We start from the raw sequence: 143,092 nt of genomic DNA on the forward strand, positions 1-143,092 counted from the left end.
AATAAGCACTAAATATTGCAATTGAAAAGCATTGCATTTTTTCGTTAGTGTTGTGTTGAATTATGCTACTGACAACAGCAGGGGTTGGTTGACTGATTTTATTATTAAACTTCACAAATACCATAGTTTTACTGGTTTTTTTATATTTTCATAGATTGATAGAAATTCCAGGTAATATGAAAATCTTCGAAAATTAAGTAAAAATGTGCAATTTTTAAAAAAAGCCCTCCGGTTTTTCTTTAACAACTTTTCGCAAAGAATTAATAAAAATATTGATTGAAGTGTAATCGATAGAGCATGGTCTGGTACATTGATTTTTCATCACCCCTGCCCCTTATGAGACGATTTCAGTAATAAATGTTTTCTCCGACATTGGATTTTAACTGGAGGAATATCTGTGGCAATATTTTCAAGCTTCGTTTTATCAATATGTCCCACAGTTTTGTCTATTGTAACGTTGACATGAAATAGGAAAGGTCTTGCAAAGTTTTAGAACAACCTTTCTATTGTAGCTCGTAATGAAACTTTTCTTAGATTTTAAAAGTAACCACAAAATAAGATGGAGGAGAAAAATGAATGAAACACAGTTAAAAACATTAACATTAAAAATCAATAAAAAGAACTAAAAAAGAAAAGCAATTTTTGTCAGTTTAGATTACCATGTGTCGATAGATGACTATTTTCAACAAATAACACCTACTTCTATTTCCGGCAAAAATGCTATCATCCGATTTTGGAAAATTCATCGATCAGAAGTTTGGTAGTTGTAATTCATCTGACAACAAGAAATTAGAGTTTGCTATTTCGATCTGAATAACTCGAAATCCGAAATCGCTCTCCCAGCTATTCAGGCACGTTCGGTACCGATTATTATAAAAAACAAAAGTTTCTAAGACACCAAGAAAGAAAGAAAATTTCACTGTTAACTAAATGCATTTGTGAATGGATAGAGATGAATTTGTAAATACAATTAAATAAGAGTAGTTCCTCACGAAACCGAGGTAGTTATAAAATCTCTAAATCAACATGTCGCACTTCTGGTGACTTTTTCTGTGAAGAAGAAAAACTTTAAATTATGTTTATATTTAAGCCACATTCTGCTAAAGGATATGGATAGGAGCTTCAATGTGCCCGAAAACGGGCAATAAAGTGGCGACTGCCTAGTAAAATAATACTTAAATAGCAAGGAAAGGTACGTATAAGGGTAGGAGGATATTTTCACTCCTCTATTTGCTCGCAAAGCACCTGACCAGAGCATTCAACCAGATTGTTTCTATATAACTGATCTCAAACTATTTGCAGAATGGTAACATGATGGCATCATAAAAGAATTTCGTAGAATGTGCAAAATTGTAGGGTCGTGACCTTCAATCTGAGTCAATTTGGTAGCCCTGTTTTTTGGACAAAGTTACGTCAAACTTATTGTTAGCTGTTATTGCGATTGCTCAAGTGGGTAATGTGAATCCCAGTATTCAGATTGTGAGATGATTCTTTTACAACATTCAAGTCTAAGTCATGTAACTTTTGAATGAGATTTATTGCTATGTTCGGTTAAGTTTGTCTTGTCTCTGTCGAACCTGCGTTTGTAAATAATATCAATTCATCACGACGAAATAAGAGTCACAAAATCACCTAAATATGTTCAGAATTTGCCGAGGAACATTATGCAAATTTTCCTAACTAAAAACTGCTATTTTAGTTTTAAGAACAGAACTATAACGAAAAAAAATTACTTGTAAGGGAAAGCGATTGAAACCATTTGGCTATAACTTAACAATTTTGAACAGATAATATTGTTTTTTCTCAAGTAGGAATATTTTGTAACAAACTTACAGTTTAAAAAGATAAAAGCATAAAAAATAATTCTCTAAATTGAGTGAACTATCTAAAAAACTAGCAAGAAAACACGGAGATCATTTTCCCACGTCCCTGCAACCTGAGATATTTTGTCTCCAGTCAGTTTTAACCTCCCTCTTTGGCACAACTTCCTTCCCCAACCTTTGCCAGTCTAAGGCAAATTCTGCTGCCCCTGCCATATTTACCTGCAATCACCATAAATCAAATAACTCACCGGGCTTGCTACCCAGGGTTTTATAATAGCAGCTTCAAACAAATACATACTTTAATGTTTCTCTCTATCCTGTCTACTTGAGACCCTAAGACATCTATTATTTGTTCCCCGTGATCCAACAGGAAATTCTCTAGTTGCTCGGTGGTTTTAATTGACTGGACCTCCTGCAAAGAGAAGACAGGTTTTCGTGCTGAATATTTAGGCCCTGTTCACACGATACCGGACTCATTTCGTATCGGATCGCTTTTCATATCGGATAGGCCTTCTGTTCACACGAAGACGCTTGAATCCGATACGCTCCGTATCGTTTTTGCGGAGGGTTTTTGTGCTGAATATTTAATCAAGAAGATTTCAATTTTGAAAAATATTCAGACAAGTGAAAAGCGAAATAAATACAAAGGATAATGGAGTGGTGAGTTGCTGAGGCTATCTGAAAATAAACGGTGGCGGGCACAGGGGGGAGCGAGGGGGTGGTTGGACAATGGTATTTTGTTCTAAAACAATGAGAAAATGTGGGGTCATCTTAGCAAAACAATAGGACTGCCCCCCCCCCTCAATATTTGATCAAGTGTCCGCCCCTGAGAATAAACCAGAATGCGTTTTGAAATATCCGTGAAATTTGAAATTTTATTCATAAATAACAAAACCTAGCCAAAATAAACTAACTATAAATATTGCAAGATAAGTAGTAAGATAACTTGTTTGATATCGAAAGAGATCGCAAAACCTCTTCAGATGCTTTTATTTGAATCTTGCATTTTATAGTGTTCATAGCTTTTATCTTTCGTGGCTGTTGAGTATGCTGCATTGCCACAATCTGTTTTGTTTTAAAGTAGGTTAAGCTTTTTGACCTATTTGACCTTTTGATATCTATTCAGATGCTTAGAGCTTCATAACCATAAAATGATTGGGCATACCGGAAAACAAGGACCCAGGACCTTAAGGCAGGACCCGTGCCTTCTAACATTAAAGAGACGAAGGTGGTTGTAACTGACCATGTAAAATGACGCTATGATTCCAAGCCTTTCGAAAACGAATGTAACACAGTAGGCAAAACTTGAGTAAAAAACCATAGAAGTCCTACCAGTAATAGCTCTTCCATATTCAGACGATTAGTGTGAACTCTCGTAACCTCCCTTCCATCAAAGTTTATCTCTGCCTTGAATCTAACCGTATCAGCACCTATAGAAAAGGCACAAGCGGTTAGTTTTGGTTAGCTTTAGTAGAACCACAGAGACTTGACAAAAGACAACCCGTTAAGATAAAACATCAAAAATGCCTGGTTTAAGAGCAAGAAAACAATTTAATAAGAACCTGTTATTACGATTCCGTATAAAAAAAGGATAAATATAAGGTAAACAGGAATTTCGTTATCTTAATTAAAAATCAAGAAAAATTTACAAACGAATGAATGCTCAATATGAAGGAATAGCAAAGTAACATACCCATTTCGGTAGCTTTAACATCATGAATTGACCTGAGAATAAAATGACCTTTATCACAACGAGCTACAAATATGTCTCTACATTGTGCAAAAATTGTTTAAATAATATGATGATTATGTTTCATAGCTTTGAACTCACCTGACCATGATATCGTTCTCAAGAATCTCGATTATTTGCCTTAGACGATCAGGGTGAATTGATCTAGGCGATAGAATCAAAAGACCAATTAGATAAAAAAGTTTCAGCAATTGCTGTTCCGAGTATTTGAAAATGAGAACTAGTTCCTAAAAAGAAAAACATGACGATGATGATGACAGCAGATAGGAGAGCTTGGTACTCTATTGCTGAAATACAGAGCATTTTTCCTAGGAAACAGGTGAGTAAGGTAATTTAATGCAAATTATGAGCAATGTCCAGCTCAGCTAGTCGCTTGTAATGTTGATCCCTTTATTAATTCTGCTCTTTTTTGGCAACAAACTCACCTTCCAGTTAATGCATCCGTATTCCGTCTGATTAAAAATACAGCGACAGCACCCAGCAATGCTGAAAAAGACATCAATTGCAAATATGTAAAACAAGTTTATGTTGAGTATCTGTAAAGTTACTTAATCTTCCGCGTGTCATGCACAAGTATTCATTATTTCAACTATGAACATGGGAAGCTGCGTGTTTGTCTGTACGGAGTTTATCTTCAGCTTTTTAAACCTTTTCTCACCTGGTATTTGAGAAGACCAGTTTTGGAAGAAATTTTGCAAAAAAGGGCCATGCTGCCGATTTATAACGGAAATTACAGACTCTGTAGAAAGGTCGGGTCTGGAACAAGATAACAAGAGAATTTTCAAAGTATTTAGGGCAGAAACCAACCTACCTCCAATAGTAATTGATCCTATCGCATCAAAGATAATATTCCCAGTGTATGATGTCAGGCCAAGACAGCCAGCAGCCAGGAAAAGACCCGCCACAGCAGCACTATCTTCAAGCAAAACTGCGACAGCATTTGGGTCTCGTCCGCGGACGACTATAAAGAAAAAGGGTAGAAATTTATTTTTGTCTGTTCAAGCCAGGACGAAACCTGTGCTTTTCTATTCAGAAAGTGGTGAAGCAGTGGGTGCTAAAATACGAAGGGAATATCACTCCAAGAAAAACTCGTACGCTATGAGTAAGAACCAATTTGTTTCGAGAAATGTTCCCCGAAAACCTCTGAAATGTCTTCAAAAATCTCCTACAACATTTGGAAAGGGTGATACACCCCTTGCTAAAACCAGCTTAGAAAGGAAAGAAAGAACAGAGAAAAGACATAATTCTCAAAGAGGGTTGAACCTTGAATAAATTGCATCAAAATCGAAATATGATTTTTCAGTAACTCTATATATTAAAAGGAAACATGGATCTAAATTACGCTACACGTGCATTCTGATGCATCTAAATTTTAGCAAGATAAAATAAGGAACTAAGATAGTCTAACTAAAACCCTTTGATTTACCTCCCTTTTCGCATCCCGATTTTCGGTGGAATGTGCTCTGTTCTTCGAAACAAAACCAATATTGACAAGGGCAAGCCTTGACGAGGCGAATGAGCCGTTGCTCTTACATTTCTATCGTGTTTTAGTACGGTTTCCAGCCACTTTTCCTTCGCCTGTTTTGTACAGTTTTGTATGCCTCTTGCCGAGGCAAAGTGACGTTTTTAACAATTTTCGATCTATTGTTCAAGCGCACAAACAATGGGTTCTATCAACACGCATAGCTGAGAACAATAAACTTGAGGCCAAAAATAGATCATGAATAGATCAAAATCGTCACTTTGCCTTCGCAACGGGCATACAAAACACGAAAGTTGGCGAAGGAAAAGTGGCTGGAAACCGTACTAATACATGATAGAAATGTAAGAGCAACGGCTCTTTCGCCTCTTCAAGGCTTCCTCTTGTCAAAGGTGGTCTTGTTTCGGAGAAAAGAGCCCATTCCATCGAAAATCGGGATGCGAAAAGGGAGGTAAATCGAGGGGTTTTAGTTAGACTATCTTAGTTCCTTATTCTACTAAAATTTAGATGCATCAGAAAGCACGTGTAGCGTAGTAGCGCTAGTACATGACTGTAAAGTTTGTCCAATCAGTGCCAATAGAAAATATTGTCAATGAAGTCCAAGGGTAAATACGAACTCATGTCTACAGAACAGCGTTTTTTCCTTTTTACGAGATAGATTCTAAAGCTGCTAGGTGGAACGGCGAACAAGCTCAACTCATAATCTGAAACAGCCCGCCATTATAGTTTTTGGCACAATCTGTCTAGTAGAGATATAAGTATATAAAAACTGTACATACGATACTCTTTAAAACTGAGACCACTTTCACGAGCACTTTTTTGAACTTGTTTGAAAGCCATTATCATAGTCACTATAAGAAGAATAATTCAAATAATTAACAAGCTCGTGCAAGTAAAGAGGCATGTGTTAAAATATGAGACGGTATCTAGTGGAACTTTAACAAATTTCCAGAACAAATATATGTTTGGAATGAAATTTCAAAAATATACCGGGGCTTTCTTTGTGACACTCCGTACCATAAGGAATTAAACAATTGGTCACAAAATATGGGGAAATAGGTTCATTTGTCTGCAAATTGCTTTAAATGACGAGTGGATAAGTTACTCAACATTGGGTAAAAGTAAGACTGTATTGAAATGACCGATCACGACTAAGGTTAATTTTGACTGGCTTTGCAGAGATATATGAACAAGGAGACCAAAGGACTCTGACGCAGAGAATATTATTTCCTTCTCCGATTGTCAAGTCCTTAATTCTGGCCTATTTCCCCCAGTTATTCTTCACAACAGCTTCCATCCTTTCTGGGACTGTCAAATATCCACTCTATTTGGCTCTCACAGACGAGCTGACGAAAAACGATTTGGAAGATCTTATCCGTAATCGTCTGTCTTTGAGTATACAGTGCCGGTTTACAATATCCTGGTTTCCGGTTTACAATATCTTGATTTCCGGTTTACAATATCCTGAATTCCCGGTTTACAATATCCCGACTTCTTACAATTTTGATATCGCTGCTTCATTTAGGGTTACAAAAGGGTTCATTATAGCCACATTTGGGTTAATAAAAAGTTTATGGTTTTGTTACATATTTTGAAAGTGTATTCTAACAGCTACAAAATGAATTGTTGTGTCACACCCTTTGAAGTGATAATGGTCAATAACGGTTTGCTATCAGTGCAACTATTACAAGAAATGAAAGAATGTAAATTTAACGACAGGTATTGGATGTAGGAAACCTACAGCTTTCAACAACCATTGATACTCCAAGAACTGCAAAGGCCTGTAAAGGAGTGAAGAATTGAAAACATGAATTCAATAATTCCTTAGAAAAATCAATCAATGAACGTAAAATTTATAGGCAAGACAAAACACCATCCCAGCCCCCCTCCCTTTTTGGCACTATCACCAAGCTTCTTCGGAGCATATAGTAAGCATTAAAGAAGCATATGCTCGGTTGTATATGCTCATTTTAGCGAATGTAAGATTTTGGCTGAAGCAACAATTCATTGCAAAAATAATGATAATAATTATACAGGATTAAACAAACTTTGCCACAGGAATAATCAAACTGAAGTCGAATTGAAGCAACATTTTTAGACAACTGAAAAAACGTACCACTGGCAAGGATGTTAACTGTGTTGGATGCAGTATTACTGATATTCCATGATAGACTGAAAATCCACATCCCAGAAAGAAGATACCAACACCGCTGATAAGTGAGTACGCGTACCGAGCCCTTGACCAGCCATACCTTTCGTTGAAAAATAACATCATCATAAAGCTTGAATTTGAAATGGATACTAATAGCAACGGATTATTCTTGAACCCCGTTGTGACCTTGTCGAAAGAGTCATGGAACTTGTTTCAATTATCCATATCAACTTCACAGTGCCCATTAACTGATGTTAGAGGCAGAAAGAATGTGAATTGTGACAAACGTTTTAATTTGTGATTTGATTGGACAACTATACCGGTCTTGTGCTTGCGTTTCTCTGATTGGCCTATTTCGATCCACAACTGGGTATATAAATTTCAATATCTGGATAAGGTAACTGTACATGAAGATATTGCAGAACACAGTGACTATAAGAAGGCATAGCATAATATATTTCTTGATGGACTCCGTACTCACGGGTGATCTGGCGATGGTTCCTTTATCGACTTGAGTATTCCTAAGGCCAGTAAACACTAGAGAAAAAAATAGGATCAAGAATAAAAGAACAGATATTTTGCTTCAGAAGCCAAAGAGAGAGCTGAAAACTATACCTGAGATGCGGTTGTGAACATAAAAGGCTAAGAAACAAACACAAACGTTCTATTGAAAGGGTTTTTTGCAGTATGGCTAAATATTTCATTCTATAAAGTTTATTTAACGGCAAGCAATACCTGATTGGCAGCATCTGCAAAAGAGTGAATGCTTTCAGACATCATACTTGCTGATCCAGTATACAAGTAAGCAGAGAATTTGAACAGCATTACGAACAGATTCCTTCAAACAAAAAAGTTTCATAAACTTTCTGTTTGATACGATCACAAAGACAATAAAAACAAAGACAATGAGAAAGACGTTTTTCATAAGTCAAACATTCATCATCGTCGCCGTTATATTTGTCGCAGTGGTTTTTGATGTGGTTTTCATCTTTGTCGTTGTCGTCATTGCCTTTTTCGTCATTGTCTTTGTTGTTGTCGTCGCTGTTGCCATCGTCAATGTCTTGTTCGTCTTCGCCATTGTCCTTTTCATTATCTTTGTTGTCATTGTCATATCATATATCATGCATCATATATCATAGATCATATATCATGCATCATATATCATACATCATATATCCTATATCATGCATCATATATCATAGATCATATATCATGCATCATATATCATGCATCATATATCATAGATCATATATCATGCATCATATATCATACATCATATATCCTATATCATAGATCATATATCATGCATCATATATCATAGATCATATATCATGCATCATATATCATGCATCATATATCATACATCATATATCATATATCATGCATCATATATCATATATCATGCATCATATATCATAGATCATATATCATGCATCATATATCATAGATCATATATCATGCATCATATATCATAGATCATATATCATGCATCATATATCATACATCATATATCATAGATCATATATCATGCATCATACATCATATATCATATATCATGCATCATATATCATAGATCATATATCATGCATCATATATCATAGATCATATATCATGCATCATATATCATAGATCATATATCATACATCAAATATCATGCATCATATATCATACATCATATATCCTATATCATGCATCATATATCATACATCATACATCATATATCATATATCATGCATCATATATCATAGATCATATATCATGCATCATATATCATACATCATATATCCTATATCATGCATCATATATCAAAGATCATATATCATGCATCATATATCATAGATCATATATCATACATCAAATATCATGCATCATATATCATATATCATACATCATATATCATACATCATGCATCATATACAATATCATATCATACCAATATATAAATATATAATAACTAGCACATACAATAAATTATAATACTATCTAATGTAATATCAACTGAACTTAAAAGATCATAAATAAGCAGTACTTACGCAGCAACTGCATACATCACAACTTTTGCCGATCCTTCCAATAACAGTTTCCTCTGGCTTTCTCCTCCAAACATCTGCGGCAAAAGTTTTAGTTTGAAAGATTCAAAATATAGATAGAGATATAGTATAGGCATATTTTAAAAGAAAAACTAACAAAAATAAAGTTTAAATGCATATCATCCTACAGTGAGATGCTTTATTGACTTCAAATGCTGTCTGGAACCATTTAGATCTGGTTTGTGTTTGAACAATCATCAATGATATATCAAGAATTTTCGAACTGTTCAAGAATTTTTAACGTGCATGAGGACTTGCCTCGCTTTGAACATAGACACGTTTTACTAACCTGGTTATCTTCTTGTTGCTTTGTTTGGTCTTTAATAGTTTTCTTTAGATGTCCAAGAAGCGCGCTAAGTCCTGAAAGGTAACGACTACCAATCTCAATGCACAGTGAGAACAGCCATAAACAAAAAATCAAATCCACATCTCATTTCTGATAGACTGTTTGGTAATCCGTGGTAATTCAATTTGACCAATCAATCCCATATGCGAAATTCGGGTAGCTTCCACATCCATAAACGAAAACATATTTAAATCCTTGACGTAGCCACCACCCATAAATAAGTGCCCACTTCAAAATTACTTCTAGCAAATAAGCCCCCCTAGAATAGGTCTCCCCTCGAATAAGTCCCTCTCGTCACATGTGCTTCGACTACAGACAATAACATAAGTGAAGATGTCCAAATGGTTTAAAGAAGGGCAGTCGTGCGCCCAGGCAAAGATCATGCTCAGTTAGCGAATGCGACTAGTGAATGGGCATTAGGAAAATCTAGTTTTCCTGCAGAGAATGCTGATCTTGTTTCACCATCCGAATTTGTAGTTAATGCCGATCTTTCTGGAGATGATGAAATCGGCATTAAGACATGTTCCAGATACCATACAAAAGGTTGGCAAATAAGGGTATGATGGTCTTCAGAATATTTACCATTTTCAATAACGGACTGGAGGAGAATTTCACTCATCATTTGGATCATTTATATTAGGGATGTCGGTGCGCCAATCGAAAAGACGACCATAAAGTAAAACCCCGCCCGTTTTTAGGGCGGATGAGAAGATAAAAGAATGACCTCAAAAAACAAAAGCCCAGGGGCACCAAAAAGGCGTACGTTGTCACAAATAAAACCTTTTATTAAATTTAACTTAATCAAGCTATACATCGATTCCTTGTACAAGTGAAATCTGATCTACTCTAAATACAATATAACAAACCTCCTTCCCCTATCGAAAAAACCCCCCATTCAGAAATTCACATTTAGAAAATACGCCCCTGTTATCCTCTTCGATGTTGTATGGTTGCTATAAGAAGCAGGAAGTAAAAGACAGAACAGGACATATTTTACTTGTAAATGGCTTTCCCCATCAGCTCTACAGCGGCGTTACTACTCGCTTTAACAAATATGTTAAACACCCTTTACTGGAATTTCGCAAAAATGAAATTATGCAGGATTATGGAAATGTCATAAGCAAACAAAAAGCCTGTGAATCAATGGAAAGCTTCTAGCGACTGTTAATTCTCAAATCTTGCCATAAATAAATAAACAAACACGGAACTTTTTATCCAGTTCAAAATTTGTAAACCAGACATCTACATATCTGCTGAGACACTTTACGTGTAAGCTAAGTTTCTGAACCAAGTTTATTTATAAATGTTACCCCAAATTATCAGTGTAGCAAACAAGATTTGAAACAAATCGTGAAACACATTAGAATGATATCTCATTTAGGCAAAGTGTTAAGCTACTTTCTCTGCAAACATCGGCTGTTAAGTTTGGCTGACCAATGGGAAAAGTCTTCATGACTCTACTTCTAGTCTAAAGATTCACTCTCTACTATTTAGAACAAAGAATGTGTAAACTAACGTAGATGTGTCTTTTATCGTCCGAAAAAGGACAGGCAATGGTCGGTACTATTGTAGCAATCAGTGGCCTGTAGCCATTCACTAGCAATTACAGCAATTTCTTTTCCCACACATTTTACAGCATGAAACATGGGATAAAGACCCAAAGCCAAAAGAGGAGTGAAAATTTTGTGTGTGGATAAGACTTACTTGGACAGGTTATATGCAAGAAAAGCCCTATATAAAAGATGGAGTCACAGAATAGGGATTCAGTGATGAAATAGAATTATCTCAGAGGACCTATCCTCCAATTCTAATTGCAAAAGCAAAGAATTGTAATTCTATCAAACTGACAAACCATAACAAAAGATAAGGAGCCGAAAATGTAAGAATCATTTGATAATCAAGATTGTTCTTTTACCTAGGCTATTCAGAATATTTCTCTATGAAACAAGAAATCCAGATACAAGTGGCTGTCCTGATTGGTGAAAACACTGAGCCAATCAAACGCATCATTCCGTTATTTTTCATTATGTACTCTTGGGGGTGGTGTTTGACAAGAACTGTCCAGCATATACCATATTCTTAATTCAATCCTACCTTTTCGATATCTCTCCCCTTCTTCCATTTCACCTTTTCGCTTTTTACGCTCTCTTTCCAATGCTTCCATGCTCCCCCAAACTTCCATTGCCCTAGGAAAAAGTTATTAGATTCAAGAAACTATTATTTCAATCACAGCGAGCAGCGTAAGAGAGACATATTAAAGACATTTTAAACACAATTTCTGTGGGGTTTTGAATAAAAAATGTATCAGTCCAGGGTTCTGTAGACGTAATGGAGATAAAATTCCATGAGACCCAACATACAATTTGCTTATCCACGGATTGCTTCGATAAAAGATGTAAAAAGACACAGTTGATAAATGAGATCAGACTAATTCAATAAAGTATAATCGTTTAGGATTATTGATTGACTTTTGGATGCCAGCAATGCAAGTGTCAATTTTTACTCACAAAGACATTTAAGAATACCAATCTGCAAATGTGGAAAGAGAGAAAGGAAAGTAACACTTTGATAACAAACTTGACTTCTGTTATTATTAGCATGTAAGACTACATAGTGCTAGAAGAGGTTAGTGTTAACAATTACCTACTGCAATGTTAACAAGCAAAGCACCAACTACCTTTTTTCTACATCCAATTTAAGATAGCAGAAATCAGGGGGGATGTCACTGCTGTATGCATTTCTCATTTTTGTTTTTCGCAGGCCATCAAGATCACTAGAAAAATGAGCAAAAATATGAATCCAAAACATGTTTCTTTCACAATACTAAATACTACTATTAGACTGCATACCATTAAGGGAAAAGAGCAATGATATGAATAAAACACAAATCCTTTAAGTATTGCTGAATGCTTCATTTTTGACAAAACATACATATGCAAATGCTTTTTATCATTACTTAATTGGTTCATATTCAATGCGAAATATCAAGATAACATGTATAAGATTTACAATCATAAGACTTACAATCATAAAAATTTAATCCATATTAATTATGTAAATTAAACAGTAAATTTTGAAGAAAAGTGGGAGGGACGAGGTAGAGTTCTTAACATGTAAAACCATTTAGGGGATAAAAAAGAAGTTGTTAAATCTGAGCAAACATTTTCATAAATATATGACTTAGATGTCAGTTTTAGGTGTGTTTCATTTCCTAAAGTTGAGTTTTGCCAGCTCTACAGTTGTATCACCAAATATAGTGTTTCAGAGCACATTATTAGTTTCAGCTTTGAAAGTCTGAAAAAAAATTATTTCATTCTTAAATAGAGTCATCATTCACAGTTTATAACTATATACTTAACTCATAAATATCATGTACTGACCTTGATGAAAGCAGATAATCACTGATAGCTCTTGAGCTGGAGATGAATGTGTTTCTTGTATAATGGACATTATAATCCACATCAAGAGCAGTTGGTTTGTAGTAATACGGCTTCAAAGCTGAAGAAAGTTAAACATTTTCTATTTCATTAGCAATAGCATAAACATATCTTTTGAACAATAACTGGATCATAAAATTTTGATTCACAAATCAAGTTGAAATACAGTATCAAAGGAAATATCAAATACCACTCTGGCAAATTCAAAACAAAATATTTTTATAGGACAAATTAACTTATGAAAATCACAAATTTTAACTGTTAAGAAATATCAGACATAGATGATAAAAGCAAACATCTAAATATATTCATTTGGCAGGGAAAGCACAGAGAAATGTTTTTGGAAAAACCTTAAATTATATGTAATTATTTATAATTATATGTTATTATAAAAAATGTAATTATATGTAAAATGACATACAATGGCTACTTACATTCTTCTGGTCCAATATGGGGTTTAGATACATCAATTTTGTGCTTATTTTCTTTTAAAACATTTTCTATTTTGTTAGCTTGTTCCTGTAAAATTTTTGAATTTCCATCTTCATTTTTACTTATGCCATCACTGAATTTCCTTGTACATTGGAAGACAAAAGGAATGCCAAATGCAGAAGGCAATCTTGTGTTATGACCTTTGTGTGTGATGTGTGCTTTCCTGCAGCCTTAAAACAGAAAACAAAATCAGTGTTGGAAACATATTTTGGAAGCTGACAAAGGTGATTTAAGCAGATGATCTCCTCAGATGGACAATATCAAATTTCATAAAAATATCATTTCTGGACAAAGAACAGCCTAAGAATCTGTCATGGAAAAGTGTCTGAACTGAATTTAAGCCCTCTGTGTAAGTATATATAACAGACACAGAGGATAAAAAACCCTTATTGTGTACAATGAAAAAGAAAACCTATAGATACTGTGTGTTCCCCTTCTGTGACTTCAAAATTTCTATATAGAGTTGCTGTTTTGACAAGATAGTAGTCTGGGGGCTCAAACCACTTAAACATACCAGGCTTACTAAGCATTTTTAAACTCAGAATTTATAACCAAAGTTTTTAATCTTTTCATCACTACACTCCCCTTACAAAAGTATTGGACCACCTCAAAGTGGGGGGGAGGGGGGTTGGCACATGAACTATCAAAAGCTATTGTTATGCAAACTGTCTGTGTTTTTAGGTGGCTAATGGGAGTGGGTTGAAAATAAAACAACCTCTAATCAAAACTTCCATTTATTATGAGCACACATTTAAAAATAATAATGACAAAAATCTTTAAAAGTTTTGAATTTCATTACTTTCAACTTTCTTGAATTGATTGCAAATAATTGGGCAATGTGTTCTTGTAGAATTTTGTGCAAAACATAAATAATTATTTTAATTAATGATTTCTTGGTTCTCAGAGAACCAGTTGCAGATCTAGACTGTGTTCCAAGGGTTCTTGAATCCTGTCAAGTGTTCCTAAGACAGACTTTTCCTTTCTTTCTCAATTCCATACTTAGAGAATGCCAAGGGCTGTGGAACAAGAGCCCATTTGCATTAGGACTCATTGCAAATTATTCTAAAGTAAAATCATTTTACTCTGTGGTAGCTATGGTAATCTTTTGTCACATATTATATTCCACTAAAGAGAGCAACCCTGTCATTGTCATGGCAGCCCTTTGTACTATATTGTATTTTTAAGAGAGGAACCCTGTTGCAGCCATGGCAATCAATTGCCCTGGCTTGTTTTTTACACAAACAAAGGAACCCTTTTGTAACCCAATTTACAAAGTCATCGGAACTTATTCAAAACATTAACCATACAAGTGTCCAGTTTTCATAATGGCAATGTGAAGCTGCAAGTAATGGCAATGACTGCATGACGAAGAGAGCTTGCTTTCAGCACTAGAGACCAGTACCTGAAGTTCAAGGAAATTTAAGGATTGTATGGAAGGGGTGCTATGAACTTTTAACAGAACTTTTCCAACACGCCTACGTCAACTATGTGTTCATTTTTCTTGACTTGCCTAACTATCCCTGAGAAGATAGATCAGAGTTTCCTGGATCATGGATCAAAGAAAAGTCAATTTGAAAAGCTAGATATTTGTAAGGTGATGTTCATGAGATAGTACAGTAAGCAGGAGAGAATTCTTGGCAGGAAACTCTGGGATGTGAAGACATTTTCCATTTGACATGCAAAGTTTATAGAACTTTTTAATTATACATATATATATTATTTAGCTATAGAGTACGAGCTTTTTAAAAAAATGAAAGACTTTTGGAAATGTGATAAGATGATTTCATATGCCAAAATTTGCACTTTAAATGATTAGGCTTCTTCACTATATATGTCAGAAGCTTTGTCTATCATTATCCATTCTTGATAAACTTGCTGAATTACATTTTGCCTTGTTTTTTATTTGGTAATATGTAAAGCATGAATTTACTTCGAAACTTGCAATAGTCAGTAAGCTTATCTCCGCCTGTAAGCAGCTACATGAAGTTTTTCAAAGTCCTCTGTTTGGCAAGAGGACTCTGTTTGAAATCATCTTTTTGGAATCAACGATGACAACTTCTGGCTTGGGTTACAGACTTTTTGTTCTTACATGCCTTGGAATCAGGCTAAAATAATATTTTATCTTGTTAAAATTAAATCTTGCAATAGAGTTCTCAAATTTTGACCAATTAACACAAAAGAACACCATGAAATACTCCCAAATATGCAAAATAAGTTAAATTTGTCAAAAATTGGGTGAGCTATGGCCAATAGAAGATGTGAAGTTTGCTAACAGATTACTGTTATTTTGGCTCAGTTTATAAAGTTATGAATTGAGACCAAATTACAGAGGTTTGATGGGGCCAGAGTTTGTGCACATCGGGTCATATCTCAGCCAATTGGAAACCTTGAATTGTTTTCTAAGGGGTCAAAAGGTTTTCAATAATTTCCTGCCAAAATTTGCATACCCATTCTTCTAAATCATGCATTCAAACATTTGGTATAATTGAAAAAGTGACAAAATGTGGCACCATTTTGAACAAAGCTGTGCACTTTTGTGAGGGGAGTGTACATAACTTGTGCTTATGTGATGGTGGCACATAACTTTTGATTGTTTCAGAAACCAGGCTAGACCAAAAGGTTTTTAATTCAGTTCAACTTCTGACCAGGGAACAAAAAAATGGGTTGCTAAAGTGCAGTCTTCCCGATGGTGTGTAATCAGTATATGTGTGAGTAAACCAGTAGGGCATTCCATCCCCAAAAGTTATTGTTTCAAAACAGTTGCTCCAAAACAAAGTGTAAGGAGGCATATGAGTAGAATTTCCTCTCCTTAGAAGCTCCGAGAAGTAAGTCAGATTTCACCAAATTGTCTTTATTCGTTTATTTATTAGACCTACAAAGACCTCATATTTTACAGAATTTCCAGCATGCAAAATGTATCAAATTTTGAATAACATGTTTATTTTAGTCGGCAAAGCACAACTCGATAGATAACCTTGCTGTTAGTGGTTATTCGATTTATTCAAAAGAAGAAAATTTTAAAATTACACGAACTTAAACTAAAATAAACTTGAACAAAAATGAACTTGGTAGGCTAAATTCAATTACAGCTGTGGCAACTAAATGCAATTGCATTCAAGGAATTCTTCTCAAGAGTCTTATCACCCTTTATACTTAATAAGTTTCTCACCCTGTATATATTTCCTTGACAGAGGCTGGCAGAAATATCCGCTACGCGTTACAAAGAAGTTGTAGTTCAATCCTTTCAAAGCCATGCCGTTGAACTGTGCACATCCCAACATGCTTATAGCCTTTTCAAACCTTGGCTTGAAGATTCAGGACAGATTGTGGCTATCAGGCGCTTTAGATGCTCTCGGCAACTTCTTTTTGGCCACTCTTTTTCTCCATCACTAGTTGTGTTGTAGTAGGCCTAAACCACACGGAAAGCGCGGCCTATGAAAATCTTCCAATGCTGGTGGTAGTGTTTCTAGAATTAGGGCAGAATTATTCCGCAATAATACCTTCGAAAATAAAACACAGCTTAAGCTGATTTCACCGGTTTCCCTGTGGCGCCAAACAGGATAATATAATTTACAACTATTCCATCTTCTACACTGCCGTCATTCCCGCCATCTTTGCACAGGCCTAAGTTATGGCACAGACTGGTGACTAGGCCCAGTTTTCTCCACTCATCTCACTCATCTAGAAAAAATTATTTTTGTCATGTTTTTGTAGAAACCAATCCTTAGCCCTTTTGAAGTGGGTTTCCTTGTGTAATTTCATGTTCAATTTTAATCGCTCAGGCTACCTTACATAAAAATCTTAAACAAAACTTTCATTGCTTCGACTAATTGCTACATTTTGTAAAGGTTTTAAATAAAAAGAAAACAATTTTCTAACGTAAGGCCAAAAAACTATGATCTTAGAGATATAAAAGGAAAAACTTCAGCAGAAAAATTACACTAAATATATTGATGTCGTAATTGACAATCGACGCAACACAAAGCAGTGAAATTCCAGCGACCTGAAGGGTGTGGCACCAAAATCCAGTTATTGTCTTGGGCGCGAAACACGGAATGGCGACAGTTTCTTGAGCCGTCGTCTTTGAAGTTATATCAAAAATCTCCCCCCAACACTTTGTTCGTTAGCACAGTAAGGATTTTTGCCGGGCAAAAGATGATTTTTTGTACTCACTCTGTAACCTCTGTGCAACAATTGTAGCATACTAGCATTTCTATGTAGTTGAACTTTCAAAGTATTGCACTAGAGTGTAAACTTTGAAACAGAAACGCATAAAAGCAGTATGTAAGAGTATTTATCTTTTAATCACACCCTCAAAGAGTGAGACTTGCCCTTTTTGTCGGCAAAAATGATCTCTTCACCCCTACAAACAATTTTCTTAGCTTGGCCTCTGGGCGAGTTAGAATACAAAGTAAGCTATTGCATGAATGTTAAGCTACAAAAACAGTGTACTTTTTCTGATCTCTGTATTTGTAATTTCTTGCTTTACATTTTTGCTCCATTATCTTTTAACTTTGTATTTCACGTTCCTCGCAAATGCACATATTTTATCCACGATTCCATAATTTAAATTTCAAAATTCTAGTTTACCATATAATGGATTTCATTGGATTCTCGTCGTCGTTTTGATTTGTTTGTACTTTTTTACCACATGACTTCATTTGACAGCTTGTTCTGCATATCTTTTTTCTAACATATTTAGATTTTAACTAGTGACTGGTGGTAACAGCAATAGGTGTCTAAATCTTTGTAAGGAGAATAAAATATTTACCCTAGGTTACTTTGAAGATATATTTGATCATATTATATAAATATATAAAAAAATGTACAAATTATATATTTGATTAATCAAGACCATTATTACAAATATCAAAAGTTTTATAGATGGAAAATGAATTTGCACAAAATGTTGCCTAGGACACTGAGGTAAACCTAAAAAGTTAACGAGTCCAGCGAACGGGTGAACGAATGATTACTTTTGATCGTGATATCTTTTAATTTTCCCCACATGGTCACAGATTGCCCACAAACTTAGTGCACTCTTATTTTCTGCAAGCTGAATGGGACTGATTCATACGAATTTCGATCTTTCCCTCTCACCCTTTGTTGCCACTGACTTTAAAGATAATTTTCTGGAAGTGCACTTGCAATCACACTTTTTTGGGATTTTTTCTAAGGGCATTAACCAATGGAAGTTACATTCATTAGTAAGATCCTGCGCAAGGATAGGTACACAAGCACTGTTTAAAGAAAGTCTAAATAACATATACCAGAACATTTTTATTAGTTTAACCAAGGTCTATTGTGACACGAAATGGGAAATTAGAAAGCATGTATTAGTTCAATTTCTATTTAAATAAGAAGATGCATATCAGTGAAATTTGTAGATTATTGAGTAAACTAAGGTTAATAATCGCCGCGATGTTTGCACTTCTTCTAAGAAAGTTTATTCGGAAAACAGCTGTAAATGCGAATGAAAGGATCACTCCATTCCGCAGTAGATTTTTAAAGTAATTTGACTGATTGTTTACAATGGGAAATTAAATCCTCGTTGTTGCGTCACCAGTGCAAAATAAGGTACTGCCCGGTAAATTTCGGAGGTCACTTGAATTCCCATTGGCTACATTAGACAATAGGCTATTGTTAAAATTCCAATGGTAAATGTACCACAAAGCTTTTTGTTGTCGTGAACGGTTGACTAACGGGTCATCGAGATATAAATCTGCCCTATTGCCTTTCTCAATCACAACATTCTGTCCGAAGCAGGAATCTTTTGGCATCCATACCGACAAGCCGACACAGTTTGAACGAAAAAAATTGGAGTGAGGTTGCTGCTTAAATTGGTGAAATGGCGAAATTGGTAGTACTAGTTCAGCTCTTCATGCTCTTTTCAAAGGCTGAAGGAACATCATTTAGCTCGTAAGTAGCTTAACAAACTATTTTGTTTTACACTGATTTTCAGTATAATTTTTTTATTTAACTAAAACAGCTCATAATCGTCAAAGGAAAATTTGTTAAAAAAATTTAAAGGTTTTTTATAAGGTGTAAGGATTGATGGAAACATAAGAAGCATTGACAAGATATTCACACGAATCGAGAAAGAGCATGGTTAATTTTATTCGAACTTTTAACTTGTGAGCGGTTATATTGGTACCTAAAGAAACTGCATGGACTTCTCCTCCAAAAATCAACATGTTTTCTAAGTGTCTTCTGAGTTAGTTTTCTCGTCGAGACATGCTTTACTGATGCAACTACCTTCAACATGCCATTTTTAAAGCAGAACAAAAGAACCACTGAGTTTTGTGAGCATAACTAGGCCAACGATCTTGGGGGTTTGGGGGGGGTGAAAAGGGTTTCCAGGATTTAGAGGGGGCAGCATTTCACTCTTCCAAAAATATCTTCCGCCCCACTCATCACCATATATAATGACTGGCCCCTTCTTTTGAATTTGCTTTTTAATAAAGCTTACATATCACGGCATATTTTTTCAGCCACATTACAGGAAAGGGACCACGAAATTGAACTTTGTGGGCTAAGAATCAAATTTAGCGATGTAGGAGGACCCACCATGGTTGGGTCCAACGCGAAAGAAATGTTTTAGGAATTATACCTATAATAGGAATTATAGAAGGGCTAAAAGCATCTCCCAGAGTAAAATTCAAAAAAATACTAAACCGCTTAGGATAGAAAATTCGGCGGTTCTCAAAAAAACACTGATAATAATTTATTGAGAAGAATTAGAGAGGGGAGGAGTCATGCTTAAACTCTAGTGACAGACGTTGGGGGAAGAAAAAAGGGGGGGAGAAAAAAGGGTGACCTTTCTGGGTGAGCTGTTGTATTGGTTGAGAGTATTTTATTTTCGTTACATCTTCTTGTCTCGAGAAGGCCATGCTTACACATCCAAAATTAATACATTGCAATAATATAGAAAATGATTTACTGAATTAAAACGAGTTATAGATATGAATTTAAACTGAGACTTCGAATGCTTAAATAGAACAGCTTCCGAAATCGTTCACCCCTATAACTCGAAGCAAAGACAAGAAGAAGCAACAAGGCGTAAACAGGGGCGTCAAGAGGGAGCGTCAAGAGGGGGCGTCGAGAGAGGGGGCGTCGAGAGAGGGGTTAGGGGGAAAAGGTCTGGGGCCCGTGCTCCGATGGCCCGTGCCATCATGCCGGTTTTGGGTGTCCCTGGAGATGAATTTTTCATGGAGACTGTTAGGACATAACATATAGACAGTGATCCAGTGACACAACCATCCGTATTTTTATCTGGAACTTTCAATTAGTGTGCGAACCATGTCCTGAAGACGCTGTAAATGGTTGACTTTGGTCTCAGACAGGCAGCACATGATATGGAATCACATGATATGGAATTGGAATCACAAACAAGAATAGCATCAGCAAAAGCATGGATAAAACATAGTAACTACGTATAAAACAATTTTATAACCGAAACAGTTCAAACAAACGAAACGAATGCGACAAGAAGCTAAGATATTTTAACCTAGTAATAAGTTTACGCTAATAATTATATAGTTTTTCTAAGACTTTTCAGAAGGAGGCGATCTATTATCAATACCTCCTACTAGTTAAAGCAAGTTTGTTAGCGAATTGTGATACACAACAATTTCCCCCTACATTAAAAATGAGCTACATAACCATAACCCTAAATCTACTCGTATGTAACACATCAATTTTTCTTATGACCTCGTTTTGAATTATACTTCGAATTTCTTTGTTTAAAATGTTTGATTTCGAATTCACATTAAAGAACAGAGTGTTATTCTATTTGCAAGTTTTAATGATAACATTGATTTTATGACGACATAAACTTAAAAGCCATGCAAAGGATTTAAGCTTGATAAAAAACTAGAGGGGGAGTGGGTTTCACCCAGAAGGATTTGCGGTCAAATCCCTTCTAAGTTTTCAAACTTTATAATGCCATAAAAACTAAAATACAAGCATTATTTTAGTAAAACTGCGTGAAAATGGTTTGTATTATCTTTATCGTTCATCAACATTACGATGTCGAGACATTGTTCCTCAAAAGCTGTTGCTGTTCCTGCTTTAGTTAGCTAAGTCTTTGTTTGCTTGCATTTTTAAACATAATGACATCACTTTGCTTTCTGAGCATAAGAATTTGGAAAGGACAGATAAAATGCAAGACTGAGGTGTTGCTAAAAACCGTTCACCGAGATGCTAACAATAACCTAAAACCGTACAATTTTACAACGCAAACAACATGCAATTGATGTTCGATTGAAATATTATTGAAGAACTAACAAAAGAAAATCAGTAACGAAATTAACACAAATCTGTCAAAGTTATTGATTTTTTGCCTTATCATGCATGGCAAGTCTTTTCATTATTTGTAGATTATTTCTGCGTATTTACATGAAACTCAAATTTATCTGTATTTACATGCAAGTCTCAACAAGTGGCATTTGTTGTATTACCCAAGTAGACTCCACATTAATCCTTAAACATGACTGGACATGATCTTTGATAATTTACAATGCCTACCAATTTGCGTTGCATTTAATATCTTTCATTCCTTTCCCGAAAGAAAAATTTCTATTTTCGCCCCCTACCCTCTAGAACAATTGCAGAGAAATATCTTAAGAGAAACGCAAAAGAAAGTGCTTCCGAAAATCCTAGCCCGTTTCATAGTAAATCAAAATTGTTCCTTGGGGGAGAGAGGATGATTGATTTTGACCTTGCAAACTGACGTTAGTGTTCCAAGACTTATGGCAGACATTGTAGCTTTCATAAAGAAAAGGCTTGGTGTACCTCAAAGAAGCATACTTGCACCGCTGTTGTTTATAAGAACTATGGTTAGACATTATATCTCCCTCACAAATGCCAAGTTAGTATCACATAAGATTTTGACAATTGGCAATGACATAAGATTTAGAAAACATGCAGATGAACAAATCTGAAGGACTCGGATTATCAATAAACTGTGAAATTTATTGAAGACATTTTAATTCAATATAGTTTTTGAAAGACAATACAGATAGTTTTTGAAGATAATTAGAATTATTTGACATTCTTGATGTTCTTAATTCTTAGATACATGACGAAGAATGAAGAGCCCCTCTTTATAAATGGCCCAATGAGTTTATCTGATCGCATTGCAATTGTTGGAGCGGGTGCTTCAGGTATCCACATGGCGACAATGTTGAAAAATAAAGGCTTCACAAACATTGTGATATATGAGAAAAATGACCGAATTGGGGGCAAATCAATGACAATAAGGGACGCAGAAGGGACAGTGCAAGAGCTTGGATCGTGCTGTATTGGCCCTGGCTATGAGAATAATATCATGAAGATAATCGAAGAATACGCGCCTGGAGAGCTTGTTCCAAGGCAGTTTGGCGACGTATGGTTGGATGGTGCTGCAAATGCCACATCGTATGGTCATTACGTAGTGAAAGAAACCATGAAATATTTCAATACTAACAGTGTTAAAGAAGCACTGTTTAAACTTTTCCAAAAGATTGACGAATACGTATCACTTCACAAAAGCCTTTTTCCCATGTATGAATTTGAGTTAATGCCAAGGCCCAAGCCCGAGGTGATGAGGAACCTAAAATGCACCTTCTTGCAGTTTTTAGAAAGACATGACCTAAGAGGGCTTCTGCCTCTGTTGCTTGTATCACATACCCTTCAAGGTTATGGCTACCTCGATGAAATTAGTGCAGTATACGGTCTTATTTGGAACACACCCTTTCTTATGCAAAGCTTCAAAGAAATTATGAGTGGAGACACTACACCACGTGAGTATACTTAGAGAAAGGCTCTTGCGCAACAGGCGTGCTTTGCGACAACTAGACAGATACTGTAAAGCATGAAGGTTGCACAATAGCCATAAAAATAACGTACTGAAATCCATTTGCTTGTCAGAGTAAAAACATAATAATGATGATGAATAATTTCTAGGATGATGAATATGATAATTTTTGTATAGGTACATTCATGTTGCGAACTGGATTCCAGCACTTGTGGGAAAAAGTTGCAAAAGTTAATGCTCTGAACATCAGGCTGAATTCGAACATACAAACTATCAAACGAAGTAGGTATGGGGTGCAGGTGTGTGATGCTGAAGCCTGCTACAGCCACGATTTTCTGATATGGAGCGGAGAAGCAACGCGCAGTTTGCGAGTGCTAGATAAACCTACAAAACTGGAAATAAATTTGTTCTTTAAATTGTCACCCGACTATTTGGTGTCATCTTTGGTTGGTTTAAAAGGAGGTATGGTATTAATTTCGTTTTCCTTTATCTTACATTCCTTTGCTTTACATTTGATGGGGGTTTGCAACGATATGCTACTTTTGCTCATAAGTTTACATCTAATTCAAAATTAGCAAACGACATTATTACTTCACCAAAAAGATACGTGAAACTTAAAAGAAAGCACGATACTCGGTAGCCTGTGTTCCAGACCCCTAACTTGAAAGTAGGGGTCTGGAGCACAGGCTAGATATTCGGTTCGTCTCTTTCAGCTGAGTTATCATGCAGTTTTTTCATTTTAAATGCCATCTTTTATTCAAATGTAGTGTTTTTGTAACACGGGCGTAACATATTTCAAAGTCACTGCTAGAGCTTTTACTCCTATAATTGAATTTCGATGAATTATTTTTGCTGCTGCAATGAATTTGCCTACGCTGATGCTTTGAAACGCATTATTGACACCAGGGTAGCCTTACCTGACACAAATTTTATAGCAAGCTTATGTAGGCTCTGCCTAGAGTGATTAACCTTAGGAAAAAGGCTATCCTACCTCTTTGTAAACAGACAAAATTGTATTGAACGATACATTATGGGTAGTGGCAATTGGTAATGTCTAGTGTCGTAAAGTTTAAGGTACCTAATTGAGAAAATTTTCCTATCCATCCCCAGGAAAAGAAAGCAGCACTGCAACCGGCTATTGGTTCGACAACATCATAAAGAAAAGAAGCGTGTCTGTATTGGCGTCTCGTAACACTAAGAGAGTATTCGAGCTTGGTGGAGTTTATCCGTTGCAGCAAAGCTCTGTATCAGGAAGTCGCTTCGAGCTCGCATATCAGTATAGTCCAACCAGACCCTGCAAACCACATGAAAAAGCATTGCTTCACTTTTACGAAACAGGTGCGACCGAGGCAAAGATTGCGAGGCAGGTCGTCTGGCGGTACTTTCCACATTTCTCAGTTGAAGAGGCAGCCGCTGGGTCTTTGTGGGATATCTTGGAAATGCAAGGAAAATCAAGAACGTGGTTTATTGGTTCCTCTGTCAGCTTTGAGTCACTAAAAAGTGTTGTGGAGTACAACAAGTTATTAATTAGTATAATGAGGCCACTTGAAGAATGATGATGGTGATACAGCATCATTTCACACTTGGTCTGCCATTTCTAAATGGCCTATGATAAACCTATTTACTCTATACAGGTATTGCCTTTTGTTATAAAGGAATATTTTGCTTGGATATTATGTAACGAGCTGATATTGTAAGCGTTGTTAGATTCATATTTATATCTACAACTGTAGCCCCTTGACTTGAAAGCAGAAACTATGAATCAAACTTTTATGTCTGCCGTTGCCAACACAAAACATGACGCAGGATTAAGATGATTCAAAGGGCGATTATGAGAAAAGAGAATCCAGAAAAGCGAATTGACACAAAAACAGAACTAAGACAAACAGAAAAAGACAACTCTTTCTACTCTTCAACTTTCTTTGACTCAACCTGTTCTTTCTTGCACCTTGAAACGCTAAGATAGGTCGAATGTTCGTCAACTCGAACCATTTTCATCTTTTCCTTGGAGATTTGAGATTCAGAATCATTCATTTCAGACTTAGGCACCACCCTTCTTAAGTGGCCATGCACTTGACTATGTTTCATTAATGATGTGAGCATGTCAGAATGGTTTGAAAAAAAATAAAACTGCATCGATCTATTAGATCTGTTATCCAAATATAGGGGTCAAATGTACAGAAGGTGAGGAGGGAATCTCATTAAAGTGCCACTAAAATGAAAAATTGAAATTGTTTTATTGTTGATTCTGACAAACTAATCACCGCTGATTTCGAAAACAATATTAGTTTTTTCGCCTTGGGCATATAAATAGGGATTTCTGGGGGTTTTTTGCGGGTAGGTCGTGCGAAAAGAGGCTGGGACGAGTGACGCATTAAGATTTGCGGAGTCAATTCAGCTTTTGTAAAACGTGAAACAAGCATTAAACTTGATAAAGACAGGCAGTTTGATATGCAGAAAAAGATAGGATGTGAATATACGCAGAAAAATATCACCTTATGCTATTTAAAGACTGGGGTACCAGGCTCCAGACCTCTAAGCAGTGATCATAATTTAACTTTTTGTTCGCGATACAAGCATGAAACTTGGTAGATATAAGTATTTTGATACGCTAAAAAGATAGCATGTAAATAGATGCCGAAAAGTATCCCCTTGTTGTTTTACAGAAGGGACTGGCTATTTACAGAAGGCTATTTGTAGTTTTACATTTTAAGGCATGATTTTGGCGGCAACTGATGCTTTGACAGTGGCAACGTAAGTTGGAAAGTGGGAACAGCGCCGAAAAATGTGCAATTTGTGTGGTTCTATTATAGATAAATTGCTTCCCTTGATCAATTTGCTCCTTAGAATCAAGTCTTGCTACAAACTGCACGCAAAAGTTTGCTTATTTCGTATGAGCTTGTAGTTAGATAGCTAGTGATATTTAGAACACATTTGGGTCGGAATATACGGTTCCGTGACAAATCTTAGTGGACCTTGTTTTTAAAGTTGCACTTGGTTATTTAAAGTACGCTCTACAAAATGAGTCTGGATACATTTTGATTTTCGATAAGAATTTGCCGGAAATGACGTCATAAAATTGGCACCTGGAAAATCTTTTTAAGGCCATAACTTGAGATTTGCGATAATTGTTTTTAGTTATTTTGATTTAGACAATGACTTGAGCACACAACATTTCTTGGATCTCAGTTATACCGGAGCAGTATGATCAATATATTGCTTTTGAGTTCAAGCAATGACGTCACAACATAATTTGCCGACATCATCAAAATGTGATTTAATGTACATCAATCAAAAGATTTTCTCGTGACGAGTCGAATGGTGTATTACTTCGACGAATTAGACATACCTGTCTCAAGTTATGGTCGTCGGATTCAGTAGCACTGACTTGACAGAGAACATCAATAAAAAAATCCAAACTTTTTATTTCAGTGGCGCTTTAATGAATAATAACAATGATAATGAATTATTAATTATTGAAAAAAATACAAGTTTCTGGAATTTATTTACATCATTTTCTATAACCCATGGAAGAAAAAAAATTGGAAGCGTTTACAGTGAGTTCACAATGATTTCGACTGCAAAACGCAAGGGAGGGGGTGAGAAATTCTGATCGATTGTGAGTTAAAATTTTAGGCATCCAAACTGAAACAGCTGGAACGTTAGAAAGAAATGATTGAGAGAAATTATGAAGAGCCAGTAGAAGCATCAGCTCAGCCCATAGACTTTTAAGTTCTTGGATGTAGAGGGCAAAAAAGAAGATATTGAAAATGAGCTGAATATCTTATTTGTTGATGACGAAGGAGATCAAAAAACTTAAAATCGATGTGTTGTGGATGTATAGTAATGCACAAACTGTATCAAGGATTATATTTTTTGTTATTTTGAAAGCCCATCAGTTTAAAACGAGATTTTTCCAGCGTTCAAGTATTCGGTAAGAAAATATTCGGTTGCCCTGCTTTACCGAAAATAGAAACTTTTGGTACTTTATGTATACTACAACACATCTAAGCAACTAGCTCTCGAGGTCATGTGCCTAAGCTCTTCATTTAAATGACTGTCAACTCATTGGTTGACCGGAAAAGAACCGGGCACCACCCAGTACGTGGGACTCGATTGTTACGACAGGGGGTTCTGAGCCATTTTTCATGTTTTTACGCTAGCCTCCATTACATTACGCAGGTGGCTTGACCCTGCCTACCATTGACAATGGAGAGAAAACGATGTATTCATAGCATTTCATTTAGAATTTTTATAATTATTCCTAAATATAACTCTAACAACTATGTAGCAAAGTTTCAAGAGAGAAATAATTCAATTTATTTCCCGAATCGGATCAATTGTGATCCCCTCTTCTGTTGCTCAGCTCCTTCATCTGTATTTTTTCTGTTGTTGGCAAAGTCCATGGCATTATTACCAACAAGATGACGAAAGTTAACCTTACCAAGGTTACTTTCTGCTGCAGCAAACTCTTCGCCAGATGGTGATTTGACCCTGTCTCCATGGTCCTCTACGTTTTTTCGGTCAGCAAAACCAAAACGCCCTTCTACGGGGTATGGAGCTGTTTCCCTCCATCTTTCAGCGCCACCTGCCGACAATGCCTCGGATTCGACATTATCATTCCGAAATGATCTTCTAGTTTTGAACAATCTATAGCGGCGAAGTTGAAGCATTTTGCGATAAATTTCAAGTCCATTGACACTTCCTTCAGTAGTTTCCCTATTGTCGGCTCCATCTGCGTCTGTGCTTCTGATGTCTTTATTTGCTTCTATCAATCCTAACTGGCCTGGTTTTTGAAACTCGTGATTGTGTAAAAATAACTCTTCCCAGACACATGCTTCAAACTGCTTATAGACATCAGAAAATTCGCGCAAACTCACTTCACCATTGATTTTAGACCGAAGGGCACCTGATGTTGACTGGAACTCCTTCCAATGAACTTTTCCACCTCTAGGAAAGTCCCCGATGAAATGCTTGAAGCAAACATTAAGACGCTTCAACAGGGCGTTGGTGGCTCCCAAATTGTTGAACATCGCTTCGATTTTACTTCTGGTTGTCTGCATATCTAGTTCTTCTGCTGCCGGTAACACGTCTTGCCTGCTCCATTGAAATGCGCTTGAAGCCAAGAATACGACTAGATAAATCTGGCATATCTAGAATGCAAATTAAAAATGTTGATCGAAATGGCTTCATGCATAACACGTTTCACAAGGGCACGAGCAAAATTTTGAAATATGTGATGATGAATAAAAATATGGCGTATCTAATGTCTTATGCAGCCCAATTTGCTTTGTAATTTTCAAGGGTGGCAAAATTATTGATCAAAAGTTAAATCCGTCGTAAATTAGTTAAAAAGATATGATGCAACTTCTGCATAATATGGAAATCTATAGTTGTAACGAGCTGTTATCTAATTGTAAACTTGCAATCTACAAAGTTAACATTCAAAGGAATTAGATTTTCAAAAATGGAGACTACTGTGTTACTGGTCTGTCATAAAGTGCTCGATATCGTGTGGGCAGAGCTATACACACTTTTGGTGTATAGAACAGGACGCTTCTAAGATATTGCAACTCCTAGTTTTACGCTTGATGCAATCATCAGACAACTTATATGGAATCCTACCTACATTTGTGCGCTAGCCTTGAGATGAGTTTCAGACTGTTTCGATTGACGAGACTAGCTTTGAATTCAAATTAAGTCTTTTGTATATTAAAAGGCAACCTGGAATTGAAAGTAGCAAAAGTCAGATAGCTGCATTAATACTCAGCGCTTCCAGAAAATTTATCTCACAAACAAAAATTTTAATGCATTTATAAAGCAGCACTTACCATTTTCTTAATAAATAAACTCTTTCTCGTCAATAACCTGGAAGAGAATTAAAGTCAGAAGACATCGAACACTCTATATATACTTTTAGATAAGTGTGATTTTCTAATGTGCAAAATTATGCTCTATTCAGATCACGAATTGATATAAGCCAATAAATCTGTTAAAATCAACAACAACGATAATGACCCGCACTATTTGCTGCTGCTCCGCAGCTGCAACCTATTTACCCAGCGAACGCCCCCAACCATAAAGAGAAACTGGTGTGATTCTTTAATAACTTAACAACGATAACACTGCAAGTCACGCATTTTTCATATTTAGGACGCCACACCTGTTTGCTTAATAGTCAAGTGATAATTTTCGAACGGGATAATTGTTCTGACCTGGATCTGTATCGAAATATCTGAACTGTCACGGGGCTACCGAAATTGAATGACGTAATTCCAATGGCCATAACAAACGGATCTACCGTCTAATAAAAACAATTTTTAGACGTATTGTTTAACGAAATATGCCAGTTTGCGATTTCCATGATTTGTTATGAGGTGGTTGAATGATGTTTTTTCTATTGATTGTAAAATTGAAGAGGTTTGTTTTAGACGTGGTTCGTGTAATGTTTTGAATAAATTAACACATTATGACGTAACGGTACTTAGAGTTAGTTGTAGAGCACGAGGCCATGGAGTAAAAACGTATTATATGTGAGCACATGATTAGGCCCTTTTTCACAACATAACAGTTCCAACTGCTTCCCTACTTAAAAAGGCCTTGTTGTATTTAGAGGCTGGTGAAGAGCAAACAGTGTATTAATACCTCTTTCTGCCCGATCAGAAATGTATTAAAAACGCCTTAATTAATACCCCCTTTACTTCTTACCAACATAGCACTTACGTTTTAAGTATCACAGAAAGAAAGAAATATGTATCTACTAAACCATCAAATTTTTCAAACGTAAAAGTTATTTAAATAACAGTACGGTCCTCTTATTCCACTATCAGAGCCATTTTATGTCTATGTTTGCGAAGGGTGCATCGGCAACCATACACTGGTTTCACCGCTGCCATGGATTGCTAGCAAAGGAAGATACAAAGGACAAATTCGGGATTGGCAGTGAACTGAAAACAAAAGAACTTCAGAAACTACGATCTCACTTAAAAGCCAAAACATTTGACCTTACAAAAATTTCTGATCAAGACCACAGCGGTATGGTAAGCATTCAATTTAGTCAGGGACGTCACTTCACTAATTTTTTGGGGGGGTGTAAACACTATTGCCCTGCAAAATTTTTCCTGTAAAACAAGTATAGATGTACTGTACTTATGAATATATTACATAAGTACATATATTATTTTCAAAAAGCAACACAAACCAACAATCGCAATAAAAAAGTCAATAATTAGTCTATTTTCACACTAATTTACTTAATTGAAATTCTTCTCATTTTTTTTCATGCCATACTTTTAATACTTTATCAAGTGGGATAGTGTCTGTTAGGTCTTTCTCACAAGCAAGTAGAATGAGATCATTCAATCGTTCATCTTTCATCCTTGATCGCAGCAAATTTTTAACAATCTTAAGTTTGCTAAAGGTTCGCTCGTCTTTAGCCACAGACACAGGTGCTGTAAGAGGAAGGCTGTAGCATTTGTAAACCGTTGGGAAAAGTCGTCTGTTTTCATATGAAAATTTGGCAGCCTCTTTGACGGAAGTTGGCTGGATCTGTTGCTGTTCAATCATTGACTTAAAAACATCTAGCTCACATAATATAACCCCTGCTTCAATATGAAAGCCTGGTGGGAAAAGCTTTCAAAGATCGTGGACTGTTTCTGGGTTTATCGTTTTGAATGGTGGCTGCAACGCCATTGCCAATGGCTCAATTTTTTTAAGCATGCCTTGATATTTTCACCATACTCTGCTATCAGAGAATCGAGAACAACACACATTTCTGTTCTGTAGAAGGAATTAAATTTAAATTCCGCTGATGTTTCTGGACCGTTGTCAATCTTTCTTGGCTGCAACCTGAGTCGATATTTCCACTAAACTCAGCCGCTGAATCTATTCCATGCTGTTTAGCGCACTCGTTTAGAGCATCCAACTCTTCATCCATAGCCTTGTTATCAATGCGAATCTTCTTAAGATTTTCTACTGTTGCTTCAATTAACTTCATCGCATCTAGGATGTTAAGCTCTTCTGCTTGGAGTTGCATCGTCAAAATCTTTGTTTTCTTCATAATTAATCTCATGAACATCAGTGCAAAAAGAAAGTCAAATGACAGACACTTTTTCTTTATGTCTTTACCCTTCACTTTTACCCTTCATTTCTGTGCTGTCGTCACTGACAACTTTTTCAATTGCTTTGAGTATGCTTTGTAAACTTCGCCACACTGCTTCTATTGACTCTGAAGAGTAGACCCATCTCGTTTTAGACATGTTGCGGAGTTTCAAGGAGTACTCATCAACTTCTTGAACTTCTTTATTGTAAATTTTGTTTCGTTTGGAGCTGGCACTGAAGAAAACATATATATCTTGAAGATTATCGTATATCGACGTAATAATGGCACTTTGTTTTGCACAATGCTCTTTGAAAGTATTAGATCGATGCCCTTAACATGGAATGTACGGGACTGGTCTTTCAAGAATATCTTGTAGAACCCTCTATGCCCCTGCAATTCTCCGAGACATATTATTTACGAAATCGTATGTTTGGAAGCAGAGATAATTCACATTAATTTCATTTGCTCCCAGACACTTGAGAATACATTCTGCTGTCTTATCTCCATGTTTGTCATTGCAGTCTTTCATTTCCACGACTCTCTCGCGCGCAATTCCTTTCACCAATATATCTTGCAGCCACAACCATTTGATCCGTATTGCTAACATCGGGTGTTGTATCGGCCGAAACCGACAACATTTTAGCACACTCAATCTCATCTTTTATTCTTTCTCTAACATTCTCCCCCAAGATCTCTAAAAGTTCATTTTGTGAACTAGAATCATGTATTTCGTACTGAAAGGCTTCAATCGTTTGCTATCAAGCCATTCTTTCATCTGTAGACAGTGCCTGGACAACTGGACAAGATTCACAAACTGGACAAAATTGCCGTTCTGGTCTCCTGCGGAGCCTCTGAAAGCAATTCCTTGCCTTGCCAATGTTCTAGCAATATCAAACAAAATGTTCATTATCGATTTGCATTTTTCTTCGTCAGCCTTCTCCTGAATGATGATGTCCTTCAGATGCCTATTCATTTGAATGTCAATTTGTCCTTGTTCGACTGAAAACCTAGCAAAATCAGCCAATGCTGCTTGGTGTGCTTCAGAAGAAAAATGCTGAGCAAGCTTGCCACTTTTCATTTTATGCCATGATGCGATACCGTTTATCCAAGCAGTGTCACTTTTTCTTCGCGAGGGGCACGGAAATAAGAAGCTCACTTTACAATACCACAACAAATCGGAAAAACTAACATATGTTTTGGATTTGATAAGAAAGTAAAATGAATTAAGATATTTTGTGAAACTTGATTTCTAATCTCTTTTGCCCTGCGAGAACTACTAATTCCATCTGCTTTGCCCTGCAAAATGCTGTTTTTCAGGATTGGGGGGGTGAAACACCCCCCCAAACCCCCCCAATAGTTACGTCCCTGAATTTAGTATCTGGTCTGTCTGCATTTTTTTATCTTTTTCAATTATGTATTAATAGTTTTCCTTTTATGACATATTTTACCTTTAAACTAGAAAGAGCCAGCCTCCAAATTTGATCACTAAATTACACCACCCTACTTATTGATAAAAGCAGGAAAAAGAAAAGGTTCAAGACAGGTCCCTTGTGGTAGCCTACTATTATGGTGTATGCAAAAATTATTTTAGGCTTGCGTCTTTATTTTTTATTTATTTTAACGACTAAAAATAATTTCATACAACTTCCGTGAAAAAGAAACATTCTTTTAACCTTGCACGTCATTTTGTAGAAAAATCCAACAAATGTTTAAGAGGAAGATAGGTATGGATGAATTCAATGATGGTCTTGAAAAATTGACGTCACTGTTTCAACACTTTTCCCTATGATTATAGGTAATATATAAACAAATTCCTCTTCTGATCTTTGACTTCTATAAAGTCAAACCTCCTTTTCAAGCCTCAAGAAACAAATAGTACCCTGGGAAGAAATATACTGTACTGATTTTGACTAATGTGGTACTCTAGATGCAAAAGGCCAGATATGTTTGTACAGAAGCGTGTAGGCCTATTTTCGATACTTCTTTCTAAGGCTTCTGCATCCGTTCCCTTTTAATTTTGCCCTGAATTGGGAAAAACTTTCTGTTTGGAAAATATTTTCCACAAAGACATACGCTCAATGTAAAATCCTGCTAACTCTAAAAAACCTATGTGGTTCAAATTCCAATTTCAACAAACCGTTTACTTTTGTGCCAAACTTCAATCAGGATATCATTCAGGTTGCTTGCAGCAGTGAAATTTGAGGAAATTTGAGGAAGTTACCCCCGGCAAACAGGATAGGAGAACAGCTTTAGTGTCATCATCGAAACAAATTATCTGCCATTAACAACAACAAGAGGATATCGACAAAAAACGAAATACATAGCGCCTAGTTATCACAGTTAGACAATAAAATTGTAGCTAGCTAATTTTTAGCCACCACGCCACTGCTTTACATTCTACTAGTTCCCAAAGTAATAGCTCCTATAACTGAAAGTTTGGCCCCCGGTTAGCCCCCCTCACCCCAGATTTTTAAGGCTATAATCCCCACTGCCGGTGTCATATGCGTTCCGGTAACCTTATGTATTGTGGTCCGGGTACACAAACGCATGACAATTTTGGTTATGCAAAAACGTACCCAAGCACTTAAACAATAGGGTACCAAAACGAATGGTGGAACTTAACATGCAAAACGGTCCGGGTACACAAACGTATGACAATTTTGGTTATGCAAAAACGTACCCAAGCACTTAAACAATAGGGTACCAAAACGAATGGTGGAACTTAACATGCAAAACGGTCCGGGTACACAAACGTATGACAATTTTGGTTATGCAAAATCGTACCCAAGCAATTAAAAAATAGGGTACCAAAACGAATAGTGGAATTGAGCATGCGAACCGGTCGAATGTTTTGGCTCATATTGTTCAGAATATAAAGAACCATTGAACTATTTTTGTAAAAGGGATGCAAATAAGAAGCGGTGCTGGTACAACATTAATGGTGACTCCAAACTTTGCGTGATTGAAAAGTGTAAATATTAAACTCTTAAAAACGTGTCAAAACATCGCACAATGATGAAATCACACGATCTGAAACACATTGCGCTTCACAATGTTACACTTTTGCATAGGGTACCAAAACGCATATTACACCGGCAAACAGGATAGAAGAACAGCTTTAGTGTCATCATCGAAACAAATTATCTGCCATTAACAACAACAAGAGGATATCGACAAAAAACGAAATACATAGCGCCTAGTTACTACAATTAGACAATAAAACCAAGCGCTCCTTTTCAGTCTATTCATGGATTAAAATCAAAACAAATTTATGCAACATGCGTAAAAGACGCTCACAGTTTCGTAACACACTTCACCTGGCTACTGTATAGTCACAGCATAGCAGTCAAGATTCTTTGATTGGCCGAGAGCCCAGGCAATCATCTATTGTCTTCAAATAGTATTGGAAAATGACCTATGAATTACGACTTTCATGAGACCGACACAACACAACCGTGTCTATTTAATGATACAAAATTTGCTACATGGCTTGAAATCAAATAAAAAAATTCTTCGGCACCAAAATAATAAAATACTGTGTCTAGGGCATAAAAAAATAAACAAATTTCGTACACAGTGCAAAGAAAAATTGACAGACAAAAAACTATTCTTATATCTTAAACTTACATTAATACAATCTTAAGATACTTTTTTAGAAAATGATAAAATTAAGTGATACACAGTACTACTTTGTCCAGTTACAGATACGCTGGTAACAAGTAGAGCTAAAACTCACATCATGTTTAAGGCATATCAAATACTTTCACTGGTCTCTCCTTTTTGCTGGAGAAGTTTAACCATGCTTCGGGATCATCAGGAATTATAGGTGCCACATGCGTGATAATCTCTTTATATTTTACATTGACAAATGGCACAGTTTTCGGAGGCTGTTGATATCTATCAAGAAAAAACGAGGACAAGGGTGAGGGATATTTTTGATACGGTTTTTATAGAATCGAGTATTGCTGAAGTACAAAGTAAAATCTTAGGGATAGGACCGACAGAATCTATCAATACATATTCAATAAATGTCGAATCTTAAAGGCATTTCATCAAATCAATATACAATTTTTGTAAATGCAAAAACAGGCGATTCATATACAATAGTCGCAAGAGAAATGGATCAAATACGGAGATTTCACTGCAAAAATATCTGAAAGCTGCACGTACACTGCAAAATTTCGATCCCTCACAGACAAAAACTGGATGTAGTGATTAACAAATGATAAGGGTCAAAATTTTCTTATTGGAGACAATCAAAGAAAAAAACAGAGGTTTACTTTCAATACATGTTGCTAGCTTACATGTCAAGGATTTGTAGGTGTAAATATGAACTGAGGCTTTTAATATCAGATTAAAGTAACGCTTAAGTTGATTGTATTAAGTGCAAACCTTAGAGTCTCTTTATTTGGAAGATATTACTGTATATCGATAATATGTATACGGGAAAAGAAGCTCCAAGAGGGGCTTGTAAACTGTGCTTGCATCCTCTTGTAAGTGGACGGAATAAAAACTTACACTACAGATTCTTGTGCATCAAACAATGAACCCAAAAAATATAGATGCCTGCTCCGGACTGTCAAACGTGCAGTGATTTTCCACCAAACTGGGTGACCTTTAATGCCTACCAAAGGTCTTGTTAAACTACGCTAAAAATTTGCATAATTGGGAATTTCTGTTAAAAGATGAGAAATTGCAATTTTCCAAACGTTTACAGAGTATTTCACGGGCTTTTGAGAGAGCTGGCCAATTAATCACAAGACAATATACAAAAACACAAGGCTCTGATCCACAAAGTACAGATCTGACAATCACAGCATTGCGTGATTCCATGGGAGTAAAAAGTTTCACACACCTGTCGTTCGGCTTCACAGCCACAGTCGCGATATGCTGGAACAGACAGCAATAAAAGTGAGAAAAGCTTGAAAAATCACGGTTAGTAGCAAACAAAAATGTCTTATAAAAGATTTAAGTTGCGTGTGGTACTTTAATCAAACAACAACAATTAGCGAAAAAATTAAATACCAAGATGTAATAGAGTGTTAAAAACACGACGTTTCGAGCATGTATGTACTCGTTATCAAGTCAAAACCATCTTATCTATGATGGATCAAAACTAAAGATATAGACAGTTTCAGCCCAAAATCTAATACAAAGAACAAAAAATCTTTTGCCACATTCTAAAAACTTGTCATTTGTTAATAGTGGTTCAAAATAGTGGTTCAATCGACTGTCTTCCGCTGGAAACCAACCAAATTATGTCACAAACCTCGTCATCGATAAGAGATTCGTGAAAAGTCCAGTCACTTTTCTGGCCATTAACGTACAATATACTGTCAGCTACAATGTCCTAGGAACACAAAGAACAAAAAGCAAATAGCTAAATAATCTGTGTTCAAATATACAACTACTAGTAATAATATAGAATACTATATTACTCCATAAACACGCCAATACTGTTCAAAATAACTCCATTCTATTTTGCAAACGGAAATGACAAAAATTATCGTGAAGAAATGTAGTCGCATTTCAAAAAAAAGAACAAACCATAACTAAAGCGAGACAAAATGTTAAGCGGGGCAAACAGATTCAGTATAATATAATATAATATAATATAATATAATATAATATAATATAATATAATATAATATAATATAATATAATATAATATAATATAATATAATATAATATAATATAATATAATATAATATAATATAATATAATATAATATAATTTAATTTAATTTAATATAATATAATATAATATAATATAACATAACATAACATAATATAATATAATATAATATAATATAATATAATATAATATAATATAATATAATATAATATAATATAATATAATATAATATAATATAATATAATATAATATAATATAATATAATATAATATAATATAATATAATATAATATAATGTGTTATGTCCATATAAATAGATATTATAAAGTAGGATATGTTGGCAGAAAATATAACATCATAAATTTAATAAATTATGATTCAATAAAGAATTTATCAATCAATATCAAAGAAGTAAACATAAATATCATTAAGTCAAACCAATTGATACTAAGCAAACCTCTTTTGTCAATGACTCAGTATTCAACTCAAATCTCATGTACTCAGCTGTGCTTGTTCCCAGTCCAGTGCCTATAGCTTTCACGTAACTTTCTTTTAAACACTGTAGACAAAGAAGGTATAGTTAAATCATTTTAATCTACAAAAAGCAGAATCTGAAAGGTTATTAATGGGAGAAAGCCTTTTTTCATCAACATGTTCCCACGACAACTGCTTAAATAAATAGCAGCTCCGGTAATGACTAAGTTAAAAGAACTTTTCTGCAAAATATGGTGATAATTACAAACAGAGCTCAGCATTCAACAAAATGCTGTATAAACAATCCCATCAGAATTGCCATAAGCCCAGAAGGAGAGAAATCTTTTACGTAAAAGACTTAAAATCGCTCTATTAAAGAAAATAGTTGATGAGTTTGAATTCAAACATGATACTGGATTCCTTTCTCATCGTCTTCGCCTGAAGGCTATTTTAACAGCATTAATGATAACCAAGCCACGCATGATACTGGTGAAGAAGAATCTCTTTATGATCTCCAGCCAAAGAAAAGCAGCCAAGCTTTTCCCTTCCAAATCTACATTGAACCCAAAACAATCCAACCTTTCATTGGAAGAATGGAATTGCTTTCAAGCAATTTAAAGAGCTGGACGATATTGTCATCAGACCAGCAGAAAAATGAGGACGAATTGCTAGTTGTTTGGCGTAAAGATAACTCTCAAATGCAAACCATGTCCTACCAAGCTCTAGCCAAGAATGCAACCAAATCTTTTATCAAAACCATTATCAATTTTGTCAAAGAAGAAATCGACAACTAAAATCATCCATCAAACGTTTCAAGCGCATTATTTTCAGAATTCCAGAACTCCTGTTCCCTATATGCTGCCTTAGATTCACGAACACGATAATTCTAAACGCCTAATTTTATCAGCTGTCTTCTACCCAATATTTCAAAAAGCAGCCTATCTCAGCTCAATCTTCACATCAATCGTCCAAAAGCTTCCTACGGTTGCCAAAGATTCTTTGCGTCTTAAAATAATTTGAATTCAAAGGACTTAACAATTATATCTGCACTATAGATGTCAAACCATTTTACACATGCATTCCACACAACGACGAGCTACAAGCACTAAAGATTTTCCTTGACGGGTGACGTTTTCAAAGCCCAACAACTACGACTCTTTCTTCGCCTTGCTGAACGAGCCCTAACAACAAATTTCTTCTCTTTCAACGGTCAGTATTATCCTCAGAGGTCTGTTGCCATAGGTAGCAAACGTGGCCCAAGCTGTGCCTGTCTCTTCGTTTGCCACTAGAAAACTTATCTACAAATTCTATGATGGGCCTTTGCTTTGCATCATCAAAAGAAACATTGACGACATCGTTTGAGCGATCTCTCTTTCTTTTGCTGATCTCCAGCAATGCATAAAATATACCAATAATTTACAAGAAATGCATAGACTTCAAACACAACACCCAGCAGCCTAGTGGACCTAAGCGTACATTAATTTACTACAATAGGTTCTTTTCTGTTCTTTACAAATCTTCCTCCAGTTCTTTGTGATTGTTTCAGTTATGTCGCATCTCGAATCCTTTTCTATTTGTCAAACCTTGTCTTCTCTTTGTTCTGCTCGATTCTTTTCGAGTCACTTGACAGCGAGTAAATGCTCGTAACGTCGTACTATAACAGTCTTTATTTGGATAAAGTACCACCTTCAGCATGGCACACATGAGCATATCGGAAGCAATTTTTTAACAGCTTTGGCCAAACGTATTTCTTTTCGTATGGATTACATTATTTTTTTAAAGCTTTGTAGCGGAAAATTTTCTTGATAAAGAGCATACCACCACTAGAATTTGGTATCTGATTGGAACTAAATTTCGTTGCTTCGATTATAAAATTTTTAGGAAAAGAAAGCATACTCGATGCATAGACTACTGAAATTGGAAGAGTAATTAACAGGATATTGTCTACCCAAAATCTGTAGAAAGCTGCCATTTGGTCTCGCTCCGATTCTTTGGATTTGATTACTTGCCACTCTTCTGGCGTAAACTGACGGGTCATTGTTTTGAAAAAATCAGGAACGGTTGTATTTACTGCAAAAAACGTACAAATTAGTTTAATTTACAGTAAACTGATGAATAATTTGAAATTCATGTGAGTAATGAATTGAAAGCAAAACAAAAGAATCATACTAAATATGGAAGGGTTAGATAATATCGTCAACACAAATAATTAAAAAATTATTATATCAATATACAATATTATTTGTACCTCTGATGAGAAACACAAATTACTATTAATAATGACAACCAAATAATCACAAAAAAGTGTGCAGAAAAATCAGGAAATAGTTTGAAGTTTTATTTAAACAGGAAAGAAATGGAAGTAACATTATCACCATTCAAAATAATCAAAGTATTGTTTTCTACTCAAAATACAATACAATTATGCACTTTAGTTAGTATCAAGCTATGGTGCCAAACTAACTAATTCAAAAAAATGAAACTTGATGGATGTGTTAAGCTACACAGGCACCCCTAACACATAATTATAATAAATCAAATCTGTTTTTCTAATCCCGTAGCACTGGATCTTTGATCAAAACTTTTGTTTGCAATTTTTCTGTTAATCACCTTTAGGATAAAATGCTAAACAGTACAAGCAAAACAATCCATATGCAAGAAGCCACAGCAATGACAGGTTATGAAGCCCTAAGTGAGCTGCTGCCTAGCTTACATGTTTAATAAATCTTTATACTTTAGGCTGAATAACATTTACATGTCTGCCTGCGTTTGCATTGGTATAGTTCCAACTCATTGGTATAGTTTCTTCAGAAAATCTAACATTAACAGATAAATCAAATTTAGCTTACCAGGCCGATCAATTTTCATTACATCTACACCAACTGTTAAAATGAAGATCAAAACACTCTTAAAACAGATCTAAATATTTTTAAAAACTTACACCATTGATACAAATACTTTGGTTTTTGAAAAAAACACCCCCCTTCTAATCCCATAATATCATATAGTTCTGAAATATTTTGTAAATTCTTTCCCAAAAACTTTAAATTTAGTATAGATAATAATGGAATACAAAAATATAATTTTCAAAATTAGGAGGTTCAATATTATATGACCAGACTCTAGGACAAAATCAGATTATTTCAATTATATTTTTTTGCTCTACAAGACAGTCTTATAAGATTTTATTTTGCTCGTCCTATTTGCATTATTCCTTTTTATTGTTCATAGCTATTTTCATTGCAAAGATTTGAGAATCTGGTGGACAGCCTACTTCACATGTATTTTTTCTGGTATATCAAAACATATTGAATAAAGTATGGTTTCATTATGAAAATATGGGGGAAACTGTCCTCAGAAATCTGAATAGTTCAAGTTCGAACATCTTGTGTTACAGAAGACTTCTCATATTACATGTGAAATGAAGTAAAGAAACATTTTTAATTAAATTACAAAATAATTTACCATCATTCAGTAAGCTCCCAGCTATGACAGAATAATTTCCCTGGAATCAGAATGAAGAATAATGATTTCCAGCAAAATGAGCATTAAAAAAAAGGCTATACAACAAGATTTAAAATTCAATTTTATTACTGTGCAAGTTTTCCACAAAAATGTGACAAAACATAACTGCCCAGTTGAGATTACAGCAAAAGAGATTGCAGAGAAAAAAGCACAAGACCAATGGATTAAAACCAAGCCTCTGTGAACAAATTTTACAATTTTTGTCAAATGTCTAATAGTTTTATCTGAAAATTGGCTACTCCAAACCATATATAATTTTCATATAAGTGAAAGATTATCATTATCCTTGGCTAGAAATCGCCAAGATCAAGCACATTGACTGTATTTTGAAAAGCTTATATTTACAGACATGTTCAATGATTGAAAAAAAGTTAGGAAGAATCTCTGAGAAAATGATACAGAGCTGAAATAACTTATATATTCAATTGGTTCCAAAAACGAAATACCCACTAGGACTTACTAGCTTTTGTGACAAGAAGCATCTTTACAACACAAAGAAATTTAATTGAAAAAGGTATTAAAATAATCTCATTTTGACAACAACAAAAATGATTATAGAGCTTTGATTAATCAAGCCTTGTGTAGTAACATATCATTTAACTGAAAATGTCAAACATTTGTTTTTGAGAATGCTTCTTTCTAAAATGTAAATATATAACTTGAACTGCTGTTAAAAATAACATGAAGGAAAGGATTTTCTGCATACCTGATGTGACACATTGAAACTTAGTCCAGAATTGTTGTTGACCTAAAAAGGAGAAACTAAATCCAGAACTGTTGTGAAAAAAAGTACTTTTTGTTTCAAACAAGACCTCCTCAGTGTCAGTTACATACTCGATTCATATAGGAAAAGGAGCAGTTTAGTTATTTCCCTTCAAGTATTAGTAATTCCCACCTCAACCAAGTTTTTATGTATTTTCATATTTATATTTTATTCAGAAAGGAAATAAACACAAATTTTAGCTTTAAAACTGTTTATAACAGTATGCAGTTGCTGCTTTGATGTGCAGACCTTATGTGACAGATTAAGCAAAAACCTTATTTTATTACTCATGGAAGCTAGAATGTATTTCAAGAGACCTTTCACGACAGGGTTGCTACTGCTCAGCTTTGCATATCAGTATTGAAAGGCTTACTTACTGTCAGTTTCATTGTTTTGCATTGCTATGATGAGTAAAAGCTTTAGGAATCACTTGGTTTAGAGACGACTGACAACCATTGCCCTATAGAAACTTTCTGCTTTGTTTCTTTACAAAATTCAAAAAAATAATCAGATACTGACTTACCAAGAAGGGCTTAGATTTCTGAGTTCTTTCAAGGACAATGTCCGGTGCAGGGATGCCAGCAAGATAACTAATGCAAGATCTGATAAGAAGCCTTCCTGCCTGTAATAAAATATGTTTCCCTGAAAACTATAAAATTTACTCAATTACAGAATTTTGAAATGCATTTAAGGCAAAAATTGAAAAAACTGATGGCAACTCAAATTCAAAATTCAAATTTTCTGGTAGCCTGGGGTGAATATATGAAACAGAATCATGAACTCAACTTTTATGATAATAGCATACTCACCAAAGCAAGTTTTGCATCATTTTTAAAAACAAACTGATGAACTCTCTTCTTCTCTTCTTTGGAGATACAAGAATTTGCAAATAACCAATCCTTACGACAAAAAGTAATGCAAAGCTTGAAAATAGATTTTTAAAAAAGGAACAAGGAGCAGATATTTGCACTAAACATTATCCTTGGTCGGTGACATTTTATATCCTTTGTCTCACATGTGATTGTGTAAATAAAGTATGCATAAATTTTTGTTAAGTGTATTGTATTGAATTACTCAATGTTCATTACTACTTGAGTCATATGCGTTTTTGTTATTTAAATTAAGAAGTTTCCATTCCCCATTTCTTTTGAAACAAATAAAAGACAAATGACCCACGAAATTTCCTCGAGAAAGATTCCGATGATCTTAATTAAAAAGATATGTCTCTGACTTGCCTGCGCAACAGGTATCCATTCAGCAATATTAAAAGCCCATCTGATGTCATTCATAATTCCTTTAAATAAAATCATGAAAAAAAATTATATCCCGAGTCATCAAATGACTCAACAAGTCAAATGTAATTTTAGTACATATTCCCTTTAGAAGACCAAAAATTTGCCGCGTTTATTATGAAACCTCGTATGGGTGTTGACAATATATATCGCCTCTCTCCCAATTTATAATTCTATATCAACTCTGACGTCAAGAATAGACACCCCTATCCTACTATATTTTGCAGGACTTTCTTTATTTCAAACCTCTGTTTTCCTGATTAAACATTTAAAACGATCTTGCAATCACTCTGAAAAAAATTGGAAGGCAGCGTGCACAATTGACGCCCCCACTTTCCCCCCTCTCTCTCATCAACTCTTGTTAGTTACGTTTTCAGGGACGCAGGAGCAAATTTTAGAGAAGGGGGGGCTCTAGAAAAGTAGGGGGCTCCTTATGTAGCTTGCCATCATTATCTTTGATGCCACAACCTTGAAATCATACTTGGTGAAAAAGTGGGGGGCTACAGCCCCCGGCTCCGGCGTGCCTGGTCTTAGAAAGTTGACATCGATTTTCATTACCTAATGCCAAGAGAAAACAATACAAATAACAATTTTAGCGAATTTCTTTTTAACTTAATGTATTCTAAAGAAATGTTTCTTAGTATTAAAAATGCAACATAAATATAAAAGCATCGTGTGAAACTTTTTGAACGCGACTTGGCCCAAACATAACACTAAACTTTACTCAAAAAATGGCATGATGTTCTTTAACAATTCAATATGGTTATGGGTATACCTTTACTATACCTGTCAGTCAAGTTTTCCGTGCCTTACGTAAGTCTTGTCTAATGTGTCTTCGGTGATTTTAAAGTCTTATGTCGTAAGCTGAAACTCTTACGCTTTTTCTCTAATTACATAGTTACAATGTGCTTTTGATATGTTTGTTTACGCAATACGCAATATTTCGAACGTGTCATACTGAAATTTACGAGTGCGTGCAGGCTAACCTGTGAGAAGTCCGTATATTCTGAAATATGATTAATTAAACAAGTTTAAAAGTTTTGTTAGGTGGTTCCCGGTGGTTCCTTCTGTGAATCATCGTAAAACTCTACTATTATTCATCATGTGGTTTTCTTACTGTGTCATTTAGGCTAGCACCAAGTTCTTATTCTGCATTTGTTTTGAAAAAAAAATTATAAATGATATTAGGTTTTCTTATGGCAAAATTACCCTTTCATACACAAACGTATGGCTTTGTAGGCAAAATATTTCGTTAGGACACCAGAGTAACTTGACAGGTATGCTTTACCAACCTACACTTCGGTTAAAAAAAAGAATGTATTAGTGGCTGAGCCCTATTATACAACGTTTGTATTGTGAAATATCAAAGTTTACCGCTTATTTCTTGACCATCTACTAAAATTCCAGTTACGAGTTGACAGACATTTGACATTGAAGATAGAGTTGGATATGACGTGAACGAAAGTTCGTGTATATTTTGGGTTTATTTAACAGGGCTCGCGCCACTGATCCAAAATTGAAGGGGCCAGCAATCTAAGGAAAAATTTCTCTTCCCCCCTTTTGTCCCAATTGTGGCAATGTGTTTCCTGAGGTTGTTTAACTTATGGGCTTAGGTTCAATGCATGTGTGTGGCGCCGGCCCTGTTTAGATTTGGAGCCATAAGTTTAAGCTGGCACACGGGGAATTCTCACTTTTACGGTCAATTTTTAGGGCTTGTGCTACTTATTATAAACTGGAGAGACAAGCAATGTAAAGGAATTTTCCTGTTTTAAAAACAAAAACTTTCGGCGTGACAAACTTTCGGACAAATCTTTGTCCGAAAAATTTATTTGTTGGAATTCGAGAGTTGTCCGAAAGTTTGTCATACCGAAGATTTTTGTATGAACCACGCTTGTGCAATTTTTACTGACTGAAGCAAAAGATACATTTTTAAACAGGACTGTCTGCCAAACTTTTGAAAACATTCACTCTTTCGAGCTTATAGGAACACCAGTACAAACATATAATATTATCGTTATCATTGTCTATCAAAAACTCACCTTCACTTTCTTCTTCCCTTTCCCTCTCATCTGAATCAACCAGGGGCGTCGCTAAACTCTTTCACTAGGGGGGCTGCCAGTCACCAATGTGCTGCCAAAATAGGGCGCGACCTAAATATATCAATTTTTGGGTGTGGTATTTTGACGCATCTCTTCAGTTAATCATCGCTTCAATTTTCACGCTGTAATTTTCTTTACCTGAGTACTTTAGGGTACCTTCTTTGATTTTACTCTAGAAGTCAAGTTTTGAGCAATGAGTACCCTCATTTATTCAAATAGTTTAGCACGCTTAAACAGAGCCTTAGTTTGTAGGAGCAGTTCTCGCAGGCAGAGCCGCCGAGTGGTTTCGGAGGCAAAACCGAAAGACGAGGCCCCTTGCGAGCGGAGCAAGCAGGGCTGTTTTGCGACCACGCCCTTTATATTATCTTAAAAATGCATTTCAGAGTATTTCTTGCAGTCAATTCTTGCAGTCGTTTTGATCGTTTTACTTTTTTGGCATACTTTTGCTACTTTTTGCTCATTTCATTCTTTAAATGGAATTCATTACTTTATGAGGCCCTCTAGATCTCGAAACCCTGGGGCACTTTGCCCCCTTGCCATGCCCTGCTTCTAGTATCTCCAGGAAGGGCTTTCGCGAGGCAAGCCTTGTTGGGGTGGGGGGTGTGGACTACAAGTTTACCTGATTAGAAAATTATTGCGTGAAATTCTTTTGCTGCTGTCACAAACCTCTGCAATACATTTTGTCAATCTAACTCTGTATATAATTCGCAACTTTCATTATTATATGATAATAACGGACTTTCCTAATAGTTTTGTCAAATCTCTATATCGGGACAGATATAGGATATAGTTACTACCTGAGGCGGCACCGGTTGCCGCCGAAGGAGGAGGACATTTTTTAATTTTGATGCTTCTAGTTCCCTGGAAAATGCACTCTTTTAAGCACATTTCACTAAAGCATTCCTCCTAGTCCTATTGAAATTTACTTTTTGCAAACAAATTGAACAGCAGATAAAAACAAATCATGTTGTCAGTTACTTCTAAAGCTAGGTAACAAGCAGCACTGGTTGTCAATTTAGATCCCTCTTTCCATCTTAGCGTGCCATTTGAATGGGGTGGGGTGGGGGTCTGACACCTTCCACACCTCCCGATCGCGACGCCCCTGCCTCCAGGATCAGCGTTCAGACTTGTTCGAAAAGTTTGACCCTTCCCCAAATTTAGGTGGAGATTAGGTGGCCTTGATATGCTGACAGTTGTCTATGTTCTAGACTCTGGCTACCGACATGGAGTCATTTGAAATTTCAAAAGGGACATTTGCCCCTTCGTGACACCCATAGCGCTATCTGTTCCTATTTTGAATTGCTGAAGGCTTTTGGGTGATATTTTTTCGGTCTTATCCTAATCTTGTCCCCACTATATGTCAAAGCTTTGAAAGCAAAGCCTGAATTTTCTAGGGGAGAGGGAGGGTGGGTGCCGCACCCCAGGTAGCGACGACCCTGGAATCAACAGTATCAATGCCTTCGAGAAATGACTGATGATAACTTCAGCCAGAAGCAGGCTGGAGGCCAGAATAGGGCTGGGGGCCAAGCCCGTAAGATGGACAAAAGTACTATTGTTTGGTATATAAACTGGGTTACAGTTAGTGGCTTTAGCCCACCTTAAGGTTTCTCCTGGCCATGGGCTAGGGAAGGTAACACTACTAGAGAATTAAACTTGACAAAAAATTTGAACATATAAAGAAAATTTAGTTATTTTTCTTGAATTTTCTGTGTATTTTAGAAACTTTGATCTCGGAAGGAGACTTCACTTGAGGGCCCTTGAGATGGTTAGTTGACATACAAATATTTTTCATAAGAAATTAAGAACTTGAGCAAGTTTTATACTGAAAGTTTCTTTTCAATACTCTGAGATTCTCCAAGTTCCTCAATTTGATTCTGAGATTCGATTAAAGTTTACTTCGCATAGACCAACCTCTTATAGCTTCAAGTATTTGTAATTACAAAAATGCATTTTTTCCTCTCTATGTTATGGCTCCGGGGTAACAGAAATGATGCTCGCTGGGGTATAATCTTTGTAGTGTATGTAAAGTAGCGTGTAGTTAAGGTGTTACAGTAACTTTTTTGGAATGTATAAAAAAAGTTTCTCAATGAGTTCAATAACAATCTTATAACTTGATGTAGAAGTTTTTCTTTAAACATCCAAAAGAATCATCAACATCTGTCTGAAATTTCAACAACATGTCGAAAAATATTTTAGCCAAAAATTATTGTCAGAAATGCTATCTGCTCAAAGTTTTTGCACTTAATGTATCCCTCTGCCCCTGTTGTGATACAATTTTTGCTGGCAGTGTTTTACTTGTGGACTTTGGTTCAATATGTTGGCTGTAATATATAGGTTGGTTTATGTGAATAATTTGAGCTGATTTTTATCCTTTATATGGCAAAAAAGTGATGAGACAATGCCCACCTGCATACATTGTTTTGGTGATAGGAACTGGAATCACTATTTCCTTAATTTTACAGAAATATTAAAATCAACTTATGATCGTCCCCCTTTTCTCTCCAAACCCTTGTCAACTTCTATGTTACCTGCAGTTCCACCAGCAACATTTCTGGGCCCTTGAGCAAAAAGAAAGATGGGGCAGGTGATGTTGTCATTAAAACTTTAATTGCTATTGCTACGAAACTTGTTATTGGTTTTTGAGCTCCTATCAGCTTTTGGTCTGGGCCAATCTGTACCCTCTCAGCAAACTTGGTGACCTTCATAAGAGGTTGGCATTCTTTTTTATGACAATCCCCACTTATCATGATTGGGCTTGTTTGTTTGTTTGCCCCTACTTTTATCTATTTCAAATCTTTGTTTATTTCTGGCTGCAAAATTCTAGCGGTGTGGAGCGTAGGTTTGAAAGGCCAGAAAATAAGGGGAGGGATCCAGGTTTATACTGGTCTTTGTGGCCCTACATGTCTTTGCAGCCTGAAGTTATGCTATCAAGCTGTGGCAAATGAAGTTGATGCTTCTGCCCTGTGACAATGTGGAAAAAGCTGACAGATAGCAGTTTTCAGCATCAGACTACATACTTTGAATAGAGTCAAGGCCATAGCTCAGGGTGTTGAGCAGAGTTCAGACAGAATCTTGAAAAAAGAGCAAGTTTATTCAGTCATTCTGTAGGGGGTCCAAGGGGCCTTTGTTGCATGCATCCCAAGGTCAATTGCTTGCAGGCAGAGGTCCTCTATATTTTATTAATTTGGGGAAAGTTTCCCTTGTAGTCCAAGGCCTTGACAAAAGTTGCATACAGGGGGTAAATGACTACTTGTTAACTTTTTTGCTTGTAAACTGCAAATTACAAGGCATTCTTAAGCAAAGTTTAAAGTGAAGTGTCCTTAAAGTAAATTGTCTGATGAAGGGGAGTACAGGTGCAAGGCTTTCTAACACTGTTTCCATAAATAGATTTTTGCAAGAAAAGGTATGATCCAGACTGGAAACTTTGTTTCTTGCATGGGCAAATTCATGTGCCTGACTGCTTGATTGCACACCTGAAATCACGCACTTTTAAGAAATTTGTATTGTTAATAATGTAAAATGTATTCAAATAGGGAATTTGCGTGGCCAATAAACAAAAGTGTTGGATGGAAAATATTACTGCACGGGCAATATATCGCTGGGCAATATATCGCTGGAGTGCGACAAAGTTTCCAGTCTGGAGTATGATTGATGGGAAAAGTATAAAAAGGGCTGTTTTGAAGAGGAGGAAAACATGAAATTCTCCAGAAAAAAGATATTGCAAAATAAAGGTCAATATTTGTTTATATTACTTCATCAAAAATTTTGATGATAATGCTTGGAAGGATGTCCAGTAAAAACTGCTTAACGTATGTCTTAATAATCATCATCAGAATCATCATCCCCATCACCACCTCTTATTGTCTTTCCTTTTTTCTTTGCAAAATTAAAGATTCCACCACCTGTTTCTCCTTTCAGGACTGGTCTTTCACCTTTATAATCGATTGCTTCTGATACTCCAAGCCTCCACTGAAGCATTTCAGTAGGAAACTCATCTACGCCTCCTAAATCATCAAATCCTACGATGAAATCTTTGGTTTTTCCGTCGATTATCGAGGCAATAGAAGGTAATACTTTTATGCGAAGTCTTTGACAAAGGAACAACGCCTTCTCCGCATCGATCTTAAAAAATTTTGTCTCCAGGTGTTTAGGGGCTATTATTTGAAGATGCTTATCAACTATTTTACACCTCATGGTCGAGTCCCTGTAAAAGTGACAGACAACACGTTCATGCTTTTTAACTTCTTCGAAAAATTCCTTTTCGTCCGCAAGCTCATCATATTTACCATGCCCTTGCAAAATCCACTCGTCCCTTTTCCCTGCCTGCTTTTTCAGTTGTTGTAGTCTTCTTCGACGAATAGCTTCCATATCGTCATCATCCAGGTTATCTAGACGCTGGATTTCTGCGTCGATACATTCCTCGACAACTTTGGCAGCTTGGACTATTTGCTGCTCCATTATTTAATGCGTTTTCACAACAGATACGAAAAGTTCGTCTTCCAGTGTCAGCTAATAAGTGTAACCGTGTACACTTAACAACCACAAACGAAATTTTGGATGCATCAAACGCTTTCAATGTTAGATGTCTTTACTTTAGAGGAGTAGTAATGCTTTTTGGGATCTAAATATTCAAGAACCAGCAAGGAGCGAGACCCTTCAACAGTATGACAATTTTAGACTTATGCCTCTTTTTCAGCCAGAGCCTCAATATCCCAGCCTCGCCAGCTCTTGCGATCAAGACCAGACTGGTGTAATGGCCGCCTAATCGGTTTTAGCTTTGAAATAAGTCTGGTTGCCGCATTGATATAACAATGATTAAAACAATTATTTGGTTTGCTGGCGGTGGCTTATTTACTGCTTGTTTCGCCAATGCTTTTAAGAATGCTCCATTATTCAAAAGTAAGTATTTTTTTGCAAATCAAAATAAACCATGTCAGTCTCATCAGTTATTATGCCTAATTTTGTTACCTCATACTCGACGATGCATATCTACAATAAAGTAATAGGCATTTACATGAACATTAGAACTACTACATAAAGAACATGTTAATGTAACCCATACAAAATAATGCAGATGTCCAACTGTTGGAGTTTTTGCTAAGACATATCCTCTTCAGGTATCCATTTATGGCTATATGCGTGTGGGAGAAATAGGGGTTTGGGGCAGGCCTCATCAATAATAGTTTGCGCCTGAGAGCAGAAAGCTGAGGGAAAATGTGCCTGCAAGTAAAATAGATTGCAACTTGTGAGTAGATACTGGTAAATTTTGCGGATCTGCCTTTCTACTGAGTTTCTTATTAAACTCAGTGCTGCTACACCAACTTATGTTTGTCAAAAGCAGATACCATATCAATATGATTATAGCTACAATTGTATGAAAAATTGAATAACATAACAATTGCTGACAGCAATCTACATTGATGTGTGTCGCAAGAAAGGAAATGAAGTGAAAGGTCCAGTTGCGTTAATAGAAATTGTAAGAATATTAACATAACACTGGGTTTTCCTCATTCCACAGTTTAAATCTTTGCAGTGAAAGATTCTTTCCCCAATGAGTCCAGTGCAATATTTCTCAGTCAACACAGTGACTTTTACGGAATTTTCATACTTGTAAGATTTGATCATTTTGATGTGGAGATGCTTTCACTCCAAAAGTTGAAAGAAAAGATGCTTGTTTTTGTTGTCGCAAATTGTCAGAATTTTCTTCTAGCTGAATTTTATTCAGGTGTACCCCATAGGCATAGGAGACATAGGGGCTGCAAGAGTATAAATAAGTTATAACATAATGCTCAGAAAAAGGAACGAATGAATGATTGCGAGTGATCAGCAAATATAAATAGAAAGATAAATAGAGAGAAATAGAGAACAAGTAGATAAATAAAGATAAAGAGATAAAGAGGCAATATAGAGATAAAGAGACAACATAGAGAGAGAAAGAGACAAGACTTCAACTTGATAAAATATTGATATTCTGTCATTTTGGCAAGATTGTAAAATAAAAATGGAAGCAATCGATTCAGCAGCCCCCTTTCTTTTCTTGTTTTAGACAACAGAGCCTGTTCGACCGAGAATCAGGATATCAAAAGAGAGATAAATAAAGGGGGTTTTAGTTAGACTATATCTTAGTTCTAAATAATATAAAATTATATACATATATAATTCATCATCAGGTACCATTATCTATCAGAAGATTGGCTACCATGACCCTCCAACTATCCCTATCCTCAGAATATCAAAATCTGAGTTTTGGTTTGTTGTCATGTTCATAGATGAAACTGTCATGGTCATATCTGTCATGGTCATAGATAGATAAAACATATATAATTAGAAAGAACATTATAAGTATATATATGTGAAAATAGATTAGAAAAAGTAAATGGACAATTGAAAGTATATTTTACCAATTGAATGTTTTGCTTTTGCAACAGTAAGTGGTGTGTGGCAACTGGAAGCTGAAAACCTTTAACCAACTAGACCTAACTTCAACTACCTAACTTCAACTACCTTGTTGGCTGAAGACTGTGTTTGGCTATAAATTGCTGAGTACCATTAATTTCTCCTACAGGGAAAGACAATATATGAAATGCTCAAGTTTTTTTACATGCGCTATCAGGCCTGGCCGTTTGTATTTTCATAGGTGAGCTGTGAATTGCTCCCCTCATTTGCTGAGGCGAGCTAAATCAGTAACACATAGAATGTACTTTAAAGACAATCGACAGATGACTTAATAAGCCCCTTTAGTATCTGTTGGTTGCCTTAATGTAATAGCCTCAGTCAGGAGTGTGCTGTTTTACTTCTTTCAATTTGCATTTGCTTTAACCGTGACTTAGGCACCCCCTTTACTTGAAGTATTTGTAAAGCTGGCACAACACAAAAACAACAATTTTCTTGCAAAACAATATTTTTGTTGCACAGAATTTGAAAATGGCTTTAAAAAACAAATTTTGAAACAAACTTAATTATACGTCTAGCACTCTTCAGAGAATAAAACGTCAGAACATAGAAGGAAAACTCTACGCTAAAATACCCAGTTTTGGATCGAAATAGGCCATCAGAAAACGCGAGGACATGACTGTTGAGGTTTTCCAATAAGTGCCCCTTTCCTATTGAAAATGTTACCAACGGAGTCCTAAGGTGAAAACAAACTCACTTATGTCTACACAAAAGCAGTCGGCCATGTTTATATAGTAGATAGATTCACAAACTGCTACATAGATGGAGCGATGATCAGGCTTTGCCAATAATGCGAAACATGTTGCCGTTATAGTTTTCACCCAATCTGGGTTTTACAGTAAATGCTGCTGGATAGTGGAATTCCATATTTTGGTTGTCGTTTTTGATCTGCAAGACAGAATACCCTGTTCTCTTTGAGGGATAGTTTTGTTTCTATTGCTGGAAGGGACCTGCTGTCTTATTATATCCCCAATCTACAATTCCTACCCATTTCTTCGACTTTCCTTCCAAAAATATTCCTGTTTTCTTAGGATCGAAAGGTTCTAATCGCTACAAACGATGTTTGACTATTTCGGTTAACGCTACAAACCACCTTTCGGTTAACTATCCTTTTCCAAATAGATCGAAGTTTATGCATATCATAACAAAAACCGCCCAACAAGCAAAAAGTTAATTGCAAAAAATGCAGTGACGGGAGAAATCGTTGTTACAAAAATAAGCCAATTAACCCGTTTTCAGGGTTCTCTGAATAGGAAAAGGGCAAATAAATGGAAATTTTAGGGGAGCGATTCTCCCTTCATGTTCTGTTTAGGAGAGCAATTCATAGCTCGCCTCAGGTTGCAAGGGGAGCGTGGAGGCGAGCGCGAGCTATCGCTCGCCTCAAACGGCCAGGCCTGCGCTATGTACACTGGTGTGACACTTGATATCTGTTTTTTGCTTGGACCAAACTTGCTTATTTCATGATTTTCTTTCTTTCTTTCAGAGCCATCTAGACATATTCTATTTACATTAGCTGGACTTGCCATTGGATATAGATTCCACTTATTTGAAGAAAATTCTGAAGATCTTTACAAAGAATTAATAAAGAAACACAAAAATGCACCCTGGTATGATAGAGGTGTTCTTTTAGCTGAGAAGGCTTCAAAGGGAGATGAAGATGAGACTGGTATGATTGAAGGTACTACAATATTTTGCAAGTATTTGGTGTTGTTTTGCTGCTACATAGTTGGATGAAAAATTTATCATTAATGCACAACATATAGACACCTCAAATTTCTGTTCCAAAATTTATGAATGATTATTTTTATAAAAAATGCTGCTTAGCCATTTCTACCTTTACAATGGACATTCTACCTCTATGACTGACATAGCAAATAAACTTTTGGACACAATGTATTCACCTCCAAACAGATCAATATTCTGATATTCAGATCATAGTGCCTGCCAGTCTAGTAAGGATTTACAAACTAGAATAATATATTATGGAATCCAGCTTTGTTTTTTGTTTTTTATTGACAAATAAGCTAACTACAAAAAGGAATTTATAATCTAAATATGCAGTCGGAAATAGAAAATACATAACATCATCTGGTCCCACTGCAAACTGCACTTACATTTCAACATTTTACAATTCAACAAAAAGAGAAGAAAAAAGCCAAAGAGCATAAAAAAGAGAACATGTAATGGCTTCAATGAAGAGAATAGCCAAAAGCGTCACAAGAAGCTCTGCAATGCAGAACAAAACAACAAAAGAGAAAGAGAGGGCTGGGGTGCCACGAGCTGTACTGACAAGTTAAGGTTACATTAAACATTTTCTGGATGAAATCATCTATTTTTCGATTTCTTCAGATTCTGGTAGCCAGATTTTCAAGGCACACAATGATACCATGTTTAAAACTAAGGGAAGTTTTGAAAATGGCCAGAATCCTCTGTAAACAAAGGCTTCCATAATTTCTTTATCAAAGCTTTAGGCTGAGGTCTGAAAATCGCTTGACCTTTCCTTGCTTTGTGGTCGCCTATCTCATTTGCAATAACTAGTTACAATCCCATGGCACACCCATGTATCCCATGTATGGCTGTGTTTGTTTAAACAGGCCTATTGATCTTTAAGCTTTAAATGACTTGACCCAGATCACACTGTGGTTTAGGAGTGTACCTTGCAAGTGTGATCAGTAATATCCCATTCTCTCAGGAACCACAATTTCTCTATATACAGGTACGAAAAAGCTATTTTGTACCCAAGGAACCAATCGAGTGGCTCAAAAATTTGTACACAGCTGGGATAGATGTTGGGTAACCAAAGCCTATCTCAAAATATTTGTATTTGCCCTGGTCTGTCTTTTAGAGCCAAATACAAATGTGGGAGAGAAGAAGGATTGTTTGCGGCACTTCCTGCCTATATGAGTCAGTTTTTGTTACCTCAACCGCAAGGGTACAGAATAGCTTTTGAAGATGATACACTCTTTTAAACAATAAATTTGCCTGGAAAATATAATTTTATAACATTTGCAATTTATTTGATATTGCTGGAATCACCTCATTCTTGTGCATCAAATGATGTATAGTTTAATTGGATTCCGATAATAGTTTGGCTTTTAGGGAAAGAAAACCAAATAATGTGTCAAAAGCATTTACCGTTTTGACAGATTATTTCATTATTTGACATATTGTCAAAAGCATTTACCGTTTTGACAGTTTGTTTGTTGACATAATAAAATTTGTTGTGTTCTCTAAAATCAATTTGTTTGCAAACTGATTGAAATAAGGATTACCAAAGAGAAGTAATTCACATACTTCTTCTGGTGTCATGTCATTTGGTGGTAATCCACGAATCTCAGAGAGCTTAACAAAGAGATCACTTTTCAATTCTTTAAAGAGATTAAAATACAGGAAAAAGTGTTAATTATCCTCAACACCTATATAACAAACACAAGTTGGGCTGATAGACTCAAAGTTTTGGTAATCCAGCTCAAGCATTAGCTAGATATTTTGTAAGCAACAGTACTCAGTTCTCGGAAACAATCATACACAGAGTTGTCTCTTTGTCAACTATTTGCATGAATTTGGGCATAAAACCTTCTACTATGAGCCAAAATTCTTGTCATTGTGGCAAGGCACAAAAAATAACATCAAACATTATTCTTTGTCATACAAATTTTAAAAGCTTGATTTAAAGATTCATTTTGAAAATTATAAATAATTCAAGTGGAGGTGAGGGCAACACAGTATGCACTATGTGATATCTTCTGAAATGCATCACAAAATAGATGACTATGTAAGAAAATGTGCTGCATTGAAGAAGTCATTTCTAAGAATGCTTTTTATTCTCCATGGAGATAGTACTATGGAGTTCCAATTTGTTATGAAATTTAGGCACACTTAATTTCATCGTTTCTCCTTTTTCACAAATTATAAACTGCAAGCTCAAGGTAAATGTTACAAGTTGCAAATGTCCATCACATTCATGACACTTGCAATTAGCTGCACCTTTTACGGATTGCTATAAATCATGTCAGTTGCTCTGGAGAGACAGATTGAGTTAAAAATCGTCAAAAATTCAAGCAAAATTATTGAAATGGGTGATTGTAGAAAAGTAATGGCAAGAGGCAACTTTGAGACCTAGTAAGAAAACCCTGAACGTTTGATGATATCTGTTGAATAATGCTTAAGAACAAGTTTTTGAAAACTTTCCATAATTGCATGCTAATACCAATTGCCTTGATTCAACCTGTACTGTTCACTTTAATATCAAGAATAGCAGAGTATCATGCAATTATGTCTGTTTGAATGTTTGTTGCTGCCTTTTTCCCATAGTTTTTTCTCAAAATCATTGAATAGAGATAAGCTTTGCAGACAAATTTCTATTGCTTACTTAATTGCCAGGGCTCGAGAATGTCTTACAATGAGTTCTAGTTTGTCTAAAGCAAATTATTGACTCAACCAACCTCAATATCTATCTTTCATATCCTTTGTCATAGTTGTTTACAATCAGGACATAAATCTACCTGCTGCATCAGTCTAAGCTTTCATTATTAGTGTGATTCTTACTATTTTTCAACGCTCTGATATGATATATTCCATCATATTTCTTCTTTTTGTTTCTAGATGACTTTGAAGATTTGGAGGACGATGAAGGTGATGAAGATGAGGAATAGAAATATAAAGATGTGTGTTGTTGTTCCGAGGTTTTCAGTAGAATTTGTTATTGTCAACCATGATTTGTTTTTTCCTTTGATTGCCTTGTAAGAAAATTTAGATGCTATTAAGACTGACAGCCTATTTTTTTATGTTACCTTTTCTTCTCATTATGCTTATGTCCGTTCGTGTCTGTGACACACCAAGTAATAGAAGAATTTAATAGATAGCACATTTGAACATTTAAATATAATGGTTGTATCTGATGTTATACTTTCCCAAACAAAAATTATATTACGGGTTGCAAAGATCGTAACTGGCGTATTTTGCAGTTGAGCAATTTTTTCCGTCAAGACATACGAGCAAGACAACCGATAGTAAATGACTGAATGAAAACAAGGCTGCCAAGATGATCATCTGAAACGAGAAATTGATAAGAAGTTTTGGATGTAGCATAATTTTGTTGCGTCAACTCAGTGGTTTTATCGTAGGAATAGCGAGAACCAGCGTAAGGGACAGGCAGCAGGCTAACCAGAGTCTAGGTAACAATAATTTTGGAAAAGTTCTTGCCGACGTTCAAGTCAAATATCAATAGCATAAAATTACTGCAGCAAAGGCTTGCTGGCTAAGATTCAAAAGTCAGCCAAGATGCAAATGCTCACTTGCTCACAGTTTGCATAGATGGAGACATGGCCCTTCCTCTCTTATTTTTTCCAGATAACTGACCGTAACGGAAACCTTTGGTTCTTAAGCCTTTGTTTCCTTAAATATTGTTTGCCTTTGTATCAACAAGAGCACACGATCTTCAAGGCAATTTTCAAAAATTTATTTATTTTTGCTCATAATAACTATTTTATGATAATCGATATTTTCGTCGTTATTATCAGTGTTTAATATTGTCTTGAATACAGATAATGGGTCTTTTGCGCCCTTTTGTGCCCTTTTGCTATTTATCTTCCTTCACCAGATATGCAGTGCTAGATTTGCTTTTGCATTGTGCTCGATTTACAAACTTTAAATCCTTCTCCTCTTCCTCGCTGGAGGAAGCCTCATCTTCAAGATTGTCAAAATGAGGCTCTAGCTCAGGGCTGTCTCCTATGCCAAATACCTCCTTCTTGAAAAGTTTCCAAGAAAGTCGTTTCCTTGATGGAGAATTTTGCGCCCATTTTGGCTTTTTGAATTCCGACTGCTTCAGTCGTTCATTCAGCCTTGCCACCAACTCACTGGTCACTTGAAGCAGATAAGAAGCTTGACTGGTTTGCATCTCAATCCAAGTAAAGGCTCTCTCTTCCATTAAGTAGATTTCAAATCCAATGCTATTTTGGCCACCTATCTGTGTCCACTGTCGTACTTTTCTCCATGGAATATGCAGCTCTTTCTTATCTAGAGAAAGTAATCAAAGTTTACCAATGTGAGAAGACGGTTTGTGCTACGATAAGAGTTTTCAGATTATTTCAATTATCAGTTTCCCATGTAACAGAGATTTTAGAACTAAACTTTCATCTGGATATCTGTAATGAAACTACAACTGGCTTTCCAACTAGGAAATCCATTTGCGCTTTACTTTCTGCATAAATGTTTTGGTGCTGTTCGCCACGCTACAACAACATGACAGAACTGTATGCAAACACTTACGCTGCCATGAGCAACAAGAAAACAAAGTAAAAGTGTATTGATTTTTTTGTATAGCTATTTGATAACCTGAGAAACGGGTGAAGTCAACTAAGATATATGCGCAGGAGACTCTTTACATATGGCTCTTTATCTTATACATTGTGTATTGCATAAGAGGGATGGGCTTTCACCTACATCCAGGTGAGAATAAACTTGTGTATTTTGAGCAAAGGTAGACTGTCGAGACTCGGTAAGGTTTAAGCAGATTCCTTTTCACCTTGCAATCTTGACCTATTATAAAAGTTACAGCAAAAAATTAAAAAAACATAGAACTAAGACCCAAAGGTGTTTTCGCACTTGATCAGGTCTTTAATTCGAAGATAATTGTTTATAAAAGATAAAATGCTTAGACCAACCTGTAATTATGACCATTTTCTTGTCACTACAAGCTATGTCAATTTTACTGCCCTTTTTGATCACTTGTGTTTTCAAATTGATGCTTTTGATCAGCACGACATCTTTTGTTACTACATCACCATAACCTTTAATACCTCTGGCATACTCGACATACTGTTTGTAGCTAGGAAAGCCAGGATCTAACATCTCTTCTAATTTCTCTTTTTCCTCGGAAGTTGGCTGGAGGCGCCCTGCTACAATATCTGCATTTATCTCCAAGGCTAATAATCGTAGACTAGGGACATCAGTTCTAATGGCTTTTGCTTCGCGTACAGGATCAAAGGACCATTTTCGCACTGATATAACGTACCGGCACGGAACATAAATTGTTTCATCGTCGCCTATTTTTCTTATTGGTGGATCAAGACCTTTAAAAAGCCCAAAGAAAGGTCTACTTCGTTCCTGTAATCCAATGGTATCAAAAAACACTTTCAACAAACGACTAGAAATTATTTTTCCTGTTGTAACTTCAACTCGGACAGCAGGGGGTGAGCCTTGAGGCAAAGTATAGATCGATACTTTAATTTTGCTTGGGAATTGCGAGTGATGTGATGCCTCAGCCATATTTTCCGTTTAACCAAAGTATCATTAAAGTCATATGCTTTTTTGATGTGTACGTTTATCTGCAAAATCTTCATACATGGCAGTAGCTGAATGAGAATCTTCCCGTTGATAGTGTTTCTCCCAGTCTTTCTGTAGGATAACTTTCCTTCTTCTGCTTCTAATTTTACCGCGGCCTTTCTAAATGGTCCTTGTGAGGGTGATTGCACTTCCTCTTCAAGTGGCCCTCCAAAGGCACTTAAAGGCACTCCCGAAGGGTCTTTCCAAGCCGCTATAGTCGTAATACTTTACAGGTGATAAAATCGAGGCTTATGTAATCTCTATCTTATTAATATTAAGGTGCTAGCTACTGTTATCGTTGGAAGACCACAAAAATTGTTTTGCACGTGCAATTACAATAAAAACCCACATTGCAAGATTTGCATTTAAGAAAATCAGCTGATATTAACACAATTTTTCAGTGAGCTAAATCAAAATAAAAGAAAAAATTTTAACCGCATGTTGTTTAGTCCTTTATGTCTGTTATTGTATTCACTTGATTTTGTGCTGCAGCTTCGAGCTGCTTACGTGTCAAAGCTTTTTTCCAGAAATTTTCATAACTTTTGCAAGGAGATGACGCCATCAATTTCTGTTTCTACTATCCTTAGCATCAAGGGGCAAATCACTCAAAGAAAATCTCATACACCTTTTTTAAAAATCCTATTGTTTTATCTGAAAATCCCAAGAAATCCTTTTGTTTAAGGGAAAACCTCGTACTCTATTTGCAAGAGTGAATTGTCCCTCGCTTAGCATTAGACATAAAGGAACTGGGATTATACATTTGCAGTAGATTTATTTCCAGCACAATTTCATCTTTCCTGACTATTCAACGGTTAATAACGAGATTGTGCCCTACACAACAAACAGGCTCCTAGAAAACTTTAGAAAAATGATCATTAAATTTCTTGAAAACTGGCAAACAAGCATGGCATTTTGGCTTCTGGGGCTGTCATTCTCCTACGCCCCTAATTGCTATCTGAACTTAGTAACTTCTCCTCTTCTGTTTTGCATTGGTGGCTTTGTGGCAAGTTGGAGTGGGTAAAGGACGGAAACGAGACTGGGCTTTGCCGCCGATGCTCAAAACCCTTTGCAGAAATTTAGATGGCGAGCACTCGCAGTTGTGGAATATAAATAGTTAATGAACTGATCATGGACTATTCCACTGATGATACTATGGAAAGCGAAGATGAAGACGAGGGGATCTATCATGGTACTTGAGATTTTTCACATTGGTGATCACTTTACTAATGAAAATATCGGTAGGGGAATCTAGCCACAACACATGGCCCATGTGTTGTTACTAGCGCTCAAGGTCAACTCTTGATCCATCTAGTCTATTTATATTTACCACTTTTAAATTATTAAACGATTTAAATGATTAACTTACTATATTACAATAACTAGCGGGGTAGTAGATCAGTATCACTGAAGTTTTGTTCCGTGTTATGGGGGCTCAGTCAGGACCGCTAATGCCTTAAAGCAGCAAACATTTTCTATTTTTTTGTTACTTTAATAGCACAGCATGCCTGGTTTTACATAAAACCAAGTAAATAGTAGTATGATAAACCTATAATATACTATGATATAGATATTATCCTATCAAGGCTAGGCAGAGAGTTAAGTGCAAAAAAGAAACAAGGGGGATGTGAGTGTTGATAGAAAATTTATTTTAAAGTAATTTCTATAAGAAAAAAAACATTATTCTTTCAACATTAATAAGGAGGGCTCAACCTCAATTTGTAAACCCCTTCAGGCTTTCAAAAGCTAATGTTGAAACAGGATCTACTGTCTTTGTTGGACCATAGTTACAAAAAGAACATATTATTGCTTTCCTTTTTCATAGCTAATACATTCATGATATTGTTATTTTGTGATGTACATAATATAATTATGTGATATCATTTAAATACATGTTGATTGTGAACTGCAAATATTGCATGACAATGAAAACTGCATTGAGGAAATAGAGCTATACCTGTGAGAAGTGTATTTTTTTTGGAACATAAAAACTTTCATTTGATGGCATTAATGTCTTTCTATCTCAAAACATGAAGGTTTAATGGTTATAATTCCTAAACAAAATTAAATATTGAACCTCCCAGTTTTCATTCCTGCTGAAAAGGTCTGGGACTGTAAGTTTCCCAAAGAAAGTTTAATGTGTTCAACTATTATCCTTCGTCCTTTCTTTATCTCCATCACCTAAGTTTCATTGATTTTCTTAAGGGCAAACAAATGAAATGGGATGTCCACATGGAAGAGGGACAACAGTATTTTCAAACGGCAGTAGATTTGAAGGGAAGTTCAATAATGGTGAGTTGATTATTCTTGTGGTTTTTGTTCCCAGTGTCTCAGTGGTTAGGTTTGCTGACTACAGATCCAAGGTTCCATGGTTTGAGTCCTTGAAATGGCCAGATTTTCTCTAAGAGAGATAACAGTCACCAACTCTCTAAAATTCTAGGCATAGGAATCACAAGGTGAAGTCACTTTGATAGGAAGGACCAGGACACTTCTCAATAAACAAAATCTTTTTAGTGTCCTAAACTACCTTCTGAAGCTAGATAGCAAACGATACAATACAATCTCCAGCTTTACTTTAGTAAAGGTCTTGGTAAAAATTAAAACATTTTTTATTTTTTACAGGTGTCAAGGAAGGGAGGGGTACTTTTTTCTTTGCAGATGGAAGGTATGTTTAAGAGCTTGCTGGAATTCGAAACATGAACATTCTTTGAAAGAATTTTCTGGTTTCTGCCAGAAAACGTCTAAAATACTGACAGAAAAATATCATCATAATCGTGGCTATTGTTCTTTGAAAGTTTTTTTGAACATGTTTTACTTTTAGCTGCCTCTCTGGGAACTATATCGATGATGCTCTTTTTGGTAAAGCAATATATACATATGAGGATGGAAGCAAGCTAGGTAACTGTTTTGTTGTGTATTTGTAGTGTATTTCGCCAATTTTTTTTGCTTCATCATATGAAATGCAAAATAACAAGATGGAAAGGAAAGGTCATATTGAAATCCTTATTATTGGTAGTTAAGGCTAAGGATTTCTGCTCAGTATTCAGTATATTTATATTTTTGTCATAATGGTGAAGAGGTGAGGATCATTAACTTACTTAAAGCATATTTTTTGATAGTTAGATTTAAGAAAGAAAGAACAAATTGTTAACCATAGAAAAGGGAACAATGTTGTAGAACCCTAAAGAAACATGAAAGATTATCATTCATAATTTTTTTTCATGGCATTACATCATTCAATTTTGAAACCCTGAAAGGAAATTCCCTGATAAGAAATCTCAAGTTTGCCTGAAGATTTTAGATATTTTCTTGAGCAAAACAGAGAAATTTGGGGGAAAAAGGGAACCACCAGGATTTATGGTTACAAAAATTTCTTGGGTATCACAATAATCTGTTTTCAAAAATTTCAAAAGTTTGTTGTATATCAATAATATTCTTTCAAAAATTTTCTGGGCATCACATTTATTTGAAAATTAAGTAGAATGACTGCTAAATATGCATTTAATCTATTTTTGTCATTTCAATGCATTCTAGACATTCCAATAAATGTCCCCTCAAATCAATGAAACATCTCATAGAAGGTTGTTACAGAAAGGGTGAAGGGTTGCTTATTTAGGAGTGTCACTTGATTGTTGAGTTACAATGGGATCAATCTAAAACGATTTTCAGTGAATTTTAATGCACAGCCACTCTTGTTTCATTTGCTAGACTGATCACTTCAGCCAGAATGTCACATTAAACCTAGAGCAGTTCCTTAGAATCTCAAAAAGAGTGTTAGCCTCATAATCTGATAAAACATTATGAAATAATCCTACACTTAAAAATGCAAAATCTAGCATAGTCTCATTCCCTATCAAGTAATTGTAACTTAATCTTTCTTCTAAAATTCATGAGGCAAGCCGGAGTATTAAGGAATTCTTTATTAACCTGAGATCTTTTATGAGGAATTTCTTAGCTTTTTCTTATTTATACAGTTGGCACATATGTTGATGGTGAACTGAATGGACCTGCAGAGGAGTTCCGTAAGTTTGATTTTTGAATGTTGTTTTGGATTTATGTTTGTCTTCCCTTATGCAGTTATAATATATTATAGTGGAAAGAGAAGGTATTTTGAATAAAGTAAAATCAGTGTTTCATGTTGTCAATATTGCCTCAAATACATCATTAGCTTCTTAGAATGGGGATGGACAACCTATGGGCTGCAGGGCAAATTTGACCTGCCAGCAAATGGTTAGTGGCCCTAGGACCTTCAGAACAGACAGATAATGAAATTGTTTTATAAAAATGTTAGCTTGCTGCAAAAAATATTCTATTAACATGACCATTCAGCAAATGTAAAGGATCAATAAAAACTTGCAGTTAAAATTTGTCAGCTACAAACTTCCCAAAAATTAATTCCAACACAGGCACATATCTAGATGCTGCTTAGTTGTTGTTAAGGTTTGCTCACTGACAAAAAAATTAGGAAAATTATTATCAAATCTCTTAAAAGTCCGTAAAGTGCTCAATTCGATGTCAAAAAGATTGGTTAAACAACCCTTTTCAGTTTCCAGCAAATGTATATCAACCTTTTACATATTGATATAATTCGATTTAATATTCAAATTCTACTACAATAATAATTATAAACACAATAATGATAACAATAAAATGCAACTAGATGTAGTAGAATTCTTAAGGAGGAGCCCTCAGAATAGGTAAAATAACGGGATGAGGGCCCCCCTATTGTCTAACAGAACCATAAACTCAACGGCGATGCCACATTGCTAGTTTCAGTAATAATTAAATATATCGAATAGAAATTTCATTTAGGCATTAACTTAGCATTTAGCAATTGATGTTTTAAATTCTTTTTGAATAAAAATCTTGATGTAAAGTCTCAAATGTCAGCTGGTAGGTCTTTCCAGAGTTTCATCTCTAGATAATGGAATGAACTACAAGCCAGATTGAAGAGTATTTTTTACGCCCTTTGGTAGAGTGTTCTATATTTTCGGAAATGATAAACCTACAATGCCTGCCAAAAGTCTTGGAACACTGACATCAATTTCCAAGGTCAAAACCAATCATCCCCCTCTCCCCCACGGAACAATGTTGGTTTACTATCAAACGGGTTAGGATTTTAGGAAGCACTTTCTTTTGCGCTTCTTTTATGATATTTCTCTAAATCATCAACATTGTTTGAGGGGAAAGGGGGCGGAAGTTGCAATTTTGTTTCCTGAAAGGAATGAAAGATATCAAATGCAGCGTAAATTGGTGGGTGTTCCAAGTACTTTTGGCAGGCATTGTAGCTTGAGCAAGAGATGGATGAAAAATAAAAAATTATTCATTGTGATGATTGGATTCAAATAAGCATCTTTTAATGAAAAATATGTTTTTACTACTGTAGATGCGTCTGGAGATATCAGTTTTAGAGGCAACTACACTGATAACATTCGTAATGGCTTGTGTCATTTTTGGGATGAAGTAACTAATTTTCCTTCTGTTACTTTTTATCAAATTCGCTCTTACACAGAAACAAATTTTCAAACTTAGTTTGTTATTCACATTGGATATTATGATGCATACATACATACATACACAAGTGGTGAATAGATGCTTTAAAAATCAATGTCAAAAATATCCTCGAATCATAGGTTGTACTTTTTGCCTTCATTTTCCCTATATTGAATTTTTTCCTTTCCAATTTCACGATGCATAATATAGAGCAATCGTATTATTAGATGTTTAATCAGAGAAGAAACATGGCCGCTCTTACGCATAGTTCTTTGCTTGTATACTCATCAGACCCTAACGAAATACATCTCTATTACAATGATATCAATCTGCAAGAGCTGTAATAATTTTTGGCAAAATAAGTATTGTTTGTTCTGTTGCTATTGCTCTGTAAGAAGTATTCTATTGCTCTGTAGGCAAAGCCTTTTATATATCAAGCATATAGCACTTATCCAGGTTTATCTACGTTTGTATAAAGATATAAAGACCTAGAGGAATGTTTTTTTATTTTAGTTTGGGGGCCATATTTTTGGCGAAGTCAATGAAAGTGGACAGCTTTCTGGTGATGACATCATTTACGTGTATCCTGACAAAGAAACGGCGCTGAAAGGTAGATTCCAGGTGAAAGAATCCTTACGTCACAAGGCTTTTGCTGAATAGAAATTTTGAAACTTCTTGAATTCGTTTAAATTTGTTCTCTCAATAACCAAAGTACTTTCAGTGTATCATTCTCTCGAGACTTTTTTCTGTTCAAGTTTGAAGCTTCATTATACTTTAATAACATTGGTTGCTTTTTAAAAACAGCATAATCATTAACTTTCTTTATATCAGTAGCTTAAAAGAGAAATCCATTGTTCGTTGAGTTCTGATTTTATAGGATGGAGAGCTTATTCAGGCACAACTTGCAACGAAAATCAGCCCAGAGAAGAAGTCACTTGAGTTTGGAATTCATATCCCAGGTTTGCATGTGTATTGTAACTGATATTGCACTCCCGATACCACCCATATTGCACAACGTATTTTTTTAACCAAACCTTAACATACACCTCTTTGCAAAGGCACTTTTCAACTAGCCACTTCTCAACTCGTATTTATACGCTCTTATGGTTAAATTGAAACGAATGAGTTACATTCTCACCTGAAAAACCAAACAATATGTTCCTTAATTTTTGTATACGCACCAATGCGTGTGAAACCTATGTATATTTAAGAAACTTTGTTATTAATTGCTTTGTAAATATAACTTTAAACGTTGTTTGCAATAAATACTTCATATTGGTTGAAACTTCAAGTCTTTTAACCTTCACCAAACGTTTTTTAAAGTTATAAAAGTTAATATTTTGATTGAAATTGCTTTTCGAAGCAACCACTTTCAGACGAGATGTTTCAACAAAGGAAAAGATATCGGAACAACCTCTCCTAAGTGATCCTTTTGAAATTAAAAGGTTCTTATTTTTCAGCCACTTCATAATTTCTTGTATTATTATTTGGTGTTATTTTTGTATATGCTGTCTTGTGTCACAAGGAGCAGGGGCGTCGCCAAAGGGGGGATGTAGTGCTGCACCCCCAACACTTTGTCCTTCGGCACATAAATGAATTTTGCAGGGAAAGAGAAGACATTTTTTCTCACACTGTCACCTTTTTGCAACAATTGTGACGTATCAATATTTGTGCAGGAGTTGAACTTTCAAAGGATGGCACTAAGTATGAATTTTGAAATAGAAACGCATAAAAGCAGCAAATAGGATTATTTATTTTATGACCACGCCCTTAAAGAGTGAGAAACGCCCTTCCTGTCGGCTTAAAGCATTTATGCACTCCTCCGAAAAAAATTTTGGCTTCGCCCCTGACAAGATATGCCAAAAATGTGATGTATACAGAACAGCTTCAGAGTTCTCCAGTTGATCCTTGTATTTATTAGTATAGATCATTTTATTATACGGGTATAATATAGATCATTTTATATTAGTATAGATCATTTTATTCTATTTCTCACATTGAAGAAAATGTCCCCCTGAAATCTCAATTTTACTTGGATTTTACGAGGATTGTTTTGGGTTCGAAGTCGTCATAGTTTCTCGTTTGATCAGAAAGCTTTGCTCGTCAGGTTTTTGTATGGATAAACACAGTGTTTGTATCGTAAACCAACCAGAAACCTGACCAGTACAGGAAATACCCGCATATAAGAAACCCCTTTGTATAAAAATGGCCTCATTTTCTTCAAAAGGGTTATAAACAGTCGTGTTGCATTCTCTGTTTTTGCTGTAGGATGGTTTTAGTGTGTGTATTCTATTGATGTGAACATTTATACTGTAGATTATGTATTATACATTACTACCAGAAGTATTGAACACACGTCCATGGACGGTACTGTCATATAACTTGACTTGATTTGACTGGACAGTACCTATTGATAGAAAACTTAGACCTCTAGACAAGAAACTAAGAAACTCGACGATGAAAGGTCTTTATTAATAGCAAACGTTCTGAGACCTCACTTTGAAAGAGCTGTTTCTTATATGCGGGTACTTACTGTACACAAATTCCTACTTCACTCATATTACTTTTAAAGTCCTGACAAGTTGGAGCGTATTAGATATCATTAGGCACTTCAGATAGCCTCTGGACGTGTACACAGTCTTTAAGAAGATTGCATATGTAATTTCTAGTGAACAGACTGTGCTAATCTTTTTTTACTTTTCATTGACGATTTCTTTTTTATGTCATTCTGGGTGTCTGGAGCATTTTTCAGATAGCTTTGTTTATTGTTTTTGCAGGACATACGTCAAAAAATCAGAGATTTCTAATGCTGGGGAGGGTCTCTTTGCAAGGAAGTATATAGGGCCTGACGTAAGTAGCCTGCGCGCAGACCCAGTATTCTGAAGAAGAAAGGGTCTTCTTCAGAATACTGGGTCTGCGCGCAGGCTAGACGTAAGTAGCTTTTGTCCGCTTTTCATGAAAATTGGCTCGTTATATGTCGTTAATGGTCTCCAACCAAGAAATGAAGGAAATAGGACGAGATCTGAAAACCATGAATTTTGCAAACCTGCTTAGAATGCATCACAAGATTCATTCAGAACTGTTTCTTAAATACTAAACGCCTGGGTGTTTAATGCAAAAAAATCTCTTTTAGGAGGGGTGACCATTGGGAAGGCGTTTATCAGAGGGGCCGTTTGTTGAAATGTTTTGAGAGAAAAATTCATTTTTCAACTCATTCCGCGCTAATTAGGTGAGCGTTGATTAGAGATCACGTTTATTAAAGAGATGGTGCTCAATGGAGAGAGTCAGGTAGTTAAGAAAATATAATGTTCTTCCGTAAGGTCGCAGATAAAAGTTTAGTGCCAGATTTTATCAACTATCAATCTTCTACAGGAAATTGTGTCGTTTTATAACGGAGTTCGGATTCCACACGAAGAGGTGAGTTAAGAATTTTTTTCATCTTAAATAAAGCCCATCATGCTGCAATATCTAGATTTGGTGGTTAATTTGTTCAAAAGTAACCAGAAAAATGTGTAATTATTCGTGACACATAATTATCGATGCACATCTGTACATAAATTTTTGCTAAAATCATGATTGTTATATGATATTTTTGATTTGCGCTGTTCAGAAGAAAAGTTTAATTTCGTATTATGCTATGTTCTGTTTTTATTTCACAAGTTTTAATTATTTTTCTGAACACATACTTATGGACTGTTGTAAAATTATAAATAAACATAGATTCATAAAAAGGTGACAAATTGGACGTGGTACGTACTACTTAACGTACTACTTAAAGCTTTTTCGTCTGAAAAAAAACCTCAGAGTATAAAACATCAGAATAAGGGTCCGAAAGAACACGATTGAAAATTGCACAATCTGGGTGTCTAAGAGGTGTTGCCCGATGGCAGTGTCGCTAGTTTTAACTGTGCTTAGACAACCCAGATTGTCAGGCACCGCGGAGCGTTGAGAAAAGTGGGGGGTCTTAAAAAAGTGGGGGAGGGGCTAAAACCGTATAAAAAGAGGCTTTTCTGGTAGTTTGATACTTAATATTTGGCATTTTTTGCAAAAAGTGGGGGGGGGGGGGCTAAAGAATGCCATCAGCCCTTTCTTAGCTTTTCAGTCCATGACTGTTCTGTGTATGTGTGTGTGTGTGTCTACAAGTGTGTGCATAAGTGTGTCCCTGATACAAATTTCTACTCCTTATAAAGTGTTCACGATGACTCTTACTAATCTACTTAAGCTCAGTTAACATCAGAAAGGGAATGGACACGATTTTTAGACGATACTCAAAGGGAAAAGGGTCTAGAAGACAGTTTATTGCATGCAGTTGTTATGTATGGTCTCTCCTGTGACAATAAAAGTTTCTGTGACAAAATCAACCTCTATTCTCAATACATTCTCGGAATATCTACCTGCATTGTAGTTTTATTAAACATATTTAAAAGATTCAGTTCTTTAATTATCGTTTAATGTCACTGCGGAATATCTATTTCTGAAGCAAAAGCTTGTCAGACACACATCGTTTTATTTAAGGTTGACGCCAGGGACTGGAGGTTTAATGGAAATACTATATCATTAGATGACGAGGTATTTTGATGAAATAGGTGTATGTTATTCATTGTGTTTTTACAATACTCTAAAGACTGCCAATTTCTTTCATAAAGAGTGGTTGCGTTTAATTAATGTTTAGGGTTTTCACTGTGTAATTACCTTTTATTGAGCGTATTCTTCAGCGGAGATATAGGGGAGGGGGAGGCAAAACTTCAAACGGGGAGGGGAGGGGGGCGAAAAATCACAACACTGTCTGTAATGGGCTGTAGGTGTAATAAAAGCGAAACAAACTAATGAATCTGGCATGGTGCAAGTCATTTTGGATGATGCAAAAGATGTTCAAAATCTTTTTATTCAAAATTACAAAAACATACTTCAAAAGAAGAGCAATTCAACCAGCCTTTTGATAATCATTAGCTCAAAATCAAATTGTTCATATGTTTATTTTACAAGCTTTATTCCTTTACCTAAGACTTGTTTCATTTCGGAGCTTCGGGGTCATTTCCCCAAGGAAATCATAACAACAATTCACAGTCAAAACCATATTTGATAGTATTATAATATTGCTATAGTCTTTTATTTACAGCATAGTTTTCTAAAAATATGCAATTGTCATAGTTTGAATCTCTCCATTCAAACTTGAATTCGAAGGCTTAACTCCAAGAACCGTCAGAGCTTCTAGTTATCCATTTATAAAAGAAGTCTCTAAAACCTGTTTGATTCAATTTTTTTAAACAACTTTCTAAAGAGGGTTTAAGATTGTATTTACTGCAATGACAAATCAACTTTTGACCCATCACTGTTGTCTAAGAAATTTGATTATTATCTCTTTGCCAGTTGTTTAAGTGTAAAAGTTCTGCCGTGAATTAAACTTCTTCCTTCTTTCTAGATTGTAATAGACGTTCCAGAAGGGTATTCAAGTACAGAAGTCTACTGCGCCACTTTAGGCCATAAAGCAAATCATTCGTTCACCCCAAATGCTAAATACGACAGGTAAGGATATTATGATTAAATGCAATCACATTGCTTATTATGTTGGTATTTGTAATTATGAAAATATTGCTATTAGTGACCTTTGCTTTTCTCGAATCGAAATACGAACAAATCATGCCTACAGTTTGTTATTGAAATAGTAAAAATCAAGATGCGAAATTGCTGGAGTCATAATCGAATTGAAGATCCTGCGAAATGCTGAAGCCCCTAAAAACGATACTTTCAAGCGATTCACACTATAACCTTCCAGGGTTCAACTGGTCCTATTCAAATTCTTTGATATCGACGCTCGAAGAGGTTTGATTTTCATTCTAGATTTGATCATCCGCGATTTGGCCGGATTAAATGCATACGAACGATAAAATCTGTGGAGGCAGATGAAGAATTGACTGTTGAGTATGGCTATGACCATAATGGTCTTGGGAAAAATAATCCTGAAGCTCCACAATGGTATAAGTCTCAGCTAAAGCAATTAAGCTCGTAAAGTATGACATACGTACAATTTGATTTTGAACTTATGATTGTTAAGCTTAAGACCCATTGAATTGCTCTTCTTTTGAAGTATGTTTTTAAAATTGTGAATGGAATGATTTTGAACATGTCTCTGTCTATTTAACCTGTTTTTGTATCACCAGAAATGACTTGTACCATGCAAAATTTATTAGTTTGGTTTTTTATTATATTTACAATCCCAGACGGACGGTGTTCAGATTTTGCAACCACCTCCCCCCTCCCTAGTCCAGTGTTGATATCTCTGCTACTAAATTGTGTACGAACCGACTTAGAATGTGGGAGGGGGTTAGAGGTTGGACTATACATGCATGCTACAGGGCACGTGTATAAGGAATTGGTCCCAACAGCTCTATCCATAATTGTAGGCTAGATAAAGTTTAGAAAATGAATATTTTAAATTTAGGAAATGATTTTTTTAAAGACGACCTATTTATAGAAAAAAATATATGTGATGTTAAAACTTATCTGTCCCCTCCCTGACTTGCTAATATGAACAATAGGTCTTTCCGCCTTAACGGATTACGATGCTTGCTTTGGCTGGCCTAGCTGCGGTAGTGGACGACAACAAAAGCTATCAGGAATGGCAAGAAGATTTAATTTCTGGAACTGAATGATGGAAGCATTTCTTTGCCCTGTTGGCTTATCTGTCGCAGAGGCGAAACAGGGAATTAGATTTTTCTAGCCACAGCTTCATTTCAACAGAAACACAGCCCTTTGATTCAAAAACTCTGGAATCAAAGTTGACTCTGATCGGCTTAAATCGTCTAATTATCGATCAAGCGCAACGGTGCGTGAATTTTACTCCCGTGAAAATAAAGTTGAGCGCAATAGAGGACAGACTGCCTTAAATACAGAATTGGGCTCTTGTTAAAAAACAGAAATAAAATTAATGCTTCGTGTCATACAAAACTTCTCTGGCATTTTCATCTTAAATAATCTTTACACGAAATCCCTTTCCGTGTATTTAATAATTTTTATAGCAAACACAAGAGTAATAATTGATTAATAACTAAAGTAAAACTTAAAAACAAAATTAACAATATGGAAGGCTAATGTCGCTACTGTTTTGATTGGGATTCGTGTTCAGTTGGCTTCAGTTCATCACATGTGTTTTAGTGTGTTTTTCGGGTGGTTAAAGGAAGGAAGTCCCTGATATTAATGGGGGTTTTATCCCATACCTTTGGGCTAAATAGGAGAATCCTTTTTTGGCATGCTAACCTCGAGATCCGAAGATCTCTGCAGACTAGCGTATAATTACTGAAGTATTGGGATCTTTGTTTGAATTCGTTTCTGAGATGTTGGGGACCGAGTCTCTTTTTCATACTTTAGCGGTACGATCAAACGTGAGAAGTTGCTCTGCTTTGAAAAAGTTATTTTACCATTCGTCTTTTATCAAGGGTGGATAAAGAGAGGGTGCGAGGAGGCAGATTTTGCAACCATATTTCCTTAGCAATTGAGGGCCTATTCTATTTCAATTTTGTCTTTTTACACTTTGTATTATCTATTTGCACTTAGTACTTTGCGCAGCTTCGTGAAATTGTAGCATCTACTTTAATGCCCCGTCTTGCAACTGTTCAGCGTAATTCTTTCGTTTCATGCGTCTAGGTGTTCGATCATCAAACTTCCCCTGGTTTTACAATAAAGCATTCTACAGAATCAGAATGCAAAAATCACCCCGCATTGAACAATCCTTTTCTTAGGCCGTGATTTCTTTTAGTGGCGAAGTGGTTCACAGTTTGCAGCTGTTCTTGGATTATAGTCAGATATAACAAGCATATTGATCAAGGCATCATTAAGAGAATTTTGACTGTTGTATTGGGCCAAACCAAACTAAGCCCCCCCCCCCCCCCTTCCACTTTTTCAGATGCAAGAATTTTTGACCGTCTTTTTTATTGTTTCTGAAAGCAAAGTATGAAATAATAAAAAGAGAACAAACTGTTTATATGCTGCTTAATTTTCTTTTATCTATTTACTAACTTGTTTAGGTATATTTCTGTTATTTGTCAATTATTTGCATCAATTCAGTGGGTAACTTTCTGTACCATTGCAATGTCTGCATTTTGGATGTGTAAACATGGCCTACTGAAAATACTCGAGACAACGTAGATGCACAAATCTGTCCAGGAAGTAAAATTCTCTCAATCAATACAAAAACTTCTTGTTATTCACATCGATGTGCATTCTGAACCAAATGTCTTTCTTTGTCGATACTTCTATTCAAAAGTCCCCTCGGCTTAAAATAGTACTTTGCAGATCGAAAAGAGGATTTTCCACCCTAGTCATTTTGGCTGCATCTGAATTTTTTGGAAAAATGTTCAACTTTTTTGCAAGAATGTTGAAAACGGCTCCTTTTTTGCTTGCGGAGGAGGTCACTAAAACGAGACTCATGCTCCATGCCAAAAAGCGCCATTTTGTAAAATGGCGACCCAGGAGGAAGAGGTAAACGGCGAAGATGCCTCGCAAATACACCAAAAAACCCATGCAGCAGAAGCATCTACTGACTTGGAGAAAATCACTGACTATGAAGAAGATAAGGAAATATCTTCTTCAGACATTGCCAATGCCGTATCTTTAATAGAAGGCCGTCATTCTGAGGAGAGATTGGAAAAGGCCCAACGCGAGAAAGAACTCGCTCAAGTGAAAATAAAAAAAGAAGACGTGGACTTAATTGTAGACCAAATGGAAATAAGCCAGGTCATTGCAGAAAAAAGACTTAGGGAGCATAAAGGTGACGTAGTGGAAGCACTTGTTTCTCTGTTGGAATGAAGTTCCGATCGTTGGAAGCGACCCCCTCGGAAACAATATCAATGAGGCATGGCATTTTTCAGCAAATTGTCGCAAATAATTGAGGAGTTGATGTTGATCTTCCTCCTTTTTGGGTGTTTAAGGAAAGAACGCTAGAGCTAATAAGGATGCACAAGGCTTATGGCCTGACTATTAATGCTTTTCTTGTCCGTTGTTTATATGAATTTGCTGTGTAGGCCTAATGAATATGAAAGTGGAATGATATTAAAGGTCGTGTTTACTTGTGTACCATAGACTTTTCCTTACGCGTTTTTCAGTAGACCCTGTTTAAATGTGTAATTTAGGTTTATTTTTGGCTTCAAAGTTCTGGAGTCCCATACATGTATATAAGGCAGCCATGTACATTAAGCCAGATACCACTCATTTCATTTCATAAATCTTATTTACAATATCAATTCAGTAAAAATAAAAGTTATGTTATATGATAAAAAACTACATTACCATAAAATTTTGTTAAGGTAACTCAGAAATTAAAAAAGCTGACTTCTTTTAGCTCAAAAGGTGGAAGCTCAGTTCTTTTTTAAATCTTATGATGGATTCCATTCAAAGCAATTGGACCAGTGAAATGTACAAAAAACCTCTTTTGGTGTACACTAATGTTAGTTTTTGCACATGGTGATCTGGCCTATTCCTTGTGTTGTATTTTTATATGGTAGGCCTTTTGATAGTACATTTCATTGTTAATACTGATTTCAACCGGACGTGTTGCAGTTTCCTAGCGTAGAGTTTTTGATCTATGTTCTGACGTTTTAAACTCTGAAGAGTGTCAGACGAAAAGCTTTAGTTTACTCAAATGTTTGCTTTTTTTAAAGCCATTTTCAAATCTTAAGGTTGTAAGCCAAAGTCCCCAAAAACTTCTTGGAAACCTTTGATTGAAAACTTTATTTTCTTGAATCTTATTTTTGATACGATCCCCCTAAAGATATTAAATGTACTATTGCTGAGATGATATGACGATGAGCAACGTTCACTGGTTATCTTCTCTACTTTCAATAAAATAATATTCTCATAGAAAAGTCCAGAAAAGTTGACAACCTTCTTGCGGCCAGAAGATCATATTGCAAAACCTTTATAGTTTTTAATGGGTTCAAAATGGGCTTGGTCAACAAAATGGGGTACTCAAAACACCTTTTTATTCAACTGTCAAAAAGTTGAGAACTACAGCACTTAAAACTTTTGCAAATGAAGACAGTTGACAACAAAACTTTAAAATCAGCACAAATAACATTGTATCACCATAATAAATTTATATGCTCCACACACAGACATAGTTCAAAAAAATCCAGTTCAGTTAGATCAGTTGTTCACAGACCTATCGAACACAATTAACAAGATCAAAACAGACAACAATACAAGGACATTGTTGCTACTGATTGCCGGAAATTTTAACGCACAGATAGGGAGGAAAAAGATGAATCGTGTATTGGTTCATATTCAAAAGGAAAACGAAATACATCTGCACAAACAATGATTGATTTCTGTAGCGTAAACAATCTTTTCATTACAAACAGCTCTTTTAAGCATCCATCTAGACACATAACAACGTGGGAAAACACATTTAAGAATAAAAATAGTAATGAAATGGTCAAAACTTTCAACCAAATCGACTACATCTTGTGCCATTCATCTCAAAAGAACACTCTTCAAAACGCAAGATAATATGCAGAAACAAAAGTCAATAGCAGTCACCGATTAGTTGTAACTCAGTGAGATGTGAGAGGTATTTTTCTTTTCAAAAAAGCATATCAAAGATTCCTGTAACAATAAACACGAATAAACTACAGAAGTTAAAAGCAAGAGAGAATTACAAGAAATCTTCACAAACCAAAACCGACAAGATCGAAACTAAACAACATGATAATGACCAGCAAAGATGGAATGAAGCAGTGGAGGTGATTTTGCAAACAGTGGAAACACTGGGTACTAAGGAAAGATTAAATAGAAACCACGGAAAGATTTATGACAACGAAATAAAGGGAATATCAGAGGAACAGAAACAACTGAGGGTACAGATAACATCGTGTAAAGAAGCAGAAAAACATGAGAAATTGGAGCACCAAAGGAATAGAATATTGAAAAGCAGCAAACAGAAGGTAATTGAAAATAGAGATAAAGAGATTGATGATATAGTGAAAGATATTGAGAACTTGCATGAAGAATCCAAGATGTTTAAAGCAGCCAGAATGCTGAACCGCACGAGTTATGAAAATCCATTTATATACGACAAAGAAAGAAAATGTATTTCGAATCCTCGAGAGATATATAGAGCAGTTAAGACTCACTTCAAGCAACATTTCTTTGAAGAGAGTGTAGGAAAAGTGCCGGTCTTTGTAGGAGAGACAAAGAAACTTGACAACCCAATAACAACCAATGAAGTTGGACATGCAGTTAACAAACTGAATAATAATGGAGCAGCAGGACCTGATAGATTAACAGCGAAACTTGTGAAATATGCAGCAGAAGAACTTGATATTTTTATCAAAGAGTTACTCAATCATCTTATTAAAGAATGCTATCTTTAGACCTCGGCAGTGGAATTTTATAACCGCTTCAAAAACCAGGCAACCCGAAAGGAACAGTCAAGAACTTGAGACCAGTAAATCTCCTCCTAATCGTCCGAAAAATACTTTCGAACATCCTACTTATTTAACCAACCTAGGAAGCGTATCTTTCTGAATCACAGAGCGCTTATCGAACCAGCCGAAGCAAAAGTGATTTTGTTTGGGCTTATTGGTGGGTAGCTGCTAAAGTCCAAAAAGAAGAGTGTGAGATATACATAACCGGAATTGATATGTCGTCCACCTTTGACACGATAGTAAGAGAAGATCTGATGAAAATCCTAACTGATATCAGTGGCGGAAATTATGGGGGTTTGGGGGGGGGCTCGGGGGTTTGGGGGGGGCTCGGGCGTTTGGACACGTTCTCTGATTAGATCGAAATAGCCCAACAGAAAAAGTCATGGACTTCTGTTTTGAAAGCACAACTAATAAGCTGATTCGTGGTCGATCTCGGACAACCATTGCTACAACTTTACAAAACGACATAAAAAAGACATTGGAGGAAAATCCAACATTCTCCAACAGTTTGAAAAACAAAATGATCTAGGAAAAATTCATGACCTCTCTGAAAACAGAAAATTATTGAAAACGTTGACTGAAAACATTTGCAAAGTTGCTGAAGAAATCGCTTTCAAGGGCCTTTAAATCGATACAGCTATAAAGAAAAAGAAGCAGGAGAAGAAGAAAAAGAAGAAGGAGAAGGAGAAGAAGAAGAAGAAGAAGAGGAAGAAGAAAAAGAAGAGGGTGTGTAAGTTTAAGTCTGACATTTGAATTCTTTGCCTTACAGCAAAAAGGCAATAAGATTTATTCAACTTCCTCAAGTTTCTAAATTTTTTGTCTCTAAATATCTTTTTGTTATTACAACCTTCCTCCGGCCAGTGGCCGTGATGTTTTCCTGACTCTGTCTCACATAAGCCTACCTGTGAAGTCTTACGTTTTCTTCGCAAGTGAAGTCTTACGTAATTGCGGTGATTTTCAAGTCTTATGACGTATTGAAAAAATATTGTAAATAAACTGAAGCTTTGATTGATGATGGGTTTTTGAAAGAATCTTTGTAAACTGAACTATGTAGTGTTCCTACTCAGTCATTTCTTTTTCCTTTTATGCAATAAGTTTTTATTCTGAATTCGTTGTGAAACAAATAGATAATGAATAAACAAAAAGACGGTTTTCATACGACTTAATTACCGTTTTATACACAAAATTTTGGTTCGATAGGCAAAATCTTACGGCAGCACACCACAATAGCTTGACAGGTATGTAGGAGATGCATAATTTTAATAAAATTGAAAAAAAATTTTGGCGGGAAGGTCGATGCCTAGCAACCAGCTGTTGTCAAATATTCGTCCACCTTAGAGCCAATGTCAACAAAATGGCGTCTCGTGTAGATACAAAATCGGACCAAGAAGGCACGTCTCTGGATTTCAAACGTACATTAATTTAGATTGAAATAAATTCGGCTCTTTATTGTAAATATTATTTAGGTGGGTGGTTTTATGTGTTAGTTATGCCAAGCTCGAGCAACCAAGCCCCATTTTCTAGGCCTAGGCCCATTGGCCAGCATGAGCGTCGTGACACCCCTGAAGGTACTTCTCTGAAAGAAAGCCCAGCAGGTAAGAACATGTTTCTTTTTTTTATATGAAACCCGCCATTTCATAGGTTATCTTTAGAGCCTAGCATTTTAAGGGAAAATAATTTTTGATTTTTAAAACTCGTATGAATGACGGATGTGGAATCCACAATTCACGGTAGAATCCATGTAAATTGTAAACCTACGCCGAATATTGTTCAGTAAATTATAAAGCTGCACCAGAAGTTTTATAGCTTACCCTGTTTCCTCATAAATACGTGCGTGTCGCTATCTATACGCAGATTTGATGAAAATTTTTTCTAAACATCTGCCTTTAGTAGATTTTTTGTCACAAACTAAAACTGACGTTTAAGTTAAAGATAACAATTAAATATAGAGATTATCTTACATTGGCTGCAAGTTATCATAATTACTGGTAAAGATTATCAAACTTTCTATGATGAAAAATCCAACCATATGTGACCAAAGAAGCACCTTGGTGATTAGCACCTCTGCCAAAAAGAGCCCCATGGTCTGTGTAGATTTTTTGCTAAATGTCCCTTCCAGTTCCTAATATGTGCCCCCTTAACAAAGCAGAAATTTTGATACAACAATGATGCTTCTTTCACTAAGCATAATCAACAGCAACTTCATTGTTAAACATGTGTATCATTATTTAAAAGGCAGCTACACTATTAAAGGTAGCCTAAAAAATTCGCCTCTATAGAAAAGAACATCCATGTTGAATAAGTACCCCGGCGTTGATATCAACATTTTGCTTTTTAATTTATATTTAAGCATTTGTCTTGTTTTAAGATAGTGCATCTTTTTGTATGTGCATCTATATACAATTAAATAAGATTCAAGAAACTGTCTATGAACCAGCTGAAAATTCCTTGATTTTGCAGGTTCTCCTACCCTACTTGGCAATCAGCGCTTGAACTCACCAAATGTTGGAAACTGGGACCCAGATGTGAAAATGCTTCAGTCTTCAGACAAGTGGATTAGGGTTAGTTAGAAAATTGTGTAAAAAAGAGAACAAAATCTGCATTGATTACATCTCTGATGATGCTAGATGCATCTTTAGCAGTGATTCTAGTATTTTGCTATAATTTGATGACAGGTTTTAATCTCGTGACAGAAGCTTATGATTTTTTATGCCAACATCTCTTTAAACCCTGGCTATTGCTCATAACATCCATACCTATCAGCCAGCAAAGTGTGCTCCAAAGGTTTAAACAGAAAATATCATCATCAATATTGCTTTTAAAGAGATACATATATATTTGTAATTGAAAGCATTCCTTGGTTCTTTTCAATTCAGTCTTTAATTTTGTTCTGGTACTTATAAATTCTTGTCAGAAAGGTGCAAACTCTCTAGCTGAGCAGTGAAGAGGTTTTGATAATTGTATTTTGATTATTCCATAGGCATATGGTTTGAAAAAACTAAAGCTAGAGCTTCAACAAATTTTACCAACCATTGGCTTCAAACATAGTGATGGTATGTCTTTAATGTTTTGCAAAGTTGTAAAGTATCAACCTTGCCTTCCCAATATTTGTATTTTTCGAGATGAATTTTAAGCAGACAAACCAAGTCTAAATTCTACCTTACCAATATAATCACTGTTGCCTCACAGTTTTGTCCCCCACCCTCTTACAATGTTGATTTATTTTCTCAATACGTTCGTACAGCTTTCAGTGGAATTTTTTTTAGCTCCAGCATCTAAAAAGCAAAATTTAACAATGGAATTTAATTTTCTCAATGTCATCAGTCTCCTCTGTTGCCATTAATATTTTAAGAATGATTTTCATTTTACCTAAAGTCAGATAACACCCAAAAACTTCATATAAATGTTTTGGTTATTGACAACCAATTTTTTCTAAATATGCTATGACTATCATTGAACAAAAAGTGAAATAATCCAACCTCTGTCATTGATGAAAGTCAAAACTCCTTGGTTTCAATGCAGATTTTGTCAACTCATTGAAGAAGCCAATTTCAGCAAGATATAGCAATGGATTGTTCACTCGCTTACCATACAAAGATGGAACTGTTTACAATGTAAGAGACAACACAATGTTTTAAAAAGTTGCTCATTTCTTGATAATAAGGTTTATTAACATTAATATATTTGTTAATTTGAAGACAATGGATGTTCCAATTATCCTTCAAAACAATAAAATACGCTTATCTATTTACAATTTCACAATCATTTGCTTACACTACAATTTGTGTTTTTGTTTTGATCTAATTTCAAAAACGTTTTCAGTTGCACCTATTTTAATGATGTGGGCACAAATATCAATATTATTTTTGTTGTTTAAATAGGGGGAAACCTCAGTTGAAAGAAATGATTTTTCATGTTGAATTCATAGTTTTTTACAAAAATGCAGAAATTTATTCTATATTGCTTTTTTGGGATAGTTAATTCCAAAATTTTCTACTTTCTCAATTCAGGAATCTTTCTTCCTGTGAAATTTTTCCCTTAAAGTACACTCTTTTGCAGTTAAAATTGTTTTTCATACCAGCAAAACATATAATTAAATCTACAAAAAACACCATACATTTCCAATACCATTTGCTGGGGGAAAGAACAGACAGTCAGCTAGCTCTCGCTGTCAACAACATTTGGATTTCTTTGATAAGTAATAGTTAAACAGAACAAGAGTATTAAAAAACAAGAAAATTGGGAAAAGGGGTCTTTGCATCTGTGTTTTCATTGAATTGACTTTATGGTGTAAAATTGTTATCTGAACTGGTTTGTCTTTTCAATGAATAAAAATAGTAGCTTTAATTATCATTCTGTTTGTTAAGATATTCAGGTCAGCATTTCCATATTAAAAATACTACACAAACTTTTTTATTCCATGTCTATAATATCTAATTCCATGTCTGTTTGTTTGTAACATTTGATTTGTGTTTTTGTCACCCTCAAAAAGGGAACATTTTTTGCATCTGGCTCCAAAATGCCAAAAAGTTTTAATGAACTTATATTTTGCTGCTCTATGGTTATAGATTGTAGCAACAAGAGATAAACTAAAGATAATTGAAAAGCAGCTTCAGCATGCCATCGTTCTGTATAAGAAAAGGCTTGACTGGCTCACCAGTGAAAGGTATGTTAGATGATAAGCTGAATATTTACATCTTTCTCACCTTTGTATAACTTAGTGGTGTTCAGTGATTTAGTTTCATAGATGGGGAACACTCAACTAAAAGGTATCTTAGAAATAGAAAATCTTGAAAAAAGCGAAAATAAGCTCAACCAAGGCTTATTGTATTTTGCGAAAATTTTGCAAAATACAATAAGCCCTCAACCAACAAAATGATAAAATTTCTGACAAGAGAATTTCAGGGGGCACTTGGCCTCCCCTCCCACCAATATGTATGATGCCCCTGCAGTAAGGTAATTTATTAAAGATAAACTACAGTTTTGTAAAACAACAGTTCACTTTATTGTGCCTTCTCTGTATGCTAAATGCAGCTTTCTGCACTCAATTTAAACACAGATATCAATTTTTTTAAAAGGGTCTAATTTTTTCTTCTTAGAAATTATGATTATTCCTATCACCAATCTAATCATTCTTTTTAAATTCTTTCATATGTTAAATGTTAATATAGAATGATTTCCAGTCGTAGAATATTTGGAGTTGTTGAAGAAAAATGCATCACTATAGTTCTTGATGCTCAAGCTACCAATCAGGAACTGTTTGATATGTATATCCAGTCTTTGATTCAAGTAGTCAAAGAACAAGTTATGTTTGCATCAAAGCTAAATTTGATCAGGTGAGGTTTTTGAATTAACCAGCTAGCTAACAATGTTAAGCTATAATCACTTTTTTTACTTTTCTGAAGCCTATAAGAATTTTGATCAAAACTGAACGACTGTCTCCTTCCAGTATGATAAGGCTCATATTGCCACTGAGAGTTACTGCACATGTTTTTATTTCATTGACTGATTGTATAGGTATATTCACTTGCTGTATTTTGAGTTATTAACAATGTGTGATAATAGTTGTGTTCATAAAGCTAATTGATATTTTCTGATTTGAACCTTTAATATGATTCATTAGAAGGTATTGGTGAAATCTTATTTTATAGGTTTCTCTTACAACCAAACAATGTCTGCATATAGGTGTCAACAAGAAGTGATTCAGCTTTATCATTATGGAAAACATGTTTTTCAACTTTTAACTGCTAGAAAATAACCATGAAATGTCTTAACTAAAATTTACTGTTATCAAATATCGACAGTGATAGTGTGAAATAGCCTTATTTATTTGACTGACTGGAATTCTATGAAATGATGTTTCATTTCCCGAGGAACATCTATTTAAAGAAAGGGTGCCTTTTTATATGTTTGCCATTGAAAGGTACACTGCATAACTTTAGGATCCAGAGTTCCAATTCCGTGCTTTTAATTTATATCCAATCATCATCTTTGTTAGAGTTGCTGTAGATGCAGATTGCTGGCAAGGGAATGTCACCGCCGTAACCTTAGAAAGTATGGATAGTGCTCTTAATTGGATTCTGGAACAAGAAATGACAACTCCATCATCTGCTTCCAGTACTACAGAAGCGATACTGAAAGCCATGTCAGATGACAGCGTAAGCTACAAAAGCTTTATACACCCTTAACATTTTTTTAGTTGTTGAAGTTAGATTTATCCATGATTTTTTTTTAATTTTCTTCAATCATATTGCAAGTTGCAGTATTTACTTCTTTATAACTTTCTTATTTTTTAATCGATTTAGCAACATATGACTTATACGAGCTCCTGAGAATTGAAATACTGGCTTTTTCTTATTCTGCTTCTTTCCAAGGTCACATGTTATTTTCTCTGGCATAAAGTAAACCAAAAGAAAAACCTGTTTTGCTTTTAACGTAAAATGCTTTATTCTTCATGACTATTTATGGTTATGGTTATGGAATCAAAATCCTTTCGAGGGCCAGGCAAAACCAACCATGTGGTCTGGCATTAGAACATTGCCTAATGAAATCATACCAGGGATCTTTGTGAATAATGTGTGCGTTGAATTTCAGGTTGATGCTGTCTATCTTTTTACGGAAGGAAATGCTTCTGTATCATCTCAGGAGTTGTTGAAACGAAAGGTAAATTCGAGCAGATTATAACGGGAATTCTTGGCGTTGTGTCTCCGCAAAGATTGACCCTGCTCTTTGCTCATTTGATACGTTGGTTTACTTGTGTTGCTGACTTTTGACGGAAGTAAACAGTTGTAAAATGTACATTTATCTATCACAAAAAAACAATGTTTAGTAGTTTCTTCCCTAATCAAGCAAGCCATAAATTTTGCTGAATTCATAAGTAATACTTACGACTTGCTTACAGCTATACAGTCTGCATTTGTGTTCAAAATAGCAATTACCAGGTCTTTTTATCATATACCAGTCTCTGCTTCTCCTAGTATTGTGGTTGGCATACTAAATAACAATTGGTTTTGTATATTTACAGTATATGGTTTATATTTCAGTTAAAAGAGTGTGGAAAACAATTAAATGTTGTCTCTTTCAACTGCAAAGACCCAGCCACAATCACTTTTCTAAAGAGTTTAACTAAAATTGGAGGTGGAAGGTACTACAATGTTTTTCTATGCGTTTCTGCTAGACTTATTTTCGATGGTTCTTAACGATTTGGCCCTTATGTAACTATGATTCACAATAATTATTCCCTTTAACTACTCCTGTGAGGGTGCAACAACACTTTTTCTAGCATAAAGACACTTTCAAGCCACGTCAAGTTTTATATTTCTAATTTTTGAATCCCAATTGTAAAGAGAGTACTTTCGCACACAAAAAAGGCAAAATTTAAAAGTTTATCTTGGTTGGCTCTCTGATTTGGGAATAGACGGGCCGGGTGTGGAGATATAAAGTCATAGAATAGAGATCTCTATTCTGTGGTATAATGGATCACAAAGAGTTGGACAGGTAGTTGGTCTTGAGAGCTGAAAACACGGAATGATTGCCACACTTGCTCCATTACATACAACTGCTCAATGCCAAATGGTTTCATATGAAGTATATGAAATATATTAATGCATGCTATATTGTGGGGCTGCTTTCATGTGACTTGTCTATGTGAAGCTTCATCTTTAAATCTGGATTTGCCATTTTCAGTGTAGTAATCTGATTTAGTCTACATACTTGTATTTAGCTACGATTGATCAATGAATAAATAAAGACTGTGTCGCATCATTACCTTTTCTAGATTTCACGCATTTTCCGTATTTGAAGAATCTGGAGGTAACCATTATGAAAAGTCTTTGACCCTGCATGATCCTGACGAACATTCCAAGATTTCAACGGCTGGTAAGCTCAAGAAGGACCGTATTCAGAGCATAGGATACGGAGTTAGGGAAGATGTAATGAAAATCTGGGAAGAGCTTGACACGGCAAGAACCACTCTTGCAGAAATTCAAGCTCTGCTAGTTGAATTTGAGAACCCTCAGAAAACCAAACAAGGTATGAGAATTACCATTTAGAGTTTAGTAAATAAAATGGTGTAGAACGTTGCTCTAATCTTATTTGATTTTTACAAACTTAGTTTTCAAACACGAGCCTCCAAGTTGAAACCAATAACAGAGCTGTTTTTAAATTATTCTGCAATGACAATTATAAATATTGCAGATGTCAATTAAAACTTGTGTGTCCTGCTCATTGCATGGTTGTATCAACGGAGTCCAGAGAGATGCTAATCCTTCCTCAGACGATAATGTCAATCTTGAGAAAACCGAAATGAGCACAGTGCATAATTTGGGCTGAGCATTTGACATTCAATCACATGCCTGTCAGATTTTTAAATCTCTGTTTATAATTGTTCTCTGTTACCAAAATGCTATTAGCTTTGTTATCTCTTATAGAAATAGCCAAAGCTCGAGTTTCAAAAAAAGAAAGCATTCCATCAGAAGAGAAGGGTGAACTGTACATGAGCTCAAAGCAGTGGCTTGCTCGACATGGCTTAAAAGCAAAGAAACTGGGGTTCTACGATTTTCTTCAGACCTTAGCCTTTAAACACTGTGATGGTGTTGTTGATATTCAGCATGCACCAAAAGGAGATATTGGATATGCGGTAAGGCGTTTCTCTGTGACAAAACGTTTTATCAATGAACTCTTCAGTGGAAAATCTCTAAGTCTGTAACATGGCTAGATTGATTGCATAGATAGCTGCTGCTAAATATTGCATAAATTAGCTGATGCTAAATATTGCATAAATTAGCTGCGCATTTATATGTCTAAATAAGCAAAAATATCACATGTGTAACCGAATTAAACAGAAAATCAATGAACGAACAAAATCAGTCTTTATATTTTTTCGTCTTAAGTTGTACTTGTATTAATGCCTCGGGGGTCTTGTATATCCCAGTAACTTTGGTTTTTTCATAATGTTCGATCACTTTTAGATTAAAAGTCTTAAAACAATCACATTAGTTGGAATTGAAGAATTAAGCCAATCCCATTTTATCTTTGAAACAGGTTGGGACGTGTTAGATTAGAAAGTATACTCTTTCTTGTGACTTGTTATGTTCACCTACCTTAACTATTGACATTATTGCAAGATGAACACAAAGCGGATCTAATGTTTTTTGGGAAAGAAAATTCAAATGTTATAACAAGACTCAAACTATTTTGTTTTACCAGAAAAGTTGTCAGGGGTTGTATTTTGAAAAACAATTCTTTATATCCATTGCCTTTAACCTTTTTTCATCTATGCTTTTTCAGGTTGTGAAACAGAAGCTTGTCAATGCAAGATACTGTGATAAATTTGCTCATGTCAGGTAGTAGATTTGATTTCATTCTCTTAACTATACCAACTATACTAATGTCATGGTATACTTGTCACAATTTCAAATCGATGGAATACTGGGGAAATTATATCTACAAGCTTAATAAATGGAATGAAGTTGTTAAGATTGTATTTTTAAAAACCTTGTCTTAAAATCGATTTAAACAGGATTTTGTTGTAGAAAGAAAGGTTAAAGAACAATAGAGTATATCAATGTTATAAGAAGTTTCTAATTGATGTAGAACGTTGTCAAGAAGGTAATTCAATTGAAGTATGATTATTCCTGGAAATTGGAAGGCATATGCACAACGCCACTACATCCCTGTATGGACAGAATGGCTGAGAGAGATCTTTATTGGCAAAAAGGGAGCTGCTGCCTCCAACCTGAAGTGGCAACATTATAGTAGTTGTCTAGTTGACCTTGTTTTCTGCCTTCAGAGAACCAGCGAACCCTTGCCTTCGAGATTCCAGGTTACTTCAATAGACTTTGTGATATTTCAGCTTATCCCTGACGCACACGGCACACATAAACTCAGCTGCTAAATTGGCTCTTTTGTTAGCACTTGTTTTATACTAGTTGGAGCTGCTAGTTTTGTATTTTATAAATGTGATTAATTTTTTTACAGATGGAAAGATGGCGAACTTATGCATGTTCATGTTAGTGGCCCAATGCATCGAAGTTACGAGGAAAGGGTCTTGGCAACTGTCGAAAGTTATCGTAAAAGGTTCATATCAGTCAATATCTAAAGTACTATCTACGGGTGTTATCTTAATGAAGATTACTGTTGACGGATCTGTTATATAATGTTCGGCACCGTATGAATAGAGCTGAACACACTATGGTGTGTGGGACACGATTGTTCGCAGTTGCAACTTAGTGTGCTATATTATTGTTATATAGTAATGCATGGAATTGCATTGTTTGATAGAGTATAGTATAGTATCGTAGAGTACAATAAATTGCATTATTGTTTGATAAAGTATAGTATAGTGAAATAAAGTCAGTAAATAACGATACTTCATCAAAGTATTATAACGGGTTGTCCGCGTTTCTTGATTTAAAGGATGGAATGGCTACAGCAAGGCAGCAGAGAATTGTTTGGGACGATCGTAGAGGACCAGGTACTACTTTAAATTTCCAGGATTTTTTTCAGTTGCAAATACCTTGCTAACTCACCAGCTTTTCCGCTGTTTGAAGCTATAAGAGATTTTTGATACGCCATGAGATCAGATAAAGAAGCATAGAAGCATGCAGGGCTGATAGTCAGGATTGTCAAGTCTTCTAAGTCTGATTGGATGCATATCTGAATCACTTTTCAGCCATTTCAGCATCCATAAATTGTATTGTATCAGTTGTTTCTTTCAAATCTTAAATGTTTGACATGCAGACTGATATCAATAATCGAATGCAAAACTTTTCTGTAGTTGAAACCATCTGATGATAGTTCGTATTAAAAACAGCAGAAAAATCCTGCAGGACCTCCGTATAATAAGCGCTTCAGTGATCAGATGAACTCTGTGTTAATGGAAACTATCCCCGGTCTAGAGTGCACTTGTTCGAATTATTGATCGTTAGAAACAAAATTTGGGATAGAAATATTTCCTCACTTGTTTAGAGGTTTCGTTTTTAGGCGCTATCCTTTAGTGTGTCTTTTGCTAAGATTCCACCAATTTAAAGATGGCCCCAACTTCAAGACAGTAACTTTTCAACTATTCGCTAGATTTTCAGAATTCTTCATTTGCTTTCTCTTCTAAATAAAAGTCCCAATCCTTGCTCTCAATAAAAACAATGTTAATTGCCATTTCCAGGTAGCAATCCTTATTGACACATCTTCATCAATTGCATCAAGACTTTTCCTGATCAAAGATAAGCTTTATAGGCTAATGCAGGTTGGTTGCTTTTGTCTTCTTTGTCAAAAGTTCTTTACGCAAATTTTACGATATTCATTTTATTGTTTTCTAAATGAATATAGCCGTGCTTTTTAAATTGCTGTTAAATAATGTATGTTTAAAAGGCGATCATACTTTCTTTAGATGGTATCTGCAATTTTCAATTCGATGCGTTTTTTAGGGCGGTGCAAAATGCAATTTTTTGCAAATTCATTAAGAAGCCCATACTGCCAATAGCCCCCATCAATTAATGCACATTTGGGAGCACCAGTTTTGCTATCCTGAGCTAAAAGACCACCATTCGATACAGACGTCAAGTATTTTCTGTACTGTGATATATCCAGGACCTGAAATCTGTTTATGCATATGATCTCATGCCAATCAATAACTGACCGATCGAATAGCCAGTTTTTGCATGGATCAATCAGAAACACCTCGAAGGCTTTACCAGTGGTTATGAGCTATCACACGATATCTTACGAGTTCTCATAGACGAGGACATTTGATTTTCTCAATTTGTGACTTGGTCTGCTAAGAAATTCAATCAGTGAGACGTAAAAGCACTTTTTTACGGAAAACATTGTTACTTCTTTGAAAAATGAAAGGAGATACTTGAGTTCAAGCATTGAGGTATTTTGAATGTTTCACAAAATCCACCGTTAATATTACGTATCAACATGGGTATTCAAAAATCAATATAAGTTGTATTGTATTTTCGTCGGTAAATTGTATTTTCGACTAGGATAGTTAGTTTTTATTTCATACATAAATACTTTTAATCTGACACAGCCTTTATTGTAACAGTATTGAAAAGCTTGATAGATCTTATCAATACTACTATCTTGCTCAGCTAACCAATTTTATGGTTTTAGCCATTCCCTCCTTCGGCAACACAGGCTTCTGCATGAATGCATTCATTTATACGTTTTCAAATCATATAGCTCACCCTGGTGTTTCTCCCGTAATCTTGAACGTAAGTTATTCCTCCAATTGCAAATTTGTTGCCATTATCAACCTTTATTTACAAGTAGTGATGTTATGTTGCTGTTTTACGTGTGAAAATTGTTTCTATGGTCGTTAGATTAATCGGAGAAAACACTAATGTGTGAAATTATCTCTTTTTAGGAGCAGTTAAGGCATAAGCGTAAATTCAACATCATAAAATTTGACTCAAGAGTGCAACCCTGGCGTGATCATCTTGTTGACTGCAACAGCCACGTAAGTTTACATGTTACGTATAAATGTTTACTTGTAACCTGCAAATTTTGACTTCGGTACCGTAAAGTTTGAAAATAGCAAGGAAACATATCATACTGAAGTATTTTTGTCTGATTCTCCTCAGATTATTATCCTTTGACAATGTCCAATTGTAGTCAGAAAATTTATAGCAAGATGTGGATCGAAAGTAACGCGAGAGGGAAAATTGGAACCAAACAGATGCGTCATTCTCTAAAGTCGCGCCATAAACGGACCAATCTTATGCTATGCTTCCTCTCACGTTTTTTTCAATCGGAATCTGGATAAATTTTCTGCTTACATCAAGACATTACCTGAAGTTTAAATTTAGAGGATTGTTTACAATTGTTACATTTGTTTATAGCGATACTGGTTAAACAAAACCGTTAAACCTGTAGCCTGTCAATAAAAATTGCGATAGAATTGTTTGCCAGTAAACGTTGCGATAGATTGTAACTGCCACGGGTAGCAGGCTTTACAACTTACGGCAAGCAAGAATGCAGTGAATTTTAAAGAAGCATTTTTTCAATAATTAAAGCTGATCTTGAAAACTTTATTAGAATTTCTGTAACTCGAAAATTGGACGTATTTGTCATATTTCACAGAGGCCTGATCAATTGAAAACACATTAAAATCTTAACGGTGTCAAATATCTATTGCGAAAGTAAATCTCACTCGAGAGTGATACTTGTTCAGCTGTGTGTTTACTTGTTGTTAGGAGAACCGTTAGCTCTGGGAATAGTGACTTTAAGCTTACTTTAGTGTTTCCTCTTAACCACTTCCTCAGAAATAGCCCTAAGATGTGCCTCCCCCCTGAAGGCCTTCCCCCTGAAAAAGATCCTTGTAATAGCTTAACTTAGTGAAAATTCACAAAGAAACAGGTTATATTCTAGGCAATAATCAAGACCTGTCAAGAAATCCCAAACTATAAATTTTCTAGACGTTTCAGATTCGAGCAGGTTGCTATATTCTTTTTGCGACTGTGGTTTTTCAAATACATAGCATGTGTTACTATATTGCAAAAACTTTTACCATATCGAGAGACGTTTGCAGTCGGCAAGAATGTCTAATTTGCTCGATGTTATTTGACTCTTCGAACTCTTAGGTCTAAATAATCTAGTAAGGAAACGAAGAAGAACAAGGTGAGGCTAAATGTTTTACAATTAATTGAACATAAATCAAGCAGCATTTGTGCGGTTTTGATACAAAATACTTATACAAGCAATACACATTATATGCATTTGTTAAGAATTATTTTCTTTAACTGACAGTATGAAGCCAACCTACGAAATATCTCAAACAAAAGCTTTATAGTATTTTTTTCATTACTTCAAAAGGCTTTGAAAAGTACAGGTTTGCAAGACTCCTCTAATTTCAGGACTTTTATGATTTTTATTTATGCATTCTTGTAATTCTTTGCGTGAATACATACATACTTTTTACAAGATAGTTAATAAATCATTTTTACTGAAAGTATGTACGCTCCAAAGGGGCAGGCTTATTCAAGAATTGATACTGAAGGGTTTTATTCTAATTCTTATACTTACACGAGAGAAGACTTGTTCGCGGGAAGGGCTGTGCTAGTGCTCGTGGCATTGTTTTTTTGGGTTGACATAAGATTAACTATTTTATAGGGAATTGACCTTTATTAACGAGTGAGGGTGAACTTTTTCAACAGATTTTTCGGTCAGGTCCCTATGTTTTCATATGTTAAATCGTCTTAAGATCTAAAATATAGGCACAAACAATGTGAAAACTTTCTCTTCTAAAATATGGTGGCAAATCCAAATCGGAGCTGCAAATTCTCACAACAATGTTTGTAGTGATTTCCGATGCAAGACCGTTGATTGAATTAGTTTTTTGAGTTGTTTTTTTAATATGAAATCGTTTTGGGGTGGGTATATTTAAAAGAGGGGGGAAGGCTTTTTCGAAGCTATATACTAAAGAAAGAAAACGTCATTAAAAGAGCTTAATCGAATTATTATGTTAGATGTGCGAATGAATTGAGCACTAAACATTTTTTAGAACACCAGGAAGGTGGAAACTTGCGATAATGCAGAAAAATAATAATTATCTAATTTTGCTGTAAAAGACATCGTAGAAATGGCAGGCATAGATGTGTTGTCAGGTTAACAAAGCACCTGCACTGAGAGTTCTAGAGCTTTTCAGCCCTGGTCGTACTGAGCTTTTTATAAACAGAAGCCAGCTGAAAAACTACAGAAGAGATCTATTGTAGATGGAAGGGTGGGAGAGAGCGGCAAACCAATAACTTTTATGTGACGAGGATGTTTTCAGGCTTTTTTAAAAATTTCCCGTTATTGACCGATACGAGGCTTTTTTGATGACTCTTTTCAAGATGTGAATTTTTATTGCTTTGTAAGTTGCTGTACAGACTGCCCATTGCTCAATCAGGGCTTTGTGATGCTGAGGCTGTCTATTGCAGTGAAGTTATAGTGCAAAATCTAGTAAATTCCCTATTTTACATAAGATCTTTTATTGCAAGGTGGGGTATCACCACTAGCAATAAAGCAATCGTGTTTGATAATACGTAGAGGCATAGAGCAAATCTTGATGTGGATAGGAAAGATGGGTCAAATATAATTAAATGCACTATATCGATGCATTTCGCTGGCCATTTAAATTTTCCATTGGTTGGACCACACAATAGACCCATTGTTGAGTATCCAAACGACTAATACTCAATGCGCTGCAATACGTTTGACTGACGGGACATATTGCCTTTACCTGGGACATGAAACCATACCTTACGGAAAAAATTGATGTGCAAAAACACTTAAAGCATTACTACTGATATAAGTTTAATTTCAGAGAATAGTGTACAGCAAAAATTGCATCAGATAGCAAGAAAAATTGTGCATGCCAGCTTAAAACAAAATGAAAGTGTTTACACTCATGGGGGATGTTTCTCATCCGTGAAAAGTGTATGTAATGGCTAATGGTTTGAAAGAAAATTTGGTGAAATGTGCACTGAGAATTATTTTAGAAGCTTGCAACAATGGCTTGCTTTGTAGCCTCGCATTGAAACATGTCCTTGGGCACTGTGCATATGAAATAATACTCGTTAACTGCAACATACCCCGAATAACTGAATGATACTGAGCAACTGAGTTTACCGTAGCATTTTAGCCTTCACAGTTTAGAACAAAGAGAGGTCGTGAACTGCAATCCTATGCTGTCAATTTTGATGACAAATGAGCCTTTGAACTCACATTTCATTTTTAGAATCTTGAGAATGCATGGCAATGGGTCAAGGGCCTAACCACTGGAGGAAGCACGAACACGCTCGGAGCACTTAAGAGAGCGCTTGCCGATACCCAAGTGCAAGCGGTTTATTTGCTAACCGACGGAAGACCGGACCAGGTAAAGTTCACTGGCTGTCCGAGTTCGGTTATATCTTGCACATTCCTTTGCACATTTATGAAACTTCGAGTAAGATTGAAGATATCTAGAACTTTCTAGTGACACGGTTATATAGATTTATTTCAAAGAAATATGATAGGACATTCGCGTAATTTTTTAGAAATATCTTGTTTTTGGTAGAATTTAAGAATCCAACTTCGGTATTTCATCAGTTTGAAGTATTATTTCCCTGGAGCAGTTTGATTGTACTTCGCTTAATGTGCCATTTCTGACTGGAATACTTAACTTCTCATCGAATGAAATCATGTATCTTGCATTCGTAGAAATTCTCTATTGAAAGAATCCATCTTGCCTTGGTACCCAGTTCTTAGATAATTTACAGGCACGCTGGATCTGGCGAGGGCCAGGTAGTCTCCCCCCCCCCCTCTCCACTTTTTTGCTTGAGTACAATATCGAAGTTGTAGCATCTTAGTGCTCCTCTTACTGGTTTTGTCTTTATTCCAGCCGCCTGCTACTGTTCTTGCCCAAGCTGCCTTGATCAATACGGTTCCGGTGCACACTATTTCTTTCAACTGTGCTGATTCCGAAGCCAACGAATTCTTGTCTCAACTCTCCTCTGATACCGGTGGAAGGTTTGTATCACCAGTCCATATTTTGTATGAAAACGTCTTGCTGGCTAGTGTGTTTGTAGGGACAAGTTTTACGCTTAACATTTCGAAAGAGCAATGTTTTTAAAACGTGCTTCTTTTCAGATTCCACTATTTTTCCGAAGATGGCTACGATGATAAGGGCCCACGACCGTTCGAGGTTGGTATCATCAAATTCTTTTATTTCCTTGCTCATTTTTCTCCATCTCCAAGATCACAAAACTAGATTTCATCGCCATTTCACCAAAAAATTTACCTCGATAAACAATTCACTCACATAGTCGCATATATAAGAAACCCGAGCCTTTGCTGACAAAAATAGAATAAAAATCCCAAATAAGCTGTTGGCCAAAAGACCCTTTGATCCTAAATATGTTTTTCAAAAACCCTAGTGTATTTTGTAGCATTTGGTTTTATCAGCTAAACTCACCACTCATCCTATCTTTCTTCCCCTTATTCAAATTGTATGAATTTCCACACATAACCAGCATTGAATATTTGCCACGTCACTCTGACGTTGCAACCAAGTCTAATGCGACACCGAACCCAACATACTCTTTTTCTACGACTCTTCAAACTTAGCGTTGGCTTAGCCTAAATGACTGTGAATTGTTTGTCTATGCTCTTTGTAAAAAAGACATTCGATGCTCAACATGAATAGATTTACAAAAGTCCGCATGAAGGTATTTTCAATATTGACTTTGAAAATCTTCAATGCAAACTCTCTGCTGACATGAAGTTTAGAGTTTGACATGTAGTCAAAACGTCTTATGCTCATAAAACCCTTTGAGGGCTTACCTTTCAATTCAGCTACTTTTCATAGTGCGTATCAACAAATCGTGTCACTGATAGTGGGGAAAGCCTAGCCTGTGCCCCAGTCCACCAAGGTCATTTACTAATTCTGCTTTTTCCTGTACAGTCGCGGTCTATCGCCTGCATTTTTCAGGAGCTCACCGCGGGTGCGTTAGCATCTTATCAGGCCGAGTTTGAGTAAGCGGTCTAAATCTCTTGTTTTAGTGGACTTAATCTTTTAGCCGTGAATGGATTTTCAATCTTATCTCTCCTTTTAACCGAACAAAATTTCGATTGGTCAGATAATTCCCTTAGTGATGATTTGTTTTTCTTCAGTAGATTGAAAAATTTTCCCGCAACGACTCGTTATTAAGTTCCATATATTTGCCAAACAAGATCTTTTGTTTGCCGAAGCAAAATTGCAATTTACCGTGGAATTAACGTGTTTAGTTTTATTTTGCTTCACATTTGTTTATATTCAGAGCGAGGACTTGCGGTTGCTAAGAGAAGAAATTGAGCGGGGCCTGGCTGATTTGCAGAAAGTAAACGGTCTGAGAGACGAATGCACTAAACTTGACTGGTACGGATCTGAGAAAGACAAGAGTTCAAGGTCTTCAAGTGCTTTTTTATTAACCTCTTTATAATAACGATATCTTTCATGATAACTGTACTCTACTACAAATGCATTCTGAAGAAACTACATTTCTAGTTTGTTTGCCAAGTTCAATTGAATGGTACTAAGAGCATAAGCAAAATTTGGCGTTAAAGTTTGTTCCAATCTTAAAAGTTTTGTAGAGAACGGGGCTCATCCTTACAAGTCAAACTCTTGGATTTTGCTTTAGAATCGTCATTTATTCAAGACATTATCGAGTTTTAAGGTCAGCAAGGACAACAAGTTACAAACTCAAATGAATATTAACAGATAATTTTGTTTGTTTAGCTTGAGCAGCAACCAGAGATGCTTTCGCCTTTATTACTAACGAATTTTCCTAATGGTAAAAGCTCTATCATAGGTGAGCTTAACACACTAAATATTTAACCCAATGACTTAAAATTTTTGGCTAAAGCAGGAGTATTGGCATATGTACCTGTATTATTGCCCTACCATTGAAGCTAATACCAGCTTGGTTGTTTCCTATAGGAGTCGTGGTACCAGAGCCAACGTCCCCGAAAGACCACATTCCGCTTTAGCACGAACTCAAGGTCCAAGTTTAATGATGCCTACATCGTCAGGAATACGAACGAGACCAGCCTCGGCTCGACCCAAGTCAGTTGTTACATACTACTCGTCGAAGCCTAGCAGTAGCCCAAAGAGCCCAACCATGACTCCTTCGCCCCCGGTAGCCACAAATCGAGCTACGATGTTGCGATTAAATTCGGTGAAAGCTGCTAGTTCACGTGATGATTGGGTTTTGCCTGAGACAAGGGAATACTTGGAAAGAAGCCAAGCAAAAACATCGAAGAAATTTAAGCCCGACAGAGGTATCTCATTTTTCTTGCTTTAACATCGTCGCTTTGTTCTATCCTTTGTACTTACTTTCGCTATTTGATACCTACTCTCGGTGGTAAACCATGGGCACGCATCATCCGCATGCAAATAGCCACATGAAACATCAATAGCGTGTTTTGTTAAGCATAGGAAGATTTGTAATGTTGGGTGTGGAGGCAACTCGATAACATTATGTTTTTTGCCTCCACCTCAACAATAATTAATTTGAGTTTTGTATTTTTTGATGTTATAGAAAAAACATCAATACATTCGATTTTGAAGATCCAAAAATTTTATTTAGATACATTTATCAGAAGACAATAGAAGCTTCTGGAAAAGGAATTTATACGATCTAACAACCTAAATCACATTTAAACGATTCAACACATTGATAGATACGAGATCCTTGTGCACACGTCAAGAGATCCGGGGTGTTCAAACAACCCAACTATTTTGTACTAGAGCAAACTTCACCCAATATCTGAGAAGTTAATGTTTGGTGACCAAGCATGTTTTTCAAACGGCCCATAAATTTTGGGTGAATGCTTAGTGAAATATTCGATCGTTCAAACGGGGCTTTACTAGATTACTTGATACAGTTTTCTTTATATTTATACATACTTTTCAAGGTGGTTTTGCATGCCTTTGATGATACTTTGAAAAGTATCCTCATTAACAATTGCATCAATTTCGTTACTTCCTTTAGACACCTCAAAATCTTCCGTTTCAAATACTGTCCTGTTCCAAACCTTGTGCCTAATCCACTTGTTTGTTATTTTCACTTGTTTGTTATTAAAACGTTTCATCTTGTACCCGCAATTTTCCATGTTTTTTTCTTTTTTTGTAGCAATTATTATGTATACGTCTAGCTTTTGTAGTTGTTAGTCTAGTTGCGTGTAATGGCCATGGGGTTGTTGTCCTTTGCTCCCCGTGGTATCGTACCTGTAGTATCGTAGAGTAATTAGAAAGTATAGTAGATTGTAGTTTGTATTGTAATATTGTTTCTGGATATAAAAAAATTTATTTTTTAAGGCAACAAGAAGAAACGAAAGCCAAGAAGCAGGTATGCATCATGACTTCTGTTTTCAATTTTTTTAACCAAGCTATGAAGTTATAAAGTCGCCTGTTTTATCTTGAGATTTAAGCTTGTTGAAAGCACAGAAAAAGTGATGCATTTAAATATAAAATTTAATGGAAAGTGATCTTCTGAAGAGATATTTAAAAAAAATGGAATAGACAAGGTTGTAAATATATAAGACTGTATCTCTGTCTCTTGTTTGAATCTCTTTATTTCACATCCATAATATTTAAGGTAGAATAAAATAAGCATGCGTGAAGAAGGGTATGAAGAGAATACTTGACTACACAATGAAATTCTGTAACTACCGCTTACTGTAGTATCTAGATCTGTCGAAGCACTCAAAGACGCTGCAACTTTCGTGAAGTACGAAAATTACCGTTTCATTGTGAATAAGCATAATGTGATTTTGCTATTTTGGATCTTTCTCTGTTTCAATTACAAGAATTTCGAAAATTTTCTTTGCAGGTCGCCTGCTTCATCAATGAGAAGGTAAGCATGGCAAACTTGGTAGTTGAGTTGGTAAATTAATACATTACAGCATTTGGTAAATTATTACATTACAGCATTTCAGAAATCAATACATTTTATTCAGGCAGCTTTTTCTCAATTAGATTTCCTTAGCAAATATTCAGGGGCCAATTGTGACCGAAATTGGTTAAAAACCGATGACAATTTGATTCATAGATCTTAGATTGTTCCTTTTGCCCGCATCCACTCATTACAAATTTACTAATTAATTATGTAGCCTTCATCTATTTTTGTGCAAACGATAGATCTATATTGTATTGTGAATTGAAAATTGAAGCCTAAAAACTCATCATAATATATATAACACATGTTTATAATTTTGTACTTACTTTTATACATCCTATATTTTTTCACAGATGGATAAAAAAGAATAACCTTGCTGCAAAAAAGCTGACTATTCTTGATGCCTTAGCTCCAACGATGATCCCTCACACAACAAAATACGTGCCAATTCTCGATAAACATATTTTGTCAAAAGTTTTTGACCAAGTAAGTAAACACAGCTTAGTTAGGAAATTTTTTTACCGAAAAATAGACAATTTTTATCGTCCCTAGGTTTTTGTTTTTCATTTGCAATGAAATTTTGACAGCAAAGAATAAGGTCTTAATTTCAATGCTATTAATTTCAATGTAGCCTCAAATTCACAACCCACAACACCCCCCTGCCTTCAACAAATTTGCTACTTTGCCTGTTGTCTTTGAAAATTTATCATACAATTTCGGCATAACCTTATGTTAAATGCATAATTATTTTTGTCTCAACAGATTCTTCCGTTGGCGCATACTTCCGGGGGAGACCGCACAGAGGTGCAGATAATCAATCCTCAGGCAGCTAATTTGTCTTCTTACCAAGATAAACTCAAATCAGTCATTGAAATTTATAAAAGGTGTATATTTCAGCTCATGTATTTCTCTTTTTCCTATCCTACCTACCTTTCTTCCTTGCATTCTTCTTTTCTTTTTTCGCTCCTCCCCCTCCCTTCTTTTTTGTTTCCTTTCTTTCCTTTCTTTTATCCTCCTTTCCTTTCTCTCTTCCATTCTTTCCCTCATTATTCGTTCTTTTCTTCTTCACTCATTATTTCCTTTCTTTTAATTCTTTCTTCCTCCCTATCCTCTTTTCTACCTTTCTTATTTCTCTCTTATTTTTCTTCCGTCCCTCTCTGCCTTCCTTTCTTCACCCTTTCTACCTGATTTCTTCCCTTCCTTCGCCTTTGTCTCTTCTCCGTTTCCTTTTCCCTTGCTTTAATTAGAATGGAAAGGGGCTCACAAGAGAGGGTCTATTGCATTTCGTCCATATTAAGCCCTTTTCAGATTTTTGACACAGAAAATTTACCTGATTAGCGACGCCCTCATCTTCATCGTCTTGGTGCTATATTTTGGACTACTTGGGGCATCTTGACATTTCCGTCCGATTTAAGCTATATACGTTACATCGAAGCGAGGTATCTAAAACTTTATCCGCAGATTTGCCACAGCGCAACGCAATAAGATGCATTTAAAAGAACTATCCATTTAGTCATTTATAATTCTTCATACAAGTAATTCTTCCTCATTTTATTTCGTAAATCTAATTGTTCACTTTATTGGGCACCAGCAAGCTGGCAGATCTGAGAAACACTCCTACAGATAGCACTGGCATAACAGTCCTTAAGACAAATCGACAAATTCTTTGTTCCCTCTGTTTGAGACTGTAGACTCCTGAAATATTATGTCAAATCCAGTCAGTGACAAATTTTCATGTACCGTGAAAGCTGCTGAATTCAGGCTATTTATCAGTATTTCATTCATTCGTATCTCTTTCTTAACACAAAAATTTATTTTTCAGAAAACTGGATGAGTTTGTTTATCCAGTCCTCAGTGCAAAGGAACGATTAAAGTAAGTAGTTATCATATGGATATCAAAAAAATATTGTATTGGATATATTTTAGATCTCGTCATGCATTATCGACAGGTTTTAAGCTTGATGAAATAAGTGTTGATCCAAGTTGATTTTGACCAGCTACTTCATTTATTCATGTATTTTCAAGGGTGTTGTTCCATGTTTTAAAAAATAATATCTTGTCCAATTTTTGTAAAAAGTCCTCAACGTGGGGATAAGGGGGCTGAGCTACTTGCTAATGCCAAGAATAACAGTTTTTCAAATTTTGTCATTGTGTCCTGAAGATTTTTTTTGGGAAGGCCACCCTTCTTCTTTAAATAGCACTATTTCCCTGGTCCTGAATATCAATTTTTAGACGATTGCCTTTTAGATCTTCTCTTAAGATATGATAATGATATTCGTGGGACATGCTGATGATGTCACTCTGAGATTTTCTTTATAACATTCATCTCTTCATTGCGTTACTAAAATGAGAATTGTTGGATTAAGGCTCTGGTCCTTTGATATCTTCTCAGTTTGAAAGCATTTTACGCTTAGAATTCATGTTTTGGTAATTATCTTTAAGAAAAAAGGTTTAAAAGACAGTTGTCTTCAGTATCCCAACATATGCATGCAAAGCTTTGACTTGTTGAAACGCTAAGCTTTAATCGAGATTCAATTAGAGAGAGTGATTTCCACTCAGTGAACTTTGTTTGCGAAAACCTCGTGGTGAAAAACATTTTCATTGTTCCTATGGAGCTTCAAGATATATTTCAACTATAAAAAATCAAATATCAAATTCAGATGTATATTGACCAAGGGAATAACAAAAAGACAAGAAATACAGGATTTAAAGCTACTAACATAAAGGAAGGTTTTTGCTTCAAATGGTGTCTTTTAGCTCTCAATTACCATCAGTAGTGAACAAGAGGTCACTGTTGTCACCACCATTAATGGTATCTGGTGTTTGTATGAAATTCCCATCTTTGTCACATTCGTAAGTAGTAAACAAGCCATCTGTCTGTCTCAAGAAGCAAGGCTTATGACATTCCAGCCGGTTTTTTGGCATACTATGCGACATTTTGTTCCCAAGGAGGTCACTGCACCAGCACAGGTTTCCCTGTCGATTGCACTGCTCCAAAGCGAAGTATCCGTTAGGCCTGCAAGCCGGCAACCAGTCAGGGTCGTTAACTGGACCCTTGCATATTCCTGGTGTTGTCCATTCGTCCGGCATCTCATGATCGCCCAATTGCTTCTGCATGATCGGTACGGCATTTGCTACAATGGATGTTATTACAAGAGTAGCAGTTAATTTTGCAATGAATCGTTTAACAAACATGTCTCCTTGGAACAATGCCATGACTTCACTGACTCACCGACTTAATGTGGTTGATATCGATATCTGTAAATAGAGCTTACAACAACGAGCTTCAATGCTTCATGAGTGCACCAATGTTTACGCTCTCCCTTACAGCTGTGTTTGCTCTGCTTAGTGTCTTGATTATTTTTATAATTGATTCTTAGACAATTTCTGTCAATATGCAATCTACCAATGAAATGATATTGTTCTTACTGGTAGAAATTGTGATCGATAAAGGAGCACGCTTTTTTCTGCACTTGCAAGCAAAATATCCGTCTTTAATTCATTCATTTATGTGTTCACTCTTTCTTCCATTAAATCCAAGAAAATATTTGTCCTGATAAATTATCATGGAAAGCTGCCAACACAGCGACCGTTTTTCACTCCAGACTCCCAAAACTGAGCAGGCCTATTCAATATTTCCTCTTTTATCGGCCTTGTGAGATCTTATCTTCTAGAAAATATCCAGGTACTCCCTTCTTTATAAGAAAATTGTTTATAAGAATTTTCAGGCAATCATCCAATTTTTAAGAATGTTTTAATAATATCGTCCAGCCTCAGTTCGCATATTTGTGTCTCATTTTTCAGCAGCTGCCTGTTTTGTGATGTTCATAACAAATAATCGCATGTTTTTTTGTTGTAAAACATATTGTTGTTGTTAAAAATGTCATTATTGTTGAGAACATTATTATTGTTATAATGGCCTAAATTTTCTTCGTTCGCCCATTTCTACGTACTGACATGAAATTTCTTTGAACTATTTCCCTAAGAGATTTGAAACCATACCAGCTTTGAAAAATAAGAAAAGTTTGATACCTTTTTCGACAATTCTTTAGGAATATTGAGGCTGTACAAAATTTACCGTATTCTTTTAAAGAAACGTATCTTTTGAAACTTTGTCTTTTGAAGTATGAAATGTCAGATTTTGTACAACCTTTATAGATTGAACTTTGCCAATGTTTAAACTTTGAAAGACCATTCCCTGCCAGTGTTTAAAATTGACCTTTTCGCGTTTAAAGAAGAATGAATCATTTACTTAAATGTTTGATATTATTTTTATTACCTTTCGTGCGTAGATCATTCTTTTTGGCCTTTTGTAGATATAATGGAGAGGGGATTCCTTCATTCCAAGAAAACAAGCAATCAATGTTAGAAGACCTAGAGGGGAATGAGTGGCCAATTACAATAGATGATATTGCCAAATATGAGGATGAAATCAAGCAAGCAGAATTGTACCTTTTTCAGTCAAAGGAATTGCAAGAAACCTCTGAAAAGGTATTATTTGAATATTTATTTTGGTATCCACGAAAACCTTACAAACACCAAAATCAGTCAAAAGATATTTTTGGGTATGCTTTTGAGACAGAAAGGGGCTGCAAAATTAGCAATAGAATGGCATGGTTTCCTAGTTTGGTTGCTTGTAAACAGCTGGATCAGAAGGGTAGTTACCCTGGGTGCCAGAGCCTCAGAGAGTCAAAGGATGAAGAACGGGGGAAGGAATTGCGAAGGAGAATGGAATAGTAAAAGGGAGAGATGAAAATCGTCTCTCCCCTTTACTCTTCCATTCTCCTTCCCATTTCCTTTCCCCCGTTCTTCATCCTTTGACTCTCTGAGGCTCTGGCACCCAGGGTAAAGGGTAGTCGACCAGGCACTCTTTCTACCTTTCTTGCTATCAGCTTTTAGGAGCTTGTGTTTTTTTAGCAAAAATTTTAATGTTCTGTTAGTATTTTTCATCTTTTTGGAAAAACGAAAGAATCCATGCAATGCATTTTCCTTGTCTCAAAAACATCTTGAGAATGCTTAATAATCAGCTCATCTGTTGTTTCCTTTGAAGATCTTGGATGAGGGGCGAATCGCCCTGTCTAAAGCAAAGTTGATCAATCATTTCGGTGCTGTTTTTGGCCATTTCTAGGCATACATTCTTCTAGTAATTTTGCTGTGTTACATTTCTGTTTTCTTTTTTATGGATGTTACAAATATTTTATTTTGTCCTTAAAAATCATACGCCATAATGATGTTCATTTTTGCGAAGCTTTCGAAAGAAGCCCTCGAAAAACAGAAAGAACAAACTTCTCAGTCACCGATACAATTGAGATCTTTCAAGAGAGTAAGTAAATTAATCATAAATCCTCACATGGTCGATGGTCCCTCCTTTAATATCGCCTGTGACTCTGTAATAAATAGTCTAAAATACATGTACTCTTATTTAATATTCTCTACCTGTCAAAATGGGTATAAAATAGCTTGAAAATCTTTTGATTCCTTTTGTAAGTAATTTAAGGTTTATTTTGAAATTAAAAACTCTTTATTTATAAAAGTGGTGTGGCGATGGTAATTGCTACTCAGATTCTTTTCCGAGAACTTTTCCGGAAATTCTATTCTAAAGCAATCCCCCCTGACGATACGGCTGTGTAAGATGGATAACAGCTACCCTTAGCACTTGGCGAGAATTCTTTTCCTTAACCTCGTGTTCGCTTAAAATATATATGATTCCTAACTCGCAAACCAAATCAAACCAATGCATCGTAACTTTTGCCCTAAGAAAAAGATTTTCATTGCATGTACAATTTTTCAGTTCCAGGACGTCAATTTTTCCTCCCTCAACTAACTGCCCTGCGTTTTTGTAGGCCTCTGCTCAAGAAAGATTGTCAACAATCCAAGCGTCTTCAAGTACGCGGCATCTACGAAACCAGCGAGTTGTTGGTCGCAGCGCATTGGATGGATTTTATTACCCAGGTATCGTCGCGAGATGCTTGAATTCTCGCTATCTCGAAGTAGACTTTGATAATGGCGATAGACAGGTGACATCTGTGAGATATGTGATTCCTATTGGTGGTGCGAGGCCATGTCCAACTTTAAAGGTAAAAGTCTTTATCGTCCATTCTTGTTCATACCGTTCGGAGCTTGTTTGCAGTTTGAGATATAAACACACATCTCTTACTGTGTGTGCTCGGAGGGCAGCACTTCTGCAGCTGACAAGGTGCTTACCTCTGATCAGTCAAGAGATTTAACTGCTGTTTTGCTCGTTCTTTGAATGGAAACCGAATATCATATTGCCAGCTTGTTTGTTATTAGCCTGAATTGTTTACCTTATATGTACCTGGTTAATTATTTACTTGAATTTTTACTAGAATCTTGAAACTCTTAAGACCTGCCCAAGTATTGAGGAATGGAAGTTTACATACAACCATGTACTGAATCATTTTTTCCTTGGGTTTTTTGTACTGAGAACACTTTAGCTCCCCTCCTCCCCATTTGTGATTTTAACCGGTGTCCCTCTTTAGGAACATCGACTTGATCTGATGGAGTTTGTGTTGTTTTTTTACCAATTAAATAATATAAGCTTTATTTTTGGCCTAGGTTGGTGACTATATTTTGGTGAAATCAAGACTTCCCACACAAACAGACGATGATTCTGTTCCCGAGTTTGATTTCTGTTATGTTCCTGGGATCGTGCAAGTCACCCCATTGCGTCATAGGTCAGCAAGCAAGTGCTACACTGTTGTGCGATACAATGGATCTAAGGTATTCTATTTCGTTTTCTAATGGTTTTGTGTCTATATCTTAGCTATACGATCAGTATTGACATGCTTTCCAAAAACCAATAGAAGACATTTTGGCAGAAATGTCTGCTTTACCTGCTGTAGTCATCCTGCTATAGCCACCCCTAAGATATAGTTCAGCTTTCATATAGTTCAGCTTTCATTCAGTTTTTAATTCAAAACTGATAAATTGAATTCAACTTATATTGTATAATCATACCAGAGTCTTTTGAATCGATTAAAAAAAGTTTTAAAGTTGGGAAATTTTACTATGCTTGCAGTGGATACAGAACTTAACATGAAAATTTATCTTTTACCTTAATTGCAATTTGCTTTAGATCACCGTCCTTCGTAATGACATGATAAAGATCACTCGTTCACGTTTTATCTTCGCGTGCCGGTTCATAAGGGATGCAGATATCGCCACCCATAAAGCCTCGTGAGTACAATTCTATGTCTGCCATCTACCTACCATCAAACCTTTTCACTGTATCTGTTCTTCAGATGAATATTTCCTCATTTTCTTACATGGATAAGCTCTTGTGATTAATAATCTAAACTATCAATGTTTTATGCTCATTAAATCCTGTTTTTTTTGGCTAAATAAGATAATTTGACTATATTTTTTGGAAATATATATCTTGTGTCAGATGCAAAAATTGTGGAATTAAATAAATGATAAATTAAAGATCTTGTGAATGAAAAGCTAACTACTCTTATCAAAGTGAAACAGGGAACTTTTGTATAGCTGTGCCATACAAAGATCAAATTTATCGATATGCTTCGAGATTCTGCTTCCACTACAGTCCTCGTTATTTTATCCCATGCCTAGGTCGCCAGTTGTTATATATCCATCGCCCGAGAAGATCCTTGAAGAACACCATTCCACAAGAGGTATCCATATATCTCCATATTTTGATCTCCATATGTTTGATATCAGGGTTGTATGTCCTGAAATGTCTCGAAAGTCATCAAATATTATATTTTTGTTACTGTTTGTCTTCTTTAAATTACACTAAAAGATACGTTTCGAGATAAAACTATCAAGTGAAGTTTGTATTTGTAAAATTTCTAGCAAACAATTTTTAACTTTTTTAAACCAAAGCTATTTTGAAAGAATTATCCAACCACACAACTAATCCATTTCTGTTCAAATCACTCAGTAACACCTTGGTTTTTTAATACTGAAATTTTGAGCTTAAGCAGGAATCGTTATTGTTTTCTGATTTCTCCAATGTTTTAGCGTCTTCCGTTGCTTCATCTATCAACTTATCTGTTTCCGGCTCTTCTTCAAAATCTGGATCTTCAAAGTCATCGAAAGTGGACCAAATCAAAGATTCTCCACGCTCTTCACCTCGTAAGTCGTCAGGGAGTTCTAGCAGCAGCAACAGTAACTCTAAGAACTCATCTAAGAACTCGTCTAAGAACTCATCGAGAAGTGCGAGTCCAGTTATAACACCGCAGGGTACCCCTAGGTCTCTATCCCCCGTGAACGACGGTCCTACTGATGATGATAATAAGCAAGAGATGGAAGATAAAGTCATGACAATGCTGGAAGAATTTAAAAAGTCGATGGAAGATAAGTATCTTAAGCAGTTGAACGATCTGGATGATGAAAAGAAGAGATTAGAAGAGCTACACGATGATCTTCTAAAACAGCAAGAAGATCATCGGAAGAGCAAAGCAGATATTGAAGAGCAGCAACGAAGATTGCAAGAGAAACAGCAGGAACTACTTCAAAGGCAGTTAGATCAGCAAAATGAGAACCAGAAGAGACTGCTTGAAGATCAGAACAGACTACATCAACAGCAGGAAGAGCTTCTGCGAAGGCAAAAGACCCAGCATGAGCAGCTTTTGCAGTCTCAGTTGAGCCAATCACGTTCACTGAATCTTAAGTATTTAGAGCTGGTCAGCAAACGGCCTACAAGTGTTAAAGACCAGGAAATGGAAACTGAAAATAACGCCAAGGACCAAGAAACAGAAACTGTTCACAATAGTGAAGATAAGCACACTGAAACAGAGCGTAGTGACTCGAGAGATTCGCAAACTTCACCGATGTCTTCGCGGAAAAGTTCGATTGTGAACGCCGGGGAAGTTGACCAAAGCACGGAGCAAAAAGCAGAAGATTCAAGGTGTGTAGATGTAAACTTTGATTTGAAATTTCCATTAGATGTCATCAGTCAAAGGCAAGTTTCGTCAAGAATAAGCAGCTTTTCAGCTTCAAAAACAAACAACTTTCAGTAGTAAATTCAGTACTGTGATTACTGATCAGTTATCTGGGTGACGTGTTCTGTTGGTCTGATTGGAAGTCCTATACGATTTCCTAATTGCTCTTACCGATTCTTTTTGCAGTGATGATCCGAAAGGCACTACTGAGAATGCGGATGCTGCGCCAGAGCTGACTATGTTTATTGGTAACGAGTCAGAGGCGGTGCTGCTTACTAAAGGAGATCAGGGGCTTTTATTTTGTACGTATGCAACAATATTTGAATCTGATGGGAGACTTGAAATCGATACGATAACCATAAACTATTACACAGTATTTTGTTATTAAGAAACTATTCCATTTTTAAGGAAAGAAAAAGTGTGATGTTCGCAAATAATAAAATATACTATATTATGTAAATTAAACTAAATATTCTTTTTGCAAACGTTTTGAGGCCTTCATTTGTTACAAATTTCGCTGTAGCTTTTGCCAATATCAACACCTATAAATTCTAGAGACTTTTATGTGAGTAACATGACAGGTTGTAATAGTGCTCAACCACAACCTTCCCAAGAGCCCCTGTTTTACCGCAGCGTCTCCCATTTCTCTTTTTGAGTCAATTAAACAGAATTTCACCAGAGAATAGCTGAATTACCTTATGACGTCATCTTACGCTTTGATGAGAATGATGGTTACTCGGAAGTAGCACATGTTTCCTTTTGTATGTTATTTACTTCATTACTCATGATAGAAGTGAATATGAATTGAACTTAGAAATCAATCAAGCTATCGGGAATATGTTGCAGAATCGCGTATTCACAGCTATATACAATCTGTACGCTGCCATGTGATTGTGTCTCCACCTTGCAGTAAATTCCATAGCTTAATTGATTTCTAAGTTCGATTGTCGCGCTAAGAAATGTTCAAGCTTCTTCAGTTTTTTCGAGTGATTGCATAATGGTCTCTAGAAATAGGTCCCTGACCTTATAATCTGCTAATTTTTTCTCAGAAAATATGGCTTTACGAGCTTGATAGCAACTTGAGCTCACTGATTTATCTGTCTCCTTTTCTCAGCTCGAAAGCCACCAGAAGAAGACCCAGCAGTCGTCGCGCAAGATATTCCTCAACCGCTCAAAACAGGAGAAGAGGTTTTGGCGAGATGGGCGGATGATGGCTGGTATTACAGAGGTAAGTGTTCTTTAACTGCTTTCACAATCGCTTTAGTTCAGATCATAAGAGACTTCAGAACGTAAATAAGATTTTCTCTTCTCCCCCTGTGATTTCTCCATAGTTTTGTTTATACCGATAAGAATTTATATTCACTTTCATTATTTATATTCATATTTCATGTTTCATATCCTCATACTTTGTAGGGAGTCATTGGTAACGTTTTTTATAGGATAGCCTGGAATTATAACCAAGTTTTTCTCAGAATTGCACGTTCCCCTACCCACATCTACCTCTTCAATACTTCTCTAGAGCGATGCATGTGTAACTTTTTTACATGTTTCGTTTGACTAAAAGGAACCGTTAAGGAAGACTGCGGCAACGCCATATATGCGATTGAAGACAGTGTTGGTAACGTTGAGAAAATCGCTCGATGTGACGTCATAACTGATGAAGATGATGCAGACAATGTTGTCAAGGTATTTTTTGCTACAGATATATTTTTACTTCATTCACAAATTAATTGTTATGGTTGCATTTTCTTGCAAGATTGTGCAAGATCGAAATAGTTATGGAGCCCCTCATTTCAAATTTGCCAGATTAATTAGAATCTTTGGTGAAAAATCTCAGAGAATAGGCCAGCTTGCATTTTAGAAATTTGGCTCTTGTAAGGAAATACCTTCCTATTCTCTCATATTGAGGACCCGAAAGTACTACATTCCAGCATTCCAACATCCAAGTTTTTCAACATTCCAGTATTACAACATTCCCTTATTCCGACATTCCAGTATTTCGGCATTCCAGTATTCAAACCGTCCAGTATTACCGCATTGCCGTATTCCGACATTCCAGTATTTAAACATTTATGTATTCTGACGTTCCAGTATTCCATCCCTCTTGCATTCCTTATTCCTTTTTTAAGTATAGCCAGCATTAAGCTTATAAGAACATTTCAGGTTGAAGGATCTAATGATTGCCTATCTAAGAATTTTCTTATTTATACATTCACGTTCAAAAAAGTATTGGGATACCTTCTATACAAGAACTATGGCGTTGCGTTGGATTCGCTTTTGCAACGGAAACTTGTTCAGATATAGGCAGTTTTTTTCCAAATGATCTAGGCCTGTATATCGCCAAAATTGGTTAAAGTTGAAAAATACAAGCATTCGATTCTGACAACTTTCCTACGTATAAGGCCAAAAAATGGAAGCTAAATTACTTACTGTTCTTGTGCTGAAAGACGTTTTACACAACGCTCTTTTTGTTGCACTCTTTGAGCAGCCGACAAATGAGGCAATTTCACGATAAGTATTCGGGATTTTTTTCGCGGAAGGCAATGTTCAAGCGCTTCTTGTTGCTTAGTTCTTGATTTTTAAGAACTCCCGTATTTTTTGGCATGCATAAATGTTTTTTAAATTTTTATGTACATAAAAGGCTTAGAAATATCAACAATATCTTGGGAAAATTTTATTTGTTTATTGACAAAAGTTTTTTAAAAATTAATTGCATAAAATTTGTTCGAAATTTCGAAGTTGTCTCAATACTTCTTGAACGTAAGTGTAAATATGTTTGTTGTATCACACGAAAGCAACGTTTCGCTTCAAAGCGATTATGGTATATTGTTTTGGGTTTCTGAATAGTTTCCTTTGGATGGTATACGGAATTTTTGTTACAGAGCAGATTTTAACAAACAATGGTTTTGAAATACTGTCGGTAAGCGTCGAGCTTTTTGTAAAAACCTTCAAAAAACGTTTGAGTCTTTGTATTAGCATTGCTTCTTTCGATGATAACTGTTCATTATAGTGCCCAATAAGCTGCTTCTTTCATAACATCTTTGATACTTTATTTCAGACTGGGGATACTATTGTAGCTTTGCATCCAGGATATCCATACAGCTATGCACCAGGTGATTTATTGCACTTTTTGTAAAAACACCTATTGTAAAAGGGGGTTTCTTTCTTAGCGGGGTTATGCCCTAATGTCCGTGTATTGTGCCAACCTGAGAAATGAAGGTTGATGTTTTTTTCTTCTAAAAGAACAAGCTGTATCTTTATCTTTTCCGAGCCCTTCTTACCTTGGCTCCTTCTATCAAGCACAAACATTTCTTCCCCTTTGCTTTAAATGTGTTTAGACACTGACTTCTCTCGAGTTGTGGTATTTGTAAAAAGTATAAGATATCGATAAATATTTTCAAAACTAAAAATTCTGTGTTCATGTCTCCATTTGATTATCCATAAGCCCAGGTTATATTTTTATTATCCATCCAAAAGCGATTATTTGGCTTTAAAAGAAAGTGAAATTGGTTCGAATTATCGTGAGTTTGAAGTGTCAAAAATTCGAATTATCGAGAAGTTGAATTTATGTCTAATTAACCGAAACAGGGATGGTTATGAAGGAATTTGGAAAATCTGATTTAGATACTTACATTTCAACTTTATATATTTTGTTCGGTTGTAGCAAAATCAAAATGATTGTATTAGAATTTTACTTAGCTCTTTCCGTGGCTTTTTCTTTTAGGATAGTTTTTTATCGATCTCCTCACTTTCTGAAAAGCTAGGAGGGAAAGTGAGGTTTGTAACCACTGTGCATTACTACCCTCCGATCAATACCCCCACTAGACTTTTAAAAGAGCTTGAATTGTAATGAACAACGTGCTTTTCTGCTTTGCAGGAGTGGTTATGCAAAAATCCAGTGAAGCCTCGTTGAAAGTCAGATTCTACGATGGACAAGAGGTTAGTTACATAAGACGCGGCGTTTTTCAGTTTTTGCATCATGCCTCTACATAGAAATATCAATTCAAAGCCCATACCAACAAAATAATTTTTCTTAGGAAAGTTGTTTGCATTTGTGAAGATTATTTAGAAGTATGGTTTCTCGTTTAAAAGTGTGCTATTCTTTGTAACATAACGGCTTCTAAGCTACATATTCTTCACGGAGTTATTGCAATATCTTTATGCAATACTGCGTTAGAGCAATTATGCACCTTTTGTTGCACCTGGTCCAGGAGCATTGATTTGAGCCAATCTAAGATTTGCCAAAGGCCCGTAAAATGCCCTGGAACAGCAAACTTTTTTGTAAATATAAGCAATGTTAAAGCCACTTTTGCACACATTTAAGTACGACTCCTCTGATGAGACAACTGTTGACGCCGATTCTCCTAACTGATCTAATCTCAAAGAAAGAAACAGATATTTCATTGAACAGATGCTAAAATTTGTCAGAGGTACTATAAAGGGACCTTCTGAAATACTGTATAGGGACTGTATGATTTTCATTTTTGATTTAATATAATCAGTTTGCTTGTCTTATGTAGTCGATCAAATCGTAATTTTTTGTGTATTGATCATCTCATTTCTGATACCAGGCGGTTGTCTCAAGAGAAGAAATGTATTTACTGTCCGCTGAGAAATTCGAGCATGACTGTGCTTACATTGTTGCATGCGAAGATGGTCTTGTGGGTCAAGCAATAGTAGCAAGAAACGACGAAGATGGGCAATTTCATCTTGGTAGGCAATTATTTTCCAATTAAGTCAGTCGCAATGGAGGATTAAGGAATTTTACGTACAGTTGTCTATGTTTTTTGAATTAATCAAGTCGATCATCAAAGCCTGAAATGATCGTCAAAATTGCTTCCGCAAACTCATGCTACATTGTCACATCGGTTCAAATAAATTTCCGTTCCTTGAAATTTAAATGACGCGTGTATTTCTAGCTTATATCAATATACATCATGTGAACAGGCGTGTTGTAGACTTTCCCAAAGTCGCGGTGGCATATCTAAACTGCGGAGGAGACGATACTACGCCCTCCCAGTAGTTCGAGTGCCTTAAGGATTGTTGAGAAATACATTAAACACATGACGTAACAGCGTAGATTACCAATTTTTGAAATATTAACCATTACCGAGGGCTGTCTATTCGAGATTCTTTTTACTGCTGCGCTACTCAATTGCTTGCCGTTATTGAATCATCCATAGCACAATTTGGCTCATTTGCATTTCTTCTAAAAGATGTTTCATTTTTATTTGTTCTATCCACTCAATCCATTGTATCAAATCAGCTGCGAAAGTGAACTGAATTTCTCTTTACTTTGTAGGTGCTGTACGAGAGCGTGTTAGTGGGCCAAGAACATATTTAGTTGAATGGGCAGACCAGAAACTACAGATTCAGGTATTTATAGTTAGTAGTGTATCTTCTTCTGTTGGGGTTATTCCAACAAGCTCTATTTTAAATTTCTATTTTTGTATATGGTTTTATTGTTTTTAAGAAATTTTATACAGGCATTAATATTCCTTATTCTATTCCAATTTTTTTTGTTAAGAAATTGAGGTTTCCTGAGATTTCCGCCAAAGTTATCTTTTATATGCTAAGATGTAAAGATGTAAAGACAGGTGTGGGTTATTCTATATTGTATTTTTTGAATGTTTGCACACAAGCACCTGCTCCAAAGATACTCGTAAGGTGATTCGAACGAATGAGGAAGACTGGCTTGTTAAAACGTAGGGAAACCCAGGGAATAATATTCCTGTATACGAGTAATTTGAAAACGTAAGGAATTTGAAAAGGTTTTTAGAGAGGCAGAGTTCAAATAATGAGGTAATGGAATTTTGGCACCATTTTCTTGAAAGTGGTCAAGAGAATGGTCTGGGCACATTTGGGCTTCGTCATTCGTTCCACCTCTCTTTAATACGTTATTCAAAATTAGTATGAAGATCCTCCAATTTCAAGACAACTGAAGCGTAAATAAACTGACACAAGCATTTGTTTTTTTCAAGAATTACTCGTTCATATTTGGTGCACACACAAAAAGACGCCAATTCGAAGTTGGAGATTGCATTCTCGCAATTTCAGACACAGGTAAGATGATGCTGCTTTCAATTGTTCCTTGCTACATCTCGTTTTCAGTCAGAAAAACTATCCAGATTGATTTGAAATAGTTTGGAAGTTTAATGATGTTTCTACCATAAAGAGTTAGCACCATTGTTGCATTTACTAAACGCCTTGAACTTTCTCATTTTATTTGATGCCTGTTGAGAAGGGTTGCCTTATTGTCTTAATGTAAGTGTTTATGCCAAGTCATAGCTAGACTGTTCAATCTTCTCTTGCTGTGCTTACAGAAATCATGGCTGGCTAGAGAATGCCCGCAGCTTTTTTGCAACAAGGCTTTCCACTTTTAAAAACAAAGTTAGCTTCTTAATGTCATTGGCCATTGGCTCCTACCTACCCACTTTCCTACTCAGGGAACGTGGACCACTTATTGCTTATTCTAGATCAGATATTTCATAGTATAGGTTTTTGATTAAATTCTACTGTATTTTCCAGCTTCAGATTTTTTGCTAGGCTAGCTTGAATGATTTCTTTCAAAAATATCCTCGTATTTTTTTCTAAAGGTTTTTCATTGATATCTTGATTCCAAACAGCTAATTTATGTTTACAAAAAAGCCTGATACCCTTAGCCAGAATTTTATTGCATTTATAGCTGCTTGCAAATTTTCTCAAGGGAAAATCATATCTAGAATCTAGGATAAACAATGAAAGCACCACGTAGCTTTTATCAATATTCAGTCTACAAAGAGTCCCTCGTATTTTGAATTCCCTCCCCTCCCCCCTCCCAGAATCCCTTCATTTTTCATCCTTTTCTTTTAAGGAAGCCAGAACCAAGTAGGCATCTCCCCCTCTTAGGCATGTGTCCGGAGCATTTATATAGCTCTTTGTCCGGAACATTTTTATATGAAACATTCCGTGTGATTTAAAAATAAAGCCAACCAGGTTTTCACTTTAGACTACCTGGTAGAGAATAGGGTCGTTAATTATAATCACAAATTGAAAGCTGCATGTTTTCTAGATTTAGCTTTACTTCTTATCTTGTCATTTCTTTTGAAATATGCTTGTTAGTGCCTAAATTTTTTTTTCTTATTTTGCAGCTACCTTCACCTATTTACCAGGAAAAGTGATCGAAGATAACGATGAAACACTTTGTGTCAAATTCTGCGATGGTAAAACGTAAGTTGAATTAGAAAATCTAGGTGCTTAGTGTCTTTGAAAACCTTTGTTAAATCCATGTCTACTTTTCCTATGGATTGGTTCCAATCAAATGTTTATGTTTAGAAAGTTGATTTTTCAAAAGAAATTGTATCTTTATAACATTAAACGGAATAGCTAAAACTGCTCATGAATTATTTTTAACAAAGTATATTTCATTTAATCAGGCTGTCTGACGTCGATCCTCTCCAATCCTATTGGATATCAGCTGATTATTACACGATGGTATCAGAGTATTTTATGAAGCGACGATTTGCAGACCAAAACCAGGATGATAAAACAAAAGAAGCTGAAGCAGATTAGAGAAAATATATGCAGTATTTTAGATTTATAGCTCTGTGAAACAATTTTTTACCTTCACTGTGACGCTCGTAATTGTTATTAGCAGGGCCGTCGAGAGCCACGCGGGGTCAAGGGGCAGCCAAAATGCTCGGGTATCTACCTACCCAAAGCAATAAACCTAAAATGCGTTTAATATGGATTCAAAATGCATATTAGTTTCTTTATCAGCTTATTATTTGTATCTATATTCTTATGCATTTTTAAACTTTCTCATTACAGATATGATTAGTAATTACCATTTTATTAAGGGTCATAATTTAAATTGGGACAGTGTAATTACAAGCAAAACCCTTTTTATTTACGGACTTAGGAGCAATTGTCCCCTTTCCCCTCTCATTGAGCCTGTTATTCAAAGTAGCATCATACAATTAAAGTGCCATGCCTTTTTATTTTGACTTTTACGCCCTGTTGAAACTCTTTCAAAAACATAAAAAAGATCAATCACTATTTAATGATCATTAACATAAGGCATTAATCATCATAATTTGATATTCTTCTATATAAAATTCCCTGTTCGATTTCATTCTCCAAACTGAGCCAACCTTTCCTAGTCAAACATGTGTATCAACTTGGCCAGTACGCAGAGGAACTCAAATAACACGATACCGGGCTCTTATCCCACCATCTCACAGGAAATTTTATTTAAACACCCATACAATCTGGCTGAGTGTCAGCAAAGACCGAGATACAACTTTTTGTCTGAGGAGGGGGTCAGCTGATAAATAAGCGAAAAAACAGCCACATTTTACAAAACAAAGGTATTTTACCTATAAAATTTAAATTTTGGGGGGCACGCCCCCCCAGGCCCCCGGTATCTCGGTTCCCCGGTATCTCGGAGTGTCAGTGAGGTTTTTTGAAAATTGTTCCATTAGATCTAGTATAAATTTTCTCCGATGCCTGGCCGATATTTCATTCCTAAGACGTTTTTTTCTTTTGAAATATTTGAAACAAAGATTTTGAACGTCTTGAACTCTGATATTTTAGTCCCACACAACTCCATGGAACATTTGAAACGGTCCATAAACTAACAATTCATCACATGGACGTAGGCGTAGGGACATAGGCCTACAGCACCCTTGGGAGGACTGCAGTACCCCTGACCGGGCAATTTTATCCCAAAGAAGCAATTATATTCGGGCAACATCCGTACCAAGCCCCCCCAAATGTTTAACATCCGCCACACCCATGTGTGTAATCCTATAAGAATCTTAAGATAACTCACTTCTGTTAACATACCAATCAGATCTGCCCTTGTTGCAATTATTTTTTCAGCGATGTTTAAGAATTGTATGATTCATAAGTGAATTCTTACTCTTGTACCAACATTAATGCGGCAAACCATGTATACTGGGGTTCTTTGCATTGTATGTCCTTACTGAAATGACTTGCACGTGTCTCATAAAAATAGAGAAGTGGCTCGATCCAATGCATACAATATCTTAGTTTTGGATTAACGTAAAAAATATATTAGCAACAGAAGCTTAATTTTGATTTCATTTGATTATAGATCTTGTAAATAGAAATTGAACATCTAATGCATTACATGCATTAGAATGCATGAAAGAGTATAGAATACTGGCTTAATGTTTTTTCTGTCTCCACTTTTTGAAATATTCAAGTGTTTGATGCGACCAGTTGATGAAATACTCTATAGCTGAATTCCGTTGGTTAATTTTGTTATAGTCCATCGTAAGATGCTAGTTATCATCCCTTGTTATAGTCCCTTCAGCAGCGATTTCGCCGCGAAATTCGCTTCGTAGAAATCAGCCTTAATGCCCTGGCCAAACCAGCGCAACATTTCATCCAACAAGTCCCAACAGTGTTGGCGGCTTTTGCGCATTGTTGGACATTGTCGGATGCTCGGATGCAGGGTTGGCCAGACCAGCGCAACATTTCATCCAACATTTGTTGATATACAACAACAGCAACAACAACCAGAGGCCTAACCCATTCACTCAAGATTCTGCTTTGACTTACTCCATGAGCCTCTGTTTCGCTACTGCCTCACTTGACGCTAAGTCTAGATTCTGCTAGGCAACTGAACATGGGGACTCGATTTAGAACAAAACGACAAGCGACAGCAGTGTTTTAGGTATATGTGAAATTTTGGATGATAGTGAAGAAGAGAATGTGAATGTTTGGCCTCCATTTTTGTGGGCTTTTCCTTTCTGCGCTTGCACGAACGTGATTTTGTTGTACAGGGTGGCCAAACCATCCCAAACATCACCCAACATCATCCAACATCGTCCAACATGGGTGGCCAAACCGGCCCAAAATTTATACCCAATATTGTTGGGACTTGTTGGACAAAATGTTGCGCAGGTTTGGCCGGGGCTTAAGCTTGATTTAATGAAATTTAAACACGTTTAATATGTGACAGGGTACGCCGTTTAGGTGCCCCTTTAGGCTTTTGTTTCGGACACAGATTGCACGATGGTGGAGTTTGTGTTAATTGTAGCAGTGCTTGAGTAAGCTTTACATTGTGTTATTTATACGGCTAAAGCAACAAGAGTGCAAGTGTGCATTGGCCTTGGGTATATAAACTTTGTCTTGGTATACTTTTATTCTCACACCTGCAAGATAACCTGAAGTTAAACGTAGAGAGGAAAGGTTTTTCTTTTGCGACCCTGCCCACCCTACCCATATCTAGGTATTTTCAGGTGTTTGCAGGCATGTTGAATTTATCTTTCTTTTCTTCGTTCATTAGTTTATGGCCGTATGGCTGGCAATTTTTGCATGAACAAGGTGTTGCTAGTCGGCGGAAGGAGGCCATCGTTCTTCTTCTCAACCCCCTCAAAAACGGTTGGGTTTTTATTTATGGCCGTCTTTGCGATTGGCGCAACGACAGCCCAAAAATAAATGGTCCAAATGATGAGAGAACGCCACCTTCAGTCTTATGATTGATAATTGGCAAAATATTCTGAGGACCATCTTATTCTTATTTGCTAACGGTTTTGTTTGGTAACCTGGAGCAAATATTAAAGACAGATTCTTTCAGAGAAATCGGTTGCAGAGGTTACCCAGGGGCAATGTACCACAGGCTATTTATAGATGAAACATTCTCCAAATGCAAATAAGACTCCACAAATAAGACTGGTAGCTGTTTCAACAATGTTTTCACTATTTGCTTTTATTTAATTTTATTCATAATGATGCCAATTTGTTGAGGATTCGTGAACGTCTCTTTTCAAAAATGAGGCCACCAACAGCGTTTTTGTTGGAGCAGTGTGAACACTTACCGTATTCAAATCGTATTCATTTGAAAACGGATTAGTGTGAACGGACAGCGTTTTCATCAACGAAAACGGAGCGAAACGAATACGGAGCAGTGTGAACGTAAGCTAAGTTTCTGGTTGCACGCTGGAATTTGGTGCTTACCCTGCGGAGTAGCAACACAGTCATTCACTTCCGGTAGCTTTGCTGTTTTTCCGGAAGTAGGTCTGCTGATCAAGTAAACCAGAGAAAACATTTCAATAATGAATTTAAAGCTGTGTGCAGTGTTATCAATTTTCCTGGCTATCTGCAGAACATGTAAGTTTTTCTTTTAGATGAGTGAAATTATTTTCGTTCCATTAATTTGTCACAAAGTGTGAAGATAACAAACTTGTCTGGGTTGCCAAGTTGCCAAAATGGCCTAGTCATGCCAATTGTCGTCGAAAATAAGCATTCAAAAGAAAGCTTAAGTGTAAGAATTGGTCACGTCATTACAGATCACTTGCTTTCTGTTTTAAAGGCTCTTCTCATTTGGTTTTTTATAAACACGTAGCATTTGTTGAGAATGAAAGCTTTGAACAAAGAAATACCGGGCATCAAGATAGCGAATTGATTTTGGCCAGCTGCCTGTTTCTCGAGAAACACACAATTTGAAGTTTCTTGGCATCTTGCCTATCCGTAATGATTCTCATTTTCTTTCAATGATTCTTTCTTTCAATAATTTTTCTTCTTGATATACGCACGCCACAGATTGTGTTCGAAATTTGAATATAACGTATTTCCTCTAAAGAACGCCGCGGCGTTTATTACAAACTCCAAATTTTGGATACGGTAGAGGGCGGTGTTCAATACAAAATAAAAAGACATGTTAAATACAAAAAAATGACAAGAAAAATGCGATGAAAAAGATAAAAAGAATGTCAAGTCAAGTCAAGGAATGTCAATATCCCTGTCTCCGTCAGAGTCCTCGTCTCTATGAGATGAAAACTTTCATGGCTTTCGAATAGTAAGCGTATAAACGATTCCTCACTTCTTGTTTAGTGTGTTTTCTAATGAACGCCGCTTTTCAAGATGCGGCGTTCAATATAGGCCAGCGTTTATCAGAGGGCGGCGTTCATTAGAGGAAATACGGTATTTACAGGACTGTCATTAACAGGGGTGTCAGAAACGTCATTAGAAGGGGGTGTAGTGATAGGGGGCTCATGGAGCTTTTTAATACAGGAAAATAGCCAATCTCTAGTTTTGCTATTGTTTTTGTAACATTTTGCACAATGGCAACCCGTGCTATTTTTATAGCACTACACCCCTGGTCATAAGCAGTGGTGATTTGCTGTTTCAAAATTCGAAGGCGAAGAACGCGGATGGCAAAATCACTACGTTTAAAACAGAATTTTTTCGAAAGTGGTGTCACATCCCTCCACACACGCCCTCCTCCAATGCTACACTACACCCCTACCACAGAATAAGAATTCGGTGTCCCAGAGTTTTCTAGTTACTTGACCACCTTGCAAAGAAAAATGCTTTATTACGGATCCTGTTTTTGAGAAACCAATTATACGGTCTTGAAACAAAATATATGGAAGTAATCCAGATTATATGTCATGCAGACAGACGTTTATTATAAAAATCTTTTTCCAATTGAAATGCAACAACTTTTTTCGCGGGGACTATTTTTTGCAAAAGTTGAAGAAGTAAAAATGTTTCCAGCTCATAGAGTGGGTCAAATAGTTCTGAACCTTAAAGGTAAAGTGTCCATATAAAAGGGCTGCGTATACCCAACTTGGAGTATCTTACTTTGAGTTTGAGACACCTTTGCAAATTTGCGAACTTTTGTGCAGTACCTAGCTGATCTCATGCATGCATTTGGCATACTCTGCAGACTCAGGTATTTAAAGCAACCCCTGCCAATTTTACAGGTGCAGCACTTCGCTGTCATCTCTGCAGCCATAGCAAATCGTGGGACTATTGCGAGCGGTATGGCAGCACAGTGTCTTGCCCTTCGTCGTCATCGAAGATACCGATGTGTTACAGTCTGAAAAAGCATAAAGACTACTTGAATAACACCAGAGATTACTACTTCTCAAGGGGGTGCATCTACAAGGATCATTGCACAGTTCCATACATGTGCACTAACAAAGACGAATGTCAAGTAAGTGATACCAACGACATCGTATATCCTCACTAATTTTGTTTTGCAAAATGGTTAGAGCCCTTCGAAAGTGAGGGGGGGGGGGGGGCTGGAGGGAAATTTAAGAACTCATTACAAATGATGTTGAGAAAAACTCTTTTGTTTTGCAAAAAGCTGGAATTTAGCTTAAAGGGAGAGTAGGAAAATCATTCGTGTACATGGGGAACAGGGCAATGTGAACATGATTTGCAATTTCCACCCTAAATCCTCAATTCAAAGCCAGAAGTGAGAAATCATTGTTGTAATTTATACTCTCCTTTACGTTCTAGTTAATTTGCTGCACTGAGAACCTGTGCAGCGGAAGTCCGATGGCAGGTGAATATGGAACAAAGACCCTTTGGATGCTAATGTTGTCTGTTGTTGCATCTTTGTTTTCAATTGAAATGTTGAATTAGCGACACTCTCAACTGTGTTTGGAAATTTAAGCACTGATATTACTGTATCGTCGATTTGACAGCTGCTTAAGCTCGTTTTGAGATTTTTTTATACGAATCGCTGAGAGGGGCAGCCTTTAAGGGAGAATTAGTGAGGGCTCGATATGTTCTTCTTTCTGGCTTTCGGTATTAAGTAGATTACATCGAAATTTGGTCATTTTAATTTGTCCTTATAAATCGTTTTTGGCAATTGTTTGTCAAAATGTTCTCATTTGTACTAGTGGAGCAAGGCTTAGTATCCACACTCCTATACATTAGCATCTACTTTTTGTCTGTTTACTCTGTATTCGTAATTAGTCTACCTAGGTTTAGTTATCTTTCTTTCTTTCCTTGTTTAATGTTGTGTGTTTTTATGTATCGGCCATGGGGTAGTCATTGTCTTTCGCTTCTCATGGTATCGTCCCCGTAGTGTAGTACAGTAATTAGGGTAGTATAGTCAATGTAAAATTGTATTGTTATTAATTTCTATGAATAAAAGGCTTTGTATGTAGCCAGGTGTCAATATATATAATTTGCAAGAACGTGGATAATAGATATATATTAATATTTTACGTTCTTTAAAATGTGATTGGTAAGATTTTTTCGAACCTTCATGAGCATTATTTTGAAATTTTTCGTGTTAGAGAATGTTTCATTTATTAAACTTTGGTATTTTCTGAAATAATTATGAAGAAGCATTTGTTGCTAAAAAAATCGATGGGTAGAGGAGCCATGGAACTGTACTATGAATTAGACATATTGTTTATAAATTATGTTCTTTGATGTAGAATAATTGTGTGCGATTGAAGGATTTGGAGCTTCTTGGAAGAAATCACCTACCTTATCTTTATGTTCATAAAGATTAAGTTCGCAAGGATTACTGGAATAAAGTAATTTATCTACTGCTGAAATTTTGTTGAGATCAATATGTATCCCATTCTTGTATCAGTAATTTTCTTGGATGGGATTTAATCTGACAAAACGGTATAGATGTGTTATCTTTTGTTCGGTATCATAAAATTGTATATTTTATTGAAGAAAGTCCTTAAGACAACATAGTTTTCGGTATGTCTTTTTGACTGTTGTATCGCTGTATATATTGCATTTGTAAAGCTAAATGTGAAACTGGCAATGTTAGTCGTGAAGTTGTTTTGCTAACCATTCGGATACTTTTTATCTAAACAATGTAAATTCTGTAAGTTTGATAAATTCTCTTGATGATTTATTCGATGCCTTTTTGCAAGACCTTTTGGTGTGGCATTTCTCTTGGGACTCCTTGCACGGCTCTGATTGTCTAAGGTTCGAGCTCCGTGTGTACCTCTGCATTCGAACCAAGTTCAGTGTGCTCAGTTTTAAACTTGCTTCATCGTGGCCTGCCTGCTTATTAAAGCCACTGTAATTCAAATGTGGAACCAGTTTGTAGTGGCTTCAAATTTTGAGTGAAATTGTTGCTAAAGGCTAATCTGCGCATAAATACTTGTGGTGAAGCACTCTTACGTGACAAACAACCAACTTTCATTGGGCACGAAATGGCCTATCTGGTCTTCGGCGTGCTTGGCGGAGCCTGTCACGAGGTTGCAAAAACCTCGCTGATTTAACATGTGAGTCACATTTCTACGTTTGTTAGAACTATTGATGTATTTGGATGTTGTCATGCATTGGATGAATTATTAACAGTATCATAAAATATTCTGAGGAAATAACGAAGTATTTTAATCCTGGATAGAGGTAGAATTTTGTTGGTTGATATGTTGAACTATTGAAGAAATGGAAAATAATATTAGTGTGGAGGAGAGACATATTCAGAAATTAGTCAATAACATTTGCTGCAACTTCGAGACTGTTTCAGATTGACTAGATTTAAATCAATTTATTATTTATGAAAATGTTAATTTATATAAGCCTGGTTATGTTGTAATGTCCGGATAGAAAACAAAGTTGCCATCGAGGTTCTTCTGTAGAATGTTGGGCAGGAGAGAGATCCGGGGTGCTTGTTAACCCTAGGCATCAACCCTAGGCGTTTTTGTATGTAGTCATTGACAAAGGAAATACAACGGAGAAAAAGAGAAAAATCGATTGATTTTTTATAATTGAAATTAGTAAATAATACTGAGATAAAAAATAAATTAGTTCAGTTGCTTTTGTGCTATCCAAAGCTTGATATTTGCTTTCTCGATCTCGCGGGCCTTGATGACTGATTCAGGGTCGTTGGGATTCCTTCTGCGCAAATCTAAATGGTGGGCACCTTGGTCTATCATTACTGTCACAACACTTGGCGAAGGCTTTTGAAGGACTCCAAGTCCAGACCATGGGTCCAAATTGCCGTTGCTAAAGTTAAAAAACAACACAGTGAACTACAGCTTGAGAATGCATTGCTTTCAAAAGTTACAAAGTACGGTCAATTAGTGTAGTCTTGCCAATTTGAGATTTAAAATGTGCATTGACCAGAATTATGTGCAGTTTTTACCATGCTGATTTCCCCTATCAGTGAACCCCTTCAATCAAATTTTACTATATAAAATGCGATACTTTTCGCGATTATGAGGAATCAGTTGTTTTTACAAGAACGGCTCTTGGTGGAACTATGGTATTTGAAAAGCTGCAAAGATAACATTCTTGCTTGCTTAGATGTCAAAAGGGTTCAGACCCGTCGCTATAGGGGGGGGGGGGGCGTTCGGGTTGTGACACTCTGAAAAAATTAAATTGCAACAACGAGGAGTTTTTGCCATCTAGGGGTGCTTTGTCGACAAATTTCAAAACTTGTCAGCATATAATGGATGGCTCATTCACTTTGACGGCAAATGGGACTTGGAAACTCCCTTTGAGCACAAAAGCGACAGGCCTAAAAGGGTTTGAAAATATAAGGCACGTTATCTTGGCTTAAATATGGGGAAGAGTCTAAAGCAAAAACACTAACATCGTTAAATAATGAAGCAGCTGATTTATGATAAGGATATCTTTATTCAACCAGTGGCAGGTGCACAATAAAGCAGTATAGATTGGTAATGTGTAGTCACTTATATATAACAAGTACGTGCTTAGTTCGTTGAAAGCAGAATTAATAATAAATGTTTTAAGATTTGAGAAATCGTAGGCTCCGAGTTATGCATTGATTATATTATCAGCAGCGCCGGATTCTAAAACTTATTCACAATCAAGAAAAACACATACTATTTTGTATCACACATCAATATTGCTAATTTTGCTAATAAAAACAGGATCACTTTTCTTTTAGTCACCTCAAGTGGCAGTTGATGCTTTTCTTTTTTTAAAAACCTTAACCCAACTAAATGATCACCCCCTTGAAAATTATACACGGACTTAGGTTCTTATTAGTGAAAGCACAGATTTTGTCCTCGCATATACTAGAAGACAAAATAGGCCTGAACTTCAGTACAGATATCGGACAGTCCGTTCGTTAACAAACTACAGGGCTTTCATTTTTCATATCACACCAAATTTCTAACATATTCAACTGATTATCAATGATAGTTCAAGGCATTAATTCAGGCTATTTAATCAAAAGTCAAAGATTCTAAAAATATCTTACCTGATGACCTTATATTTTGAGAATTCTTTATGACCATAGTGAGTACGCCATGCAATTTAAAAACTAAAGGTTTTTGGTACCTTACAAACAGCAGTGGTCAAACAGGTAATATTGGACAGAAATGGTATATATATATATCTAAAAACTACCAAACATAAATATCTTGGCATATTTTACCTGAATACAATGTTTGATGCTGCTTTCAAGTTCTTGCCTCCATATTCACTTTCAACCCAGTAGGCTCTGGTTGTGACACCCCATTGGCTGTAACACTGCTTTGCGTACGCATCAAAATTCCACTGATAATACAGAAAAGAATAAATAAGCAATTTTTCAAATCAAAGCAGTCTTGTCATTCACTTAATTATAGATCTGAATATTGATAAATATAAAATGTTTTCTTGAAAAATGGAAAAATGTAGATTTTCATTTAGCTAAAAATGGGTTTGAAAGCGAGCGAAATATAAAGAAAAAAGCGCAGATAACAGCACTATGTTTGAAGTTATCTTGAACATTTCTTAGATATTCAAAATAGACCAAAATAAAATAAAGAGGTGAGATTAGGTGAATGAGCTAAGCATATTTTTGACTGAAGCTTTGGGGTAAAAGGCATTGTAGAAATGGCATAACCCACTACAAAATAAAACAAAATTCATAAAAAGCCCACAATATTTCAGAGATTCCAGAGATAAACTGTCTTGATTTTTATCTATGAAAAATCCTGAAAAAATGAAAGATCCTTAAAACTGTCTAAGCAAAGTCGAGCCGAGTCGAGCTCTTACTGAGCAAATGTCATTTTGAGAACAATAATGACGAAATGTTACTTTAAAATGCCCAATACATGATAGTTACAAGAAATCTAACTAACCTGCCAGTCTGGAAAGATATTGTGTTCTCCACCGGTGCAGAGTGGCATTACTTGCTCTGTGCATGCCTGAGAGGGAGGAGATAGTTGCCAGGGGAGGAAATAATTCTTTGAAAGAATGATTTTCATGGAGGAATATCCCCTTTACGTGAAATCATCCGAGGGTAGTTTGGCGGTGTAAGGGAAAAGAGAAAGAGTTTACTCTATCTATAGTGCGTGCTATTCCTTAGGGCGACCATTACACAGTTGTATAGAATAGAAAGTGGAAATGTTTCAGCTGTATGCTTAAATTGTAGCCCAAGCCTAAAATACGTCACATAAACTATCAAAACTGTACTGAAATCGCAGGAAACAGTGCGTTGGCTACAACACAACTTCAACTTATTCCTAAGGGTCCATACTAGAAGAGGCTAACCGATCCTGTATGGAACTTTAAAAGAGTTTGAAGAAGACAGTTCGGGACAAGAATTGTAGGTTCTTGAATGCTAACCTGGAAATCCCAACCCCGGTCACCGAGTGATTTTTCTGCCTGTCTTTCCGTGTTAAAGCACGTCGCTTCACCAGTATAGTTCACATATACGTTAACTGCTGCAGATATGCTCTTGAGAAGATCAACACCAGCTACTTCTGGGTTTTGAAGATGTGAGCAGACCACCTGGAATATGAAATTAATACTTTAAGTAGAAATTGTATAATCACTTAAAAGAAGCTTGGCTTTATCGAAGCCCCCAAAAATGGCATTAAAACTATGCTCATTATTTGCTCGTAAAAGATGTGAAACAGAGATCACATCGCACAAAATTGTTACTTTGACTAAAAGCAAGAACATATTACGTTACACAAGAATCGTAATTCTTGGCGTAGAGATAACACCATGTTTTCTTTAAAGCTAGGAATTGTTTACTCTATACAAAAGTCTGTTCTACATCTAATCATAGAATACCTTGATTGGCCATGCTGGAAGTGGTTCCAAGAAGGCAGCAGGATATGGGTAGTCAACTGCAAATAAAATTAAATTCTATCATAAAATGTATAAAAATTCTTTCGGACAATTCTATTCATTATTAGAAGCTCAGTTCTGTCGACAAGAACGAAACCAAGAAAATGAAAAAATAACTGTCGATTCTCAAAATGCAAACATTTCTCACAACGGGTGTTTCTATGTCAGAATGCACAACTGCCTATACGGACATAATGCTTGCCAACGGTTTTTGAACACCCGAAACGTTCACCACATTTCAGAACAGTTACTTTAGAAATAGCTTCTTTGAAAATAGATAAAAATTGAAATAGGTCAAGTCAAATTGGGGGCTAGTACAAAGAACGGGATATAAGCTCTGGAAAATTTGAAATTCAGTTGACTACTACTGGACTGGACGCGTTCTGCGACTTGTTTCACCGACAAAATACAAAAAGGGCGACTTAAATTGGAACCGGCCTTGATTTACCGCAAGGCTAAGTCATTTGTAAAAATATACGCGCAAATACCTTTGTTAAAAATAGGCAAACCAAGAACACATGCAAACAAGGATTACTAACCCATGGCCAGATTTGACCAAACAGATGACAGCCATGTGCTGAGGCGAGTTGTATCTGAAGCTTGCTCAAGAGGATGGCACAGTTTAAAAATGGAATTTAGCCATCCACGTCCACCAGCTATAATAAAACCCGGTTGGGTGAATAGGTTATCTCATAAAAACGCTAGAATGTTTTATCAAATATTTTAATAAGAATTCACTCTAGCTTTTAGTGCCATGAAAGAGAGAAACAAGCTTTTTTATTCGAAAAAAATTGTTTACATCAAAAGATTTTAAAAAAGCTTCAATAGCGCATAACGTAAGTTGTACCGGACTGTCCATACTGTGCGATAATGTCCCAAGATTTGCGTATCAGTGATGTACAAGATGTGCCACCAGCTTTGTAGAAATCTTGTGAAACAATGTCGTAAAATGTCTAAAAAATATTTGTTACAAAGCCTATTAATGTTATAAAAGATACAGTTCTTAATCATACCACTAATCGATCTCGCAAAGATAGCAACATAGCGTGTCTTCGATAGAGTTCTAAAATGATGACGTCTTAAAAATCTGTTTTTAGAATTTTTGAATTTGGATCCCATAACCTGAAAGAGCATCATGAAATACCTCTAAATGTGGAAAATCAATCAATTGTGTTACGAATTTCCAGATATATGGCCACATGTGTATTGGCTCTTTCCCTAGCAAGCCTCTGTAATTTCGTCTCCGTTCATAACTTTATGAACAAAATAACAGTGATTCGTTAGCAAACTTCAAATATTTCATCGGCCATATCTCACCTGATTTAAGACAGATTTGAGTGATCTTGCATAATTGGAAGTATTGCATGATGTTCTTATATGCTACATGGTTAAAATTCTAAAATTCCAAAAATAGCTTTTTGTGACGTCACAGGTCAGCCTGACATTTTAAAGATGCAACCAAAGTCTTTCAAGCCCAAAATTTGAAATGTGAATTGGTAAAAATGAATAAAGCAGCATTTTTTATTCAATGTAGATTATTCAATTCTCCACCTAGCTAGGTGGAAATATAAATGAAAGATGCTGAAATAAGATAACACAAAGGAAAAACCTCGCATTTATTCATCCCAGTGAATGCAAGTATAGGAGCAGATGCAGAAATAGCTCTGAAAAAAAAATATTGGAATAATGAGAAGACAGTCAAAACACATCAAAAGTATGATGAACTTTTTCTAATGTTTTTTATGTTTGGTTCAAACAAAAGGAACTTCGTTACATTGCATATTTCTAAGCAGGAAAATAAACTAAATGTTAACAATAATGTTTCTTTCATTTTTTCTCTTTTATTTGTTTTCCTCATTTGTTTTGTCTCCTTCAAGAAGAGCTCAACAGAGACTTGAAGAAAGTTGAGGAAACCATGCTAGCACTACAGGCCAGGGTACTACATCAAGGAGGTTTAAAAGAAGCCACTATGATTGGGAACTTTGCTGTATTCTAGAGAGTGAGGTTAGGACGACTGTTAAAAATGCAAATACCTGTTGGTGCAGAAAAGTACATAAAATACACTGACCCTACAACACTGCTGGGGTACTTCATTCTAAACCAGGCAGCCAGCATACCTATAGGTTGAAAGAAACACATTCTTTCCTGATTTTAACATAAAGTTTGAAAGGTGAACTTTGCAAAAACATGCTTACTTGAATTTTAAGGTCAAGAATATTTATACTATTACAAAAACATGCTTACTTGATTTAGGCCTTCCTATCCTATTTATACATGTGTTTCTGAATAATCAGTGGTGCCGTGGAGGGGAGGGGGGTTTAGGGGCTCAGTGCCTCAGCCCCCTTTTTAAAATGAAGAGAGATTTTTTGGGCCCCCCTTAACAAGTGAGTTCATATTTGGTTAAACGAATTGTGTGTTCAACCCTTTATTAGACTATGGATTCCTCATGAATGAGCAATTTCTTATCCCTCTTTTTTGTGTCATCAAATAGTTTGAATGATATCTACAGACAATGGAGATTCTTTAACACAAATGCAAGTACTGTATATTGGGTGTGGTCACGGGTGTGGTCTCTTAAATTTGCCTAAAGCACAGCCTCCCTTCCTAACTTTTTAGGATAGCACCTCTGTGAATGATAGTATAGTATTTTGCCATGAATAAAGCCCAATAAAATTTTAAATAATGGATTAAGACAAAAGAGTATAAAAATCAAGAGGATGTAGAGATATGCACAAAATATAACATGTTTCTAGGCCTTTGAATAAAAGTGTGTTAAAGTGCTCTTATCTAACAGAATCTTGCTGTGGAATAGGTACTAAACTTTGGATATTGTCATGCAACTCTTAATGCATTTCCTGACATCTGTTAACTCTGGCTAAAGCTGTCTATAGTTTAGGAGTTTAGGTCTTGAATACCCAAGGGAATACAACATGAGTTCTAGACTATGTTCATATGGCTACCAGAGTAAAGACTGTGAAAATACAATTCTGATTAAATTCCGAACTTTCTTTCCAATCTTCTATGTTTCTATCATAGAGGTCAAAATGATGAAAAAGGATGTACCTCCATAAGATCCTCCAAAGGCAACCACTGGACTATTTTCTGCACCAGGCATGGTTGCCTGTATTGAATTAATTAAATTTTGTAAGGAATTTTGTTACATTCACTGCACATAAAAGAATGATAAATACAAAATTAATTGTAAAGATACAAATAAATTGTAAATACACATATTGCATTATTATGTCTTAGTTTGACAATTCATTCAAACCTTTTAGGTTGACAATTCATTCAAACCAGTTTATCAAACTTTTCTAAGAATAGTATATAATTGATAGATTAAATAACAATTTAACCAAATCTTTGTCTGTATCACAAGTATAACAATGAGCAATACTTAGTTGTATCAAGTGTCTCTCAACTCTAATAATACACAAGTTATGATAAAAGTTGCTTCTGAAAAAATCAAGCTAAACGCTATGATGAGTTAACAAGAATGCAATTTTTCAGGGCTAGCAGCATCTATAGAAAATAATCTATCATTTTGTTGAAACAATTATTTTATGTGCAAAAAAGCAAATATAACAAGCCATATGAAGGTATCATCAAATGGTTGTACAAGAAAAAATAGGAGATTTCTTGCAACCATTTTATGGAGTCTAATTATAAAGAGGAACAGACCTTCATATTGTCAATCAAAGTAGCAAAGTCGGCCAAAGCCTGCTCCGATGTCAGGTAGCCCAGATGGGTTGCATCCTTAATGGTTAACAATAAAACTGCATTGATACAAATTTCCCAGAATGATTTGTTTCATCAATGTTTATATAGTTGCCTTTATTGAGGTAACAGTATATTGGATTGAAGCAAGCATACCAAATTTATCTACAGCTCAGACTTCATCTTTAAGCAAGCTTATGAGTGCTGGCAATTTGGTCCTGTTCTATCATATTAATAAACATTGCGAAAAATGCTAGAAAGGGAAAATCATTTACATTTCAGTTGATTTGATGCATAAAAAAGCACAATGCATCATAGCTGAAATACCCACTCCCAGCCAAACAGTCTCACTTTAACAACAAAAATTGTCATTACATTATGTCTGACATCAAGATTTTACATTCACTGCATGGTATGAGTTTTTATTGCCACAATGAATGTGCTTTCTTTCATAAAGCTCTGTGAGTTTGTGAACAACATTTTATAGAAAGAGTAGATACAATAAACTGTGCTCTGTTTATTGGGAATGGGAAATGGCACAAATTTATTGGGAAAAAAGATAAAGGCACAAATTTCAAGACCTGCAGAAGAGGCAATCCAAGGCACTTTGGTGATATATCTTATATATGTAAAAAGTGTCTGCTTAATACAAAAATGGACAATACCACCCAATGGATAAAACTCTTATGGCCAGATCTGCTGTCACAATGTTCAATGATTTTACCTTGTAGGAGTCTTTTCCAAATGGTAAAGATTGCCCATAGTATCGATGCTCAGCAAAAACCAACATGGCACCAAATTCTGGAGCAATGTCCCACATAAATCCCTGAAGAAAAAATGTAAGTACAGACAAAAATTTTCTGAGAGTACTTTGATGGAATACAGGAAATTTTCTTATGGGCAATAGAGAGACTTGTCTGTGGCTTAGAAATGAATTTCAAAGTGGGGTCAGAAGCTAGTGGGCAAAGCTTCAATTAAATAAAAGGACCTTTAGCTATGGACTCTTTTATAGGTAAGACTGTGGTGTAAATACTAAATTAATAGATTTTTATCACAGGGAGTGCTTTCTCCTTGATTAGTCTATCTATTGAGAGAGCTCCTCCTTTAAGAAATTCCTGCATGCAAATCTCCTTCGTTTTTATAAAATCATCAATATTTTTTTTTCTTGTTCTATTTCTCTCATTGTATGCAATTTACTTCATCTTTTGTGACCTGTTGCTGCATTTTAAAAGATTTGTATGCATGAATCTAAAAAAATATGAACTGAACTGAACTAAGAGAAGGAAAGAAAACAATATGTATGGTCCATAGTCTTACAGTTTTACAATTTTGAGGCATTTGAGGTAAAATTTTCCTTCAAGTTTTGAAGGCAATGTACCAAACATGCCTAGGTAATAGGGGCAACATATTGCAAAAGGAGAGAGGCATTTGCACCCAAAAATCCCAAACTAAACATTTTTTTAACATTGAAGCTAAGAAAAAAGTTACCTATTTCCCTCTGGTAATTCTTTTAGAAGCAAACTGCAAGTTCAGAAAAAGAGACAATTTTCAATAACAATAAAAAACAAAATTGTAGAACACTAACTGTGTTATTACAGAACCAATCAATTGCACCCTCATTGCCAGTATAAAAAAAGATTGGTCCTCCTTCTTTCCAATATTGTTTGTTAACTAAATATCGCTGCCAAAATTTTTTGTCTCCGCCAAGAAAATTGAAATGATCGAGCTGCAATAAAAAACAATACTTATAGAGTACTGATGTTCATAATAAACTTTAAAAATTGCTTGAAGACTACTTGCTTCCAATTCAATTTTTTGAAATACTTCTAGGGTTTCATGTCACAAGGAAATTTATTGTTTGATTTTTACCTTTAAAGGTTTAAAGTATCATAGAAAACGGACTTAGCTGCTGTTTTTAACATCATTCAAATTTTTAAAGATTTTTCAAATCAAGTACTGGTACCATATTACCAAACTATTTAACACACAGGTGAAATGGAGGTAATACACAGGTAAAGTGAAGGTTAGCACACAGGTGAAGTGAAGGTTAACACACAGGTGAAGTGAAGGTAACACACAGGTGAGCTCAGTAACTACATAAATTTTGAGCTCAATGAGGCCAACATTTTGAAGAGTCGAGAGAAGGCTGTTAACAGATACAAACTTATATAAAATCTTGGCAAATTTCTTGAAGAGATTTCGTGAATATTTTTTCTAATCTTCCAATACACTTCTTACTCACCGTTTGCTCAAAATAGAGCGTTTCATAGGTGATATCGTTGTTGTCCTGGTATATGTTGCGGTCGTATTGTGGACGCGGAAAGCGCTGTAATGGTGGGAGATGAAAACTGTTGGCATCTTGAACGATCGATTTGGACGATGTTGAGTCCAGATTTGTAGTTACAGCTAGCAAAAATAACAGCTTTGGTCCGACTTCCATGATTTTAAAAATCGGGTTGTTTTGCCGCCCGTCTTCTCTGCTGTCGTGTCAGCCCCACGAAGGTTAAGAATAAAAATGTTTATTTCGGTTTATCAAGCTGTAAACCTTGAGGTAACGCGTCAGCAAAATTAATTAAACATTTAACAGTCATGTGAAGGTCCACTGACAACAAAGCCTGGATTGTTTACGGTACAACTATGACAAACTGCAGGTTTATCACATGATAACGCGCCATTTTTCACAGGATCCTCTTTGTAAACATCATCCTCGTTTTGAGCTGTACAAGAATCGAAACGAGGCATGAAGGCAATGATAAGAAAAAAAAGACGAGTTAGAAAGACTGGATCAAGCTTCTAATAGTGTCGCCATCCGAGAAGAGGGCCCCAGAACAGCCCATGCTAGGAGACGGCCTTAAGTGTTAGTCCTAGCAACGTTTTCAGCTGCTCTGGCCTTGTTCTTTTTTAGGACTCATACACACGGCATTGCAGCTCTCACGAATTCATATCATTCAAGTATTGTTTTTGAGGAATGGCTTCCCGCTATTGTTTGGGGCCCTCTTCCTTTTGAAATTGAACGCTTCAAACTTTGGTGTTTCAAGACAATAGGAAGCTCAATCCAGTCTTTTTTATAGATCATTGTGTCATACCTATTCCACACTTTTTGGAAAACAATAGAGTTTTTTTCAAAATCATTTGTTATGATTGTTAAATCTTCCCTTGCCCCCCCCCCCTCCCCCACATTCCAACTTGTGTCGGAGCATGGACATAAAACATGAACATAAAGAAGTCAACAGAACAACTGTATCAACTCAAAGAAAAAGATTAAGCAATTTCGTAAGGTTGGGTGTATTACATATTTTGTCAAATTTGATTAGAAAACTTTTTGGGACTTACTGTATAATTGAAAAAAATTTCAAACTGGGCTGTTCAAAAGGTTTTTTGATAGAATTTATCATAACGTCTAGAGTTTTTAAGTACAGTATGATTTGTGCTTATTAAAACTTATCTCTAAATATTGCTTTACAGCTTTCAGACTTGGACGTTTTCTTGACGATACTTTCAGAAAACAAATCTGCAGATTTCTCGTTTCTCGTTTATAGCTGACATTCAGTATTCTCTATTTCCGTAGCAAGTTTGTCTGTTAACAAATAGGCCTTGTGATCCAGGGCCAGATTCAGCCCAAAGAGAAAACGAATCTCCGGCACCAAGATAATCTGGCTTTGGCACCTCGATCTAAACTGAAGGACACTTAGAAATAACTCAGAAGAGCTTTCGAACTACGCGACCTTTTGTGATTTTGATAGTTACATGTACACATATGTATTTAAAGAATCAAATTTAAGGAAAACACATTATGAAGCTTCATCAATAACAGCAAGGATAAATAAAGGTACACTACTACTTAAAAAAAGTAAAAATAAAGTAAAGATAAAAAATTATTCCCCAAAACATTCCCTGCAATTTTGCTTCTTGCATGTAAATAAAATACTTTTCCATGAGATGCAAAAACCCCACAAACCTACAAGCCTGATTTGGAGGAAAGCTTTGGCTAAAGATTGAGGACTTTTAATTTATAAAAGCAAATTATACATCTTATTTATTCAATTGTAGAAAATAAATCACCAGTATTACTCAGAACCACATTAATAATTATGTCAACTGCATGACAATAATGGCCCCAATAATGAAAGGAGAACAAAGCTTATAACGGTCAATGCAAGAAAAGAAAGGAAAATTTTCATGAATTGTTGAGTGTGTCAGGATAATGTATGTTTGAAAAGCTTGGTAAGAGTGGAAGAATTGCTGGTTTAGAGAAAGGTCAACAACTGTTTGCAACTTTGTGCTAATCTTGCTTGTCCCACTCCCCCCCCCTAACATTCCTCAAAATGTACTGTAATAGATCGCCCCGCTCCGTTGGCCTCCACCCATATCTTGTCACCCTGACTACGATCAGAATGCTCAGGGGGCGTAACCCAAAAATATTCATTCGTGTTTTGTAGAAAATCAGTTGAAGTAAATCTAGATAGAGAAACAAAAGCGGTTACGGAACGAGTTTATTTTAGCAACTTTCTGCAATTAACGAAGAAAATTGGTCACAGAAGACGCTTTGAGAGGCGGATGGTATCCAATTCATTCAAATTGTATAGCAACAGAGACACGTTGAAATTTACCATTTGTTTTTGCCCAATTACCCGTTTAATAAGTAACAGGGAGTGATCAATGAAGATAAAACACCAGGACATCGGTTTGGAATTTGGTGCATGGAAACCTTGTCGTGATCATGGTGTGATTAGAGTACCAGTAAATACGAGCAAAGACAAGGAATGCTGCTGCAAAACTGGTTGTGTGAGTCAGCCGGTAAGTCAGCTTGAAAGTATATTGATTAGGTAAGAGACCGTAAGAGGTTGTAAATAATCCTGACATGGCCTATTCATATAGTTTTGATCAGTCTCGTAACTCCCGTCAAGTTCATTAAATTTTAGATTCTCTACGTATCGTACCACGTTAACAAAAGACAGCAACATCTAGAAAACCAGCACGCATGTACTGGAATATCATCCAAGAAAATTTGTTTGCCTTTATAAATAAAGGTTAATTCGTAATTAAGGAGTTTCAACAGAATATAGCAGTCGAGGAGAAATAGCAGCCCAGAGCTGAAATATTATTTTAGTTGTGAAATTTTAATGGCTCCGTATGCATGAATCAATTTAATTCAAAAGTTTAGAGTTTTTAGCTGGAGAACACAGAACAGATATGATTCGAGGTTTAGAGGAAAAAACCTTTAATTAAAATAAGTTGAAATTTTAGGAGCATTTATCAGTTTACATTTAAGTCTGGGTGTATTTCCAGCTTGCTTTAGTGAGTTTGCAGCACAGGTACATGTAATCTGTAGTGCAGGCACAAAACACAGGCTGAAAGTCAAGAAAATTAGAATTAAATGCTATTCTTTACAGCTGGAGACTCTGTGACATGAATTTTATCACATCTTATCGAATAAAATCATCAAATCGAACCAAACATATCAGCAATAAATGCAATGTTTCAACTTGAGAGTCATAAGTTAAGTATAAAGGTAGAGGTGTGTGTCTTTTTTTGCTTCAAAGTCATTTAATTTAAAAAATTGAAGGTATTCCACCCCATGCACAGTCCCTGATGACCCTGTGAAACCTGAGTGGGAATTAGTTTACTTGCAAGACAGAAATTTCAACAAAAACAATAGATGCACAAGAAGTTTTGTGCAGGCTGTGTAACATGGATCAAATTTGGTTCTAAAAAAGATGCAAAAGGAATCACAGTATAGTTTCAGCAGGATTTTCAAGAATTTGTGATTTTGATTAAATTCAAAGAAATAACTACTGTAAAGCTTTCAGTTAGAATTGAGTGGATATTATTTGACATAATATACTACCATTGATTAAATCCCCAGTGGCATTTTATGGATCCAGTTATGTTTTGGCCCAAAGTTATTTCCATGCTTTTTTGAAAAAAACTAGTATCTCCAGGGCTTCAAATGCAAAAAAGTATGGCAGGTTAAGTTTCAAAAGATGGACTGTTGTAGAAAAGATTTTATGCAAAAAATCTCTATGTGTCATAAGAATAAATTAAAGAAGAGCTTTTGTTTTGCAACCAATGCAGTTTGTTGCCTTTTTTGCTCTTTAGGCAGCATGCATAGATGTTGATGTTGATGAGAAGCTGACTATTCTAGTCTGATGAAAAACAGAGTGCTGACTAAAATGTCACTAAATTAGATGAAGACCAAAATGTTAAAACAAAGCCAGTTAGGAACATCTCTTTCCTGTTGGCTTATTTAAATCAATTTCTCAGTTTAGGTTGTAATCACCTTTTGATCTTGATTTTATGCTGCATAATCTTATCAGTACTGGATAAAAATAGCTTTAAGCATGGTAAAAACGTTTGTTCCCCAATATGCTACCACTGTATTCAGTGATTCACTCAACTTACTGTCACAGTACAAATTACAGTCACCTAAAATTTGGACCTAACAGGGCCGTAAATTTGTCATGTGAATTGGGGGGGTCAGCAGAGCGAATGAATATAAAGTATGCAGTGGGTCGTGGCACCACAAGGGATTTATGGTATGTGTTATGAAAATAGTTGAGGGGCAAATTACTTTAATACAAAAGTCAATATTTTTGGATTTCTCAAGACTTTCTGCTCTATAGAAGGTATTTACAGATATTCCTTAGTACATTGACTTTTGTGTGTATGATTGGATGGATAACATTTTTCAGAGACGGCCCCAAGAAATTGTACCTTGGGAGCTAAGAATCAAGTTTACTGTCGTAGGAGGACCCACCATGGTTGGGTCCGACGCGGAAGAAAATTTTTGAAATTTTACCTTCTAGAAAGGCTAAAAAAGCATCCCCCAGACTAAATTTAATAAAATACTAGAATCGCTCAGGATAGAAAGCTCGGCGTTTCTCAGAAGAACACAGATTATTGTTTATTGGGTGAAGTTTTTGAGGGGAAGAGCCATGCTTAATCTCTAGTGACAGACGTTGGGGAAAGTAGGGATGATGTTGCATTGATTGGTAGAAATTTACTTTCTGAACAGAAATGCGCGTCTTCCTTATTTTGACTGATTTCAGAAGGCCATGTTTACACATCAAAAATGAATACATGTTAATGATGCAAAAAGTGATTTACTAAATAAAAGTAAATAATAGACAAATAATAGAAATGTACGTAAATAAGTTAGTAAATAGGTCAAATAAAATGATAGATTGCTCTCTTTTTATTTCATACTCTGTTTTCAAAAATAAAATGGTAGAAAACGGTAAAAAACGGTAAGTTTTTATCTTGTAAAAATTATAAAAACCACTCTGCTTACAAAAATAGCCTTAGTGGCTGCGGTTTTTTGCAATAACACAGAAAACGTAATTTGGTTCTAACCCGGCTACCAGGGATTTCTTTCTTTCAAGGAAAATGATGGTAATTTCTCCAAAAAAATCGTTTTGCTCCAGACTTTTGGGGGGGTCCAGTCCCCCCCGTCCCCCCTGGGATTTACGGCCCTGGGACCTAAACTTGCAAAGCTTTTTTTATCCAATGTTTTGAATTGATGCTGATGTAGGGTCAAAGGCTCAAGATAGGCACCATGCAGCCATTGGGCTAGCAGGGGTTATGGGCCCCCCCCCCCACTTTTTCTCGATAATGGATTGAGAAATTTTTTTGAAAAGTTAGGCAACTTTGGTTCATTTACTTCTATGTAGTAGTAGTAGCAGATGACACCCCAATTACACTTGAAGAAAATCTTCTTGACAAAACAGCAGCAGATATTTTATGTTTGTCATAGGGTAACAACAAAGAACCCAATCATATATACAAATAGCCTTTCTGTGTATCATTATTTACCCCATAACTACACATGCTCACAAAAACTGCAGCATACAATACCAAACAATGATTCTCTTCACATATGTAGAACAAGTACTTTTCAAAAATTGTACTCAAACTATGGAAATATTTCGGCCATAATACCCTTAAAATCCTTGCCCAGAAGTAGAGCTTTCGATTTTCAATGTACAAGATTTTACTCAGTAATACTGCAACTTATTTACAGAATACATTTGATTTGATGCTATATCTTAATTAAGCACCCTTCATTTGGTCTAGTTACCAATTTTCATCCATTTGTGTTGATTAGAGGAAAAGATTAAGGGGATTAAATGTATATAATCAATTTGGTGCCACACCCTTTTTATAACAAATTCCTGGAAATGCCGAAATATTGAAGGTACTATAACTTTTTACTAACGAAAGATTTTAAGCTGAAATTTTGCAATTTTACATATTTCAATGAGATTTGTTTGCTCACAAAAAATGATTGCATTCTGAGGACATATACACCATCTGGATGATTTGAAATGGAATGACTCATCTTGTTTAATGATATGATGTATTTTCTAACTTGGTTACCTTTGTGTTTTATTATCTTCACTAGCTAATTCGATATATTTTTATAGTTACTGATATCTTCTCTGAACCAGACAGCAGAGTCCAGAAAAGTTGTTAACCTTCCTCCAGACACAAAAGTCCCAGAAGGCAAACCTTCCTCACAAAATAATAGAAAGTGGGCGTGGCTTGGGTGTGTCGTAGGAGCTTTTATTGTAGATATATCATGTTGAAAAAGTTATAAGATGGGAACTCTATTCAGTATACACATGAAATTTGTAAGAGAAAATTTAAGAAATGAAAAAATAACACTTATAAACAAAAATGACTAAATTTCTTGTTATCTCTCTAAATATTGTTCAGTATGTAGATGTTACAGCTGTCTGGTTTGTTCTTCATCTTCTCAATCTCCTGTGATACCTTTGTCATCGTAGGCATAAAAAACAAACAACTGCCAATCAGCCAGAATTTGGACATTCTCATTCTTACTCTACTGTTCACTTACTTAGATATTGGCCGAGTTTTCTCCCTAAACCAATCTCTTCACAGCTTGTGTAACAAAGTCTAAGACCCTATACCCACAACAGTCGCTACCTAACGACTCCCTAACGACTCTCACGGGCTAGAATGACTATCCGATGTCATTCATTATATCGACATCATGAAAATCGAAAGCAATATTTCCTTGTGCTGAAAGTTAAAAAAGGCCTTACCATTTTCAGTACCCAGTTTACTTTAGTTACTAAATTACAAAAACTTGGGGCATATCTCTTGATCATAGTATAGAAAAATATTTGATTAATGGTTATCGTGGTTTTGATTCCTTATTCATTAAACTTCTTTGACACGGATCTTAAGCATTTCACGTCACAACACACGAAGTTTCCTTTCGAATACGTCACCATGTCCGACACATCACTGACCGCCAAATCCATCTAACGGCTTACAAGTTCTCCACTATCATAAGGAGACACGAATATTGCCCTAGGCTCTACAAAATCATCGGGGTAATGACCTTTTTATATGTTTTAGATTGAGCTGCTGAATCATGAAAGTCAGTGGTTGCAGAAGACGATCCACGAAAATCTCCCAGTCTATTAGATACCTAGAAGCAATCTAAGGTTTGTTGAGCCCATTGATGCTAGATTAATGCCTAAAGAAGCTATTGTTTGGTGGAAGCAGTGCTGAAACATCTTGCTAGATAAGCTCAATACGATGTTTTCTAAAATAAATTTTGGTTGTACATCTCTTCCCGACCAGTTTAAAACAACGGCAATACAATTTTTATTGGGTTTTTGGTAAAGGAACTTGTAGTAAAATCTTCTTGGCTGAAATGAGAAACCGTTATGCATCGATAACGGCTCATTTACATAGAGTAACAAGTGCCAGGGGGTACGGTGCGGCATTACACCTCTGCGGAACTGAACCCCCCCCCCCCCCCACAGTTAATTCCGAATAGTTACAATATTCTTATCATTTTTTATATATATTTTTCCCAGAGTCTCTTTTTCTTCCATAGCACTACACTTCTACGTGACTGCATGGTCCTGTCTTTTAGAGAAGAATCTAACCTTTTATTTCGTCACCCTTGTTACTACCTCTATCTCACTCCAGAACGATGAACGTTACCATAAATGTGTCGCTCAAAACCATGTATAATATTCAATTTATGTCATACTTGCAGCTGTCTTTGACTGTAAGCGATGTCATTTTACAAACACAAATTCTTCTCCATATGGCTTATGAGATTATAACAGTCACCATTTCACTTTTTGGGCGGGAGCGGCACTGAAGCTTCTTGCATGGTTGACAATGTTTATTAAATATCTTATACTGTACATTCACTTTAAGGTTCAAAGACTTCTTCGTGACTAGCTGGGAAGAAAGCTTCAATCATGGTATGTAAAATGTCAATTATTGGTGTAGTTTAAAAACAAAAGTAACTTATTCAAGAGCAAGTTTAATTTTCGAAAATTTGAGCTTCAATTCTAATGCAATATCTGTGAAGAGAGTTCAAACTTAAACAATGTGATGTTTCCATAACAGTTTCGTTAGCCATTTCAATTTTTCGTAACAGTTTTCCTAATCTGATTCTCCCAAAGGGTTATTTTCTCGTAAAAATATGCAAGTTAAAATAAGGAGATCTTCAATAACCATCTTTGGGTGAACAAGAGATCGCATGAGCTTTTACTTCTTGCTTAAAAGCTCTTGCGCAACCGGCATGCTTAGCGGCAGTTTTCTTGAGAAATTGACTGTCTTTTGTATTTTCATACAGTACGATATTAGGCCAGTCTTTTCTATTATACTCGCAAAGCGGGCCAGTTGCACAAGTGCCTTCAACAGTAACTGTGAACTACATAAATAGAATTTGTCCATTCGATTCTGACAAAGAAAACATATGTGAAGTTGACTAGATATCATGTTAGGGACAGAAATGTATACGTGGATATGTGATCAGCATAGGCGTATGGGGTGGGGGAGGGGGTGGCTGGGGGGTCCAAGCCTCCTAGATTCGGGCAACTTATTTTTTCGGCCAAAAATTCGGGCAGGAGCCTTATCCAAAGACAAAAAGTATCAGAAAACTGCATTTTGAACATGATTGTAAATCTCTGAGATGAGTGAAGTGACCGTAATCGTGAGCGATTTCAGTAGTTATGGAATAATGTTGACAATAGCAAAACGTTAAAATGAGAATTTTTCTCGTTCGCTAGGGGCAGCTGAGTTATAGAACTTTAGAAGTTTTGGAAATTTATTTGAACTAGAGTAAAGTTTTAGAAATATATATGTACGTAAATGCATCTTAGGCCCTTTTTATTCGGGAGTTCTTAGTTACCAAACTAAAGTGTCCTAAACTGCCTTACGCCACTGGCATTAGGGAATGCAAGCGTGATTGCTAGCCTTTCAACAGAAATCATCAGAAAGGTTTGCTTCTTCTACCAAATAGATTCTGCAAATCAAATAGGTCAAGCAAAACTGTGTGTTGATTGCTTAAAATGAGGCATGATGACAATGATTCGGACTTAGTTCCATATTTTGCTGAAGGGATGGAAATCCTGGCCACTATTCCAGCAACACCATATTCAGCGAAACGGGCATTCAGCTCATTTAGGCACATAAGAACATTTTCGCCCTCTTCAATTTCGAAAGTTAATGTTCAAATCATGTTCTTGAAAAAGATATCGATAAAGTGATCGATATATATGGTCGCCGTTTTGGTAGAGATTCATATTTCTTTTAATTAAAACTCGAAAGCTATTTTGTAATGTCATGTTTTTAAAAATGCTAATTAGTTAGCCTCATTTTAATGACGTTGCAAATCATTGCTTGATTAAATCTTTTATATGTAAGAGTATACTCCGTTACAATATGGACATTAGTATTTTTCAGGCAAAAAAATTGGAGCCCCCCCCCCACCCTATCTGAACTCACCCCGTTCAGTTCAGTTCAGTTTTCATATTTTAAATTCCTCTATCTGAACTCACCCCGTACGCCTGTGGTGGCCAGTGAGGCTAGCTTTATTGCCAAAGCTTATAACAACTAAGATTTCTTAAGTTTTACAGGATAATTTCTCTTATATTGAGAATTAAAGCTAGACCCCCCGGAAATGACTGAGGTGGGGCCTCTAATAAATCAACTTCAAAATACATTGTAACTGATTCTAATATATAACCGATAACCGATTCGATTCTATTGTAACTTCTTCTAATATATCTATTGTAACTGATTTTAACTAATTCTACTAGAAGATCATAAACAGAATTAAAATTCACTTTTTCGTGACACCTTTCACAGGGCCTCCGACGAAGGGGGGCCGGGCTGGCCTTGCCCCCCCCCCCCCCACATTTTTGCAAAACAATAGAGTTTTTTTCAAATTCTTTTGCTATGGGTGTTAAATTTTCCCTTGGCCCCCCCACTTTTCAACCTTTGTCGGAGCCCATGTTTCATCTTAATCTCCATGCCCGGGGCAAGTAAAGCCTTTCAACGGGTCTAATTATGGGAAATTAATTATGGGCAATGATGAAGTATAAAATAATTAAAAATCCCACAATATCCTGGAATAAATCTTCTCGCTTTCTGAAATCCAACGCTTCTGGCTTGTATAACAACCCATCCACAACCTCGCTATTTGGCACGAGCTTTTGATTAGAACTGATAGCTCGACAAGAAACTGTTGGACTATACATGACGAATTTCACCAATCACGTCCTTGCCTGCAAATCGCGAAAAATTATCCGATATTTGTGTCAGCCCTTATGAAAGAGAATATCTCTGTATCACCTAACTGCGGCTAACCTTGGCGGATAAAGTGGGCAATGCTGAAAGCTAGTTCCCAGGGCTACGTGCCCATTCCTTGGAATAGGAGCTTGTTTCAGCTCGATTTGTTATTTGCATTAACCTAACAGAAGAACAAGCCTCTTTACTTTCGAAGCGTTTGCTGTTACTAGTGTCCGAGTGGCCTTAAACTGAAATATTACGGTTTGTATAGCAAGTTTAATAGTATTATTGAAAATGACTTGTTGTGTTGCCGTCTATGAAGTCCAAAGTAAACGTCTTCTCTCAACACTCAAGTCACAGTTGCTTTCTTTTGTGTTTTTGTCCACACAGCAATGTTTTATTACCGCTGCCACTCCCGTATCTTCCTTGCAAAGGATAGCACAGTGCCTACTTTTACAAAGCAAGCTTTTTAAGTTGTGTCGTGTGAAGTGTGCAAAATAGACATTTACTTCCTACACCATCTCAAATCGAATAAACATTCTTCAGTTGTTGCATATAAGAGTCTGATTTCTCGTTATCTGCATACTGTTCTGTAACGGTACCTAGAGCATTAGATTTTGTCGTCTTTTGTTCTGAAACAAAAATTATTTCACTACATTTTGTCCTGTTTGCTACCTTATTCACATTTGCTGCCTGATTTGCGTTAAATAAACGCGGCAGTATAAAACAGTCTTAGGGTTCTTTCTTCTAATTTCTTAGAAAAAACAGTTTTAAACTACGCCGTTCATGCAGGCACCCTTTTACCGTACCAGCTAGGGGTCAATACTCCCTCCAATCTAACTGGCATTTCTTTGCTTTGAAAAATATCTTGTTTTCCTGCCTAATACAAAAAGAGGCTTTGCCCCCGCCCCCCATACACTCACTAAAAGTCCTGCTTAAGAGGCTATGCATCATCCAGAATGCCTCGTGAATCAGGAATCCCAGGGAATTTTGAACCTGCACCGACAAAACTCATATGCCTTGACATAGCGTGTTTAATCCTCTCCACCTTTTTCAACTAGGTGAATACGGCAAGTATAAAAGACAGACCACTCGCTATTGACATGTAATCATGATTGAAACTGATTTTCAGAATGTCACATAAGAACAGAAACAATTTTGTATTTGTGATAAAAAGGCCCGTACACCTGATGCTCCTCTTCGTAATCTGAAGAAAGGAGAAACCAACTAGAAACTGTATCCATTGCTTTTGATTACATTGTCCTGCAAAGGAACCTCCGTTTAAGTAAAGAAAGCCTTACCATACAACGGTTTTAAATTCTTTGTTATGAATGATCCGACTATTCAGATCAATTCAAGTCTACTTAATCTCGGTGTATATTAAGCATTAGACAAGTCTTTGATATTAGACACCCCAAATCTGTTTATGCATACAAATTGAAATGTACAGCTAACTTTCAAGTTCAAAAACTTATTTCTGGAGTTGGAATGACTAAAAAATTTCAAGTATAGTGGTAAAGGAGAGAGTGGATAGTCGTGCAGAAAAGGGTAGCATGCTGTTATCTTCTTACCTTAATTCATCGATTGATGGTGTTATGAAAACATTTAATCTATTGCTGGTTCTCCAGAATATTGAACAGAAACATTTCATCAATCTTCAATTACTCATCATATTCATCAATCTCTGATTACATTCTACGTCTACACTCTACACTTTACACTCCCAATCTGTTTACCGCAAAAATAATTACTCTAAAGACACTCCCAATTACAAAAAATAACAATAAAAAGTATTAATGAGCTAAATATTAGTATTATGTGATTTGCACAATTGCTCTGCAGCCAATCATATATAAAATCTCAAGACAAAGTGTCAAGTGTCACGAGGGCTAAAAAATAACAACAAGAATATCACCTATTGTGATGCGTTCGTGGGAATATGATGCTGAGCAGCGCAAAGTTCCCCAACAGATGGTGACCGGCGGTCGTCTTCGTCAATAGTTGCATCATTGTCTTCCACTATTCATCATTTCTGGCGTTGTCTCTTCCACTTGCAATTTTAGCTAAGTTGTAGGAACCAGGGGGCACAGGAGGGCATGTGCCCTCCAACTTTTCAGAAGCAGTGGTAAATTACCTTATGGCAGCTCACGGAGCCCATTCATTGCTTACTATCCCCCCCCCCTACCCCCACTTTTGAAATTCTTCCTAGGTCTACGACGCTCGACACTACTTTTGTGGTTGGAATTTTGAGAGTAGGTTTAGTAGAGCCGTGGAGTGGGGGAGAAAATATTATTTTTGCATGATGGCAGCGTCATTCATATGGATAATATGGAGGGTTGAGGAGAGGATCCCTCCCTCCACAACGATCTTGGTATTCTTGGTGGGCCATACAATTGTTTTATGAATTTATCTCGTTTGTTGTCTCTATCTACAATACCTCCAGTCATTGAATCAGCTGTCCTTTTTGGGGATTATTATAGCTATGATCGCAGGAAATTCTGATGTGCTTTGTGAAAGCATTGACTGGAATCATTATTTTTAATTTTTGTGTAAATCATCTCGAAAGCATCAAAATCGCTTGAGTCTTACCAAATAAAAGCTCAATTTTTTCCCATAATATAATTTCAATAATGCAAAAAGGTCTTTTTAACGAGCCTAAAAATGAAGTAGAAGACGACAACCAATTAGCTGTAAGAAGAGCTCTAAAAATGCAATAAACGACTT

At 35.9% G+C, this 143,092-nt stretch overlaps 12 protein-coding genes across 16 annotated transcripts in view; 6 read left to right on the plus strand and 6 right to left on the minus strand.

Moving 5' to 3' along the window:
• Window positions 1–587: 587 nt before the first annotated feature.
• On the minus strand, window positions 588–17,226 carry LOC135686428 (proton-coupled zinc antiporter SLC30A9, mitochondrial). The gene is made up of 19 exons (XM_065202657.2): window positions 16,740–17,226; window positions 13,513–13,740; window positions 13,022–13,139; window positions 12,319–12,414; window positions 11,736–11,827; window positions 9,585–9,655; window positions 9,239–9,312; window positions 7,941–8,043; window positions 7,687–7,742; window positions 7,170–7,305; window positions 6,795–6,834; window positions 5,833–5,904; window positions 4,385–4,534; window positions 3,999–4,059; window positions 3,655–3,717; window positions 3,517–3,548; window positions 3,156–3,253; window positions 2,122–2,235; window positions 588–1,050 (listed from the first exon to the last, which is right to left on the minus strand). The coding sequence occupies exons 1-19, from the start codon at window positions 16,849–16,851 to the stop codon at window positions 1,006–1,008; spliced, it is 1,761 nt and encodes a 586-aa protein (XP_065058729.2). The 5' UTR covers window positions 16,852–17,226; the 3' UTR covers window positions 588–1,005.
• A 2,015-nt stretch (window positions 17,227–19,241) lies between these two features.
• Window positions 19,242–25,114, plus strand: LOC135686825 (uncharacterized). The gene is made up of 4 exons (XM_065203178.2): window positions 19,242–19,489; window positions 22,646–23,352; window positions 23,544–23,828; window positions 24,477–25,114. The coding sequence occupies exons 1-4, from the start codon at window positions 19,419–19,421 to the stop codon at window positions 24,920–24,922; spliced, it is 1,509 nt and encodes a 502-aa protein (XP_065059250.2). The 5' UTR covers window positions 19,242–19,418; the 3' UTR covers window positions 24,923–25,114.
• A 713-nt stretch (window positions 25,115–25,827) lies between these two features.
• Window positions 25,828–30,418, minus strand: LOC148960089 (uncharacterized). The gene is made up of 2 exons (XM_089109067.1): window positions 29,198–30,418; window positions 25,828–28,519 (listed from the first exon to the last, which is right to left on the minus strand). Exons 1-2 carry the CDS (start codon window positions 29,198–29,200, stop codon window positions 27,686–27,688), a joined length of 837 nt encoding a protein of 278 aa, XP_088965193.1. The 5' UTR covers window positions 29,201–30,418; the 3' UTR covers window positions 25,828–27,685.
• A 2,423-nt stretch (window positions 30,419–32,841) lies between these two features.
• Window positions 32,842–43,424, minus strand: LOC135686828 (L-aminoadipate-semialdehyde dehydrogenase-phosphopantetheinyl transferase). 2 transcript variants are annotated; one of them, XM_065203183.2, is made up of 12 exons: window positions 43,098–43,424; window positions 42,672–42,761; window positions 42,386–42,484; window positions 41,806–41,847; window positions 41,040–41,079; window positions 40,424–40,456; window positions 39,523–39,644; window positions 37,558–37,659; window positions 36,737–36,817; window positions 36,323–36,357; window positions 35,204–35,364; window positions 32,842–34,882 (listed from the first exon to the last, which is right to left on the minus strand). In XM_065203183.2, the coding sequence occupies exons 1-11, from the start codon at window positions 43,170–43,172 to the stop codon at window positions 35,211–35,213; spliced, it is 873 nt and encodes a 290-aa protein (XP_065059255.2). In that variant the 5' UTR covers window positions 43,173–43,424; the 3' UTR covers window positions 32,842–34,882; window positions 35,204–35,210. The 2 variants fall into 2 exon arrangements, with proteins under 2 accessions (XP_065059255.2, XP_065059254.2); XM_065203182.2 differs by having other exon boundaries at window positions 32,843–35,364; window positions 43,098–43,420.
• A 5,567-nt stretch (window positions 43,425–48,991) lies between these two features.
• LOC135686831 (thioredoxin domain-containing protein 9) lies at window positions 48,992–49,858 on the minus strand. The gene has a single exon (XM_065203184.2). The coding sequence runs from the start codon at window positions 49,709–49,711 to the stop codon at window positions 49,070–49,072; it is 642 nt and encodes a 213-aa protein (XP_065059256.1). The 5' UTR covers window positions 49,712–49,858; the 3' UTR covers window positions 48,992–49,069.
• A 104-nt stretch (window positions 49,859–49,962) lies between these two features.
• Window positions 49,963–56,472, plus strand: LOC135686832 (uncharacterized). Of its 2 annotated transcripts, none has more exons than XM_065203187.2 (3): window positions 49,963–50,152; window positions 53,190–53,372; window positions 56,312–56,472. In XM_065203187.2, the coding sequence occupies exons 1-3, from the start codon at window positions 50,065–50,067 to the stop codon at window positions 56,359–56,361; spliced, it is 321 nt and encodes a 106-aa protein (XP_065059259.1). In that variant the 5' UTR covers window positions 49,963–50,064; the 3' UTR covers window positions 56,362–56,472. The 2 variants fall into 2 exon arrangements, with proteins under 2 accessions (XP_065059259.1, XP_065059258.1); XM_065203186.2 differs by having other exon boundaries at window positions 49,967–50,152; window positions 53,190–53,384.
• Window positions 56,473–56,624: 152 nt separating this feature from the next.
• Window positions 56,625–59,914, minus strand: LOC135686827 (uncharacterized). Its single transcript, XM_065203180.2, has 2 exons — window positions 58,372–59,914; window positions 56,625–57,724 (listed from the first exon to the last, which is right to left on the minus strand). Exons 1-2 carry the CDS (start codon window positions 58,973–58,975, stop codon window positions 57,288–57,290), a joined length of 1,041 nt encoding a protein of 346 aa, XP_065059252.2. The 5' UTR covers window positions 58,976–59,914; the 3' UTR covers window positions 56,625–57,287.
• Window positions 59,915–59,968: 54 nt separating this feature from the next.
• Window positions 59,969–70,645, plus strand: LOC135686826 (histone-lysine N-methyltransferase SETD7). Its single transcript, XM_065203179.2, has 14 exons — window positions 59,969–60,221; window positions 61,235–61,321; window positions 61,652–61,694; window positions 61,851–61,927; window positions 63,004–63,051; window positions 64,416–64,492; window positions 65,036–65,143; window positions 65,400–65,481; window positions 65,886–65,967; window positions 67,300–67,372; window positions 67,895–67,939; window positions 69,038–69,091; window positions 69,945–70,048; window positions 70,364–70,645. Exons 1-14 carry the CDS (start codon window positions 60,161–60,163, stop codon window positions 70,530–70,532), a joined length of 1,110 nt encoding a protein of 369 aa, XP_065059251.2. The 5' UTR covers window positions 59,969–60,160; the 3' UTR covers window positions 70,533–70,645.
• Window positions 70,646–72,948: 2,303 nt separating this feature from the next.
• LOC148960090 (huntingtin-interacting protein K-like) lies at window positions 72,949–73,575 on the plus strand. The gene has a single exon (XM_089109068.1). The coding sequence runs from the start codon at window positions 72,980–72,982 to the stop codon at window positions 73,325–73,327; it is 348 nt and encodes a 115-aa protein (XP_088965194.1). The 5' UTR covers window positions 72,949–72,979; the 3' UTR covers window positions 73,328–73,575.
• A 3,506-nt stretch (window positions 73,576–77,081) lies between these two features.
• On the plus strand, window positions 77,082–119,905 carry LOC135686824 (von Willebrand factor A domain-containing protein 3B). Its single transcript, XM_065203177.2, has 45 exons — window positions 77,082–77,537; window positions 78,403–78,503; window positions 78,923–78,995; window positions 79,465–79,556; window positions 80,511–80,608; window positions 81,126–81,278; window positions 81,941–82,100; window positions 82,537–82,605; window positions 82,986–83,086; window positions 83,720–83,973; window positions 84,372–84,580; window positions 85,231–85,286; window positions 85,921–86,019; window positions 86,359–86,416; window positions 87,104–87,184; window positions 88,310–88,402; window positions 91,664–91,801; window positions 92,306–92,433; window positions 92,554–92,608; window positions 93,723–93,850; window positions 94,382–94,722; window positions 95,762–95,792; window positions 96,276–96,299; window positions 96,695–96,827; window positions 97,104–97,225; window positions 98,164–98,214; window positions 100,658–100,832; window positions 101,590–101,664; window positions 102,185–102,418; window positions 102,918–103,082; window positions 103,438–103,538; window positions 103,932–103,993; window positions 104,343–105,231; window positions 105,452–105,567; window positions 106,380–106,493; window positions 106,830–106,951; window positions 108,324–108,378; window positions 109,143–109,204; window positions 109,837–109,978; window positions 110,568–110,641; window positions 111,247–111,328; window positions 112,396–112,474; window positions 112,681–116,386; window positions 117,985–118,217; window positions 118,526–119,905. The coding sequence occupies exons 1-43, from the start codon at window positions 77,432–77,434 to the stop codon at window positions 112,814–112,816; spliced, it is 5,637 nt and encodes a 1,878-aa protein (XP_065059249.2). The 5' UTR covers window positions 77,082–77,431; the 3' UTR covers window positions 112,817–116,386; window positions 117,985–118,217; window positions 118,526–119,905.
• An 836-nt stretch (window positions 119,906–120,741) lies between these two features.
• On the minus strand, window positions 120,742–130,473 carry LOC135686711 (lysosomal Pro-X carboxypeptidase). The gene is made up of 14 exons (XM_065203007.2): window positions 130,044–130,473; window positions 129,387–129,527; window positions 128,526–128,627; window positions 127,766–127,840; window positions 127,148–127,205; window positions 126,153–126,201; window positions 125,694–125,748; window positions 124,932–125,037; window positions 124,624–124,740; window positions 124,028–124,083; window positions 123,575–123,739; window positions 123,088–123,153; window positions 122,397–122,518; window positions 120,742–120,997 (listed from the first exon to the last, which is right to left on the minus strand). Exons 1-14 carry the CDS (start codon window positions 130,239–130,241, stop codon window positions 120,796–120,798), a joined length of 1,512 nt encoding a protein of 503 aa, XP_065059079.2. The 5' UTR covers window positions 130,242–130,473; the 3' UTR covers window positions 120,742–120,795.
• Window positions 130,474–130,650: 177 nt separating this feature from the next.
• Window positions 130,651–143,092, plus strand: part of LOC135686709 (uncharacterized) — a 23,004-nt gene continuing 10,562 nt past the window's right edge. The window contains exons 1-3 of one of the 3 annotated variants that reach the window (XM_065203004.2): window positions 130,651–132,627; window positions 137,186–137,274; window positions 138,005–138,051. In XM_065203004.2, coding sequence (XP_065059076.2) covers window positions 138,049–138,051 — 3 coding nt within the window. In that variant the 5' untranslated portion in view covers window positions 130,651–132,627; window positions 137,186–137,274; window positions 138,005–138,048. Of the gene's footprint in view, window positions 132,628–137,185; window positions 137,275–138,004; window positions 138,052–138,644; window positions 140,630–143,092 lie in introns of those variants that run through there. The other 2 variants (XM_065203003.2, XM_065203005.2) reach the window with 2 other exon arrangements.

The sequence above is a fragment of the Rhopilema esculentum genome, chromosome 6 (assembly GCF_057945365.1).
Source record: "Rhopilema esculentum isolate cy_ngs chromosome 6, ASM5794536v1, whole genome shotgun sequence".
NCBI classification, from domain to species: Eukaryota; Metazoa; Cnidaria; class Scyphozoa; order Rhizostomeae; family Rhizostomatidae; genus Rhopilema; species Rhopilema esculentum.

Bases quoted from the DNA above. Each gene is read 5' to 3' on its own strand.
- LOC135686428 (XM_065202657.2), bottom strand. From the start codon at position 16,851: ATGTTGGGATGTGCACAGTTCAACGGCATGGCTTTGAAAGGATTGAAC. The intron at 11,828-12,318 runs GTAGTTGGTGCT...ACTTTTTCCTAG, and splicing joins AAATTGGATGTAGAAAAAAG to GGCAATGGAAGTTTGGGGGA. The intron at 9,313-9,584 runs GTTAGTAAAACG...CTTTTGCCGCAG, and splicing joins AGCAACAAGAAGATAACCAG to ATGTTTGGAGGAGAAAGCCA.
- LOC135686825 (XM_065203178.2), top strand. From the start codon at position 19,419: ATGGCGAAATTGGTAGTACTAGTTCAGCTCTTCATGCTCTTTTCAAAG. The intron at 19,490-22,645 runs GTAAGTAGCTTA...CTTAATTCTTAG, and splicing joins GAAGGAACATCATTTAGCTC to ATACATGACGAAGAATGAAG. The intron at 23,353-23,543 runs GTGAGTATACTT...ATTTTTGTATAG, and splicing joins GAGTGGAGACACTACACCAC to GTACATTCATGTTGCGAACT.
- LOC135686828 (XM_065203183.2), bottom strand. From the start codon at position 43,172: ATGATTTTATTTAAAGGAATTATGAATGACATCAGATGGGCTTTTAAT. The intron at 41,080-41,805 runs GTATGCAGAAAA...TTCTGATTCCAG, and splicing joins GTTTCAATGTGTCACATCAG to GGAAATTATTCTGTCATAGC. The intron at 36,818-37,557 runs GTTTGCTTAGTA...TTGTGTTCCTAG, and splicing joins CTGAGTCATTGACAAAAGAG to GACATTGTAGCTGACAGTAT.
- LOC135686831 (XM_065203184.2), bottom strand. From the start codon at position 49,711: ATGGAGCAGCAAATAGTCCAAGCTGCCAAAGTTGTCGAGGAATGTATC.
- LOC135686832 (XM_065203186.2), top strand. From the start codon at position 50,065: ATGATTAAAACAATTATTTGGTTTGCTGGCGGTGGCTTATTTACTGCT. The intron at 50,153-53,189 runs GTAAGTATTTTT...TCTTTCTTTCAG, and splicing joins GAATGCTCCATTATTCAAAA to AGCCATCTAGACATATTCTA. The intron at 53,385-56,311 runs GTACTACAATAT...TTTTGTTTCTAG, and splicing joins TGAGACTGGTATGATTGAAG to ATGACTTTGAAGATTTGGAG.
- LOC135686827 (XM_065203180.2), bottom strand. From the start codon at position 58,975: ATGGCTGAGGCATCACATCACTCGCAATTCCCAAGCAAAATTAAAGTA. The intron at 57,725-58,371 runs GTTGGTCTAAGC...TACTTTCTCTAG, and splicing joins GAAAATGGTCATAATTACAG to ATAAGAAAGAGCTGCATATT.
- LOC135686826 (XM_065203179.2), top strand. From the start codon at position 60,161: ATGGACTATTCCACTGATGATACTATGGAAAGCGAAGATGAAGACGAG. The intron at 61,695-61,850 runs GTATGTTTAAGA...TTTTACTTTTAG, and splicing joins TTTTTCTTTGCAGATGGAAG to CTGCCTCTCTGGGAACTATA. The intron at 70,049-70,363 runs GTAAGGATATTA...TTTTCATTCTAG, and splicing joins CCAAATGCTAAATACGACAG to ATTTGATCATCCGCGATTTG.
- LOC148960090 (XM_089109068.1), top strand. From the start codon at position 72,980: ATGGCGACCCAGGAGGAAGAGGTAAACGGCGAAGATGCCTCGCAAATA.
- LOC135686824 (XM_065203177.2), top strand. From the start codon at position 77,432: ATGCCAAGCTCGAGCAACCAAGCCCCATTTTCTAGGCCTAGGCCCATT. The intron at 78,504-78,922 runs GTTAGTTAGAAA...ATTATTCCATAG, and splicing joins CTTCAGACAAGTGGATTAGG to GCATATGGTTTGAAAAAACT. The intron at 82,101-82,536 runs GTAAGCTACAAA...GTTGAATTTCAG, and splicing joins AAGCCATGTCAGATGACAGC to GTTGATGCTGTCTATCTTTT.
- LOC135686711 (XM_065203007.2), bottom strand. From the start codon at position 130,241: ATGGAAGTCGGACCAAAGCTGTTATTTTTGCTAGCTGTAACTACAAAT. The intron at 124,741-124,931 runs GTACAACTTACG...GTTTTATTATAG, and splicing joins CGCACAGTATGGACAGTCCG to CTGGTGGACGTGGATGGCTA. The intron at 124,084-124,623 runs GTTAGTAATCCT...TTTTATTTGCAG, and splicing joins TTGGTCAAATCTGGCCATGG to TTGACTACCCATATCCTGCT.